Source organism: Eulemur rufifrons, chromosome 29 (genome assembly GCF_041146395.1).
Source record: "Eulemur rufifrons isolate Redbay chromosome 29, OSU_ERuf_1, whole genome shotgun sequence".
In the NCBI taxonomy this organism is placed as follows: domain Eukaryota; kingdom Metazoa; phylum Chordata; class Mammalia; order Primates; family Lemuridae; genus Eulemur; species Eulemur rufifrons.
In genome coordinates this window covers 32,154,251-32,298,429 of record NC_091011.1, presented here as the reverse complement: position 1 = coordinate 32,298,429, position 144,179 = coordinate 32,154,251, and the positions used below count along the sequence as shown (strand labels likewise).

The following is a 144,179-nucleotide window of genomic DNA, read 5'->3' as shown; positions in this document are numbered from 1 at the left end:
ATAAAATAGAGAGTGAGAGCAAGAAAAAGTGAAGAGCAGTGGAGAGAGAAAGAGATGGAGGGGAAGGAAGGGCAGAGGAAGGAGGGGAAAGAGATTCTTGGCAAATGATCAAGTTTTATTATTGTATTCATTTAGTGATGCTGTAATTACCTATCAGAAATAAAGGAAGGCAATTTTGACAGTCTTAAAGTTTACCATTTAAATTTCACAATTGCCATGTCATTCCATTGGTAGTACCTATGGAAAAATACTTTTACATGTTTGCATTCACAAGAGAATATATTTGACTATTGCCCAGTGAGATTGGAAGATACTAACAAATATTCTGTAGTATAAATGAAGTCTACTGATCATTCTCCATATCTTTGCAAATTACTCAATAGTAAGATAGTAAATGACTGTTAATTTCTTGTTCATTCTCTAATAAGCAAACATCATTGAACCTGAAATCAGGTTTTTTTCTTGATTTTAGGTTGCATCTAAACTCCAGGCTGTTTTGAGTCATGCCAACATTTTTTTCCTGATAGTAATTTTTCAGTAGACCCTACATTGAATTCTAAGATGTCCAGAATATTTGGGCTTGTTTTCTGCTCTGCCATTTAGATGGTGACATACTACCTCTAAGTCTACTCTCACTAAAAAATCTAAATTTCTTTTAATCTGCTTGCTTTAGTGTGAAACTTTACTGTTAGATACATTTAGGAAATATATGCTCATATTTGATTCCCTTCCTATCATATCCTTCAAATGATCTCAAATGACCTACATCCTTTCTTATATATCCCGCAGAGATAATCACCAAGGATTGGAAGAAAGACTACTCAAAATGAAGAGCCAGAGTCAAGATACTGACACCTTTCCTGCCATCACTTCCAAAGTAGCCCTTTCATGGATCCAGGTAACACTTGAGGCCTCAATGCAAGATTAAAAACATCTGCTAGAGAAATTGTCAAACAGTCTTGGAACACTTAGTCAAATTCACAGGAATTCCATCTGGGACTGGTGATACCTACTGCTTTCATATCTTTAATTATTTCTAGCACCTCCATAGATCAAAGTTCTTTCCATGATGCATTCTTTCCATCATGCCATATTTACCCATTTTATATCAAAATATATAACCTTTACCATCTGGTTTCATAGGGGAATATAAATCTTTATCAAACTAGATTAACATTAAGTAACTCTTTTTCTGCAGTGTGTGCCTGTATTCTTTGTTATGTGCAAATTTAAGAAAATCATCCCCTCTTTTATGGTATACTTTAAATTTAGAAATGGGTTCCTGGGCTTTGCTTATTGTGAAGTACTTTTAGGTGTTTCCTTGTGCCTGAAATTTAGAGGTTCAAAGGAAGTCAGTGTGTTTTGTTTTTTTTTTTATCTTCTGTACTACAATAATATATATTGCTCTTATAATACATATCATACAATCTCAGCTATAATTTTTTACATGTTTGCAAATCCATGTTATGTCACAAAACTGTAAACATCTAAAAAACATTATTGGGTTTTAAAAATTTTTGGTACTAGGCCCAGTGCCTGAATCACTAGATACTCAATAAATTACATTGATAACACAATAAATCATGTTATATTGTACTAAATAAGGATTATGTTAAAATTAAAATTATAAATCAGCTAAATGTGACAGGACCTTAAATAATAGAAGCCTAAAATTATTATACATATACAGAAATATGTAATAATAAGATTTGCAAAAATTAATGGTAAGCATGAATTGAGGTTTATTGGGGAAAGAAAGATAGGATTTACAGAGCAAGAGGAAGATATAGGTTTACAGAGTAAGAGCAAGATACATTTGCCACAGAACAGCAATGGGCCCCTTTTTGTACCAAAAAATCTAATGTATCATTTTAATTGTTATCCATAAGCTCCTATAAAATATTATTTCTATTTTCAAACTCTGTTTTTATGACACAGTTCGTATATTCCTACTGTTATATTTCACATGTACCCTGTTCTTCTGCACATGGAGTAATAGCTTATTGCTTCTATCCTTCCCATTTCTTCTTGCTTACAGTTTGGGTCTTTAATATAGACAACACATTATTTATGAAAGGTATATAATAGATGTTGAATCTCAATGTGCTATTAATTTCTATAAAAAATACATATATCTTTTATATAACCATATATAGAGAGAGAGATAGAGAGAGAGAGAGAGTGAGAGAGAGTTAAGCTCAAATTTCTGATGGGCTACAGTGAGTCACTTTTGAAAGCACAGATGAAATTCTCATTAATTACTATTGTATTAGTTAGGGTTCTCCAGAGAAATAGAAGGAAGATAGATAGATATAGCTTTATTATGAGGGATTGGCTTATGTGAGTATGGAGGCTGAGAAGATAATCTGCTTTCTGCAAACTGGAAGCCCAGGAAAGCCAGTGATATGATTTCAGTCCAAACTCAAAAGCCTGAGATGCAAGGGTACCAATGGTGTAAGTGCAAGTCCAAGTCCAAAGGAGTGCTGATGTTCAAGGGCAGGAGAAGATGGATGTAACAGCCCAAGCAGAGAGCAGATTTTCACTTCTTCCACATTTTTGTTCTATTCAGGACCTCAAGGGATTGGGTGATGCCCACCCATCTTGGGAGGAGGTAATCTTCTTTACTCTGCCTACTGATTCAAATGCTAATCTATTGCAGAAATATTCTCATAGACACACCTAAAAATAATATTTTACCAGCTATCTAGGTATCCCTTAGCCTAGTCATGTTGATGCATAAAATTAATCATCACAGCTGTCAATGAAATAAGTTTACATTCTCTCTAATCTCCAACACTGGAAAGTAAGCATAGACTCAAACACTTTAAATGAGGAGACCTTCCTATAGGAAAGGTTTTGGAATTTGGTAAGTTTAGCCTTACCAAATTTATTTACTTATTTGCTAAGTATTGAATTCCATATTTTTTTTTTTTTTTTTTTTTTTTTTTTTTTGAGACAGAGTCTCACTCTGTTGCCCCGGCTAGAGTGAGTGCCGTGGCGTCAGCCTAGCTCACAGCAACCTCAAACTCCTGGGCTCAAGCGATCCTACTGCCTCAGCCTCCCGAGTAGCTGGGACTACAGGCATACACCACCATGCCCGGCTAATTTTTTCTATATATATTTTTAGCTGTCCATATAATTTCTTTCTATTTTTAGTAGAGATGGGGTCTCGCTCTTGCTCAGGCTGGTCTCGAACTCCTGAGCTCAAACGATCCGCCCACCTCGGCCTCCCAGAGTGCTAGGATTACAGGCGTGAGCCACCGCGCCCGGCCTTGAATTCCATATTTACACTGTGTTCCAATACTATTGGTAAATTAAATGGCTTTTCAAAAAAGTTGAAATTTTACTATAATTTCTTCAAATTTCTAATACTACTTATGGTTTAAAGTATATATCATCATTTTAATAAGAGTGTCTTTTTGTAATTAGCAAACTTTCCTGCTGATAGTAAGAGCTAAGTATACTAAACAAGGAAAATGTTCTTGGTTTTATTAATATATATCCCTACTGCTACTGTAGTTATATTTTGTGGTCTTTAGTAAATTCATTAAACTCACTCTAATTTATTTATTTACTTTATGGCCTTTATGTAGAATCTCAATAGGCCTGAACTTTTTAAATTATCTTTTCCTTATCCAACATTCTAGAAAAGTCAAATTATTTTGGCTCCATGTGTGGACAGGACACGTTGAATGTGAAATGCTTCTGAGACATGAATACTCATTCTCATAATAAAGTTCATGTACTCTTAATTGTTTAAGGGGTCAAGCAGGTTTAGACAGGTGAACTATATGAATGTCTGGGAGATATTCTTAGGGAACACTAGGTAAAAAGAAAGTAAAATGACAGATGGGAGGCAGAATTTAGTACTGTTAATTTTGCTGCCGAAATAAATTTCAGTTTTATTGGACTGAGCTAAAGTGTCACAGAACAGCATATAAAGATTTTTGGATTTGGAAAGGCAAGTAATCTGTTAAAGACAGGGATCTTCCTAAAGTTATGTCACATGGAGTCGTATCTTGTTCTTGATCTGTTCTGCCCATTTTGCATCCAAATCTTTACCCCTCTACTCACTCTCGAAAATGATGTATCTAGAGGTGGTGCAATAAGACAAGGGTTGGGTAAGGCAAGAGGAAGTGGCTGATAGAAACATAGACCCTATAAATGAAGCTATTCTGTAACCAACTAGTCTCATTACTCCAAGGGGGGGAGCTCCCTTTCCAAACATAGAGCCGGCCAAAGGAGATTGTCAACTTCTTTCTTCCTTCAAGAAATAATTGATCTTCATTTCAACCTGACTAAATGGCAATATAAAGAATGAAGAACACACAATATGGTTTGCTGTGGATCCAAGACCTTGTAGAAAGAAACCTATCTTTATAGATCAAAAAGTTTGAGAATTACTAATTTCTTCTGCCCTTCCTTTTAGCAGTACCACACTACATCATCCCTGTCAAATGACAGTAAATCCTGTTTTAAAGCACTATTTATCCCTCCAAAGTTACCCCTTCCAATGATAACAACCTGTGGTTACAGGAAGTTTTTCTTTCTACAACTGTTTTCTTCCTACCGTGTCTGTTATGGCATGCTAGCCATTCATTGATATCCAATAAATGTCCAATAATTACCAAGAAGTTTATTTGAGAATCTCAGATGGTGATTTGTGTGACTCTTAAAAAGTTGATCCAAACTCAGAGTTTTACTTGCCAAGTCTCTTTTTCTGTAACTTAGGAGGGGTTACTCCACTAACTACAACCACTCTGACTTGATATTTTTGTATCTCGTTATTTGTAACATGATGCATCAAGAAGACTTTACTAATTTTAATGTAATTTGGTTCACTGTCAATGTTATTTAAATTTTATTTAGTATAAATAAATGTCTTATAATATATTGCAGGTAATTTCATTGAAATGTACTAAATAGTAGAAATGAAAAATAATTACACTGAGTTTGGTCAGTTTAAGAGCCACCAACACAAAATGATACTGTAAAGGTTCTCTGTGCCTCAGTCATCTTATCTATAAGATGTAGAAAAAACTTTTTTGGCCAGAGTTGTTATAATAACCAAGTGGATGGAAGTAATAACATCATACAGGCACAACTGAGGATTCAGAGTATCTTGATGTCAACTGAAAAAGCAAGTCCCCATGGAATGCTTATGGTATAACTTCTTACATGAAGTTCAAAATAAGTAAAACTAGGCCGGGCGCGGTGGCTCACGCCTGTAATCCTAGCACTCTGGGAGGCCGAGGCGGGTGGATTGCTCAAGGTCAGGAGTTCGAGACCAGCCTGAGCGAGACCCCGTCTCTACTAAAAATAGAAAGACATTATATGGACAACTAAAAATCTATATAGAAAAAATTAGCCGGGCATAGTGGCTCATGCCTGTAGTCCCAGCTACTCGGGAGGCTGAGGCAGTAGGATCGCTTAAGCCGAGGAGTCTGAGGTTGCTGTGAGCTAAGCTGACGCCACGGCACTCACTCTAGCCTGGGCAACAAAGTGAGACTCTGTCTCAACAAAAAAAAAAGAAAAAAAAAAAAAACAAAATAAGTAAAACTAATATATTTATGTAGACATCTATACTGATAAAAAATATTAAATAACCTGAATAATAAACAAAATTTAGGAAAGTATCTCTTAGAATCAGGAGGAGGGAATGTGGACATACCTTTTGGTAGACATTGACAATTGTTAATATTACTTATGCTGTGGTTCCTGGGTTGAATAGGAGATCTATGGCTGTTCATAATAGTATTAAATACTTAGATATAAAAGTAAATGAATAAAATAAAAGAGGGCAATACACAGGACAATAATGATAATGAGCTTTGAGCCAAGGATGTGATTGTGGTAGGCAGGATTCTAAGAGTCTTTGATATTCCCACCCCCCTGCTGTATACATCTTCTCCCAGTTATTCAGTCAAACACTAATCTAAGTGGGTCTACGAAGGGATTTTACAGATAGAATGAAAGTGTCTAATCAGTTGTGTTTATGTTAGGAAGATTATCCTGGGTGGTCCTATTCTAATCAGATGAGTCCTTAAAATAAGTCAGAGGGATTGAAAGAGAGAGATTCCCTTGCTGGCCGTGAAAGAGCAACAGCCCTGTTGTGAACAGACTATGGAGGGGGCCTTGTAGCAAAGACCTAAGGGTGATCTCTAGGAGCTGAGTGTGGTCCCAGTTCAATAGCCACCAAGAAGAAGGGGACCTCAGTGCTTACAACTGCAGAGAACTTAATTCTTCCAACAACCTGAGTAAACCTGGAAGAGTACTCCAAGCTCCAGGTGATACCACTGTCCCGTGGATGCCTTGCTTTTAGTTTTGTGAGATGCTAGGAGAGGGCCTGCACTGTGCCTGGCCTTCTGACTTTAAAAGCTGTAAAATAGTAAATGGGTGTTACTTTAAGGTGCTAGATTTGTGGTAATTTGTTATGTAGCACTAGACAGCACAATGATCAATTTTATGCATCTGACACCTTTTAAGAAAAGTAAGCTATTACAAATATCAGTAACATCTAAAATTTCAGCACAGACTGGTTGATGAAATAAATTACTGGCTCTTTTTAAGAATTCATTCTAGAGAAAAGATGGCAGAGTGAAGGTAACCTCCTGGATTCGTGCTCCCAGAGAGGAAGGCATAGATCTGGACCTGCTACAACATGAGTGGATCGCTCCCCCACAAGAACAGCGGTGTGAATCCATGGAGAATCAACATAGGACACAAAAAGCAAGAAAAAGATAAGGTGAATGGGAGATAAGATCACGAAAATCCGCAGAGTGTGAGACAAACAATAGAGAGTAGAGCATGGGACGGCTGCGCCCGCCTCACCAGAGAGTGAAGTGAGATCAGTCCCACAGGAGAACGTCTTGCTTCCCCACTGGCCTCCACACCCACTCAGACAGAATATTGTACTATTCCACTTATATGAGGTACCTGGAGTAGTCAAAATCAGAGATAGAAAGGAGAATTGTGGTTGACAGGGGCTGGGAGGAGAGGGAAGGGAGAGTTATTGTTTAGCAGATATAGAGTTTCTGTTGCACAAGATAAAGAGTTATGGAGATGGATGATGGTGATGGTTATACATTACAAATATACCACTGAACTGTGCACTTAACAATAGTTAAGATGGTAAATTTTATGTTAAATATATTTTACCAAAATATAGAACACTGAGAAAAAGACATGGTGGAAAACAAAACTGAAAAAAAGGCTTAAAATTAAGTAAAATGATGAACAAGTAAGATGAACAAGATATTCATCTCTTGAAGAAAAGGAGAAGTAAATATAAGGTCATCCTTATCATCTCTATAGTATAATAATACTATTCTTCATTAATTGCTTTCAAAATCTAGCTTGTTGGATAAAAGAGAAAGAAGAGGAGCTCACTGGCCCTCAGAGAACTGCACCTAACCCTAGGTAAGCCTACTGGCACAAGTTCTATGTTTCAATATCATCTTCTTGAATAATAGGAAACAAAAATCCAGTTGAACAATTTTGTTAGAAGTAATCCATATGGAGTTTTTAAATATGTCCATGCTTTTTTTTTTTTTAATTTCAGCTCATTATGGGGGTACAAAAGTTCAGGTTATATATATTGCCCATGCCTCCCCATCCCCCCCGAGTCTGAGCTTCAAGCGTGTCCATTCCCTAGACAGTGCACATCGCGCTCATCATGTAGGTATGCACCCATCCCCTCCCCCCCTCCCCCCCAGTCAGAACTTCAAGAATGACCATTCCCCAGACAGTGCGCATCACACATCGCACTCATCAAGTAGGTATACACCCATCCCCGCCCCCCAGCCCCCACCTCTGTCCGATACCCAGTTGGTGTTTTTCCCAAATGTGCACTTAGGTGATGATCAGGGAAACCAGTTTGCTGGTGAGTACATGTGGTGCTTATTTTTCCATTCTTGGGATACTTCACTAATAGAATGGGTTCCAGCTCTCTCCAGGAGAACCAAAGAGATGCCATATCACCGTTATTTCTTATAGCTGAGTAATATTCCATGGTATACATATAACACATTTTGCTAATCCATTCATGAATTGATGGGCATTTGGGTTGTTTCCACATCTTTGCAATTGTGAATTGTGCTGCTGTAAACATTCGGGTGCAGGTGTCTTTTTTATAGGATGACTTTTGTTCTTCTGGGTCGATGCCCAATACCCATTCTGATTTATAATTAAATAAGTTGCTTCTTGACATACATAATTTCTCATGTCTGCAACCTGAGACAGAATTTCTTTCAAGAGGAATCAGATTTATCTCAACTAATGAGTCATTAAGTTTCATCTCTATTGCCAAGTGCACATTATCCTTTACTTGCTATGATATGCCAGAAACTTCTCTAAATGCCAAAATATCATTTCCCCTCTCTCCACACTCTTTCTCCAGAGATCATGCATTTCTGTTCATGCACCTCAGGCTTGATCCTCATGCCTGCTATTTCCATCTCAGCCCTGTCTGTAAGCTGCCAATCATGCTACACTTGGCCGGAAGGCTTGGGGCTTTTGAGTTTGTACAGCCAAATATCCCAAGACTGAGTTCACTCCACCTAACACTTTTGGATTTTAATTTCGTCTTTATTTTTCACACGGACTTCCAGAAATGAAAGGTTACTTTACCAAACCCCCATGCCACCTGGCTCTTTCTGTTTATTTATAGTTTGCATTTTCCCAGCTACAACATAGCAACCAACCTCAGAGGAGAGAGCACAGGGGCTTGGAGGTGCATTGAGTTTCACAACGAATGCCTGCTCCCTAGCTGCTGGCCAGGTGCCTTATGTACTGAAGGGCTTTCACAATTTTGTGTTTCCTTCGAAGCCACCTTAGCCAGAGTTTTCTTTTGAATTTCAGTGGTGAGAGGTGATAGAATGATGACAGGTTTGCATGATGCAGCCTCTACCTGTTGAATAGAAAGAAGCTTAAAGACTTTAGAGAAAATATCATTTCTCTTGAGAACTCTGAAGGGTTAAATTGAATGATTGTAAACCACTAAAGGTAGTATGTTGCTTCTAACAGTGCCATTCTTATTTTCAAAATTTAAAATGAAAAATCTTTGGAATTAGCAGATTTCTCTGTTTTATTACCTCATATTTGATGATGCTATCACTAGGTTATACAAATACCAGTCAATTTGACCAAAGGGTTGAAAAGTACCATTTTATCAGTCAATGTATTGCTTGTGCCTCATTAATTTTTTTTTTAAAAAAAGGTTCATTTTGACTCTTGAATCTATCCTCTAAGAACAATTTTTAGCATTAATTAAAAACTGTATTCCCTTGTACTTAGTAGATTGTCTGCCATTTTTTAAAAACTGGTGTTTAAATTTTCATGGATACCAAATGGCAATAGCCTCATAACGTCCTCCCTATAACAGATACATAGCAAACTAACTCCCTAACTAACTAAATCAGTTTGCTATATCAGATATATAGCAAACTAATTCCCAGTAGCATACATTTGGCACAATTTTCTCTTCTGCGGCTTGCCTGAAATACTCTTGTATTTTCCTCCTGTGGATGCAGAAAGATAAGGCTGCAGGCCATATCATAATGACATCCATGGAGTTTCTGGTGGAGTCATCTTAGTAGCCTGATATTTGGTTCCTAGCTCTCTGTGTTCAAGATTTCAATATACCACTTATAAAGTTCTGGGAAATGTGTGAGTCTGATTATACGTGTATCACAAAATCATATACAAAGCATATTTCAGGTTATGTGTTTATATTGAAATGTATCTTTCCAGTAATCACAAAAAAAATCATTTCTACTCTACAGTATACCTCATTTCCAAAGTCAAAGTACTTAGAAGGCAAATTAGGAAGCAGAGATAGTTTGGGGAGTGAGAGATCGTGGAGAAGGACTGCAGAGGGATGGAAGTCTTCATTTAAGCCCTTTAAACCCTCTTTACAAATTACTTCTTTCTGAGTAACACAGTATGTTACTCGAATCTTCCAAACACAGTCAATCTCTCTCTCTCTCATTCTCTTACTTGCTGTTCTATCACTCATTGTTCTCTCTTTCTCTCTTTCTTTCTAAAATTGTTCTGAGGACCACTAGCACATTCCTTTTGGCTAGTTCTCTTTGTCTCATATTCCATTATAACTGCCTTTCATTTTCATTGCATTAGCACTTTTCTTCGTTTCAATGTACATTTACACTATTACAATTCACAAGGGTATAGATTTTCCTTAAAATTACCTGGCAGGGTGACTATTTCCTATTTTCAAAAGATTAATCCTATCAATAAACCATTTATAAATGCTTTTTATTTTTGCATTTGGAGTAATTTTGAAGAAGGAATCCCATCCATCTATGGTGTACACATTCTTAGTTGCTTCTCTCACAATTGCTGGCATTTCCTTTAGAAGTCCATCTATCCTTTAGGACTTTAAGCCTTATTTACCCCCTAAACTCCTCAAATGGTCTTATTAGAAGTACCACCTGAAGTGAAACTACATGGGAAAATAAACTGGCTTTATCTTCCTTAGCCTCATCCAACAATGTGACAGAAGAATGGATAGGGGGATGACAGTGTGTGCAGTTCAGAAATCAGGCTGTCTTGTCAGACAGATTTGCATTTGAACCTCAGCTCCACTGTTACTACAGCTGAGAAACCAAGAGTCAATTACCAGTTAGCTTTAGTTTTCTTAACTGTAAATTGTAGCAAATAAAGCTCCGTCCCCTTCCTGCCTTCTGCCCATGCCACACCCACCCACCATTAGGGTTGTCGTAAGGCTGGGAAAACATGAAATTCTGAGAGCAGTAACTGGCAGTAGTGGGTCATTAATAAAATGTTGACCAACATGCTAATATTTGAAACAGAGTAAGTCTGTTCTACTTGATTGTCCACTGCCAACTCAGCCTCATAACCACCCACTTCTAAGGTCTGGGAAATTGAATTCCCCAGGCTCCCCTTCCCTATTGTGTTCCAGGTCGAATTTCCCATTGAGAGAACTTTGCACGAAATTTGGACAGCAGAGGAGAAGTTAAAGCCTTTATTCTCTGAATGTGGTTGTGGCCACACCATAGGCAGGCATGAGAGACAGCAGCTTCTCAATGAGCATGTGAGAACCACCCCCAACATTGCTGCAGGTGACAGCGGTCTTCACCAGCATCCTTGGCTTTCCAGCTTCAGTGTCCCCAGTTTTTCCATGTCAACTCTCCGACCTTCTCCCTCCAGGTCTTCCTACATCTGTGTAAAGCCTAATTTCTGAGTGAAACCTTTTATTCTTGGGATAGAGTGGCTCTGTTTCTCTGACTGCTCCCAGGCTTGGAGAACTGGCTGTGGTCAGGTTTAAGAAGCTGACAGAAAATGGAGTTCACCTGGCACAGAGAAGCTGCTCCTATCCTGCATGGCAAGGGTTTATTTATAGATTATTTGATTAACATTATTCTCCCCTACGAGACTGTATCAACAAGTCCAGTGTTTGGCACACTGTGGGAACTAAAAAAACAGATGTTGAATGCCAGCATGCGTGTATGGTTGCTTTTGTTTGCTCCATGACTCATTCCCCTTTTTCTGAAATGTGTTTTTTCTTCCTCTCCCTCCACTATATGTTGAACAAGAGCCAAAATCATCTTTTAGACCTTACTCTTCTGGTCAGGTTTTATTGTTCCCTGTCACTGCTGTCCAATTAAAATTTTTCTATAGATTTTTTTAAAGTAGAAATTAACAGAGGGGCCTCATGCTGTATTATGGAAGCTGCCAGTAACTATTATTTCAGTTCTATGGAAAATGTGTCTGGGAGAATGAAATTGACATAGAAATAGTACACATGTAAAATGGTGACAGAATCCACTAGCAGCAGTAGACCCCAGTGGATGATATGTTCCTTACCAATACAGTTTGTAAAGAACAATACCTCACCTTTCTTGTTTAAGCAAGTTTGAGTTGCATTTTTGTCATTGTACCAAAAGAGTAATGTCTAATACATCCATTTTTACCCCAACAATCTTATCATGTCCAACTCCTGCCTTTATCCTTAATTATACATTTACCATCCAATTTTGGGAGGAGAGAGATGATAGAGATAAAAGTCAAAGCACTAAGTAAGAAAGGAAATACAGGCATCTGTAGAAGCAAGGCAGGAAGAGTGTTCCTAGTGGTCTTCAAAGCCTCAGATGTGAGAGAACATAATGAATTTTATTTTTAAAAGTTGATAAAGGATTGCATTTTGTTATGGCAAAAAGAACCAAGAGCTAGTGTTGTGACAATCATTTTGCTTCCTATTATGTTAGTTACTTTATCCTCTGGATCCAGGCTAACTTATAATTCCATCAAAGCAGGCACTTGCCATGTTATGTCACAATTTACCTACTGGTCATTCTGCTTCATTAATCGATAATCTACTGGAAGGCAGACATAATATTTGTCTTCATATTCCCAGCATCTGGGATATTTCATGCCCCATAATAGTTGGTCAATAATTTTATGCTGCATGAAATTGAAATGTATTTACACAAAGGCTATGACAAAGCAGTATTTCTGTTTTGACATAGTTTTAAAAAAGCTCCAATTGGCACATTCATTTAAAGGAATATTGAAAACATAGTTTAATGAAAAAATTTAGACAGTTTCTTTGCATTTTGATTATATGGGGAAATATGTATATTGCGTGTATGTGTGTGTGTGTGTGTGTGTGTGTATACATATAATTTCCATGCACCATTTAAAAATGTTTTCTAGAATCCAAAATGAAAAATTTTTGAAATGCTGTGATGTAATTCCTTGGTGTTTCTTCTCTATTCCCACCCCCTCTTTCTTCTCTCTGAGTGCTAGTTTATACACTAGGAGCTGGGGATGGGAAGCTGCGCGAGCTCTCAGTCTTTCCTTAAGAAAGATGATAAAATTTAGTGGTACGGACTAGAAATAGATGCACTGATATTAATCTATCAATCTGACATGCTTAGAGTTATTAGAGATAAACAAATATTATTTTATCACCAAATGACTGGTAAAGGATCCAGTCGCAATAGTAAGTTTGTAAGAAAGTCTTAGAGTAAAAGTTGACTAAGTTTTCAGTCCTCAAAGCATTGACAGATGGTATAAATAATTTAACAGCTCGAACAAAAGTGAAACAAGTATATGGGAAAAAGTATCCAGAGTGACTGATTTCAAATAACAATGATACTATCTAATACTCATAGAGTGCTTACTAAGCACCATGAGCTCTGCTATTATAAATGTATCATATAAATCCATATTAGTCCTACAGTCATGTGCAGTAGGTATATATTAGTATATATTTTGTCAGTGAACAAAATGATGCTTTGAGGTGTGAAGTAGCTTTCCCAAGGTTATGTAGCTAACATGTGGTGCAGCCAACTTCAAATCCGAAGACCTCTATCTGTGGAGCCAGCACTCTTCTCTAAAATAAAGACAGGCAATATTCAAAAAGTACACTTAAGAAAGAAAGAAAACAGGCTATTACTATTGGTAATGTGGAGCGTGAACCGTAAGAAGCTATATGAAATAGGGTCTAATGCAGCCTAGTGATAGAAATGATGCATTTAGGGCAATTGGGAAGGAAGTTTAAAAATATTAGAGATGGTCTTTGCAGGTAAAGTAAAGGCAAAGGTTCATGAGTGTCAAGTGGAAAAAAGCCTTCAATAAATGCAGTTGACTTTAACAATGCAGGAGTTAGTGCTGCCACCCCCCCTCCACAGTCAAAATTTTGTGTATGTCTTTTGACTCTTCAAAACTTTAACTAGTAATAGTTTACTGTTGACCAGAAGTCTTACCGATAACAGTTGATTAACACATTTTGTATGTTATATGTATTATATACTGTATTTTTATAATAAAGTAAGCTAGAAAAAAGAAAATTTTATTAAAGAAATCATAAGGAAGAGAAAATATATTTTCTATTCGTTAAGTGGAAGTGGGTCATCATAAAGGTCTTCATCCTCATCTTCTTCACATTGAATTAGGCTGAGGATGGGGAGGAAGGGAAGGGGCTGGTCTTGCTGTCTCAAGGATGGAAGAGGGAGAAGAGGTGGAAGAGGAGGCAGGAGAGGCAGGCACAATTGGTATAACTTCATGGAAATACATCATGATTTCTGGCTAACTCTTTTGTTTTTTCATTTCTCTAAAAATGTTTCTATATGGTACCAATCCTTCATCTACTGTCTGCCTTAGTTTCAGTGCCCATATCTAAAAGGGTACATGTCTAAAAGAAGTTAAGAGTCTCGAGTAATCAGAACCCTTCTGCCACATTGACTAATGTTAATTTGTTTTCTGGCACTGCTTCCTCTGTATCTTCTTCGTCACCATCTGGCCCTGGTTCAGAAGCACTCATCTCCATCAAGTCATGTTCTGTTAATTGCTCTGTTGTGGTGTCTATTAGCTCTTGAATTTCTCCAAGATCCATATCTCAAAACCCTTCACCTTCCAACTGTTTTTTGCCATACCCCAAATCTCCTTCACGATTTCCTTGAATGGCTTTGTTATAAATCCTGTGAAGTCATGCACAACATCTGAACACAGTTTCTTTTAGCAGGAACTTATAGTTTCAGGCTTGATGGATTTCATAGCCTTTTCTGTAGCAAGGATGGCTTCTTCAATGGTGTAATCCTTCCAGATTTTCATGATATTCTGTCCATCAGGGTACTCTTCCATAGCATTGATAATTTTTCTCATAGAGTACTGTGTGTAGTGAGCATTAAGCATTGTTATGACCCCCGATCTACAGGCTGAATTAAAGATTTTGTGTTTGGGGGCCAGTAGACAAATTCAATGCCTTCGGTATTGAAATCATGGGGTTCTGGTAGCCAGGGGCATTTTTCAGTACCAAAAGAACTTTAAAAGCCAGACCAAGCTATTTCTTGATCTCAGGGACAAAGCACTGATGAAACTAATCTAGAAAAAACATTCTCATTGTTCAGGCCTTCTTATTGTACAGCCAAAACCAAAGGACTAGCAACTCCTGGTTCTTTTTTCTTCAAGACTCTGGAGTTAGCAGCTTTTTAGAAAAGGGCAGTCCTGACCATAAACCTGACTGCATTTGCACAAAACTGTAGAGTTAGCCTCTCCCTTCCTACCTTAAATCCTAGTACTTGCTTTTCTTCTTTACAATACATATCCTTTGTGGCATTTTTTTTTTTTCTGGAATAGGGTACTTTTGTCTTCGTTAAAAACCTGTTTAGGCAGATCTCTTCAATGATTTTGTTAATGTCATCTGGGAACTCATCCACCGTTTCTTGGTTGGCAGATGCTGCATTTCCTGTTATCTTGCCATTTTTTAAGCCAAACATCTTTCTAAAATTATCAAACCATCCTTTGCTGGCATTAAATTCTCCTTAAAGTGTTCCTCTTCCTATTGCTTTAAGTTGTCATATAATGACTTTTTCTTGAATCATATTAGAGTCTACAGGTATGCCTCTCTTATAGCAATACTGCACCTAACTGCCTGTACAAAAACTACATTTTTAATATGAGATGAAAATATATTTCACAAAAAATACAAGGTTTTTTGCTTTTGTTGGCATAGCTGCAGCTATCACTCCACAAATTTTATTCTTTTTTCACAACATTCCTCGCTCTAGACTCATTTATCTTGAAATGAAGGGCATCCACAGCTGCAGACCTCAATCTATGGTACATATCAAGCAATTCAACTTTTTCTGGTAACGTCATGACTTTTCTCTGCTTCTTGGCAGCACTTCCAGCATCTCTAGTGGCACTTTGTAAGGATCCCATTGAGTTACTCAACGTTTACAGTACTGTGATAAACACAATGAAAAATGCATGAGAAACATAAGAAATCAATTTTTTCTTCAATATGCAGTTTCCTGGAGAGACAAACTTCTCAAGTGGGGATGATCAGCATCATATGATATTTAAATTCTGATTCTTTAATTCAGATTCTTGCAATGCTTGAGCTCACATAGCAGGAAGTGGCTCTGAAATAATTTCAGTAGTAAAGTATGTACAATTAATTTTATGCAGTTATGATTTAATACCACATATTTACATTTGTTTATATTTCTGTCAACTATGAATGGTGTCATGTACAGTCTGTGTGTAAGTAAATTTTGATAAATTTTGATTTCTTATAATTTGTGTATATTTTATGGTAGTAAATGATAAAATGGATTCTTGTCCATATACACTTTATATATTCATGACATACTTTTTCCTTAATTTTTTTTTGATATTTCTGTGTTATGTAGTTTACCTGTGAGTTTTTTCAAATTGTCACAAATCTTCAAAAAAATTTCCAATATATTTATTGAAAAAAATCTGTGTGTAAGTAAATTCACACAAATCAAACCCATGTTGTTCAAGGGTCACCTGTATTGACCTGAAAACAGCATAGATATGCTACTATAGAATAGATGACAATCTTCAACAGGTCAGAACTCAGTGCTTACAAATGTTAGGTGGGAGAATATTCATTTACCCACTTTGTAATGTTAACTCTTCCAATGTCTGTGACTCTGGGACAACACATTTAGAAATATACAGATTAACAACAAGGTTGCTCCTAAATCAAGAAGCTCCTTAAAGCTACAAAGAATGAGAGTCTGGAAGAGAGAGTTCGTTGAGGAAAATTAGAGTTTTTTCAAACTCTATTTGAGTTTGAAAAGAAATCAAAGAAAGTGATGTTGTTTGAGGAAAAATAGCAGATATTTACTTTGTGTAGCATTTAAATGTCTGTCTTAATTTTGTCTAAAGTATCTACCTGGAGTTTGAGTCTACACGTACCGTTCAGGCATGGAGTTTTGAGTCTACATGAGCTCCACTATCTGTTCTTTTATCCTACTCTTGGCTTTCTGTGTGTCTTGTTACTACTGGCTGCTAACCTCAGTCTATTCTACTGACGGTCAGACATTACGGTGAGAAGAGTACGAGATTGAGAATCCTGAAGTCCAGGCAGGACTCTGAATTCTTTGACTTGGCTACAATTCATCAAATGTCAACTGAACTTGTTCTAAATCAAGGAGATAGGTGACTCTAAGAACCCATTAAGTTTTAAAATTCTGTTGCTTTGCTGGTCCTCATTCCTGAAATTCTGAGATTCACTTCCTACAGCACCCCTCCCCAGAATCATTCTGAGTCGTTGTTTCCTTTCTCTATATACAGTAGCGTGTCAGTTTGTGGTCCTACCAAACTGGTTTTGTCAAGGTTAGAATATTTACTTATGTGAATATTTATATATTGGCTTTGAGTAATTTTTTATAAAGTGCTAGAACATTTGTATGCTGTGATCAATATATTTTAGAGGCTCAATATATAGTTTTTCCATTGCATATAAACTGTCAAGCCACTTCACCATCTCTTATGATGAGAAAAAAATGAAATCTGTATCTAAAAATTATTTTTGCCATTAGAAATCATTTAGTACAGTTTTATTTTACAAAGGAGTAAATTGAAATGAGGTTTGTCTAGGTCATATGTCCCATGTCTTCCGATTCTAAATCTAATTTTCTTCTACCTATAACACATAACTATTTTTTATAAAATATACATTCAAAATTAAATGATTAACAAGCTGAGTCTTATTCTAAATGCCCATCCATTTATTCAACTGTCATGTGTTACATACCTACTGTGTCTCGGGCCCTATACTCGGTACAGGCAATAGAAAGAAAAAGAAGCCAGTGAAATCTCTGAGTTGGCTTACGGGGTGGTGGTGTTTGTGTGAGAACAATAAAATGGCAATAACAATACAGTGTGAGGAGTAGAATGATGAGCCAAGGCAGCATTTACATTGGACGTACAGTGCAGGGGTACTGCATCCAGACCAAATAGGTCGGGGAAGGTTTCCTGAAGGAGTGATAGCCAAGTCTTGAAGTGTAATAGAAATCAGCCAAGTACAGAAGGAGAGCGTGGACATTGTAGGCAATTGAAGCAGCGTACACAAAAGCAAAAAGAGATGAAGGGGCACCATATCTTTGGAGCATTGCTAGTTACTCAGCTTGGTGAATACATGGGAAAAGAGAAGGCTTTACATAAAGACCTTTTTTGTAAAGTAATTAAAGAGGCCTATACTATATTTAAAAGGAACTTACAATATTCAAAAAGCGCATATGGATTTTAAAAAGTAGGTGTGACGATAATATAAAGGCTTCAAGAATAGGACCAATCCCAGAGGGAAGGAAAATGAGACAGAGAAGCATGAAAATAGCTTGATCTTTGATTGCTAGGAAGCAGACGAAGGTCTCTCTGTGGTCCCATTGGTACAAATCAAGTCAGCCAAGGTGCAAGTCACCTGAAGAAACAGTCATAAGTCACTGTGTGCGTTTATTTTCCCTACCACAATCCAGAAGGAGGACCAAATCAATTCAGAATCCGTGGCTTCGCCTGCATGAGTGATAGCAGGGAGTTTGCAGAGGGCCAGGTCCAGCATTTATTCAGCGTTGAAATGTAGCGAGGGAACAGAGAATTGGTTGACTTCCAGAATTATGAAATAAAACATTTGGCTACAAAATTAACCAAATGAACAAAGGTCTTTTGAGGTTTGTTGTGGTAGCTGCATTTTGCATCAAGCCTGCTTTGGGATGTATAGGATTTTCATTTTGCACTGCATCTCTTTACCTCAGCTGATGAAAATCATTAATGTCAGAATACACATGATATTGTGTACTTTGAAATCCCCAATCCTTTTCCTGAACCCCAACAGAAATTGATATCAGGATCACCATAAAGGAGATTGGCTTTCAACACTGTCTCCACAGGGAGGCAAATCTCTAATTTTTTCTTTTAAATTCCCCAAAACCAATATTAACACACACCCTGAAGTTCTCTTCACTTACATCCTGTTAGCTTCCTTTGTCAGCTGAGGTTGAAACTGGTTACCCAATAAGCATTAATTAGGTTGTGTTCTCTTAGCTCTGGATTTTATTACTATTCAATAATGCCTGATAAAATGGGATGGGCCCACCCACTCTACCAAAATCTCTAAACCAGGAAGAAATATATCAAGTTATTTTCATTTCTCTGTTCTTTGTAGTCCATTGTGAATTCTGAAGTATAATTCTAAGACACGATTTTGAATAAGAACTGTAAATTACCATTTTATAATAGCAAAAGCAACTTCTACTTTTAGTATAGTGGAAGTATCGCTGTGTTTCAGACAGAAGACCTAGTTTTTAGTTCCAGATCTGGAACTAACTACATTCTTTCTATTAAACAAGTCAAACCTCTGTTCTTCAAATTATTCCTGTGTAAAATAATGTATACGGACTATATGACCTCTGATTCCATTCTATAAATTCTCTGAATATTTAAACAAATGTTTTTTGTAGTTTATTCAAGGTCTCTATTAAAAGAGAAATCTGGAAACAAAACATATCTTACCATGAAGTCACAACATCAAAACCCTTGAATAGGTTACATAATCATGTTAATAACAGTAGCCACAAGTGTCATGATATGGCATTTATCAAATGTCCACATGTCCACGTCACCATGCTAGACACCAAGATATATTAAATAAACTAAACAGATGTGGCCCTGGCCGACTCCTAGGAGCACAATAGATAAAAAGAGAAAATGGTTTCCCACATGAAACTGCTCCCTCAAAGGAACTATTTATCAAGAATTTCCTTCAGCATGATTCATGATGTGTAGTATTCTGTTCACTTCCAGTTTAAGAAAGAATAACAAGGAACAGAACTGACAAATTAAGTCAGTCAGTGCCACCTGCAGTTGGAACAATGACATAAATCCTACCACTTTTTATGGGAAAATCCAATGGAAACTGTCCAGAAGAAAATCAAGGAAGCCATCGAATTTTGGGTACTTGTTAGATGTTTCTTTTTTGGAGGAAGGAATAAGATAAAATCCAGTACCTTAGTGCATTTATTCTCTTGGTAAGAAGACAAGAGGTATGATTACAAATTGAAATTGATTCTGGAAACAAGTCACCATTTTTCAATAGTTGAAGACTGTATACATAGAAATACATATCAGTGAACAAAGGACCTAATCATGGGCATTAATAAAAAGGCTATGAGCTGACCATAGAGTAACTGCTATGCTCTTTCTAAAACCCATCTATGCCTTAAATAATAGAGGCATTAGAAATCAAGGTTCACATAAAGATAAGGGAACTAATATAAGTGTAGTGCTTTATATTTTACAAAGCACATTCATATACTTGATTTCATTTTATCTTTAAATGATGAGAATAAGACTATCAGTATGCCAATATTATATGCTTTGGCAAACTAAAAATAATTAAACTTCAAAAATGGAAAGATAATAAGAGAGCAAACAAAAAGTGGAATAAATTAACTCATTGCCTCATAGGTATTAGCAGGGAGTGAAACAATGCTTGTATTTCGTTAATCCTGAAAAATTCACAACCATCACCTCTTCAAATATTCCATCTTCTCTATTTTTTTTCTATTATCTTTTTTCTAGAACTATCGGTAGATGTATAGCAATCCATTTTAATTACTCTACCATGAATAACATAAGAGTATGTTTCCATGTCTCAACTTCTTGGGTTTCTATAAGCTAATAAATATATTTTAAATGTTAATATATCTATTATAAACTTTCTAACATGTAGGTAGGATTTTTCAGCAGGTGAATTTTGCTGAATTTTAATACAACCAGAATTAGTAGCATTGGTACATTATTTTGATAATAAAAATAATGACAAAGGTATTCTCATTTTCTCAGAATTGAGTCTCCCAGCCTTAAACATTTGGAATTATCTTGGCTCTGTATGCTCCTCTACCGCTGTGTTCAACCAGTCATCAAACATATTACTTAATTCTGCTATAGTATAAAGTTCATGGGTGCTCCAACTTGGATGTTTATCAGTATCACTCTTTTCAGGTCATTTCTTCAGACTTTCTTTATGTTCATACAATCTTTGATAAATAGTTGAGAATTAGTTTGGTAGGATTTGGTAAGTTCATGTTGAAGTGAACTGTAATGGCTTAGACGTTTGTTTCTACCTTTCTTTTTTCACTGCTACTTTTTATTCCAGAAACTGGGCTAGTTAGGGACAATGATAAAATCATACCCACAGAAATCCTTGCCTCTAATATCCCCTTTTATTTATTTCTGTAAGCTAAATTTAGAATTAACTTCTTCAAATATCACTACAACCATATGACTTCTTTGCTTAGATATTTTTGGACTTCCCCTAGTATTCAAAGCTCTCCAACCTATAAATTAAAGTAGGGTCCAACCTACTTTTTGAAAATAATTTCCTACATCTCAACTAAGCAGTTCTTTACTTTCCAAATGATTCACTCACCATCCCTGAAACTAATGTCTCATTTCCTTCTTTACAAATTTACTATTGAGACAGAAGATTTGTGTTCAAGCCCCAATTTGGCCACTTTCCAGTTTTCTAAACTTAGGAGATCCATTTAACCTTGCTTACCATATATACTCATTTGTTATATGAGAAGAGAAATCTTTGACTTCCTTGATCTCAGAATTATTACAAAGATAAAATGAACTCAAGTATATAATTTTTCTAAAGTTTAATAAACCTATACTTTATTTTATTATTTCAGAATATTATGGGGGTACAAATGTTTTAGTTACATGAATTGCTTTTTTACAGGTTGAGTCAAAGATATAAGTGTGTCCATCATCCATATAGTGTGCATTGTACCTGTTAGGTGTGAATCTACCCATCCCCTCCTCCACCCTCCTGAGTACATGATTTCTGTTGAATTTTACTACCATATGTAACATGAGTGTTGATCTAAAAGTGTCAATTTTGTAGTGAGTACACATGGTTTTTGTTCTTCCATTCTTGTGATACTTCACCTAAAAGGATAGTCTCCAATTCCATCCAGGATATTACAAAAAGTATTAATTCACCATTTTTTATGGCTGAGTAATACTCCATGGTATACATATACCACATTTTATTAATCCATTCATGTATTGATGGACACTTGGGTCCTTTCAACATCTTTGCAAGTGTGAATTTTGCTGTTATAAACATTCGAGCACAAGTATCTTTTTTATAAAATCTCTTTTTTTCCTTTGGATAAATACCCAGTAGTGGGATTGCTGGATCATTAATAATATTTGCTTACATAATAAAAGCAATTAGCTCACATAAGAAATGATCTGAAGGCTCAGCAGTTCAACAAAGCCAGTGTTCTTTGTTGGTATCTCTTGTATTCTCCTGACCTTCCTCCCATGGTCACAAGATGTCTCTTTAAAGCCATAACCGTCCTGTTCATGCATGACCATATCCTCACATGACCACACCCAAAGAAAGGAAGCCAGAAAAGACCTGGCTGGTATAAGGAAGTTCTCTTTGCTTGTTTTCCTTCTTTATCAAGGAGGAGAAAAATCCTTAACAGAATCCCCCTAGTAGATTTCCTTTTATATCTCATTGGCCAGCACTGGGCTTCATGGATACTCTAGCTCCAAGGTATATTGGAAAAGAGAGCATATTAAATTTTTAACTGATACAGTAAATGACAGGCAGGAAAAGGGGAGGGGGGTTGGAATGGCTGTTGAGTTTGCCATAGTCTTCACGTACCACAACTGAGGAAGGGGATCTGCCATTTCTTCTAAAGAATTCCAGTTATTTCTCTTTAGGAAGCACTGACCTCCCACATTCAGACAAATTCCTGCTCTACTTACTTCCCACCCTACTGGCCCCTGGGCTAGGAAACAAGCATTTCCAGTAGGTAAGAGCCAAGGCTATTATAGGAATGTGGATCAGTAAAAGACTGGCAGAGCAAATAATGAGTAGGAGTCACCTCCCTTATCTCTGAAACAAAAGATAACATTTTTCCACCTTAATATGAATAACAGATGCATTTCCTAATTGAAACAATGCTGTGTTTTATAGGATTCTGAGATAACCTATTGCTTAAATTATAAGTGTTTCATAGGAGTCTGAAGTAGCCTCTTTAAGTTATGATATTTCTCAAGTACAGTATTTCTGCTATAGAATATAACTTCTTACAAGAGAAGATGTTATGAATTGGGCTTGACTTAAAACCCTTTCAAATGAAAATTATTGACATTATAGGAACTGCCTCTCTAATGGAAACTATTCAAAACTTAGAGCTAGTTAGTAAAAGAGATTTAATAAAATTGTTTTTAAACCCCTATTTAACTATTTCTCAGCTTGAGTAAACATCAGCAAATTAAGTTCGATGAGCATGAGTTTTCTTGTCTGTTAAATGGGGAAATTATTACATATTTAGTAGAATTATTACATAAATAAAATTACTTTATTATGTTTTCTCAATATAACAGATTGTTGTTTTAGGGATATATAGAGAGGCTTAAGTAACTAGAACTGTGATTTCCAACATTTTTTGTTGTTTCATATATAATGTTAAGGTTTGATTTGGCAACACAAAATCCCACTTCCCAATCTCTCATTTTAACAAATTCAAAAAGTGTTATATTGCATTATGTATGTATGTATTTATGTTGATAGTTTAAAAAATATTACCAAAAACTGCTGAATCCTTATTATACAGAAGCTACCATGCTAAAAAAACTTAAAGAATCATCTCCCTTTAATCCATGGCATAACTTATGGAGCAGTTATTACACAGATCTGGAGAAGTTAAGTCTTTTAGCCCAGAGTCACAGAGCTAGTAAGTGGCAAAGTTAGGATTCAAATCTAGATCTTTCTCATTCCAGAGAACAAGATTTTAGCCATTTTTCTTCACCATAGATGTGATTAATTAGATAAATAGATAAATATATAGCTTAAAAAACTTGTCAGAGTAAATTGAAAATTTTAAGTCTACTATTGGAGTCTGGTAAACATATTTGATTGGGTATTCTGGCACGATTTTTGCTGAAACTTAGTTATAAATAATCTGATTGATACAGTTAACATATATCCTCCATTCCCCACTAGTAACTAGATCTCCTGATTTTCACAGGCTTGCAAAACTAGTTAAAAAGAATTTGACCTCAACCCTCTATATGGAACCAGGTTCACAAGTACACACATTTAATGGCCAATAAAAAGCTGATGGGGAAAAGAAAACATCATGAGAGAAATCATTATTTGAGAAAATTAAGAGACTAAGAAACAAGACCTGGCTGTGAAATTAAAAATAAACAAACACAATAACAACCACCAAAAATAAATTATGGCATGATCCAGCTCTCCAGAGGGTACTCACATTTCCTATGAAGGAAAACTTGTGTGACCAAAGTGAAAGTATTGTTTTGTCAGGGCCTTAAGCAATTTGTTTAGGGGCTCTTTCTCTTGAACACTGTTTGGTAAACTTGAAAGAATGGTGTCACAAGAACCTGAGAACTCTGTGAAACTCAGACCTTGAATGAACAGAGAGCTGATGTCTTGTTATCCAGGAATAAAGAGGTGGGGCCAAAGGATGTCAATGCCACTATTGTAAATGAATATTTAGTAATATAGAAAAATAAATCAATGCAGAATCTCACTTTTAAAGTCAATAATTAAATGTGAAATAGCAATCCATATAGAGATTAAGAAGAAATGGTATGGAATAGTTGGGATGAACAATTTAATCATAAAGTGACAAAAGAAATAGGAAAGTTAGGTATACATAGATATTTGTACCTCTATAAATAAAAAAATAGACAAAAAGATTTTAAAAATTGGGACAAAAATTAAAATTAATATTTAAAAAATTTTCTTAAAATAGGTTAAAAAATAATAAAATGCCAAAAAAATCAACAAATAGCATGAATAAGTAATTCATAAAAGAAGAAAGACTGCAGAAAATAAACATATGAAAAAATAAACATTTAACATCAAGAGTAAAGAACTGTAGAATAAAATCAGTCTTACAGTTTTTGCGTACCAAACTAAAAGACATTGAAAAATGATAATCAATATTAAAAAGCACAGAGTATAGTGAGCATAAATTTCTCATACCAATGAGAATTTCTATAACATATTTTTGAAAGATAGCAGGATCCACATGGCTTCTAAATTTATGGTGTTTAGTTAATTATTTCCAATTTCTTAAGCCAAATAGATAAACCTAATTTTAATATAAAATTTTACATATAAAGATATATAAGAATATTACATCCAGATTAAATGTAGCAATTTTAGGGAAATGGTCAAACTGAAAATGATAGTTATAAATACCATGTAATCACATGAGTGAATGCTCACGATAAGTCAAAAAAGATGTTAAATTGCATATACAGTAATGACATCAATTAATGTATCTTTAAGTTTCCCTACATATAAGATCATATCCTCTGGAAATAATGATAATTTGACTGCTTTCTTTCCAATTTTGATGCTCTTTATTTCTTTCTCTTGCCTCATGGCTCTAACTAGAACTTACAGCACTATGTTGAGTAATAGTGGTGAAAGTGGGTATCCCTATCTTGTAGATCATAAAGGTTTTCAGTTTTTCCCTGTATGATACTAGCTGTGTGTCTGTCATCAATGGCTTTTATCATGTTGAGGTAATGTTTTTCTATATCCAGTTTGTGAGAGTTTTTTCATGAAGGAATGTTGAATTTCATTCAATACCTTTCCAACATGAATTGAAATGATCCTGTGGCTTTTGTCCTTCATTCTGTGGATATGAGGTATCACATTGATTGATTTGCATGTGTTGAACCATCCTTGCATCCCTGGGATGAATCCCACTTGATCATGGTAAATAATCTTTTGAATATGTGGTTTAATTCTATTTGCTAGTATTTTGTTGAGGATTGTTTCCCACCAGAGATATTGGCCTGTAGTTTTCTTTTATTGTTGTGTATTTGTCTGGTTTTGGTATCAGGGTGATACAGTCCTCATAGAATAAGATTGGGAGTATACCCTCCTCCTTGATTTTGTAGAATAGTTCAAGTAAAATTGGTATTAGTTCTTTGAATTTTGGGTGAATTCAGCAGTGAAGCCATCAGGTTCTGGTCTTTTCTTTAATGGAAGACTTTTATTACTGCTTCTATCTCATTACTTGTTACTGGTTTATTCAGGATTTGGATTTTTTCCTGGTTCAATCTTGATAGGTTGTATGTGTCTATGAATTTATTCATTTCTTCTAAGTTTTCCAATTTATTGGCATATAGTTGCTTATAGTAGTCTCTAATGTCCTTTGAATTTCTGCAGTATCAGTAATGTCTTCTTTTTCATCTCTGATTTTATCTATTTGGGTCTTTTCTCTTTTATTCTTAGTCTGACTAAAGGTTTGTCAATTTTATCTTGTCAAAAAAATCAATTTTTCATTTCATTGATATTTTGTATTTTTGGTTTAAACTTTGTTTATTTCTTCTCTGATTTTTATTATTTCATTTCTTCTACTAACTTTGGGTTTGGTTCACTCCTGTTTGTCTAGTTCTTTGAGATGAATCATTAGGTTGGTTATTTGGAGCTTTTCTACTTTTTTGGCGTAGTTACTTATTGCTACAACCTTTTCTTCTGGTACTCCTTTTACTATATCCCACAGGTTTTGATATCTTGTGTTTTCATTTTCATTTGTGTCAAGAATTTTTTTCAATTTTCATCTTAATCTCTTAATTGACCCTCTGGTCATTCAGGAGCATATTGATTAATTCCCATGTTTTTGTATAGTTTCAAAAGTTCCTCTTGCTATTGATCTCTAGTTCTATCGTAATCAGAGGGAATACTTGATATGATTACAATTTTTTTTTAATATTTTAAGACTTTGTTTTGTGGCACAACATATGATTTATCCTAAAGAATGATCCATGAGCTAAGGAGAAAAATGTGTATCCTGCAGATGTTGAATAAAACATTCTATAAATATCTACTAGGTCAATTTGATCTATAGTACAGATTAAGTCCAATGTTGCTTTGTTGACTTTCTGTCAGGATAATCTGTCCAATATTGAAAGTGGAGTGTTAAGGTCTCCAGTGATTATTGTATTAGTGTCTATCTCTCTCTTTAGCTCTGATGACATTGGCTTTATATATCTGGGTGCTCCAATATTGGGTGCATATATATTTAGAATTGTTATATCTTCTAGCTGAATTGACTGCTTTATCATTATAATACATAATGACCTGTCTTTTTTTATAGTTTTTGGATTGTAATCTATTTTATCTGATGGAAGTATAGCTACTCCTGCCCTTTTTTTATTTTTATTTTTTGGTTTCTATTTGCATGGAATATCTTTTTCCATCCCTTTATTTTCAATTTATGTAGCAAAGTGGGTTTTTTGTAAACAACATATATTTGGGTCTTGTTTGTTTATCCATTCAACCACTGTGTCTTTTGATTGGAGAGTTTAGTCCATCTACATTCAGTGTTGTTATTGATAGGTAAAAATGTACCTCTAACATGTTTTTATTTGACACCTGGTTGTTTTGTAGTTCTCTCTTTCTTTCTTCCCTCCTTATTGTCTTCTGTTGTTAAGAATGATTTTCTTTGGTAGTGTGTTTTAATTTCTTGATATTTATATTTTGTGTGTCTCCTGTAAGTTTTCTGATTTGAGTTACCAAGAGGCTAGAAAGAAACATTTTGTAACCTATTATTTTAAACATATGACAACTTCATTTACAAGCAAATAAAAAAAGTGAAGAAAAACCTAATAAAAATTCTATACTTTAACTCCATCCCCCACTTGCTTTTTAACTTTTTGTTGTTTCCATTTATATCTTTTTATACTATATATGTCTCAGAAAATTGTTGTCATTATTTTTTGTAGGTTTGACATTTTGTCTTCCTATTCAAGATCTGAGTGGTTTATACGCTGCAGCCACAGAAATAGAGTATTCTGTTTTTGTGTACTTACTATTACCAGTGAGCTTTATACATTCAGATGATTTCTAATTGTTCATTAACATCCTTTTCTTTCAGATTGAAGAACTCCTTTTAGCATTTCTTGTAGGACAAGTCTGATGTTAATGAAATCCCTCAGCTTTTGTTTGTCTGGGAAAGTCTTTATTTCTTCATGTTTGAAGGATATTTTTACGGAATATAATTTTCTAGGGTTACAGGTTTTTTTCTCCAGCACTTTGAATATGTCATGTCACTTTCTCCTGACGTGTAAGGTTTCCAATGAAAAGTCTGCTGCCAGATGTATTGTAATTCCTTTGTATGTTATTTTTTTCTTTTTTCTTGCCTACCTTAGGAACTTTTCTTTATCCTTGGCCTTTGGGAGCTTGTTTATTAAATGCCTTGAGGTAGCCCTGTTTGGATTTAATCTGCTTGGTGTTCTATAACCTTCTTGTACCTGAATATTGATATCTTTCTCTAGGTTTGGCAAGTTCTCTTTTATTATTTCTTTGAATAAATTTTCTATCTCAATTTCTCTTTCTGTCTCTGCTTTATGACCAATAACTCTTAAATTTGCCTTTTTAAGGCAATTTTGTAGATCTTGTAAGCATGCTTTATTCCTTTTTCTTTTTTCTCTGTGTATTTGACTGTGTATTTCCAAATAGCCTGTCTTTAAGCTCACTAATTCTTCCTTCTGCTTGATCAATTAATTTGGCTGTTGAGAGATTCTGATACGTTTTTCAGTTTGTCAGTTGAATTTTTCTGCTCCTGAATTTCTGCTTGATTTTTTTTTTTATTATTTCAATCTCTTTGTTAAATTTCTTTTATAGGCTTCTGAATTCCTTCTTTGTGTTGTCTTGAAGTATATTGAGCTTCTCCAGAACAGCTATTTTGAAAGCTTTGTCTGAAAGGTCACATAACTCCATCATTCTGGGATTGGTCACTGGTATCTTATTTAGTTCATTTGGTGAGGTCATGTTTTCCTGGATGGTTCTTGATGCTTGTGGATGCTCACAGATGACTGGGCATCAAAGGTTTAGGTATTTATTCTAATCTTCATAGTCTGGGCCTGTTTGAACCTGGCCTTGAGAAGGCTTTCCAGATATTCAAAGGAGATTGAATGTTGTGATCTAAGTGTTTGGTCACTGCAGCCCTATCAGCACTGGGGGTATACCAAACCCAATACTACTGTGATTCTTGTAGACTCCTGGTAGTACCACCTTAGTGGACTCAAGTAAAATATGGGAGAATTCCCAAAATTACCGGGCAAAATCTCTTACTCTCTTTCCTCACTCTCTTTGCTGGGCTTCTGGGTTGGGTGAGGAGTGATGTGGATACTCCCTTATGGCCACCACAGCTGGGATTTTGCCAAGTCACACCTGAAATGAGCCCAATCTCACCCAAAGTCCATGGTGACTGCTCCCTGGCTCCCTTTGATATTTATTCAAAGCCCAAAACTCTTAATCAGCAGGTGATGAATGTTGCCAGAACTGAGTCCTTCCCTTCTGGGCAGCAGGTTACCTTCTAGCCAGGGTGGTCTTGAAATACTGTCCAGGAATTAAAGCCTGGACTCAGGGGCTTCAGGAGTCTGCTTCATACTTTATTTTATTGTGGCCAAGCTGGTACCCACGTTGCAAAACAAAGTCCTCTGAATTCTTCCCTTTCATTTCCTAAAGTGGAAGAAAACTCTTTCTGAGCTGTACTGGCTGGAGTTGGGAGAGGGGTGACATAGACACTAACTTGGCCAGTGCTGCTAATGTCTCACTGGGTCATGTGCACCCAAAGCCCACTGGCTCTACTCCAGCACATCCACAGTAATTGTCCAAGGACTGTGGCCGAACTGACTTACAAATTTATTCCAGGCCCCAGGCCACTTTTTGTCAGCTGGTAGTGGGGCTATCTGGAACTCAGGTTTTGGAGCACAGAATTTCCCTCTGGCCAGGCTGGTCTAACTGCTCCTTCCATGGGTGCTGGCAGAATTCTGCCCTGAACTGTATTCCCCTCTGCCAGTGCAGCCCTGAGTTTCAATGCAACGTCCCACAATTGTTTCACTCTCCCTGCCCCAAGCACACAGATTCTCTCTCTCTTCTCTATGCACTGGTGTGGCATGCTGGGAGATGGGAGAATAGTGGCAGAGGCAATGCAAGATTATCTTTTCTTCCCCCTTCAGTGCCTCTTTTCTTGATATAATGGTAAAACCAGGTACTGTGATTGCTCACCTGATTTTTGATTCTTCTGAAGGTGCTTCCTTGCATGGATAGTTGTTGAATTTGGTATTCCTGTAGAGGGACTATCTCTGGAGGTTTCCATTCAGCCATCTTGCTCCACCCCCTCTCCTGCTTTCTTCTGTTGGAGGCCATTGAATGAAATATTTATGTCTAATATATGTTTTTAATTATACCCAAGTAGTAATCAAATGAATCCTATAATAATGAAAGTTTTAGTATGCAAAATCTTAACATTCACCAAAACTTTCACTATTTACCTACACAACAGAATTAATCTGGTTAGAAATGCATGGTATAACAAGGTCCCATATTTAAAGCAATACTCCACCCTGTGGTAGAATATGAAAATGCATAGAAATTCCTTGAACAACAAAGAAATGATTACAAATCCATTAACTCCAAAATCAGCTTTTTTTCTTGACTTTTTCTCTTTTAAGAAAATGACAGAAAATGTATTGATTTTTTAAAATTGTGTTTTCACATATAAAAATCCCTCAAGAGCAAAATTTTCCCCTAATTTGAGAAAACAAACATTTGGAGAAGAAAACACTCTTACTAGGTAATATTACTGGTTAATTTTAATTTGTATATATTAATAAAAATGTTTTAAATTTAAAGTAGAAGTGCTTGGTTAATTTTCTCTAATGAAAAGACAATGCAGAGACTTGCTAAAATCTTAGAAAAGTCAAAATTAAAAACTAAAATTAATATACTTATGTATCTACCATATAATATAAATAATTTTATATGCCATAAGGAAAAACATACTTGATAACTAAAGCATTACGTTTATGGTGAAAGGAAATCCAATCCTATCTGTAAAAGAAAAAATGGCAGAAAAAGATATTCCTGAAATCTCTCTAAGCCTTACTATTTTTAATTAAAAATCTAATCTTAATCATTTTGATGTTTAATAGTAAATGTATTTTATCTTGAGATTTTAAAAGTTTCTTTTAATATGGTGACTATTTTTGTTTGTTTTGCTTTTTCGGGAAGAAAATGAAGACAAATCTCATTGAGAGATGAGAAAGCAGAGGTTCAGAGTTAAGTAATCTGACCAAAGATTTGAATCTCATTCTGCCACGATTCACACCCCTTCAGTCCTTTGTACATCCTTTCCATTTGCATGACAAGAGCAAAATGGCTCATTTGTGAAACAAAGCAAATTTCACAAATTATGTGAGAAGTATGAATTTTTATTACAAACAAGTGACAAACAGTGTTTAATTTATATTAAAGGAGTAATCATATATTGCTATTATGAAATAAATTTTTAAAAACTTGGACTAAATAGGTACATATTTAATATGAGTTAAACAATGTATGAATCTAATAATGTAAGAATTAGAAGGTAAATTTTGTCTTAGGTCAGTATAAACTAGCCTTTTTAAAATGTTAGGTCTGATTTTAAATTTATGATGAAAACCAAGATGAGCAAATTGAGTAAGACCCAACAGGAGTGTCATGGGCTAAAAATATTATTAAACCCTGACATACCTGACAAGTACTTGGTTAATCTAAATAGACTATCTTGAAATCCCCTAAGAGAAAAAGCTGAAGGGTCAAAAATAACTTTAATTAGGGAATAAACTAACAACATGTTTATCAAAATTTTGAAGCAAATCAAAAATATGGTACAGAGTGAAGAATATCTCCTCTGAGGAAAGCATCATGATTTCATGATTTCCCCACAGTTATTACTTTTAGGGAAACTGAAGAAATTTGCTTTAGAAATGTTCTAAAAATTTGTAAAAACAAAATCAAAATATATTTGCCATCTCTGCTCCAAAGGAACTTTTCCAGGCAAGAATCCTACAATAATTGAGAAAAGCTACAATCAGTAATCTTAAGATTATCTGGGTTCCCACTCAGTGAGCTAGAATTTTAATCCCTCTTTTGAATGAAAAGTGCATTCATATAGAGTAAAGTAGTAATGGCATGTTTTTTACATTTCAGAATATTACCGGGATAAAAATATTTGGCTACATGGATTTATACTGCTTGAGTCAAAGTTATAAGTGTGCCCATAACCCACATAGTGTACACTGTACCCATTAGGTATGATTTCACCTATCCCCTCCTTCCCTCTTCCATCTGCATGATTTCCATTGAGTTTTACTTCTGTGTAAGAAGTGCTGATAGGTTAATTCCAATATAATAGTGAGAAAATATGGTGTTTGTTTTTCCATTCTTGTGATACTTCACCTAGGAGGATAGACTCCAGTTCCATCCAGGTTATTGCAAAAGGTATTGATTCATTTTTTTTAATGGCTGAGTAGTACTTCATGGAGTACATATACTGTGTTTCATTAAACCACTCATGAATTGATGGACACTGGGTTGATTCCACATCTTTGCATTTGTGAATTGTGCTGCAATAAACATTCAAGTGCAAGTGTCTTTTTCATAAAATGTCTTTTTTTCCCCCTTGAGTAAATACCCATCAGTGGATTGTTGGATCTAATGCCAGGTCTACTATTAGTTCTTTGAGAAATTTCCATACTATTTTCCATAGAAGTTGCACTAGTTTGCAGTCTCAACAGTCTATAAGTGTTCCTCTATGCATCCATGTCAGCATCTATTCTTTTGGAACATTTTGATATAAGCCATTCTCAATGGGGTTAGGTGATATCTCTTTGTGGTTTTGATTTGTATTTCCCTGATGATTAGAGATGTTGAGCATTTTCTCATATGTTTATTGGCCATTAGTCTATTTTCTTTTGAAAAGTATCTGTTCATGTCTTTTGTCCACTTTTTAATGGGGTTATTTGATTTTTTTTCTTGCTGATTTGCTTGAATTCTTTGTAGATTCTGGTCATTGGCCCTTTATCAGATGTATAGCATGAGAATATTTTTTCCTATTCTGTAGGTTGTGTATTTGTTCTGTTGATTGTTTCCTTGGCTGTGCAGAAGCTTTTTAATTTAATCAAGACTCATTAATTTGTTTAATTTATTTTTGTTGTTACTGTGATTGCCCTTGTGGTCTTCTTCATAAATTCTTTGCCTAGGCATATATCTAGAAGAGTTTTTTCTACATTTTCTTCTAGAATTCTTATAGTTTCATACCTTAGATTTAAGTCTGTTATACATCTTGAATTAATTTTTGTGAGTGGTGAGAGATATGGAATTTGTTTCAGTCTTCTGCATGTGGCTATCCAATTTTCCCAACATCATTTATTGAAAAGGGGTTCTTTTCCCCAGTGTATATTGCTGTCTACTTTATGAAAGATCAATTGTAAATATGTGGATGGTTTTATATCTGGGTTCTCTGTTCTATTTCGTTGGTCTGTCTCTAGTTTTGTATTTAGAATTATGTAGATTTTTCCATTAAATTAGGGAAATTTCTCTCTATTGTTATTTTGCAGAAATATTGTATTATGAATTGTATTTTCTTCAAATGCTAAATACAAAAAGAACTACACATAAGTACTATACTCAGTTGATAAAGTTGTTTTTTCCCACAAAGCTATGAGTTAACAATTCTGAAAATACTATATACTACATATGTGTGCTGAAATTGAATAGTTAAATAAATGAAAGGTAGAGCAGGTTTCTCACTGTTAAATCAGGAGGGTGTAGAAAAGCAAAAGAAAATGTCAGATGATTTACATGGTAATAGGTTAGAGTTGGAGACATCAGTAGGAACTCATGTTTAACTTAATATATATACAGATATAAATATTTATAGATATGTATACAGACATGGGTTAGTACACATATCTATTTCCTTGCTTTGTCAGCTGACTAGAAGCAGCAACAACTCAGCAATGATCAGCATGCCTAGTGCCCAGATCTTGGTATCTAATACCATTCTGTTAAAAATAAATAAATAAATAAAAAAGGAAATAGGGCACCTTGAAGAAATAGCTAATTTTAGGATAGGGCAGAAAATATGTAAATAAAACTAGAATAACAGAAAGGAACAAAGTGGTAAAAAAAAAAAAAATAGGAGCTAAATGAAGGGACTCTCAGAGGCCAAAGCTGAAGCAAATTGAGCAAAAAAGTTATTAAGAGAACATTGAAATATAAATCAGAATATTAAGTAAATATCCAAGAATCCACATTGATACAGTTAATGATTAAGTAAATAAATGGAGAATAATAGACAAATCTCCTCTGCAGAAGAATTCTAAATACCTTCTGTAGACACTCCACCCTCAAGAGGTAGAGCATAGCTCCCTACTCTTTAAGTGTGAGTGGCACATAGTGACATCTTTTTTAAGAGAATGCTTTGAAAAGTGGGGGCTGGGGGGAAAGAAGAAACTTTATAGTGTAGGACTTTGGTAAACACTACTACCTCAATCTAGTGATGAAGGTCAACATCAACAGTAATAAGTCATGGTGACAGTACGAACCCTTGATATGCTATGGTGAGCATGACACTTTACCTCTGGCGTCTCCCTCACAAGAACCCATAGCCTTAGTCTGAAAAACAGTGGACAAATCTCAACTGAAGACATTTCAGAAAATGACCAGTACTCTTCAAAACTGTGAAAGTATTAAAAACAGGGAAAATTTGAAAAATTGTCACAGCCAATAAGAGCCTGAGGGGACATGATAATTAGATATGGTATCCTGAATGGGATTGTGGATCAGAAAAAGGATGTCAGGTAAGTAGGAAAATCTGGATAATAGTAAAGTTAATCACTATTAACTAAACTAACTTTAGTTAATAGTGATGTATTGTTATAGTGTTCAGTAATGTATATAATGTATGTAATAGATTGGTTCATTAACTGTGACGAAGGTACCATGCTAATGTGAGGTGTTAATATTAGGAGATGTTGGAAGTAGGGTATATGGAGAGTCTTTACTATCTTCATAACTTTTATGTAAATCTAAATCTGTTATAAACTGTTTATTAAATTTTTTTATAACATCAACTGGTTATATTTATGTGGGTCTATTTCTGGACTCTTTATTTCTCATTGATTTATGAGTCTATTTCTTCATACTATAGTTGGGTTACTGTAGCTGTATTTAAATATTAAAATGAGGTACTGTCAGTTCTCCAGTAATTTTTTCCTTTTATATATTTATATTTTTTCTATTTTATTTCCTTTATCTTACCATACACATTGTAGAATCAGCTTGCCTATAGTTTTAAAAGGATTTTGATTGAATTTGAGTTAAATCTATACATCAATTTGGAGAATGACAACTAATTCCAACTCATGAACATGGTATGTATGTCTATTCATTTATTTAGGTCTTCCTATACTTCTTTTATTAAAATTGTGTAAATTTTGCAATATATATCCTGCATGTTTTGTTATATTTATACTATTTCATTTTTTAAATGAGACTGTAAAATTTTATTTTTCAATTTTTATTATTAGTACATAGAAATAGGATTGAATTTTTTTGTGTTGGCCTTATGTCCTGTGACTATAGTAAATCCAATTATTAGTTTTATTATCATTTTATAAATTTCTAGGGATTTTGTTTTACACAGTCATGGCATTTTCAAACAAGAACTGTTGTATTTCTTTCTTCTAAATTTGTGTGTCTTTTATTTCCTTTTCTTACATTATTGCACTGCCTAGGGCTTCTAGTATTATGTTGATTAGTAGTGGTCAGAAGAGTGTATCTTTGTCTTTATCCCAAACAGAAAGCAGTCTGTCTTTTGCCATTATGTAACATGCTAGATGTGTTTTTTGTAGATTCCATTATCAGGATAAGGAAGTTCCCTTTTCTTGTTATAATAGTTTGCTGAGAGTTCTTTTCTTCTGTTTTTCTTTTTCTTTTTTTTTTTTACTTATGAATAGATATTAAATTTTGTCAAAGGATTTTTCTGCATCAATTGAATTTATCTGGTCATGTGGATTTTCTTAGTTTATTGATATCATGAATTATATTTATTTTTTGAATAATGAAGTAGCCCTGCATTTCTAGAATTAACCCCATTTGATCATGGTAAATTATATGTCTTATGTATTGCTTGATTCAATTTGTTTATATTTTGTTGTGTTCATGAGAAATAGGGATCTATGGTTTTATTTTATTATACTGTCTTTTTCTAGTTTTAGTATTAAAGATAGCCTCATACAGTGAATTAGGAAGTGCTCACTCTTCTGTTTTCTGGAAGAGATTGTATAGAATAGTGTTGTTTGTTCTTTAAATGTTTGGTATCATTTGTGAAACAATTTGGAATTTTCTTTTATAGATATTTTTCATAATGACTTTACTGTTTGTTTTCTGTGTTTTTTATTTCTCTGTTTTCTAGCTTCTTTTGGATAATTTGAATGATTTTTAATATTCCACTTAAGCTATATCTCTTTGAATAATTTTTCTTAGTGGTTGCTCTAGCAATTAAAATAGACATTTAACTTTTCACAGTCTACTCTGAATCAATAATTTAATTTAAAGGAAATGTAGAAACCCTACCATGTAGGTCCCTTTGCCTCATTTATTTGTAGTTATCATAAGTATTACGTGTACATATACTGAAAACCCATTACATATAATTTTAAAAACTTAAGAGGAGAAATATTGTCTACTAAATTTACCCAGATTTTTACCATTTATATTGTTCTTCATTCATTCTTAAAACTGTGTTTTCCTCTAGTAACAGTTCTCTTTTATTTGAAAAAGTTCCTTTAGCATTTCCTTTAAGAGCAAGTCTGCTATTGAAAAATTCTCTTAGCTTTTCTTAGTCTGAGAATGTATTAATTTCTCCTCCAATATATTTCAGTCTTTTTCTTCTGGTTCAGATTGGGTCATTCCTATTAATCTGTCTCTATGCTTACTCACTGTTCCCTCTGTCATCTCCTTTCTGCTATGAGCATACAGTAAAATTGTCTTCAGTTATTATATTTTTCAGGTTCAAAATTTCCATTTGGTTTAATTTCACATCTTCTATTTCTCTGCTGAGACTTTCTGGCTTTCTATTTGTTTCAGGTGTGCTCACACTTATTTCTTGGAGCATGGTAATAATAGCTACTTTAAAATATTAGTCTAGTAATTTCAATTGCTATGCAATCTTCATATTGGTATTTATTGTCTTTTACCTGGCAACAATGCTAAGATTTTCCTTTCTTACATACTGGAGAATTTTGAGTTATATCTAGGATCTTTTGAATATTATGTGGTTCTGGGTTTCATTTCAATTCTATGGAGAATATTTATTTATCTGTCTATTTATTTATTTGATTGCTTGTTTGCTTTAGCAAGAAATTGACTTGTGAGATTAAAGCAGTAAGCTTCTACTTGCTGTAGAAATGCGGGCTGTAGTTTTAATGTCAGCTCAGTTTCAAAATGCTGCTCATAGTTCGTTTTTTAAGTTTTTGGTAAGCAGTTCAGTGTCAGATTTGACTATGAGTAGGTAGAGGGTAAGCAAAAAAGCTAACACAAAACTTGAGACCATTGCTTTCTTGAGCTGCCTCTTCTCTGTCCTCTCCCAACGGTTTCTGACTCCAGAGGCCCCTCTTACTGGTCCCCTGTATAAAAAGCTGTGGCTTTAGTTTCCTACTATGACACGCATTCCTGAAAGTGTGTTGCCTCCAGAGTCAAGTGGTGAAAGGACTTCTCCCCACCCTCCTGAGACCACAGTTTCTCTGGTCAAAGGTAAAAATTCCACTCCCTTTGAGTTTTAGGCTTTTGACCACCCACTGATACTGTTGGCATGACTGGTACTACAGGATTATTTGGAAATTGGGGTTAGAAGAAATTTAAACAAATAAGAAATTTTCCCCACTCTTATTGACTTACAGAGTCTCCTTTCCTGCTCCTTGGATTAACCAGAAATGGAAAATTTTCTTTATAACTGTTTCTGTGTGCACCTTTCTGGGTTTTATATTGCTTTGAAGTCTAGGTCAGGATATACCAGGGGAAAAAAATGAGAGATTATAGGTTGCATGGTACATTACTTTCTAGTTTCCTTCCCCAATCTACTGGCTGAAAATAACTAGAACCACCTCTAAAAATTTAAAAATATAATTATTTTTCATGTGGTAGCATTTTGATTAAGATATATTGCCAAAGACTTTGCAGTATACTTCAAGAACTCCTTTTGCTGTCTGGTAATTTTAAGGCTAAAATTGAATAAAATAGACATAAGATAGAAGTGATAATTTCTGAGCAAAAGTACACTGAATTTTCAAACATATGAAGAACTTAGCAATGAAATATTAATAAACATATAGATTCATTGAACTGTGATTTACAGGTGGAAAGTTGATTCCAAACAAAATAGGATCAAATAAAGAAAGAAATGAAGAACTGATTGTACTTTAAGTCTGCAAATTAGAATCAGGGAGAGTAGGGAGCTCTCGTCAAATATATTAGCATTTGTAGTTATTTATCAAAAGAACTTTTAAAGTTCTTTTAATTATGTAAGTTTCTTGTAATTTAAGTAGACTTGTGGGAAAATGCAAATTAATTATTAGGAAAGAAATAATTAAATTTTGATGTAGGAACTTGAGGGGATTTCAAGGGATCATTTGCTATAGGAATGATTATTTCCAATATACAAAAGATGCAAGCAAGAAGGTAAGGTAAAATGGTGTGTGTGCAAGAGGAGGATGTGGAGAAGAAGTTAATATGGTTAAAAAAAGAGTATCAGTAGAAAGATTGGAAAAATTAAGAGGAGTTAGAAGATAAGAACAGTGAGAAAGATGTTATTGTACTCTGTGTGGATTGTGAACTTGGAATGCGTATAATAATTCTCCACAGAACCCAAAAATTAGAATAAAAATGATAGAATTCATTTTCCCAAGGGGAAGTGTGAGAAATTAAAGTTCCTTTTTAATATTATCTCATTTCTACTTATTAATAATGCTGGGAGGGCCCCAGCACACTTCTCATTCTTTAGCCTCATTCTATTAATAGAAAACCTGAACTATTACAATTTATTACTTGGTTACTTACAGAAAAAATTATATGCCTTATTAAGTTTCTTTGAGATCTTAAAAAGATAAAAATGCAGTTTCATTTGTACAAATAAAATCACTTTTTCTGGAAAATAACTTCAATTAAATTTATCATTATGATTTTACCTTTTGTTCCATGTCAAATTTTTGTCCAATTTTATACTATTATAACCCACTTTACTTCTGTCTTAATTTTTACAAGTTCAGGTTATTTTAGTAACTACTTTGTCATTCACTTAAAAGTAATTAAGTCCTATTATTGAGTTATTAAGTCATTTCAATCTTGCTTAAATCTCTCTGGTTCTTAATTATTTCTCTTCTTCTCAAAATAATCTTCAATTTGTCAGCTGGGTGAGTATCTTTGATATATACTATTATACTTTTTTTTACCACACGAGTATGGCTTTTTCTTTTAATTACAATAACTTCTGAAAGTTTTTAAGATCTTTTTCTTATTGACTTTTAGGGTTGGACATGCTTTGCTTTAGAAAAACTACATATGTAAATAAAATATCTAAAACATTAGCCAAAATATCTCTCCCTTCCACATTCATCATATCATAAATTAAGAATCTGAACAATAAAAAATTAGGACTGAAATGTAATGTCACAGACCACCAGTCCTGTTATAATGTTATAATAAAGAGTGAGGGTGAATATAACTGTAAACAGTGTTTCCTCTTACAAAGTAATTCATTCATCCTTCACTTCAGAAAGCACAATAAGGTACCCACTCTGCAGTTTTGCCTTCTGTGATATCAGTTATCTGTGGTCAACCACAGTATTGAAAATATTACATGGAAAATTCCAGAAATAAACAATTCATAAGTTTTAAATTGTGTGCCATTCTGTGTAGCCCAATTGTCCTGCTCCATTCCTTCTTCATCAGTGGAAGAAGAAGAGTGAGTACAGTTCAATAGATATTTTGAGAGAGACAGAGTGTGCACGTAAAAGAGAGACCACATTCATATAACTTTTATTACAGTATGTTGCTATAATTGTTCTATTATTTATTGTTTTAATCTCTTATTGTGCCTAATTTGTAAATTAAATTTTATCATAGGTATGTTTGAAGAAACATAGTATATATAGGGTTCAGTACTGTCCACAGTTTCGGGTATCCACTAGGGGTCTTAGAACATATCCTTTGTGGATAAGGGCGGGGGGACTACTGTATTTCTATGATATCATTTGCTAATCTAATTGTTGACCAATTGATGATTAAAAACATTGTTCATCCATTCCCCTTCCCATATACACACGTTTTAAGTGTTTTCTTGGCTTTGTTATTTAAAAGACTAACCTAAATCTTACTACTCGTTGAAGAGTTTCTTCGGTTCTTTGAGAAGTTTGCTAACTGTTTTATGAAAGTAATATTGTAGTGATTTCTAGATTTATTCTACAAAAATTGTGTCCATTTTGTGAGAAAGGTCACATGGGCAGCTGTGTAAAGAAAGATTAGTTTCCAGAGTAAGAGGAGGTTAACCAATCTGCCTAATTTAGCCATCGTGATAGGCCAAATTTGAGTTATAACCACACAATCCAGAACCTGGACCCTTTTCAAAATTTTCTTTAGTTCAAAATTTCCTCTACAGAGGAAGAGGCAAGGTGATTACCATCTGTTAATTATGTTTGTAGCCCTCTTGCACTTGACCAAAAAAAGAGCTAATATAGTAAGCATTTAATGTACTGTTTTTAAAGTTTTAAAAATAAAATGTAGTACAAAGATTTTTATCTCATCAATATTCTCCATATACCTTGGTCATTCTGCTGTCATAAAGTTTAGAAAAGAAGAAAAAGAAGAGACAATTAGAAGGAAAGATGTTAGATTTTCAAATTACGGAAGAAATTAGGTCCATTCACATCTGGATCAAGATAGGTATAAGCCTAGATATTCCCCCAAAATAGTGAACAAGCTACATACTGACAAGTGTGTCTTTATAGTACACAAATGCAGCAGGGTAGTCACTAAATTGGAACTTGTTCAAATGAAGAAGGAGAGTGATGACTTACTTATTTCAACTTTGAATATCTATCAGAAATCTGAACAACTTTCTATCATACTTAAAAAATATTTTAAGAGCCTGCTTAAAGAAGTCAACAAACTTAACGTAAGTCAAATAAATATATATATATATATATATATATATATATATATATAGTTCCCAACAGTAGTGAAGGGCTCTTTGGTTGAAAGAAATGAAAGGCCCTCAAAACGGCTCAGGCTAATAAGATATTTATCACAAGAGAAAAATACTCTCCTGAAACCCAACAGTGGGCAATATAGTGGGTTTTTGGCTTGCAGCTAGTCTCTCAAATTCTATATCCTTCTGGGGACATTATCTTCTCATAGAAGATCTTTCCTTTGCAGAGTCCTCGATTTTACTTGTCAGTCATTTTACCTCGCACCAGAATCTGGCTGGCTATTTTTCTGACATTATCTCTACTCTCCATGAATTTTCAGTTCCAATATCCAATGTAGTATATGCTGTATCAGTCTCTGCTTTTGTATCCCAAGATTTTTTGAAAGAGAACATGATTCCATCTTGGGTCATTGTCCATCCCTGAGCAAAGCACCATGGCTAGAAAACCACAGTTGTTTGATACAAAGGCCACCCTTATTGGGATGTGGTCCAGACTTGTGTTAAAGAGGGTGTAAATGGGAAGAGAGGAATTTCATTTCTATGACGCCTAAAGTCTTTTTCTCCTGCCACTTACCTGTGATGAGGATTTTATATAACATACTCATTACCTTATGCTACTAAGTCATACAATTTTATTGTAGTAGTGGATTTTCAGACTCTGAAATTCTTTTCCTCTAGGATTTATCTCCTTCAACTATTTGTTCTGATTTCACCTTCTTGTGAGGCCTTTACTTACCACCTTAAAATTGCAGTTGTGACTCTCACCATACTTACATATCTTTTGCCTCCCCCATAACATTTACCATTATCTGTTATAATACCTATTTACTTAATTTTTTGTTTTCCTCTTGCTTTTGAAATATGCTCTCCACTGACAGACAATTTTGTCTGTTTTGTTCCCTGATATAATTGCAGTGTCTGAATCAGAGCTTGTCACGTAGTGGGCATCGGTATACATTGGTTGCATGAATGAATAGCTAAAAGGAAAAAGAAAAACAAAACAAAAAATCTAAGGATAACAAAACAAATGGGTTTTTAATATGAGGGTACAGTCACCTTACAACATAACATGGGGCCACACAGACTGCTAAGTCTAGGCCTTAAAGTACCTCCTTAAGTGATATCAAATAGGATATGTAGCCTGAAATTATTAATAATAGGAAATAAATTTTTAGTTTAGAAGACCATACATATTAATTAACATGATAAATTAAAAGCTCCTTGTTAGTATGGTGGTTAAAGAAAAGGAAGAGGAAAAAAGATAAATTAAATGCAAAGCGCTTCCATTTTATTGACATAAAGATATCTCAAAGAAAAATTGATAGAAACTCTTCAGTTATGGTTTGTAGGACCATAATTTTTTCCATTTGAGGTTAGAGCTGTCGCTTTTATGATTTGAGTTGTTTCAGTATATAAACTGTATTTGAAAAACATTCAGAGTCCATTTAAGAATGTAGGTGGAGTAGTCTTCCTTGTTACCCCAATCTTCTTTCTTCTCTTTTCTCTAACCTATAGGTGTTCTTACAACTAACAGGATAGATTGAGGAAAAAAATATATATAGAAAATACACTTTAAAATGTCTCAGTACATAGCCACTTTCATGACATAAAAAAGTGTCAAAAATAGCTTTTTGTTTTTGTGTGTGCTTGTTTTGTTTGAGCTTAGGTGGTAGCCACTAGCTCAAGTCTGCCTCTGAAGTATTCATTTTGGAAATCTGGGAGATGAAGGAGTTTTCACCATTTTTAAAAGAATATGTTGGCAGTATGGGTTTTTCAAATTTTGAAATAAACTGAAGTTTCCAGCTAACAAAGGAACCCAAATCTGGGCTGTGAACACATATTATTCCTCTCTCCCTGCCACATGTGGATTTGTATAATATACAGGATCTCCAACATCAGGGTGGATGAAAACAATGCCTTCTTGGATTTTCCTTAGTCTGCTGACTCTGCACGCATGACAAAGGCACTTTGGCAACCCTCTTTCTGTTTTCATTTGCTTTTCTTGCATATAGCAATAAACAGTGTTCCAATACCTGAAGCTATAACCTGCGGGGTAATTCAAACAATTGGATGAGAGACTAGAATAAACTCCTCTGTCCTAGGGCTGGCAATAACTACTGAGGATTTAAAAAATAAATAGTTCCCTTCCCATTTAGTTTTATTAATAATTTATGATTTTTGAAAGGAGGAAGTGGATGAACCATGTATTTCATGTTATAAAACCCAAACGTCCATTATTACAGCTAAATAAATTTATAAATGCCTCTCCCAATCCTCCTGCCACTTACGACCCCTTGTGGTGACCCACGCATATTACCTCTGGGTTATAAAAGCAGAACATAGCATCTTCTAAAAGTTGATGTTCCCAACTTGGACTGATGCATTTAACAATAGCTTCAGCTTGCAATTTGCTGGTAGAGTCAGGTGCTAATATATGGACTGTGATGATTTCCCATTACTCCACAATGTTCCTACTTCTATCTTGTGCCTTTTTTCATGCAATAGATCATGTAACTCAGTCGAGAACTCTATGGGGAAAAATACAAAAGAAAAATTTCACCATATCAAAATTCTTATTAGGATGAAAATATTATCTTTATTGGGCACTTGGGGTAGAAGTCACCTTTTGGGATGTCTGCTTGGTAACCATAAATCCCCTTTTTGGGGGGAATTGGTCTTACCTTTAACTTCTCTTTCATAAATCTGAGTGTCAGGGAGTCATGTTAGTAATACCAGTATAGAATACCATCTCCATGCTGGCCCAGATACTCTTTCCTGAGAATTTGCAATTGGTAGTGACAGCTGAGGAATCAGTCTCCATGTGGTTGGAACTGCAAAGTGACTGTGGAGAATGCCTGTGAATGATTGAGAGAAACTATGGATGCTTTCCAGTAACTTTTAATCTTTTTTCAGAGATCCAGCTGCTTTCTTATACTGGAATTCCTATGGCACCTTGGATTTTTAAAGCAACTCTTATGCCTAGGTCTTTATTTGTTTATTTTATTTTGTCTTTAGCTTCATAAGCTCTAGTAGTTTTTGTTTGAGTACAAAGAATTCTAAATTAAAATGTGGGAGTATGGGAAGATAGATAAATATATATTTTTGTGAAGTTCTTGTTTGCTCCAACAGAGCTTAATGTTAATGGAACAAGAGAATGTGGCTCTGAGAAACAAAGCAAAACCAAAAGTAGTGTTGCATATTATTGACACGTAGCTTGAGAGAGAGCAAAATTAGAGCTTTTTCTAATTTTAACATAGATTTAAGTGGTTCTTGTCTCTCCTAAGCATGGATTGCTCAGACTCTGCCTGCATTCAAAAGGGAACAGAACAAAGATTCCTTTCCATGGTATCTCCTGGACTAAAGGAATACACTTGGCATCATGGACATCCTCTGTAGTTTTATAATACTCTAACCTTAAAGTGCTTAGAAGATACAAGGAGAAGAATTAGAATGTTCTTTAATTTTTTTTCGTTTATTCAACAAATATATGTTGAGTGCCTTCTATGATACAAGCACTGAACTAGTTGATGGGGATTCAGAGGCAATCTAGATCAAATAGTTCCTGCTCTCATGGATCAAGGTAGACAGTGTTCCTGTTCTCATGGAGGAGGAGCGAAAGAGAAGAGAGAACGAGGGGATTTCTTGGCTTATGGACCATAGAAGTCCAAGAAGATGGTGTGGCTTCAGGTTTACTGACTGTACGAATTCAAAGAATATTATCCATTGATTGATTTCATCTCTCTGGCTCTATTGTCCCCATGTTTTCTTGATTCTCAATAGGCTTATTCTGCATGACAGCCAAAATAATCACCAGCACCTGATCTACTAATGGCTAATGACCTATGTTAGGTCCTCTGACAAACAGACACCTTAATATGATTAAACATGCAAAGATTTTATTAGGGAAAATGTTTGTGAGAGAAAATGGGAAGGGACTTGGAATAGACAGGGTAAGCTGTCAGACCACAGTGTAAGTCTAACCCAGAAGGAAATAGAGAGGAAATGAAAGTTAGGTAGGAGCATTCTAGGCTGCTGTATAATCTACAGAAGGTTCTGGGCAAGGCCATCGGTGAGTCCTAAAGTCAAAGGTGGCTGTTAGAGGAGTCCTGTGTCTCCCGGGAATGGGTCTGCCTTCTTATCTGTACTGCATGCTAGTTTGGCTGGGAGCAGCGATAGGAAGCTTGGCTTTGATGCAAATGTGGTGCTGGATTTCAGAGTGCAGGAGCTAGGGCCCCTAGCTAATTAAGCTCCCTGTTTTGGAGGTCTGCAAGGTACATTCTTATGGCAGTTGCATGATCCAAGAGATAAAAATAATACTTCTCCTCTAGGATCAAAATTGTTTTCAAAGCTCACCCTACCATTTTGCTTAATCTCCTTATTTTAGGACCCCAGGTTCATGTGTTGAGGTCACAGGGGATCCAAGACTGGGTCCTATGATTACACCACCCCATGTGAATTCAGGTAGTAGAGGAGAGGTAGTTTCTAAAAGAGATATTAGATATCCACTAGTATGTGTGAGTATACATACATACACATTTATGTATATGTGTGTATGTATGTGTGTAGTCTAGTAAGATGTTACTAGTCTATTTTACAGTGAACATATATTAGTTCTTAAAATAAAAAAACTACATAAATAAGCAACTTGAAGATAAGTTTTCTTAATAAACCCATAAAATATAAAAGCATTGGATATTAAAGTTGAAATATGGGTTCTGTAATTGTATTTGAATATATTATGTAAATTTGCATAAATTATAACAATTTGTAGTGATATTTAGTATATATATGAATTATTCAGAGTATGTCAACTGACCTTATCTTTTGGGATGAGGTGATGTTGGCAGACAATATTCCACAAGTCTTTTGCATTTCTGCAAATCTCGTGAACAGAGGCACTCACAACTTTTGTTCCAAGTTAACTTGTCTAGGATATTTGTATAGGTAAAGCCTTGGAAAATAAAAATAGTTTCTCCCTCTACAGCATAGGCCAACACACCAGGTTTGTTTACTGTTCAGTGCCATAAAGATGATATCTCCCTCTGAGGCAAAGGTTGGGCCGGTTTAGTTGCAGTCCATTATAAATAATTGGGACTCTCTAAGCATGGAGTTTCTCAGAAGTGACACAAACTCACTCTATAGACATGAGCTACCTGGGGCTCTTCTCATTGTCCCTATGGGAGTTGGGGGCCAAAAGGAACTGGCACAAATGTGAAGCTCAGGCTACTTGATGTGCAGTGAGTGATAACAGTCCTTTGTCTCTGGCCCACGAGTCTTACATTTTATGCCAGCATCCATGGAGCTGTGGCAGACTGGGGTAAAATCTCAGACTCTTCATAGTTCTTAACAGATGCAAAGTCAGTGAAATGAGATCCCAAGTATGTAATATACTACCTATAATAGACAGCAGTATCAATGACTCAGAATTTTATAACTGAAATGAAATTTTATTATAGATCATCTAGCTTCCAATTCAATGTTCGCATTGTGCAAGAGAAGAAACACATCCTAGAGAGGTAAGTAAAATATTTCAAAGTAACTCCACTCGATGTAGTTAAAACATTTAAGATGTAAAGTTTAAAAATAATACCAAATTGAGTATGAATATCTTACAACACTAGGCATTAAAATATTTTTGTTTAATCATTATTTTTGGAGAGTTAGTATTCTTTCAGGCTCCCTTGCACACATGCATAATTACACACGAAGTATGTTGTTTTTTGATGTTTATAAGAATCTTCTTTAACTGGTGATTGGCCTATTAACAATTAAATTTGAAAGACAAACTGTAACAAAATATGGTGAGATATAGAATTTACAGGAAATTATTCCATGTATTAGACACATTTACATATTTCCTCTATTGTTCACAATCTCATCAATTTTCTAGGTCAATTTATTTACTAATACAGTCTGCTTTTAAATTCTAAATTATGGTCCTCTTTGATGGACCTTTTAGCTTCAATTCTTAGCTGTTTACTAAGACAAAAATTGGCAAGGTATTTCATTTGGTGTAGTTTTTCTTTGAGTCAATAAGTACCAGAGCATTTTTTAATTATATTCAATGAATATGGAACTAATTACCTACAACTATACAGACTGCAGCTTATTTGCTGTTGAAATCCTAGTTGCAGATTTATGTTTGTTGATTCTGCTTTTATTCTTAATTATTCCAATTTTATAACTTACTAAATTTTTGCCTTATTAAAAACTTTCAAATACATTCAGGATAAGTTATCAAATAGATGAGAAAAGAGTGGGAACAGGTTAGTATTCAAATGTCTCAGAAAAGGCAACCGGACTTTAAAATGATCCAGTGCACCAGATATTTATATGAAAGAAGTAGAAGACAAAACAATATCATGAAGTGATTTACTATTGCAAAGGCAGAGGTTTGGAAGAGAAAGTAGTTTAGACCAAACATCTGAACATCTTTGTTTTTAGTAAGGAAAGCAAATGTTCACTGAGTTCAACATTTATGGAACTTTCCATGAATTGTCCAGGAGAAATGCCACAAATAGTCACATCATGTGCAAAATTATCCATTACTTTTCAATTTTGTTCTCACTGTATGTTATATAAAATATATGTTTAAAACAGTGCTTTGTATATTTACAAAGATATTCTTGTCAAGTGACTAAAGAATATTTTTTAGGCAGACTATGTACTGCCCCCCCAAAAAATATATCAATTTGTAAAAGTAGAAATCAGAGCTTACCTTTGAATTCCACAATATACAATATAGCTAGATGTGAACAACTAAAAGACAGCAGTTGAAATAACCAGGAAGGCTTTTAGAAATTGTAACAATATTCTTTTCAATAATTCTTGGGCCTAAAAAAAAAAAAGACAAACTCAAAGTCAAAATTTCAGAGTATCTAGAAGACACTAGAAAAAAAAAAAATTAAAACACTACATATCAAAACCTAGATGTAGACATATAAGACCAAAACCAAATAGGAAGATTTTAGGGTCAAAAGCTTTAATTAGTAAAGGAGAAAGTTTGACATTAAATGGGAGCTAAGAATTTAAATTAAGAAGCTAAGGAGGAAAAAATAAACCCAAATATAGGATTTAGTAAAGAGTAAGAATTAATGAACAAAGCAAAAACTGGTAAATAAAACCAGTGGTGATTTCAGAAGGCCAATAAAATAGACAAACTTTTGGTATGTTTGGCCAGATAGGTTAGTATATGAAATCAAATACTTTCTTATGTCAGCAAGAACTAGTTAGAAAAGGTAATGTTCAAAAAAAATCCCACAAACAAAAGCAAGAAAGGCTATAAAATTCCTGAAAATAAACTTAAGACATATGAAAGGCCTTAATAGACAAAAAATTAGTACTACTGAAGGATGCAATAGACTTTAATGAATGAAGAGACTTAACATGTAAGGGCAATTCCAATCAAAGGCCCCAAAAGCTTCTTTTTCTAGCTTGACAAAATTTATTGTTAAGGATATCCAGAAGACAACACAGCTTTGAAAATGCATAATGAAGAATACTTTAGCTAGATACCAAAATATATCATAAAGCTATGTTTATTAGTTTTCTATAGCTATTTGACAAATTACCACAAACTTAGTGGCTTAAAACAACACCCCTCAGGAGTTCACAGTCCTATCAGTCAGAAGTCTGAGAAGGTGTGACTGGGTTTTCAAGATTTTAAAGACCAAAATTAAGGTGTTAGCCAGCTGAATTCTCATCTGCAGGATCTGGGGAAAACTCTGCTTCCAGGCTCACTGTTGTCATTGGTAGATTTCAGTTCCTTGTGGACGTAGTACTGAGGTCCCTGATTTCCTGCTGGCTATTGGCCAAGGGTAGCATTCAGGCCCTTGCCACATCTTTCGTAAGGGAGACTCCCTTCCACCAAATTCTTCTCGTGCTTCAAATCTTTCTCATTTTCTCTTCTGCCACCAGGTGAAGAAAGCTTTCTGACTTTAAATGGCCCATGTGATTAGGATGGGCTCACCCATATCACCTCCTTTCCTTTAAGCAAATCATGCCATATATATAACATAATCTAAGCATGGAGGTGAAATTCATCATCTTCCCGTAGTGAGGATGAGGGTGGGAAATCTAAGGGGCTATTGAAGAATTCTGATTACCACATTAGGATAATAAACAGTGTGGTCCTTTGTCAGAATACATAAGTATATCAACAGAAGAGAAACAGGACCATTTATAGCATGTGGAATGCAGTGTAAGCTAAGATAGCTCTTCAAATCAATAGAGAAAATATGGGCCAATAAATAGTTTGCGGACATATGGACATCATTTCGGGGAAAAAATAAATTTCTACATCAAACCATATTCCAATTTCAGATAAAGTCTTAATGTAAAAAGTGAAATGATAAAAGTACTGGAAGAAAACGTAAGGGCATTTTATAATCTTGGGATGGGAAATAACTTTATACCTCTCTGAGATAAAATACAGACAAGAGGTTATTGATTATATAAAAAAATTTCTGAACAGCAAATGATAAAATTAAAATCTATGTGGTAAATTACAAAAATTGAACATGAATAAAAAAAACTATCATTCTTAATATGTAGAGAACTCTTAAAAATGGAAAAATATCCAAAAGAATGATCAAAAACATGAAAAGAAATTCTCAAGAAAATAAGTGCATGAACAATAAAAATACAAAGTGGTTCAAGCTTACTAATAACCAAATAAATGTAAATTACACAATATAACATTTTCACCTGTCAGATTGTCAAAAATTAGATTGGTAATTCTCCATGTTTGCAACGTTACCCACCATAAATTGCTGATAGGATTGTAAGTTGGTAGGACTATAAATTGGTACTTTTCCTGGAAGACAATCTGACAATCTATATCAAAAAGGTAAACTGCAATTCCATTTCTAGGACTTTATATCAGGCAAATAAATATTTATATACACACATACTCAATGAGTGTAAAGAGGGAAAACATAAACAACCTAAATGTTCTTTAGGAAATGATACAAATTATACATTGAAATTCTATAAACATTAAAAATAAGACCTCTATATATTCATATGGAAAAATATTTAATACTGAATGAAAGAGAATAGGTTCAAAAAGTATGAGTAGTTTGACTTCATTTATATTTTAAAATACGGTATTTTCAAATTCATTAAAAAGAAAAAAAAACGCTAAAACTACACAAGAAATTGACAATAGTAATTATTTCCAGGAAGTAGAATTGTCAAGTAGGTGTATGTGGTGGGGAGGGAATAGGGAGGGAGACTTTTGCTATTGGAATTTTTTAAAGAATAAATACTGATTTTGTAACACAAAGTATCTACTTTTTGAAAAAATAAATGTCCAAAGATGATCCATGTGGTGAATGTATAAAGCAAGTTAAAGAAACCAAATTTCTGCTCTTTAGAAATTTTCCATCCAAGTCATCAATGACACACTGAAAGGATAAAAATATTTGAAAACCACATCATGTATAGGCAAAATAATGAATGAATTTATTGAAACAATAAGTGAAAAAGTTAAGAATATCATATCAGAGGCAAAGTGGTACCATTCAAAACTTGTGTTTTTCATTTATCCATTTAAAAGTTATCTGTTGATGGTTTTGCTACACAAAGGACACACTGTTAAATACTGTAAATATATAATACTTAAGGCATAAGCCCAGCCCTCAGGAAACTTATTTGGTCAAACAAATTTGATCAAGAGAAAAGCTTTACAAATAGGTGAACAGTTTGAAAAAATAATTCAGAGTGCTACAAGTAGAAAACTATCTAGTAAAGAAAAAATAATAATTATGGTTAGGAAGCAAACACATTTAGCCTACTTTCATCTGGGAAAACTTTATGTAGAAGGTGGTGTCTGAGGTCTTTTCATGAGATACTTCTGAGGCCTCTGGTAGGCTCTCCTGGAAAGCCACAGCCCTTTCCCTTCACCATGGCCAAAATTCTGCCCATCATGCAACCAGTTCAAACATTACCCTCTGCTTCAACCTGCCAAAGTGGCACTATTAATAGCCATTTCCACAACGCAACTCATACTTTCTGTATTTATCATCTACACTTAGTTGCATATCTCACAAACAAAACTGTATCCCCTCAAGAGTGGACTTTAATCATCTATGTATCTCTAGTGACTAATGATATATGTATCTCATCTATGCACAGTGTAAAAGTTGGTGAACGAGAAGAATTGGAGAGAACACAAGGGGTCCAGTCTAGGCTAGAGGGTTTTACTGAGCAAATTCCAACAGAAAAGCCCAGGTTAGTGTAACATGTGACAAATGTTTTGAAGACTATATGAAGGACACCATCATTAGTTTTGTTGGTATGAGGAAAAAAACAAAACAAAACAAAAAAAACAAAGTTACTATATTCTAGACAAGCTGAATGGCCAGATCTGGCTTTTTAAAGCTGTTTGAATTGTGAAAAAGGCATGAACAGATCCAGTTTCAAATTCAGCATACGGTCTCCTTTTTCCTTCATAAAACACAATTGGCAGAAGTTCTACTTGAAGCAAAATAAAAATATGTGGAAATGTGCTTATTTTACTAAGCCACAATATATTTTTCCATGAATAGCATAAATTTGACAACATTTTTCTTGCTGTACAGGGATGGAGGGATACTATGGTTTAGATATAGTTTATTTGGCCCTGCCAAGTCTCATGTTGAAATTTGATCCCCAATGTTGGAGGTGGAGCCTAGTGGGAGGTGTTTGGATTGTGGGGGCAGATCCTTCATGAATGGCTTGGTGCCATTATCCTGGGAGTGAGTTCTTACTCTTAGTTCCCAAGAGAATTGGTTGTTAAAAAAGCCTGGCCTTTCTTCTTTCTCTCTTGCCATGTGATCTGCACATGCAGACTCCCCTTCGCCTTCCACCATGAATGAAGACCCTCGCCAGAAGCAGATGCTGGCGCCATGCTTCTTGTACAACCTGTGTAACTGTGAGCCAAATAAACCTCTTTTCTTTATAAGTCACCCAGCCTCAGGTATTTGTAGCAACACAAATGGACTAAGGGTTACAATTGTTTTACTAAAAATTAATTTTCTACATTGCCAAACAGGATTTTAATTATATATTCAAATTTTAAAATTTGAAGGACGCATTTATTAAACATTTTCTGGGTATGCCACTATGTTAAATACTGATCATATAATATAGCTGTTTCAAACCTTTTCAACTCATACTTCCTTTAAAACAGCACTGTCCAAAGGAATGGAAACGTGAGCCTCATGTTCATGTGCAATTTTTAACCTTTTTTGGTAGAAAAATAAACTAAAAACTCAAATTAATTATATTTTACTTAACCCACTATACCAAAAATGTCATAATTTCACCAATATAAAAATTGAGATAATTTACATTTTTTTGTACACCTTCAAAATCTGTTACACATTTTATACTGATAGCATATCTCCCTTTGGACTAGCCACATTTTAAGGGCTCAATATTCACATGAATTTCAGTTATAATGAAAGACATTGGGCTAAACCCTTCCATTATATGGCACATCTACTTGTAGACAAAGGTGAATGCCTACCGTTCTGCAAACTCTATATCCTATCATTATAGATTTAGATCATGATATGCCACTAGCAGAATTTATTCATCACGAAACATTAAACTATGAGAGCAGCACTGTGTCTGGTATTAGATAAATGGCTGACACAGGGAGTTTAATTCAACCACTCATCTATTTGCAGATACTAATACAGGTAACAGGAGTAGACAATCCTTTTTCTTTACAGCACTTGACACAGTTAATACTTTTCTGTATTTTCTTTGTGTGTGTGTGCACACCTGCATCTGTTTCTCCTATGACAGGCCCTGAAGGAAGAAACTACATCTACCTTGTCTGTGATTATATCCCTGGGCCTTAGTAAAATGTGATACACAGAACAGATGGTCAAATATCTGTTAAATGAATGAATGTGGCCATTCATTGATTATCTACCTCAGTCAGCTTGTCATTTCATTACTGGGTATTTTCCAATTAGTCAAGAAACATTCACATTTTCTCAACAAAAGCAGTGCACAACTGTTTTCCCTTCAAAACAATTTCTAGTAGCCAATTCCAATCATCAAAAAATTATATGGAAATTTCCTACTAGTCAGAATCACATTTATCCTGTCTTCGTCAGACTCTCCTCTAAAACACAACAAAATGAGAATGGTTGAGGCACAAATGAACGAGTACAAGAGAACAAGCCTTTCCATCAACATCTCGGACTTAAAAAAGAAAATGATACACATGCACCTGGAAGGAAGGAATAGTGAATATTGTTGCCCACCACACAGTGAGTAGTGACATGGTTCTTAAGATCTCTGGAGACTTCAGAAGCTTCTTTGGCAAATCATTCAAATTAAATAACAGAAATATTGTAGTAGCCGTGATAAAGGAAAACCTAAAACCGGTAAATGTCTTGAGTTTTTAAAAAAGCAAAATAAAACAGTACGTAATGACTAAAGGTGAAACCTATGACAAATCAAATCATATCAAAAACTCAAACTTAACTCATTCTTTAATGATATTAATAATATTGTATTCTAAAGTCCTTTTCTTAGTCTTGAGATTACAGAAATAATTTTATGTAGAGGGTAAAACCTGAGAGAATATAAGGGTCAAGAGTGAAAGTAGCTTTTACCTTTTTATTATGTAAAAAATAAAAAGTTACTTCAACAGTATTGGTATTGCCCAAATTAATTTATAGTCAGTTTTATAATATTTAGCACACAGAACCTCCAACTCTTAATCAAGTGTTTCCTGTTTTGCAAACCACGGGTATGCATAAGCATTTCATATCATTCAAAATATTTACTCATCTATTATGTGTAAATCAATCTTTTAAAAACTGAACTATATTTACAATGCACTGAAGAAAATTACTTTTCCCTTTTCTTTTTAGGTGAGGTAAATTCAGCCTCTTCATTGTGTTTTCTTTTCTTTTTTTTCTTTTTATGGTCACTTTGGTAACCACTGGAGTCACTGTATTGGAAAACAGGGTCCTGGTCCTGATCTTCCTGGTGCTTTTTCTTCTTCTTTTTCTTCTTCTTTGACTCTTCCTCACAGAGACCATTCACATTATTAGTAAGCTGCAGGTCTAATTCTTCCTTTGGGGTGTTATCTGCAAAATCTGCTTGCTTTATGGTAACACTGTCCACTTCATATGTCTCTGGGTCTTTCTTCTTTTTCTTTTTCTTCTTTGGAGGCTTTTCAACAACTTCTTCAGTGCCAGTTTCTGTTACTTCTTCAGAAACTTCTGAGCTCTTAAATTGTAAACTGTAAATTAAAGTTTAAAAGAATTAACAGAGCAATAAGGACAAACACCAAAATTAGATAAAGAATATCCCAACATGCTAAGATTCTCTAAATAATGACCGCAGTACAAGATATATGACTATGGCATAAATTTCAAATATTCTATTCTGTTATCCTTCAGACCACTGAAATATCTACGGGCTGTTGAATATTAAATTCAACTATGTTAAATCTAACATTAAATGTTAAATCCTTTGTTTATAAAGGATTTCTCCCAGACTGTTTTCGCCTATAAAAATGGCATACAAATCTTGTCAAAACATGTCTTGTAAATTTTGGTTTGGTTTGGTTCAGGAAAATTTGGTCACTGAACATTAAACATCATGACACCCAGGCTTGTTAGCCAAACCACTGACACTTGAGAGAGAAAAAATATGCTTCTGGTATGTATCAAAGTAATGGATTTCCTGTCTGCTATTTCAATCCTGCTTCAAATAATAGTCCATTGTTTTATGTAACCTATACTGAGGCAGTGTTACTTCAAAGTTATGAATTATTTTATACCACTAAAATAAAAATAAGAATTAATGAAGTAGCTCTCTCTCCAGAACTGCATGGTCTTATACACTAGCAGTAGGCACATGTAACTATTTAAGTAATGTCAATGACATAACTTTCAAATCTCAGTTCCTCAGTCGCACTAGTCACATTTCAAGTGCTCAATGGTGAGGCTACTGTAATTATGCACATATGGTACATTTCTACATTTGTATCATCACAGAAAGTTCTACTGGACAACTGTTCCAGAATGTTAACCCATATCCTTGTTACTTTAAGGCAAAATCTAGAAAAAATTTTCAGCAGCATTCCAAGAGTTGCCACCCACCCAGACTTGGCTCCTATGGAACCAAGCTCAAAATCAGAGTGATTCTTATAAGAATTTCAATATAGAATAATATAGAAGGTAAAATATCTACCTGGCACAGATGATGATACTCAAACCTTTTTTTGTTTGTTTGTTTTAAATATGTAAGAATAAATGCAGGCTAATAGTGATATAATTGTACTTTCAGTAATTTCAAGTTCAGAGAGCAACTTTTAATTAAAAAAAAAAAAACAAACTAGAAAATACTCAGCAAAATTGAGTTATTAAAATACAGACCAGCTAGCTAGAAATATAGCTTTAGAATATATATTTGATGCATTGTCATAGATTACTTAAGATTAATAGTGACTTTATGACTTGAAAGCATGAATATTGCTATAAACAGATTTTTTTAAAGAGCAGCTTATATTCTCTAAATTCAGAATTAAGTAGAAATGATGAAGTATCCAATAATAATTACATGATCATGAACTAACCTGTTGATATTTAGTTTTCCCCGAATGCAGAATACTCCAGCAGCATCTGAGTCTAAACGAAATACTTCAAACTCCAGTTCATCACCCAAATTTATCTGCAGGGTTTGCCACTGCTCAGCTGACAACTGCTCAGGTTTAGGAATGGAAGCATTAAAACACCCGTGCACTAAACAGCCAATGTGGCCAGAAGACACTTTATTAACTGTACCCTGGGAAGAAGAAAGAAGAAAGAGTATAACATTAAGAAGAGATCTGCAGAGTTAAAAGGTGAACTAAACTTTATAAGCTTCAAATGGATCTTCAAAGAGAAAACAGCAATTAATGATATAATTTAATATGGAAAAAGTTTACCTCAATTAAAACTTACCACATGTCACACTAAAACATCACTTTAGAACACTACTTAGTTTTTAGAAAGCTCAAACTTTATTAAAGAAGTAATTGCACATCAATTGTCTAACTGCATAAACTACTAATCTCATTCCACCCCCCAAGAAAATACCTTAACCTCCATTGCAGGATTCCTGGGGGAATAGATTATTGTGGTTTAACCACCTTGAAACCAAGCAAAAAATACTCTCTGATATGACCTACATGTGAAAAGACCTCAAGGCAGGAAGCATATGCTTTTTATAACTGGGATCTACATTACATTTCTGTAAACAGACTGAATTTCAAAGCTTAAAAATGCATTCTTTAATGATTCAATGTAGCATGATGTAAGCAGTCTTATTAGAAAGGAGCTTACCCTTTATATGTAAATCTTGAACATGCCTATTTTGGCTAAATCACAAAAACATTATTAAAAGCTTTAAAACTAAAAAAGTATGTGCTATATGATTTTAAACTTAAAACTTTCCACAAAACTTATTTTTCACTTTGAGATCAACATATACCAGGTATAAAATTGAAGACCATGAAACATTAAACAAGAAATTCACATTTTCTGATTCACAGAACTCTAAATAATATCGACATATACATAATGCTGTTTAACATCAGCAATCCTTCACACATGTGACAGAATAAAACTTCATTATCTATCATGATCAGGAGTCTAGTGTCCTCATTGGTAGTTTCTGGAAGGTCTAAATACACTGTGGTACATTCATAAAATGGAATATTACTCAGCAATAAAAATAACCTTTCAAGCCATAAAAAGACACAAAGGAATCTTAAATGAAAACTGCTCAGTGAAAAAAGCCAATTTGAAAAGGATACCTACTGTACAATTCCAACTAGACGACTTTCTGGAAAAGGTAAAACCATGGAAATAGTAAAAAGAGCAGTGATTGCCAGGATTAGCAGGGAGGTAGGGAGAGAGACATGAACAGGTGGAGCACAGGGGATTTTCAGGAGGGTAAAACTATCCTGTAGGATACTATAATGGTGGACACATGCCACTATACATTTGTCAAAACTCATAGACTATACAATACAAAGACTGAACTATAATGTAAACTATTGACTTTCATAACAATATATTGATAGTGGCTCAATAATTGCAACAAATGCACCACACTAACACAAGATGATGTCGGTAATGGGGGAAATTGTGTGTTCGGAGGGGTATACATGGGAACTCTGAACTCTCTACTGAATTTTTCTATAAACTTAAAACTGCTCTAAACAATGGAGTCTATAAATTAAAAAAAATCAATGAAAGAAAAGTCTTGAATATATGAGTCTGGAACAACTGGATAACAGAGAAGAAAATGAATCTCAAGGCCCTCATACTATGTGCAAAAAATTATTTAAGAATGATCACAGACTTAAATGGAAAAGCTAAAACTAAGAGCTTCTTGAAGTTTACAGAAGAATATCTTCACAATCTGGGTGTAGATAAATTTCTCTGATAGGATACAGAAAGCAATAGCCATAAAAGTATAAAACGATAAATTGGAACTCATCAAAATTAAAAGTACTTGTTCATCAAATGATACCATTAAAATTTAATAAACAAGTCACAGACTGGGAGAGACTATTCACACTACATTTATCTGAAAAGGATTTGTACTAGTACTAAAAACAACTAAAATTCAATAATAAAATACAAAAATACAATTAACAATGGGCAAACTTAAACAGGCCCTTCGCATTGAAACATATAAAAAAACTGCTCATGAGAAATGCAAATTAAAATCTTGAGATACCACTATATGCCCACCAGTAAAAAAAAAAGACTACCACCACCAAACTTTGGCAAGGATTCAGAGAAGCTGGAAGAGTTGAATGGAAAATTAGTCTGACAATAGTTTATCATAAAGTTAAACACACTCATGTACTCTGAGACCTAGCACTTCCACTTCTAGTTATTCACTTAAGAGAAATAAAAATGTATGTTTGCAACAGATTTATTCATAATAGCCCTGGACTGGAAATAATCCAAATGTCCATCAGTGGAAATGAATAATCATATTGTGATATATTCATGTAACTCAATACCATGAGCAATAAGGAAGAACAAATCACCAATACATACAAGAGCACAGATGAAACAAAAAAATGTTGACTGAAAGAGGCTAGATTTGAAAAGAGTAGATAATAATGATAATTCCATTAATATGGAATGACAGAATAAGCAAAACTAATTTATGATAAACAAAATCAGAATAGTAGCTGTGTCTGGAATAGAGAGGGAATTAACCAGGAAGGGTCACGAGGGTCCTTTCTAGGAGAAGGAATGATATACAGACTTGTCAAAATTCATTGAACTGAAAAATATAATCTATGCATTTTATTATATGTAAATTATGTCTCACTAAACATAAATAAAAATTGAAAATAACTGGTTAAAAGTATTTGAGGACTGAATCTTATAGGGGATATAATAAAAGGGACATTTTTCATTTCATACTTTCTGTACAATTTGAATGTTATTTCCATGTACATGTTTACATTTGTAAAAATTATTTACACAAAACAGATGGAAGTTAAGTTTCGGAATTTTAGAGTACAAATCTACTGCCAACTTTAATAGTTTGGATTACAGTTCTATGATCCCAGTTTGGCAGGCAAAAGATAACTATTCCCATTAGTTTGACATTGAAAAATAAATTAGAAGTGCCTTGTTGATTCTGTCATAGTGAAATCTGATCTACGCTCTTATTAACAGTATTAAGGGTTAGTTAACAATTCTTATCTATTAGATTAAGCCATTCCTATAAGTTTTTTCTTTATTACCTAGAGAAAAAAACCATATACACACACGAATATACATACACATATGAAGATATATGTACACATACACAGAACTGCTAGAGGAAGAGAAGGACAAGTAAAGAGGATAAAGGGATATGTTTCAGTAGATTTCACATCAATTTCTGCATTTCTAGGTTCTGAAAAACTGGAAGACCTTCCACACAGGGCCTTCATTTCCTAGGTACAGACTGGCTGCCCTGTCCTCACTCATTCATTGTCATTATTTACCTGGCGCCACAACCATTCAAACTCCTGTTTTATATAATGCTACACTCTTTGAATCCTTTATAAAGAAAAGGTATTTGTGTAGAATTGAGAAATTTTAAAATAATAACAACAATAACTGATTATTTTCCCTTAAGATTATTGTAGTACTAATACAAAGAATAAACTGGATGAGACATATGTTATGTGCATGCATGTGTTTTAGGAGATTGAAGTTTAAAAACTTACCTAGGTTAAACTGACAGAAACTAATTTTTTTTTCCTTTTAAAATAATTTTTACCCATAATAGCAATTTACTTCAAAGTATATACAGTCTCTTAAAATTTTCAAAATGACATGATTATATAATTATACAAAGAAAAGTAGAAAAAATGAAATACAAACCATAAGCTTTTGCCCTGGTTCAGGGCAGAAAATAACAAAATCTGCTTCAATGTTAAGATGAATATGTCCTTGATCACCATAAATATCTCCCAGTTCACCGACAACTTTGATGTTATCATATGCAATGGGGACACCTAAAAGACTGTAAAAGAAAGAAATGATATCTTTTAAACTAGGCCATTCCCATACTGATTAGATATTCTAAGTACCCAAAAAGCATGTATCTCCTAATTATATCACCCATGTCAAAAACACAATAGCATATGATTAGTCTGTAACAACTTTAGCAATCCCATTTCACAAAAGGGTTCCAGGGTGTTGGCTAAGTTAAAAATGATTATTAGAGATAGGTACTCAAAATGAAATGCCCAATTATGCATAAGCAATAAATCGACCCTTCCCTATTTGAATACTAGTCTTGCTAGAAAGAGAAATAATAAGAGTCGGCAAGGAAAATGTTTGTGTATTTCTGTGAGTATGACTAACTCACAGGCAATTTTGGGTATTATCCACCATTACTGAATTTCCATAGTTGATGGCAGGCATACAGTAAGGGACACATTAGGGTTAAAGTGGAAGTCCCTGAATATTAAAGCCAAGGACTTAATAGAGAAAAATCCCAAACTGCAACTGTTGCTAGTAAATGGAAATGTTAAGAAATACAACTACATCATTTATTAAGAACTGACTCTGACACTTTAGATTAGTCTACAAATTTCAGAGTCAGGATTAGGGGGCAACAATTTTTCAAAATGCTATTTCCTAGTTCTTAAGGAAGTATAGCTACTAAAGAGAAAGACCTGGTGGCTTCACTACCACATCCACTACTTGTTGGAGAAAACCTCCCTGACTCCCCTAGGCAAAGCTAAAATCATTCCTCTACTCCTGTGGGGCTCCATGTACAACTTTATCCCTGCTTTTAATCTTTTTTTTTTTTTTTTGAGACAGAGTCTTGCTTTGTTGCCCAGGCTAGAGTGAGTGCCGTGGCGTCAGCCTAGCTCACAGCAACCTCAAACTCCTGGGCTTAAGCAATCCTTCTGTCTCAGCCTCCCAAGTAGCTGGGACTACAAGCATGCGCCACCATGCCTGCCTAAATTTTTTTTTTTTTTGTATATATATATTTTTAGTTGGCTAGATAATTTCTTTCTATTTTTTTTTAGTAGAGACAGGGGTCTCATTCTTGCTCAGGCTTGCTCTCAAACTCCTGACCTTGAGCGATCCACCCGCCTCGGCCTCCCAGAGTGCTAGGATTACAGGCGTGAGCCACCGCGCCCGGCCCCTGCTTTTAATCTTAATCTATTAAATTTTATTGAATCTACCTGTATATATGTTTGGATTCTACACATGATTTTAAGGAAGCAGAAATCATTTTTTTTTATGAACTCAAATTTCTAGCATGATTCACATAAAATACTTATCCCTAATAGATGCTGTTTTAGTAAAACAGGAGCCACAGTAAAGAAACTTTAATAACTAACAAATTATGAAAACCATAATAAGCTCAGAAACTTAGGAAAGCACTCTTCTGAGTAGTTAATTTTTGCATGTAGCTTTCCTAAGCAGGAATCATACCATCATGAAGACAATACTAGGGACACAGAAAACACAGAAAGCAGGAAGAAGAAAGTAACTCCATGATCAGAAAACAAAAATTAAGACTTTGTGCCCCCTAATTAAAGCCTTTTCTCTTAACTATCAGAGAGTGATTCTCAAGTAGAAGGAGTATTGCTGTCCCCTAGGGCTGTGGTCCCTAACATCCAGGGCCATGGCCAGGTACAGGTTCATAGCCCTAATTAGGGAATGGGACCGCCTGAGCTCTGCACCACCCCCAACTCACCCATCACCCACCCCCCACGTCCATGGAAAAATTGTCTCCCATGAAACTGGTCTTTGGTGCCAAAAAGGTTGGGGACTGCTGCCCTAGGGAACATTTGAGGATTTGTAGTGCTAATCATGGTTATCACAAACATTGCAAGAGCCAAGGAAGAGAGATAGTCTACACTATGTACAGGACAGTCCTATCCAGTGAAGAAAGATCCTTAGCTCTGCATGACTTTTGAATAAGAGCACAAACCTGTTTATAAATAGCTAGACGTATAATCTAACTCTTAACAAACATATCAACACAAAGTCATCTTGGCATGGTTTTAAAATACATTAAAATTCACAGGAATGTAGTAATACGTAAATTCAAGGGGAGATTGTTCTGTGTGGCTCTTTACCAAGAATTATCAACTATTTCAGAAAGGCATTGGTAACTGGAGATACTGTATGTGTTATACCAATTCAAAACACCTGCAATCAATCCACATTTGAAACTGACATATTCACAGTGATTCTTTCATGTTGGTAAAGCAGGCACCCAACTACTTCAGTCTTCCAAGGAGTCATGCCTGAGCATATTGAAACACATTTTGCTGCAGTGTATTGGAATACTGCATAGACTTTTCTTTTTCTTTTTGAAAATTGTGTAGGTAGATTATATTATCCGTAGATTTCATTTTAGCACAGTAAAGAGTGTTTTCACAATAGTAAAGGTGGTACTGTGAAATATTTCTTATATTTATAAAAGGGAGGTATTGGGTACCATAGGGTTCAAACAGATGACTTGGGAATATGACAATAGACTTTAAGGCCAAAAGAGTTTGTGTAAATCCATCAAACCTGTGAGAAAGCAACTCACAACATGTAACTCATTATCAGTCATCAGATAAAGACAGACACCCAAACATACCTACACATCTTTTCCTCCTTTACTTTTGTTTTTTTAGAAACCATCCTAAGTAAGTGTTAGTGCAGGGGGTAGCCTCACTTGATATTTAGTAAGATGTTCAATGTTTTGTCCCTCATCAGTAATGCATAGTTAAAAGTGTAGTGCCTGATTTGCACTGAATAAACAGGAATTCTTAGAGTATCCCATAAGAAATGAGGAAGGAGAGCTGTCCAAATCTGTTCAGAGCCACTCTGGGTGACTTTCCCCTAACCTGTCAAGTGGAGGCAATAATTGGTTACAGAAAATAGCAGCATATTTGCCCGTGTTTCCAGATTTTATGACCACCTTGTATATCTTTAAATCTCTCAAATCCATCCTTGACTAATCATTGTTCTCTTGGACAATTATTATAACCTCTCAATTGGTCCCCTCATCCACTGTCTCATCCTATTTAAGCCATCATATAATGCTACCAAGTTCTGTTCTTAAGCTGCAAATCTGATTATGTGCTAGGGATTACAGATACGTACTACTCTCTGAAGACTGTGCCAAGCCTCAGTGTTAGAAGGTACTGAAAGGAAGAAGAAATAGCCCTCCTTAAGAACAGAAAAACAAAACAAAAAACACTAACACACCCCCCCACACACAAAAACAAACAAGCAAAAAACAAAACAATAACAACAACAACAACAACAAACTGTTAAAGGCAGGAAAAGCAAAATGGCCATCCACTCTGAGTCACCTCCCACCCCTGTCTTTGAACCCCTCGCCTCCTCTCCAATGGCACTCAATGCCTTTCCCCTTACATAAACGTTATTCCAGTTATCTAGTACTTACTCTGGTCAAAGCATACTAGTTCAATCTACAACCCACTTGTTTATGCCACTCTCTTTGCCCAGAATGTTACCATCTGCAAGTACCCTCTTCTACTTGTTCTCAAAGGTCCCAAGATCCAATTCACCACTCCTTTTCTTACTACAACTTTAGATTTCTGTCGAATTTTAACACACCACTAGATTAACTGTCTTATATCTCTACTACATCTTAAAGCTCCTTGAAACAGAAATTTTATTTTTTGTTTTTATTATCTCAAGTCCCTGGTATATAATATAAACACACAAGTGTGTATTGGTGCTTGGAGGAAACTGTATATTCTGGACATGCTTGACTCTTACAATGTTTGTGGGGGGCCTGGGTCCATTGAGAAAGTGGTGAAAGCTTTTGGATACTGTGCCTAACGATACTCACGTAAGAACTTCCTATAATTTCCGAGGGTTCACGGAATTCCTGAAGGGCAATCATGACTCTCTAAGGAATCCATTCACCCTAGTTTTAGAGCTCCTCTTTTGAACCAAAGTAGTCCCGAGTAATACTAAAAGCACATCTCCCACATCCCCGTCATTACGAGTTTTCATGTCACTTTTGAATACCTTAATTTAAAAGCACCAAAAGATTTTTTTTCTCTCCCAAGAGCAATAGACTCACCAGTTCGAATAAATAAGCTCTTCAAAATAAAACAAAACTAATGGTATTTCCCTCATCCCCGATCACATCCAAGAGAAGAGAATCCGGGGAAATTACCAGGGCCCAAACAACAGAAACTACCCTTCATGTTGTACAATTAAAAGGTTGTACTACTGCTTCATGTGCAATCTTCTAAAGAATGAAAGAGAATGTACTGAAGTACTGCATACCAAATTTTCATTACCAATGAGAAAACATTATCTGGAAGCGGCCAAATGGAACGTTCAATGCCAAATACAACTGGGCCTACCACATCTGCAGACCACTGTTCTATACTTCCTCATACAACAGGGTTCTGCAGCGAGATTCTCCACTCCCTCCGCCGACACCTGAACTTCACCTTTAAGTTTTCTTCTCTGCCTATGACAGGGACCCAGTACAGATCTTTACCAGTGCGGTACTGGCTTTGAGGGGCGAATCGCGACTCTAGAATCCCGGGCTAAAATCCCGGGGGCCGGTGCAAATTCTACCATTCATACCTTTCCTGCTGCGCCATCATCTCATCCACCCACTGCCCCTTCCCGCGCCCAAAAGGCGACGCGGCAAGCCACGTTATGTCATTGCCTACTCCGAGAAGAAAAAGTTAAAAAGAGCTTTATACCTCTCGGAATAGCGCAGGAGCTCCGCATCTAGTTGCTCTCGGATGCCGGTGCGTTTCCTATTAAGGTAGCGAGGCGACAGCGCGATGTGCCTTCGGTGTGGCCCGGCCACCAGGCAGGAGTAGCGGCTATTCACCAGCGCACAAGCAGCAGCATAGGTAGGAAGCTCTAGGCAAGGCAGGACGCCTGCCGATCCTACCAGGGACCCGTCAGAGGCCGCATTCGGCCTCAGCGCCTCCGAACTGTCTGCAGCCATGCTGCTTGTCAGGTTTCCCACGGCGCGCGCCACTGACGCAACTGCCTCTACTCCGACGCCGGATTTCTACGTCACCCACCAGCTACCGCGCCCCTGGGAATTCTCTCTCCTCGAGCTGCATTATACAAGTCTGACCAGCAGGGGGAAACCGCATTTCCGCTCTTCGAGGACTGGGGAGCGCGGAGCCTGTGGTACGTATCGAGCATGCGCGAAAGCCAACCAACTTGTCTTAAGCAGGAGCAAACGTGTTTTCACAAACGTCCTCGTTGGATTTAACAGGTAGTTGGGGGAAGTTCCCGCTTTGATCTTTTCCTGTAGTAAAGTGGTTTGGTAGAATTTTTCAAGCTTGGATTGTACAATAATAAATCAAATTATTCTTATAGAGTGTATTTTATGCAGTGAACCCAATCGTAAAGAACAGCCCAGATGCCTCAAATGCACATTACTGAAAATGAACCCACTGTTTCTCTCCAGTCCGCTTCTCTCTCTCCTCATTATGCAATCGCTAAATCAGGGAATCGTACCACTGCTTCCCAAGTGGCTCAGCCCAGCTGTCACCCTCCGGCCTCTCTTCTACCGCCGAATCAAATCAAATCAGTTGGAAGGCCTGTGTTGTACAAGGCGGAAACATCACTTTATTTGGAAATTTTTCTCTATCCTCACAGCCAAAACTACCAGATTTCTTTCCTGCTTGTGTAAGCCTAGCTTAATGGTCAAAAGGACCCTCTGGGGCGGACAGATCTTCTCTGAAACACGAATACGATAATGATGTGCCCTGCTTAAAGCCCTACATAAACATAGCGTTTTCCCTAGAGTAATACAAAATCCTTAATATGGCTCCTAAGTTACAAGGCTATTTTATGATCTGCTCTTAGCTTCTCTCTTCAGCTTAATTTATCCCCCTCCCCACCCTAATATTGTCATGCTCACTGACCCACTGTCAGGTCGGTCTCTCTCTCTCTCTCTCTCTCTCTCTCCTCTCCAGTCTGGTGCTTTTCATTCCACCAGAGAATATGGTAGCTTCTCTCAAATGAGTAAATTCTACTCCTGTATCAAGTTTTAACTTAGATTCTCTTCCTTTGTTTACTTCCACCCTAACCCTCTTTCCTCGTAAGGATTAGGTAGTTCCCCCTCTGTGTTGATTTTTATGTTAACTCCGTATTTGCTTGCCTGTTCCACCACTAGACTCCAAGCTCTCTAAGGATGAGACCATGATTTCTGTCTTGTTCACAACTGCAGCTCCCATATGACTCAACCTCCTCCCCCAAAACAAAACAAATGAAAAAAACCCATCCAAGCATCCTAAATGAATGACAGAATAATAAATTAATGAATGAATGAATGAAATAACAAGTGGTAAAGAGCTCACAGCCTTACTGGAAATGGGATCTAAACATAAACACATAACACAAGTTATGCTGGATAAGTGTCCAAAGAAATATATAGCAAGGAGTGGTGTGAGTACTAACATACCTCTCTCTGCCTCCTCTAGATACTGAAATGCCTCCAAGTTCTCTAAACCTGTTTTCTCACTTGTAAAATAGGGATAATAACACTTGTCTTGCCTAGGTTGGAAAGATAATAGGAGGTTCAAATAAGATAAATAAAAACAATTTTATTTAGTATTCTTTATCTGACTGCAAATTTAGCATGAAATGATAATGGGATGAAACTGCTCCCAAAGCCCCAGTGATAGACATTTTAAGTCCATAAGTAGAAAATGTAGTGGCCTTTTTCTTGATTTTATTGCAAAGTCCTGTGATACTCCTGCTCAGGACCCCTTTGTTCAGTGTTCCCAAACTTGGGTAAATGTTGAAATTACGTAAGGAGCTTTGAAAACTGGTGCCCAGACAACACTCTTGACCAATTAAATCAAAATCTCTCCAGGTGATTTCACTTTGCATTCGAGATGGTTCTAGATGGGCTGCAGGTGATTTGAATGAAAACAAAATGTCCAAAAACCAATTTAGTAAAAAAACAAATTGGATATCATGACAATTTGGCCAAAACAAAGCTTTACCTGAAACCAAATACCCCAGTGATTATTTTCCACAAATATTAAATGTGGTGCACCATGGAGTAGTTTTGTAACCCTTGATGTGTCCAGAAGCAGTTAGAAATTTGCTTGTTTGACTTTGAAAATTGTTTTGTAACTAATTTTCCAAAATTCTGGCTTATAGCCATTATCCATACTCTGCATGATTTGGAAGAATACAAGGTGATTCTGCCTGTGTGTAAATGTTCACCATTATGGAGTTCTTTACCAGGTTAACCTGGTCCAGCTTCCACCCAGGCAAGAAGAAAACAGAAGTACCGTGAGACCTTTCCTACCTATCCCCCACACCACGCACATACACAAAGTTTGTTTTCAAGACCTGTAGTTGGATTGAACCGTGTTCTTTTTCTCTAAAATTTGCCCAAGTTCCACAGAAAGTAAGGCAGTGGTGGTTTCTGTCTAATGAAAAGCCCTGTTGAGCCAAAGGCAAGTATATGCTGAGAAAATCCCCATTCTACGAGGAGGAGAGAGGTTAGATATGATTTTGATCCCATGACCAATTGCCCTAGAAAAAAGAGAGAGAAATTTTCCTGCAACTATCTGTGTTATTTTGTCATTGACCTTGCCACTTCCAACATACCCATACATACACCTTATTATTATATTAGTGTCCTTTCATTCCTTGCAACTAGATCATCCCTGAAGCAATGTAAATGTGCAATAATTGGTGGCTTGCTAAAATAAATTGTGGTGGTTACAAAGTAACATGTGCCATATGCTCTGATTTTTATAGGACACATGCACACTTATATGCTTAGAAAAGAATTTGGATGTACAAACTCAATCATGTGCCACATAATGAAATTTGGGTCAGCGATGGACCACATATATGAAGGTGGCCCCATAAGATTATAATACTGCATTTTTACTATACCTTTTCTATGTTAGATATGTTTTGATACAGAAATACTTACCATCATGTTACAATTTCTTACAATATTCAGTAGAGTAACATGCTGTACATGTTTGTAGCCTATTTCTCGGAATCTGTTTCCATAGTTGAGCAACGCATGACTGTACCATATGTTACACCCTCTCTTGAGGGTGAGTTTATGCTCTATTTTTTACCTGTGCAAATTTTTGTATTGTTTTAATTATTTGGCATTATTTTACATTAAAAAGAGAACAATCTGAAACTTAAGCAGAAGATTTTGATTCTTACAGAAAATCCTCTAGTTTTAGATGGTTTAATAGTACCAAATGAAGAGCCTCCCTGGATGCTAAAGTCACATTACTTGAGTTCAAATCATAACTCTGCCACTTACTAGATGTATGAAGTTAGGCACGTTTCTTTTTTTTTTTTTTTTAAGAAAAGCTGAAACTATTAGAGTAGAATTTTATGAAGAAATGGAATCAGACAGGAATTTTAACTCTTTGTAACAGTTTACATAAAAGAGTTTCATATAAAGGACATTCCAAGCAAAAACACCATTGGATCAGTTGGCTCTTGGTTCATAACAAACTTTCCCCAAATTTAGTAGCTTTAAATTAAATCATTAATTTAACTCATGGTTCTGTGGGTGCAAATTTGGGCTGGGCTCAGTTGGGTATCTCTGGTCATTTCCCAGCAGGCTACAATGAGCTGTCTTTCCCTGCAGCTATGCCAGTTTCCAAGAGAGAGGGAAGCACACGTGACCTCCTGTCTGACACGATGTCAATCCAGTGCATGAAATGCTTCTGATCTCATGTACTTTGTTCTTTGCCTAAAGAAGCTCAGAAGCTAAGTCTGTCGTATATCAGGTGTGCACGGGAAGTGTCTAGATATGCCCATTCTGGATAAAGAACAATACTAGTACTGGCAGGAAGGGTTTCATATCCCTAATTTGGCTGCTTTTATTAAATTGGTGGAATGAATGATGAGCATCAATATCACAATGACAAAAAGGATCATCATCCTCATGGCTGAGCTTTATTACAAAACTGCCAGGTGCTGTGCTAAGTGCCTTATGTGAATCACCAACACAGAATCTTTATGACTTATTACAATTATTACATATATTTACAGAGGAGGAGACTGAATTCTAGGGACAACTAAAAAAAAAAGTTGTCCCCCTGATGGCAATCCTATCTGTGTTGTTAGCGGTCATATGCTCAGGGCCTAGCATCTACTTCTTGAGTGAATGGATGAATGATGTTTCCAAGGACACATAGCTATTGATCAATCAAGGATCTAATCCAGGCATGACTTGTCTTATAAGTGATTCTTTGAATCTCTAAAGACCCTCACTTTGTCCAGACATATGACAAAAACTGATAAAGAAACTTTAACAGTCAGGAAAACGGATGGCTTATTTTATTTAGCCTCTGCCTAAAAATGCTAAGATGGGAATCAGAACAAACTGGTAAATATTACCCTTTAAAAAGACCTGGGAAAGTGTCACACAAGCACCAGTTTTATCCAAAGTACGAATGTTGGTATCTAGCAGAAAATAGTTCAGGCAATATGGCTTGTAGAAGCCAGATACTAGAGTCAGGTTTTCTGGGTATAAATCTATCACCTTGGATAGCTTGCTTAGTAGTTTTAAACCTCAACTTCCTAACCTTTGGGGTAGAGGTATGATAACGTGAAGCTGTGAGGATCTAACAAAATAATGACAATGCAAGCCTAAGGACAGTGACTGCCTGTAATAAGAGCTCAATGTTATGTCTTTTTTTGAGTCCATGATCGATGGCTCTGATATAATATGCTTGATTCAAACTGATTAAGGCTGAAAAGCTTAACTTTAGACCAGGAGCATATGCTCTTCTTCAATAAATAACAAAGTACAACCCTGTATGTGAGAGGAAGATTTTGATAAGAGTATGAATAAAAAGTGGTGACTGCTATGGCCCCAGTTCTCTGAGAATAACTTTTTTGTTGTTGTTTTGGTGTGTTATTACTATGACCAATTTCAGATCCTCCTCACTGTATTGTAATTATGAGCATACTATATAGGACACGAACATTTGATTCAGCTTATAACAATTTAAGAATTTTATATGGCATCCCTTTAAATATTTTTTGATAAAATTCACTTTAAATATTAAATATGTGTAGTGAGATTTAAATTTGAAATTCCATTTCTCAGTAGGGTTAAAATAGCTTCACTACAAACTAGTTGTTTGAAATAAATGTGATTAGCTTAGGAAATGGTTTTATTTTAATAGTTCAATAAATTTTTAAGTATAGTGATTTTAGGGAAAATTCATATTTAAAACTTACCTAGTAGACTTTGGAAATGAAGACACAAAAAACAAGCAAACAAGAACCTGAACATACTAAATACCAACCAAATACTGGTTGATGCATACCACTTGTAATTCATAAATTTGTCAGCAGATGGCAAACGTGAGCTTAAATTTGTAAAGTTTCGCTTTAGCGTAATGACTATAGAAATGGCAAAAATCAATGGCAACTATTTATAGACAGCTTATTTTTACTTACAATCCTTCTTCAAAAAAGGATTAAGGATCAATTTTTGACTCATAGAGCTCCTACTACTTGCTTGTTATATGATTGACACTAATTGATGTACACTGTACCTACAAAGAATGAGGAAAAATAATAGCAGAACATATTATATCACACACACACACACTCACACACAAATATATGGTTTAAAATTGAAACTTAAAATATGGACTTAAATAAAGCCATGCCCATCTTTTAGCTACACTCACCTGAGATTGCAAGTATCTCTGGGTAGATAAAAATTATTACTTAAAAAGGATAGTAAGGCGACTATGTAACACTTTGGATGAAAAATGCTAGCTAAAAAGGATTGGCTTAAACAATAAAATTATTAATAATCTGAGGTGTGCGTTTTTGTATGTGCACGAGTGTGCACACATGTAGCTGTGAGAATTGCTTCTCTTAGAGGTTGGGGTGAGGTAAAGAAGTTATCTCATGAGGGTAGGACTACTGTAGGAGAATAAGATGCCATCTTTATATAATTTACTGTCCTTTTATGAAAACTAGGATCAGTGTTTCTTCTAAAGCCCTATTTCCTCTGCAGTCAGACCTTTCTGTAACTGAATTTCTACACTCTTTTTTCAAGGTTGTGAAATCCAAGGAATCAGGATCATAAAATTAGCCGTGGTGCTTGCCAGGTTGCCTGTGGAAAGTCTCATTTACTTCTACCTGTCTTCAGCTCAGTGCAGAACAAAAATAGAAAACCATTTCCTTTTTTATTTTTTGAAGACTAAAGCTGTAGTTTAACAAACTGCCTGCTGGCGGCAGAGTCTACATATGTGTGAACACAAAGATCCATGATTTTAAATGTTTACAAAGAACGTGGTACGGAGAGTTTAAGGGTGACAATTGATAAAAATGAAATTTAGAAGCAGTGCTTTTTGATGTACAATTTATTGAGAAGTGACCAAACAGAATTCTTATTGGTATCTCATATTCTAGACCCTCGTTGATGGCCGCAGAGTACTCTAAATACTTCGATACTTAGGAAATTATTATAGTAGTGAATTTATCTTTGTCTAGTGGCAAAGTGGACTTACCCAGTCCTGAAAAAATACCCTGCAAAAATTTACAAGGGATGACATTACTTAAGGGCACATTTGTTAGTAAAATATCCAGAATTCCAAGATTTGCACCGAAAGGTGTATTTCTGAGTGGGGTGGTTCAATGACTAAATGAAAGCAAATCTATCCCTTCTGTGTCTCACTTTCCCTTGATATTTCTTTTTGTGATTCCTGCTGTTTTATACCATATTGATCTTAGGGTGATATTGACATTATTAGCTCCAGCTTGAATAAAATCTCTTCTGATATTCTTTGGTACAGTTCAGTAGGTTAAAATAGAGATTTAAAAGTGGGGTACAAAAAACCAGAGGCTATAAGAAATGAACATATCTTTCATAAAAGAAAAGAATTTTGTTCATGAAAAAATTAGTTTTCTCTATAGGTTATAGGTCCAATGCCTATATCTATAAAGTGCAGGAAAAAATGGTCTTGTTGTGGGTTCTCAGTGACAGCTTCCTGCCTGTATCTAATGACCTCCTAGATTTTCCAACTTCTTTACATTCAAGGTGTATAGAGCTCAAGTTTTTTTTTTTCAGTTGTCTGAGATCCTTCCTTTAAATTTCTATTTCCAAGTTGGGCACAATGTTATTCTAGGTGACTGACATTGTTGAAGCCATTCCTGTCACTAGCTGCTGCTAGCTCAGTGATGAAAGCTGGGTTTCACTGGCTGATTCAGGAGTAGGGAGTTCTGTTAAACAATGCTGAGTACCAGAGTGAAATAAGTGAGGGTAGCTGTCAAAACTTGACAACTTGAGAGATGAAGCCTCAGGTTCAAGGGCAGGGACCAGATACTGAAATCAAGACAGCATCAAAGAACCAGAAATATGAATCTGAAATCAGAAGAAGCAGATCAAATAAAAGAGAGTGGTTTATATGGGATAGAGTTGTGGTTTGTTTTATAGACTTGTGTTTGTGTGTGTGTGTGTGTGTGTGTGTGTATGTGTTGTATGATTTGGTTGAATTGCTTTAAGGTTCAAGGTTACAGCCAGAAATGACCTCACCTTTTAGGTTAAATATTGATGTCTACCCACTTATTTCATGTTAAATAAATTATATTAATAGAACAGAGGCATATTCACATTACTAGGTAATGTACATTATAATAGCATTTGGAAAATGGTACTTGATAAATGGCTACCTTTCATCTGCTTCCTCACTATCCTTTTTGCTGGTGGATAGTAATAGGCTAACATTACTACTGCTCACTATGTTGTGACTTGGACACTTGACATTCTCTCTAGCCATTATTTTTATTGTAGAGAATATTGAGGCTTTCATTTTATTTTATTTTCTCAGAGGTTGATGTGATAATACTATGCTGAGAAGACAGAAAGACAGAGACGACTGGATCTCAAAAGACTTTTTGTATAGTAATGAAGCAGTGAACATCTAGACAGCTATCTAAACAGGGCTCTTAGAGTACTTTTATATGTAACAGGTTGGATGTTATCTCCTACCTGGGCTGACTTACAGGCCAGAGTGAGGGGCAGTGTTGACCAGTAGAGCCACCCTCAAAGGAATCTGTAGTTTTTCTTTCCTAGACAGTGACCTTGGCAGGCCCAAGGGATTTCTTTTAGCCCTCCCTCTGGATGTCATAGAATGATGATTGAAAACGTTGGTCTTTGTGTTTAGATGGGTACCAATATCCTGATAGGTTCATAGCAAGGAATGGGTATGAGTCCTGATTCCTTGGGGTTAATACAAGACTTGGTGCAATTTTGACAATATTACAGATTTTTCTGTAGTTTCAGTCAAGTTTCAGTCAAGTTCTAGAGTCTCCTTGGCAATTTTCAGTAACATAATACATTTTGGCTTGGGGAAAGTCTTGCCATGTATCGTGTGGCTAAAGAAGTAGAGCCTTTGGGTGTTAATGAAGAAGAAAATTTGAAATCAATAGTCCCTAACTGATGTGAAGAAAAGTTAAGATGACTCCTAGTGCTTCAAGATTTCCAACTAAATGAAGGCAATCTGTCTAAAATGAAGGAGTCTCTTTTCACTATAATTAGTTGATACAGATAATATTGAACTGTTAAAATATTGAAATGATTTCTTTAGATATAGCTTAAATTTTTAACAATAGATTGCTTGGGAAATGCATTCCTAGTAAAGAACTCTTGTATTCAATAAATAGTTTTCCTGGCAAAGGGAGTAAAACAACCAATCCCTCTGTATAATTTTACTAGACATCCACATCGCCAGCAATTTCTGAATTGGTTTGCTCTGTTATGAGTAAATGACAACCTGTGATTTATGGATTTGGAATAATTGAATTTCTTGGCTGTCATACACTTTGAGTAAGAAATATTACATATGTTTCCAGAAAAAAAGATGACTTAAAGAAGAAAAGAATGAAGTGATGCCAAGTTTTGAAACTTTATTTGGAAACAGTGTTCTAACCAAATGGTACTTAAGATGCTCCTTCTACGTTTCTGAAACATGTTTGCTAAATAATCTTTGAAAATGTACTCTTGAACATAAGGTTTTTAAACATGGCATTTTTGAATTTAGTCAAAAGATAAAGTGGGGGGCAGTGTATTTATTATTCTCACCTTTCCAAGCACAAAAAATGCAGGATTATTCGTTGACACATGGTAGTAGGTAGAAAAAATTTCTTCAAAAATAGGAATTACACATCCCATTTTGCCAGTCTAGCATACAATATTTAGTAATTTAGTGGCGTCCTCCTGTGAGCAGAATTTTTCTTTAATGTGAAATCTCTAAAGCAGTTCTTAACTTTATTATGGGTTGGTCTACTACTTTTGCTATTAATAGTTTTGCTCAGTCCATGGATTTAACTGGTCCATCAACTTTCAAATCCCATTGAGTGTTTACCAACTCTTCTCACACTTTCTACTTTAGCAATAACTGGTTGACTATGGAAGAACTTGTACAAAACCTGGGGGAGAGTAGACAGTTTCCTTCTATGTGCTTTTGACTAGCACTGTCCAATGGGGCTTTCTGAGAGGATGGAAATATTCTATAAATGTTGTCCATATGTAGCTATTCATCACTTGGAATTGTGGCTAGTTTGATGAGGAACTGAGTATTTGATTTGATTTTAATTAATTTATGTTTAAATTTAAATAATCACATGTGGATAGTGGCTATGGTATTGGATTATATAGGTAGACTTCAGAACAGTGAAGTAATTCAGGTCTAACACTTGTGGGTAGCATTAAAATTGGCTGCTCTGGATCATGTTCATATGGCTCTAAATTAGGTAATATTTCCCTAAGAAAGATATAGGTAAAACATTTTTAGAACATTTTTGATTGTTAGAATGACTGGATTGTCCTCCTGGCATTTAGTGGGTAGGGACCAAAGATGCTAAATGCCTAAAATGCACAGGTCAGTCTGCACGATGAGTTATTGTCCTCCCCAGCTGCCAGTAGCAACCAATTTGACAAACTCAAGTAGGCCATCCAAGTTCTCTAAATACTGTGGTTTCATTTGTGAGATCTGCTGTAATCTCAGTCCTACTTGTAGTTAATTCTGTCTCCTATGATCTGTACCTTATTTCCTCCTGCCTCCACAGAGACTTCACCTTCTTATTATGATTATTTCATTGTGTATCTTCAGCCACTCCCTCTCTGCATTTGAACATGTTCTAGTCTTTCCTGTCTCAAATAATATTCTTTGTTAACTCCATATCCTCTAGCTGTGACTGTTTCTTTCTTCTCCCTCAGAGCATCCTATCCCCTGCCAATTTCAGAAAGCACCATTTATTCATCTAGCCATTCGGGTAAACTATTTTTGTCTTATAATAAAAAGAAAGCCGACTCTATACGTAATTTCAATGCACACCATTTTATTACATAGACATATTGGCAGAGTCATCATACTATGATCCACTTCTAAACCATTGTGTGTGTGTATATATATGTGTGTGTATATATATACAAGCACACATACATATACACATACACATATATGTTTTAAAATTTCCAAGGAGAGTCCACTTTTATTCTTCTATGCTCATAATAACTCCACCTCTTTATAGCCAGTCTCTAAAGCATCATACCACCATACCTGTTTCACATATTTTTTATGGTTTAATATCACATTACTTTTCCCCAAGGATAGGCTCATACTAAAACTATAATGTAGTCACTTAAAAAATTCCAGTTCACTGTTCAATGTATTGTCAAAATTAAATTTTCAAGCACTTGAACAACGTCTTCCTAACATCGCCCACTTGTCTCAAAAAGAATCACAACACATGCTAAGTAAATCACTCTAAACTTAGCCCTGAAAACATCGGGTTGAAATAATTACATTCAAAGATATATCTGTACTTGGATAAACACACACTGTGGACTATTTGAATAATTGTGATGATTGCATTTCTTTTTAACTCTATGTCAAAGCAACGATGTATCTACTTTTGTCTTTTATGTGTGGTTTCATAAATTAGTTCAAAAGGCACAAAACATCTTACTAATTTATTAAAATTCTGTATCGTACAAACATGTCTACAGAGATTAGCCACCAAAAATTAGAGTCGATGGTTATTCTTTCAGTACAAAACTACATTCTTGCATAAATTCAGTAGAACCATATACACACAAAATATCTGCATTGTATAGTTTAGATTTTGATTGGCAAAGATCATGCCTGCTTTCAGTATCAAATAAATAGTTATGATGTCGCTTCACTATTTGAGGTTGCATTTATGGAAAATTTCTATAATGTACTAGATAATGAAGTTATCCAAATGAGTTAGGAGACTTCAAAAACCACACCAAACAACCAATGGCCAGTTATTTTGAATAGATACACCCAGAATTTTTTAATGAGCTGATTTAAATAGGTTAAATGATCATGTTGCTGTAAAATAAAAGACCTTCAAATTTTCATTAACTCAAATTATTGTTATTAATATTTTGTTAGCACAATTGAAACCCATGGTTTTTCCAAATAAATTATAACATGTTCTAATACTGGATATTAAATATTTTAATTTACTTGTGGTTCAATAAGTAACTGAAAAAAATGACTTGAAAATTGATTAGCTTGGGGAAAGATAAAAGTATACAATACAGTGAGAGTTATGTATTTTAAAAAATATTAGATTTCTTTATCTATTGCCAGAAGTTGTATTATCATAAATATTTTCAAAGGCTATGCTATTTTCCTGCTTGTGTGTATTGTCATTGGTTGCTATTTTAACATTGCATTATGGAAGGAAAGGATTGTATCTAGCTATATAAATGTAAGCCTATCTTGTCATTTCCTTCTACAGAGAACTCTCTCAGGTTCTTTGGATATATGCTTTCTTATATATGGACTGTCTTTTATTATTTAATGTGAACTATAAAACAAAACAAAACACCTAAATTATAGCAAATGACATATTAACACATAATGAAACTAATTATAACTTCATTTTTGGAGGATGCATCATCTGCCTTTGCATCATTTAACTGGGCTGCAAGGTGTTTAGAATATCAATATAAGGAATAATTGTAAGTTATAGTGTCTTTATTTATAAATGTGAAAGTATGTAGTTTAAAGTCATGTTTACAAATTAATCTTAATAATTGCTATTACATAAATACTATAATCATAATAAAATTTCCAAATAATTAAGTAATCTATCTTTATGCCATAGTATTCAGATCACTCAGCTCCATAAATATCAGCCACAATGATATTTAAACAAAACAGTCCTAACAAAAAAAAGAAAAAATTGACAAATTTAGTAGAAATGAAACACGTGATTTTGTGGGCATAGGAAAGACTTTAGCAACTGCCTTCCCATCCCTGTTGGAATCACATCTTGATAATACCCCCACAACATCACAATTTCTTTTCTACTATCTATTTACATTCATGGATGCTATAAATATATGCTGTATACATTTTCTATATTTACAGTATTTATACACACACACATACTTTATTCTTAGGATCATTCATGAACATGCAGATCAATCTACACAGTATGATCAAAACATGTTTATTTTCCTTAAATGATATTCACTTACAACTTTTCACTCTTGTGCAAAAATGCAAAAATATCATACTGATTAGTATCCTCTCTCTCTAAAAAAATCTCTTTTTATGTTTAGGTTTACAAATAAGTTATGAAATATAGTTCATTCAGAAATTGAAAATAATTACAATGTTTTTATAACAAGGCATTACTGAGGTTTTGAATTGTGGCATTCTTGAAGCCATCTGTCTTTCAAAACAAAGACATTAATAAGTTATTGTTAATTCTTGATATTTGCACTTTTCAATTACTCATATGAAATATGTCATTACAAATCTAATACTCATGCCAGTCAAATAGTGTTTGTGTAGAATATGAATCTTATTTCTATTTTATTACTTTTTCCTGAAAAGTCTTCTTTAGTACAATCTGGAAAGTCTCTTGAAATTACTGTACTAGAACATTTCCAGAAAGTTTTTTTACCCCATAAAAAAGGTTGGAGAAATAAGTGAGGCAAAACTGAGGAAGAATAATTTTGGTGGATGCTCAGGAAAGATAAAAGCAAATGAAAGAACTGTTTGAATTTTATCTCTTAGTCCTTTGGTATCTCCTTGCTTCATGAAAATTCTAAAAAATGTTCAATTCTTTAAAACATTAATTATACTCTTCCATTAAATATCAGTTGTGGTCCTCCATTGCTCATGTTGTCTGTCATTTCCTGTTAGGAAAATAACATGAATTAATTAAATTTTACTTTCAAAGTAAGACATTGATTTGGTTAATGGGTTTGCAAAACAGAAATTTCAAGCCATTGAAAACCTTGCTGAGTTTTGGGGAGGGACAAGGATTGATTATTGTTGTTGCATTTGAGGAAATGAAATTTCATGGCATCTTGGAGCACATGAAAATGCCAAAGTGACAGTCTATTAGACCAAAGTCTTCTATGCACAAAAACAGTTCATTCTCTGCCCATTTCCCTAAGTTTCCTCTTTCTTTCCTCAACTCTATTTTGGAAGGACCTCACCTAGAAAGAAGAAGATGGCTAAAAGCTCAAGGTTTTCCAATGCATAGGCTCCTCTGCTGAACATGTCAACAAAGTGCTCGTACATTCTAGGGGTTGCCTTTATTTTATAGAGGAATGCGTGGCCTTTTTGCTAAGAAAAGGCCCACAAGAGGATCATCACTCATTTGTAATGTAAATCACTAAAAAATCATATTAGGAAAGATTGTTTTCATGACACTATCACTCACTCATACAGTAAAAAGCAAACGTGAAATCTCTTAACACATTTTTAAGAAATCAATTACTAAAAAGTTAAAAAAGAAAACTATGTGGGAAAGCAATAAAAAATATAGATGTAAAGGATAAACTAACATAAAAAGTTTCATCTGCAATTATAGAAAAATATTAATTTAGGAAAAATTTTGATGCTTTGAATTCATACGTTTTATTAAATATTAAACCTTTCCCAACACAATGAAAGGTGATGAGATGTGAGGCCCATTCACATTTATAATGGTTCGTGCACCATATTATAAATAATGTTGATAAAATTATTTAACAATAGATTGACAGAATCTTCCATGCTTGAATAAGCCCATTTGCAAAAGAGCAGTAAAGAACATTTCAAATGGAAATTATTTTCTCAATTATCTCTTTCCTATTTCTATCTAGTTTCCATTCGGAGAATCTGTTAGAGATGTACACAATGAAAGTCTGCCAGAGATGTACTTGTTTAAAATCTGAAAATATATTAGAATTATTGAGCTGGGATTAAGTTTGTAGTTAAGAAATCTGATTTGAGGCTTCACTCAAGAATTTACCACTGCTGGCAAGATAAATAGAAATAATCCCTCCAAAATGATCTTCAACAAAATGTACTCCTATGTCTTTTCCTATTGCTCCTGCTATAGAAAAAACAATTTCCTAATGGATTCATAGAAATAAGAATCTTAGGTGCCTTTTCTTCTCCTGCAATGACTTTGCATTTAAAACTGCTTAAAAATCATTAAAAATCTAATCTAATGTATTAACCTTTTATTGCAGGATTTACAAAAATGCAGTTTTTAAAATTTTTACAAAACAAAATAATTTTCTTAGCTGTATTTACGCTAGCATGGACACAGTAAAATCACCGATGGGAAATAACAGTGAAAATTAGTTTTAAAGGGGGTACGCTTTTTCAGTTTATTTGCAAACAGGCATGCTTAATTTAACAAGAAAATTGTACTTTTAGTTTGGGCAGGAGCAAATGTGGCTATTTGCAAATGGACATACTTTCCTCAAATGGGCCATTACTATCTATGTGACTTTCTATAGTTCCAATTACTCTGTTTAACCAAAGCAAGAATCATTAGCATTTATATTGAGCAATTTGAAATGTAAGAAATAAATTATAACTATATTACATCAGATTATTTTATAAGAAGAAATTTTCCACACAGAATTTTTACTGTATTAGTGTTAAACTTTGGCTATCTGCTCATACCATGTTGGCATGAGGGAGATACACAGTTTGTCTTTATCCAGACCTCTCTATTATTCAAAGCAAAACTCTGGTCTGTGAATGATGACATTGAGTCAAAATCATGATGTGGCAGAGAATAAAAGGAGTCATGAATCATCCAAGCAGAAATGTGTTTGGATGTTTATAGGCAGGCTGAATATTTGAAATACTCAACCAACTTTCAAGCTGCAAGACTCTGCCATGAAGTTTTATGTCACCTCTTCAAAGTAGCTCTCGTGAAAGTGATACTTTGAGGAACAACATTACAGCATCAGTCCAGACTGATCTGCTGGCATCATGGCTTCCAAGAAGAGATAGTGCTTTCTGCAGCGACATTACAACATGGTAACTCCCTAGAAATCAGCGTACCTTGTAGGTAACTCTGGTGTCGGGGGCACCACCGGGCAGCTGGGCAAGTCGGTTATTTCAATAGCCCTCAATCTCTAATATAAATATAACAATCATACAATAAATATTGCACATATACACAAAAAAACTAATTCACACTGGTATAAAAATAAAGCATGAAAGAGCCACTATTCAAATATATAATGATCATCTATTTTTAACAACTTATCTTTAAATTACAAGTCCTGCCCTTTATACTCTTAATTCTTTGTTGAAGGACATGCACAGATCTGTTCAAAATTGGTCTTTTGGGATAATTTATGAGCATCTACTCTCCTTATTTGAATGTATGTAGACTGTACACAAAATGGAAATATTAACTTGCAAAATAAATAATTATTTCTTTCAAAATAACATAATGAAGAAAAGTTGCAGTAAGTCTTACTATTCTCTGTGGTTATGCAATTTTATTTTCATGATATAAAGCAAAATATGATGTAGTCATAATCTCAGTGAGTTTATTTTACAGGTATATATTTTTTAATAGATCCAGTAGCAGGAATTAAATTAAAAATCTGTTCAAAATGTAGTAGCAACACAGACATTGCACTATACCATTTATTTGTCCTTTTTTACAATTAATGTAACTTCCTGTTTGTATGGGTTTCATGAAACAATTATGCAAGAACCATTGTTTAAAATACAGGCAAAGCTATCCAAATACGCTTACAGTTTAGATGAGAGTTAAATGAAGCTTTACATGGATTGTAATATCTGCACTGATAGACAAGGCTTTTTGTCTCCTTATTAAATAGGCCCTTTATGCTTAAAATCTAATTTACATAATCAAATGCATCTACTTACAATTGTGCACAAGGGATGAGCTAGAAAAGGGAATTCATGCAATTTCTAAAACTGGCATTATTGAGCAGAGAGTGTATTTAGTTTATGTGTTTCTTCTTAGCATAATACATAAAAATCCATATTTATAAGGTATTCACTATTTTATGAACTGTTGTTTTAGGAACTGTATTTTTGAATAGACTGGCTACAAAATTATGTTGAAAATAGGTGTACCCATGAATTATAGGGAAAAATCATAAAAAGTTTCCTATTCTCAATCCAATAGGGCCAAACTTATAAAATCTAATTCTTCAAATTGTCATCTAAAGTTGCAAGTTGATTCACCTAGGGTGGACTGCAGTCTTCACCGCATGGTAGCAGTGAGAGGAAAAGGTAATCAACTCACTTTCTCAGCCATTTCATGAGAGTGATGCAGGGAATGCTCCCTTTCTGAGAACATCCTCCTCTGTTCATAGCTGGCAAGTCGACACGTGAGCCAGGAAGAGAGAGTGCAACCCCCAATCCCAATGCAAGCAAGAGACATGGAGGCGAGGTGCAGAGGATACAAGGAAGAGGTCTTCTTTGTGACTGCCCGAAGGAACTGAAAATTCAGGATGCCACCAATGAGTCCACAGATACAGCAGGCTGAAAAGAGGATCATCTGATAAGAAAGAGAAAGGGAGTGTTAAACTTGGGGAGGTAAAGTGGACCAGAACACGGTGCCCCTTCCTGTCGCACGTCAAGGATAGCTACCCTACAATAAAGAGAAGATGCTTTTGGTGTTTCACAGAGGACAAGAGTTATCCTTTCAGCCAAGTTTCTATTCAATCTGATTCACTGGAGAGGTTATAGACCATGGTGTTTCAGAAATTGAAAGCCAAGGATATATATATCTTGCGAAAACTTAGAAACAAAATTTATCTTCTAGGTAGATTCAGATTTAAATAATATTTATTTAATATCTACTGTGTGCTACTATGCTACGAATTTTAACTGATGTAATCTCAATTAATCCTCTCAGCAATTCTCTGAGAAAGATAGTTATATACATTTTGGAAAAATACATGGTGGTTAGCTTAAACTCAAACTAAGGACTGAATCCTGATTTTCTGACCCTAAATCTAATTTCGTTGTGTCAGTCCTCTCAAAATATCTAAATATTTTTTCATTAAATTGTTATCAGTTCCACCTAACTTCAAATCTGAGCTGAGGGAATTTAGTTAAATTCTTTTTTTTAAACTCACTAAGTATTTTATTTGTGTGTGTATGGATTTCCCCAACATGTGTTTTAGGGACGCCCTGTGAACTGGCCCTGTATCTCGTAAATCTTTTGTTACTCTGTGATACCACAATGAAGAATATACAATAGGTGTTCCAAATCACTCTTTGATTGTTTGTTTTGTGGAGACATGCAGAATGTGGCTTTGCTTTTGATCCTATTATTGGTTTGATCTGGGTCTCTATATTAATAGAGGTGGGGAGTTTTAGTCAACTTAAATATCACAGGATCCTTGGCAGAACCAAGCACAATGCCTTCCATTGTAGTAAATATTCTGTGAGTATTTAATAAACTTCATTGACTATTCCAATAACTTTAATAATTTTATTTTGTTTTCTGCATCATTCTAAATTCTCCTATGGCTTTCATGATACTTTCTAATGTGATATTAATACTAACTTAATTATTCAACCTATTTCCATTCTTCTCTAGACCAGTCTTTAGTCACCTAACTTGTCCACTCATATTGCTCATCCCCACTTTAATGATATTTTTCATTTCCTTTTGCTTCTTCCTTGGACTCCTAGATGGAAAGGCACTAATCAAGTTCAAAATTTCTCAGAAAGCCTTCCTGGATTTTATTGATCTCCTTCTTTGCTATAATTACTCAGGGAAACAGCTTTATTACTAACTCTAGTATTTAATTTGACTTTATCAGATATTGCTTCCTGTTAACAGTTGAGTTTAGCAAGCACTTATTGAGCACCCAGCATCTGTTAGGTCCTGAGCAAGGCAGCTGCTGGCATTACAAAGAAAAGCTCATAATTATTCCTCTTGTGTGTATTGAAATCTTATGAAAGAGAAAATCCAATATCTCAACATGGCACAGTAAATATTAAGAAAGAGGGATGCATGGGTTGCCCTTGGAGCAGAGGAGAGGGGAATTTAGCCCAACCAGGGTTTTTAGATAAGTCTTCCTTGAGAACATGTCATCTTAGCAAAGGGCTTGGCCGTGGGTGTATGAAATGGCACAATGAAAAGCATGGTGGGCAGTAAGAACTACAAATAGTTGGTTTTGTTTCTGCAACTTAACTCAGCATTCCTTATTGGGTCTGTCTCCTAGTACTTATCATCAGTGCTGAAAATCCAATGATAAATAAGTAATATCTTTTCACATTTGATTAAGTATAATACAGAAAATCAATTACCAAATAATGAAATCATTCTATCAAGTGGGAACTTGTGGCTTACAATTTAAAGTAGAATCAACCAGTTATATTCTATTTTGAATTATATTCAGATGGCATGTAGTTTCGTGGGGGTATATTTTGGTGTTTACTCATTCTCAGAAAATATAGAAAGATATTACATTCTAGCCTTCACCTAAGGAATTACTGTTGATTAAGAAAGTAGATGATGCATTTCATTTTCTGTCACAGGAAATCCTGTATCTTTTCTGATGTTATTCTCATTAATTCCTTAAAGGCATGCTACTTCATTAACATGTGTTGACAGAACATTCTCGCCTAGAAATTAAAATATTAAAATCTGTATCCAAGTTTATAATCACATACTATTTTCAAATCTCACCAGGCCATTAGTTCTAGACTGCAGAGATATTTGGAATGGAGGAAGTTTTACAAAATTTTATTGGAGAGTAGAGACTCGAGAGCTAAATGCTGTCTATGGAAAACTCCGAAAGTTCCAAAGGATAATGTACCTCTTTCACCTGGATGGTAATTTCTAAAAAGTTCAGATCTTAGAATTTTTTTTTTTTTTTTGCATTACTTAGAATAAGACAGAAAAGTGACAATATTGTCTTCAAAACAAAAATTTTTTCCTTCCTCCCTCCCTCCCTCCCTCCCTTCCTCTCTTCCTTCCTTCCTTCCTGCCTTTTTTCCTTTTCATTCTTTTCTTTCTTTCTTTTCTTCTTGGGAGAAGGATTTGTTTCTACATAGCCATAAAGAGTCTTGGTAACTTTTGATAATGAAAGGCCAGGTCCTGAATTTAAAATAAAAAAATAATTTGTAATAAAAAGAAAAGAGTCTTGGTAAATGAACAAGGAAGGCCACGTCTAAAGAATAACGGCAGAATCATAGGTACAAATTACAAGCATCTAAGAAAACATTCCCCCCCCCCCAAATTTTCCTTTTTCCCTTTATGTGATTTTTAAAAATCACTTCTCACATAGCTAAAGCAGTGAGAGCTTCATCCTTTCTGTTGCAATAGATATTTTCACAAAGAAAGATGTGATTAGAGAAAGAGGTTAAATGAAAATAATTGCAATACTCCCCATTTCCTGCCCTGCTCAGACAAATGACCTTCCCTGGGAAAACTCTTTTTATGCTCAAAGGCCACTTCGTAGGGTCCTTGTGTAGTATTCATTTTGCTAATTTGTAAAGGTCTATGATCTTTCCTCTAGTAGTCAATAAAATAAACTATGCCTTTTCCTTCTTTCTAAACTCTCATAAAATGTCATGGAAGGCAGTGGGGAATCACACTTCAGCATGTGACAGTTCTCCTCCAGCCAATATCACAGTTAACTGGGAGTATGTTTCCCACCCCAGCAACCCACAACACTACCACAAAACATCTGAAAACACATGTACATCCACAGTAATATAATAAAATAAAATAAATCTTTGAGAATTAACTGTAACCATAGCAACACAGCTGTCTTGCTGCTTTGTAAAATTAGCTGCACAAAGAAAGCCAATAATCCTTAGGCCCTGCTCCATATTTAAACAGTTAAATTCCTCATGAACTCAAACTTTATCTTTTTTAGCTCACTAAAGGATTCAGGTGATTGTCTGGGAGTCTCGAAACTGGAAAACTGGAGACGGTCATGCACAGCAGTTATTAAGGTTTGCATATTCATGCATTTCAAGATTTTAATCAAAGCTTTTTTGTTGGTAGTGTTTTGTCATAGTCTCTAATAATCTTGATGGTTTTATTGAAAACAAGAAAGCTAGGATTTACATGTCAGTCTCCTTTTTATCTTAAATTGGTAACATTCAGTATATGAAAGTTGGCTAGTCATCATTTCCGTTTTTTGAATTTTTACATTTCAAACACGTCAATGCACAATGCAAACGAGGCAAAAACTTACGACAAGTCCTGATTTTTTTTTGGCGCATAATATTCCACAAATGCCACAAAGAAGAAACTGCAAAGGAAAACAAGAACAATTATTCCATATTCAAAGACAGGAGAACCCCTAGATTTTAGCTTATATTAGTTTGCTCATAACACTGTTTCAGGGAAGCTAGAAAATGCAAAATTCTTATCAAAAGCTGGAAAGAAAAATATCTCATTCTAGAATAGTAAAGGGTAAAAATTTAAACCCTAATGAAAATTTATTTTTTGCAAAGTTGATAGAGGTAACTATGGGATTTAAGCAAAACCCAAATCAGTTTTAAATTCAGGCAAAACTATGAAGTAAACAAATTTAGAGTTTTGTTCCTCCTATTTCCTTTCAATGTTTTCTTATTCCTTCCTGTATTTTTTATCTCTTCTCAGGGAGAAAAGTGGTGTGATACATTCATTCATACTAAGCAACAGAACTCAATAGGTTATACTACAGGAAGAATCTAGCAAAAATAAAAAGATAGAGCAACAGACAAGGAGGTGTTTCTCTTTAGAGACATTCTTTCTACCTCTCAGACGGGTGCAATAGCTACTTCCTCATTCTCCCAGAAAGACTGTCCTTGTGGCTATGTCAGAAGAACTCAAGGGGATGAAGCGATTGATGGCATGTATTTTCTTGTAAATGGAAACATTGGTGCCATCATTCCTTTGCAAAAGCAGCCACATCAAATTATCTACCAATGCCAAACTATTAGACAGTTTGGTTATCATTAAATGGTAAATAGTTTAATTTGGATAGAAACATTTAGGGCCATTTGGCAAATCTGCACATATTTCTAACTTGAGCTAAACCATATACATAAAATAATAAGTTCTTTAATAAGTAATAAGTTCACTAAAAGCCTTCACGTATGCAAAGAAAAGCTTTGATTTCCAAAGAAAACTTGTTTTCAACTGATTTTTAACAAACATTTCGCTATCTTAACTCAGAACTAGTAATATAACTGGTTTCAACTTAATATTGCATGCCTGGATAGATGTTTAAAAAATGCATATCAAAATATTTTAAGGATTATCTTAAATAATATGAATGTAAAAAGCACCAAGAACACTTGCTAAAATATAATGAGTAAGGGCAGTTGTTGCAAGGAAAGTTTCCCTATAAGGGAACAAAGTGATTATCAAGCAGGCAGTGGTGCAGCAAGACAGATTAGAGAACACAGGATATATAAGAATTTGGTATACAATTTGGATGACTTTTCAAATTAGTGGGGTAAGTATCAGGATTATTTATTTTATAAATGGAATTAGAATAACTTGTTAACCTGCTCTAACATCATACACCAAAATTAATATGAAACAGTTTGAGTATTTAAATATATAAATCTTACAAGTGCATTAGGAGATAACAAAGTTAAATACTTATATAATTTTAGAGGAGTGGGAAGGATTTTCTAAAAATAGCCCCAAAGTCATAGACCAAAATAGAAAGTGCTTATAAATATTAATAGAGAAAATTTTAATTTTGATAGTCAAAAATATTACAACACTCAAGGCAAAAAATAGATTGGGATTATATTCAGGAAGTATGTGACAGACAAAGGGTTAACACACTATAAATAGATCTAACAAAATATTTTTAGGGCTTTAACAACATGAGAAAATAGAAACTCAGAACTTTATAAAACCTGAATACTTGCATAATTTTCAGAAGGCTTAAAGAGCTATTTAGGAGAGACCATCCAATAGGTCTGAGCCACCTACACCTAGACCACCCAATGTGTGCCAGGTGTAGGTGGCCATCCTCTTATGGACTCTTTGTTACTGACCCCATCTCACATCTTTCAAGGCTGTGTTCAAGAAATTCCAGTTTGGACAATTCTGTACCTCTCAGTGCTTCAAGCTTCAGGTCAAAGTCCAAGCATCTCCTTCTCCTTAAATTTCCATGACTAGCCCATTATTCAACCTGAAAGTCCATTCACTCAGAGCTCATTCTTGAAATAATTTGAAAGCTGTGTAGTTCTGTGTTCCTTGGATCTGTTTTGAAATCTATAAACATTGCCATTATTTATTTATAGTGAAGCCAATGGGACTTCAGGAGCATAAGCAGAGTTTTCTGTCCCAGCCAATTGGTTGGAACATCAAGGTGGCAATGAAATTGCTGCTCACTTCACTTGGATGGAGCTCAGAAATGGGAGTTCAGGGCTGGGGAGAGGGAAGGAAGAGTAGGAGAGGAATCAAGTAATATTTTCCCACACTCCCTCAGGCCTGGAGTATAAATGCTCTCCAATAATTACTTCTGTTAGAGTAAAATCACATTCCTAAGAGGAAATCTGTAATCTGAGAAAAAAATAGACACATGTAACAGGCAGTATATAAAATCATGGACTTTCTGAAGAGGCTCAAAGATCGTGGCTGAAATTTAGCCATCACAGCTTATAGAAGAGAAAAAGATGCCCCCAAAATTAGTACACTGATCATTAATTTCATTGACTCTCTTAATTACCCCAAGTCGTAGCACTGAAAGAAATCTTAAAAGATGACTTAATTTAGCCCTCATGTTTTACATGTGGGGACATGGGGAACTACAGGTCCAGATGGGTTTAGCGACTTGCTCAAGGTCACACATCAAGGTCAGAAATCACACATATAATTTAAGGCTTTATTAGGTGTCTAAATTAATTTGGTTCTAATAATGTAACAGAAATGCTTTTCAAAAGTATTTTTCAGTGCCAGCACAGTGCATATTATATTAGCAAACCCAACCAAAGTGTTCAATGAATACCTGTTCACCTATAACTGCCCTCTTTGAACTTAACATTGTTAATTTTTGATATAATAAAAACAATTAGAAAATTAGTCACTTGTGTTATATTCTAAAATTAAATGCACCTTATTTTATACAGAAATTTGCCATGGTATTTCAAAGTATTTTTTTTTTTTTTTTTTTTTGCTCAACATAACTTATCCAGGGTGCATTTATCCATATAATGGAAATTATGAAGCAAGTGAAAAACAAATTAGCTTGAAAAAGCAAAGCTAATAACTGTGTGTGTGTGTGTGTGTGTGTGTGCATAGTCCAAACAATTTTATGTGAGAATATATAATTTATGGGCTGTTTAAATCTAGGGAGGGGTTATTTGCTTTGCTCACACTACGAAACAATATAAATGTAGCAATCCAATGATAGGGCGTCAAGTGCTACACTATGAAATAAAGATAGCCCTCCAAGTGAAATTCATTTGATTCCAATTTAGATTGTGTTCAATAGATAACTAAGGTTGTGACTCATTGGATGAAATGAAGGTATTATGAAAATAGCATTCTATATTTTGAGTAGATTTTCTCTATGAAAAGTCCTTAGAGATTTCTGCTGTTAAATCTGTCAGAAACTGTCATCTGTTGCAGATCGTGGGAGGAAGACACACTGATTGTCATACAAGTGAGGCTTTATAGGGGTTGAGGGTGGGTGCATGTTGGGGTGGGGGCCTGCAAAGCCCTGTTCCTTCCTTCAACCTTTTCTTTTATGAAGCAAAGGCCTTAAACTCCTGACAGAAGGGTAGCAAAGCCTGTCATTTCCCAGGCCTGTGTAGATATATATCACTACTGTAACTGAAGGAAAAGTGGAAGAAAATTTCTTTACACAAGGAAAGAGGCAGGAATTCATCTTGGGCCTGACATCCTATGCCTATACTAAATAGAGGTCCTGCTCAAGACCAGCTGCAGATACAAGGCTGAGTTTGGCTGTCACAAGGAGGAAGGTGCAAAATACTAAGAAAGTCCCACTCCTGAGGCCAGGTGCACAGGCTTTTCCTCAGCTGAGACTGGTCTAGAGCAGTAAAGAATTTTCTCCTTCATGTTCTCTCACCCTTAACCATGAGCATAGTAGGTGGGAGTAACAAGTGAGGGCAATCTAGCAATGAGGAAGAGGCGAGAGGTGGGAGGAGACCCCCTCTGTGATGGAAGTGAGTGGGGACTCAAGCTGAGGGGTGGGGTACTAACACTGAGCAAAATCTACCAGCACCTCAGCTCCTACCTGGAGCACAAGGCAGCTGCAACCCACCACTAGAGGACTGTGAAGCTATGGTAAACCAAGGATAATCACGACAACAAAATTTAATTACTCACTAAAATGACTCCACCTATCATACTGGCAACCTCAAAGAAGATATTAACAGAAAATATTTACAAAATTCTGAAAGAAAAAAAGACTTGTGAACTTTGAGCTATACATCCAGCTGAATTCTCATTCAAATAAAAGATTACGAGAAAGATATGTTCTTTTGGCCAAGGGCATGGTGGTAGACTGAATTATGGCCTTCCAAAGACATCCATGTTCTAATCATCAGAACCTGTAAATGTTACTTTATATGGAAAAAAGAAAGGATTTGCATATGTGATTAAATTAAAAGTGTTGAGATGGGGAGATTATTGTGATTTATCAAGGGATATCTTAAATATGATCATGAGTGTCCTCTAAGAGAGAGGCAAGATCGAAAGAGGCAGAAGGCTATGTGTTGACAGAAACAAAGGGGCCAGGAGAACAGAGTTGAAGATGCTACCCTGCTGGCTTTAAAGAGAAGCAAGGGAGCCCTGAGGCCAGGGATGTAGGTGGCCTCTGCAAGCTGGAGAGGTCAAGGAAATTGATTCTCCCTGGTGCCTGCAAGAGGAAGGCATCTCTGAAGACCCATTTACACTTATGGACTCTCTACAACTGTGAGGGAATAAATTTCTGTTGTTTTAAGCAATTAAATTTGTGGTAATGTTTTACAGAAAGAATAAGAAACTAATACAGGCTCTAAAACATTAATCCACATGAAACTCTAAATTAATTACTAGAAGCTGTTCTGCAGGACAACAAATAGAGGAAGATATGAGATAAGAAAGGAATGTAGTAGCAAAAGCACAAAATAAAACAAAACAGTAAAATATGGGAAAAATATGAACAAATGCATATCTGCTTACAGTGACTATCTCAGGCGATTTTGGCAGGAGATATGGTGTACTGGGAATAAAGAACATGTAAGTAACCTGTTCTAAAATTCTTGTATACTTTAGGAGAATAATCCAGGTCCTAACTAGTTCTAGATATTGAAAGAAAAGTAGAGCTTTAAATCTGTGCACTAAATTATATAAGTAAGACCAGAAAAAGAAAGAGAAAAATACAAAAACAACAAAGATTAAACAGATATCAGGAAATTTAACAAAATAAAAGAAAATAAAGTGAAACTATGCAATAAGTACTGTAAATAATTCTAATAATGTAAACAATCAGAATAAATGTGACTGTATTCAATTTTCTTAACAAGAGGGAAAATGCAGACCAAAAAAGAACTTTGTTAAAAGTTCTCCAAAATGAATCAAAACCTGTTCTTTCCTTACTGGTGTGTTCTCTCTCTCTCTCTCTCTCTCTCTCCCTCTCGGCACCAACTTAGGTGCTAGTTAATGAGTTCCTTGTTACTATTCCTTTCTGTACAAGAAGTTTTATTTTGGCCGGGCACGGTGGCTCACGCCTGTAATCCTAGCACTCTGGGAGGCCGAGGCGGGTGGATCACTCAAGGTCAGGAGTTCGAGACCAGCCTGAGCAAGAGCAAGACCCCGTCTCTACTAAAAATAGAAAGAAATTATATGGACAACTAAAAATATGTATATAGAAAAATTAGCCGGGCATAGTGGCGCATGCCTGTAGTCCCAGCTACTCGGGAGGCTGAGGCAGGAGGATTGCTTGAGCCCAGGAGTTTGAGGTTGCTGTGAGCTAGGCTGACGCCACGGCACTCACTCTAGCCTGGGCAACAAAGTGAGACTCTGTCTCAAAAAAAAAAAAAAAAAAAAAAGAAGTTTTATTTTGGGAAAGAGAGGTTGAGAGTACAAAAGGCTATTGTAGAATTTCCCAGTTTGAGTGTAATGGAAAATTTTGGAACCATGATTATTGTGGAAACAGATGTGAGCAGTGGTTTTATCAGTTGGCCAGAAGAGCAAGCAAGGTTGACCTGACAGGATTATAAAAGATGATGTGCCAATCTTGCTTTAAGACAACTTATTAACCTTTTTCCCCCATAAAATTTAACTACTTCAGATGAAATAATTTTTACCAAAATTCTCTAGTCATTATAGAAGATATACTCATGAGAAAATAGAAAGAGTACTACCTATTCTTCTTTTCCCTCAAGATAATAGGCTGGACCATAAATTAAATTTAATACTTTGATAATCTTTAATGATTTATACAACTTCATCAAAATTAGTTTCTTTAAAATGTATAGAAAAATTATCAGGAAAACACACAGACAAATGTTAAATGTTAAAAAATTGATTGGAAAGAATCTAGCTCTGGCTAAATAATATATTCTGTAGTTGGATTAAAGGTCATATGACTTGTGCCACTACTAGTTCTTAAATATTTTTACTATACTTCAATCCCTTTTTAGTTAAGGAATAATAGAGCTCTTTAAAGGATTATTTTATAGTTTAACACACAAAATGCACTCAAAAAACAGTTCATCTTTTTTCCTGATATTGTGCTGATAGCTTTATGTCTTTCTTCCATGATACCCTGGCTAGACTTGTCAGGACACCTCCTCTGTCACAAGCTTCCTTTCATTTGGGACCCCATTTTCCCAGTGATTCTTATAGAAATTATCTCTGTAAAATGGGGAAAGTTTATCAAGTTGGAAAGCTTTGTGGTTGGATGGCAGTAGTTCTCAAATTTGGCTACATATCAACTTTAAAATTTCCTGATACTTTAACCAATTAAAAATTAGAATCTTCAGGGTAGGACTCAGGCATCAGTATTTTTAAATCTTCCCAGTGTATAGTCAAGCTACAGACCACTGCCCTAAGAATCACATACAGAATGTTCACCAGTACTTTGTCAGCAGACTTACTCACTTTGGGCTCTCCACTGAAGCACTGAAGTTCCACTAATCACTGTCAGTGAGATAAGGACAAACATAAGGCCAAAGAAAGTACTCCTCAAGGGAGAAACACGAAGTCCATGTTTATAACACAAGGTCAAAGAGAGAGAGTTGTTTGGTCTCTAATGGCTCATAGAAACAGAGATCATTATTTATCCTTCTTTAATTTATTCCACTGAGTGCCTTTTGTCATTGCTAATAGATTTTTTCCCTAAGCCCCTAATTTTTCTAAGCTTTCTTCAAATTTTCTGTTTTGCTTTAGTTAACTAGAACTAGAGTTGGGAATGATACACTATTATCTGGTTAGAATCTGACTAAATTTGTAATGAGAATTTAGAAAATAGGCATAAGAAAGACACCCATAAAAATAATTACCATTGTAGAAAAATACTAAAAGGAAATAAATTGAAATTAGACAAAATCAATAAGAAAACAAAAAATTGAATTAAAATATGGGCAAAGTTCTGAACAATTAAACAAAGAAGATATACAGATAGCAAATAAGCCATGAAAAGATGTCAACATTTGTCATTAACACATTACAAACTTAATTTAAACAACAATGAAGTTCAATACATACCTATTAGAATGACTAAAATGAAAAAGAAAAAAAAACTGGTGATACCAATTGCTGATGATGTGGAGCAACAGTAATTTTTATTTGTTGCATGTAGGAAGGGAAAATAGCGTAGCCACTTTGGAAAACAGCGTGGCAGTTCCCCCAAAGTTAAATAGAGTCTTTTCATGTGACCCAACAATTGTACTTTTTGGTATTTACCCAACTAATTTAAAATGTTATACAGCTTTATTCATCATTGACAAAAACTGAAGCAATGAAAATGTCCTTTAATAATGAATGGATATATCGATAAAATGCAATACTACTTAGTGATAGAAAAAAATGAAATATCAAGATACTCAAAGACATAAAATTCAAATACATATTGCTAAATGAGAAAAGCAAGTCTGAGAAAGCTGTATGTGGCATAATTACAATTACAGAACATTCTAAAAAGAGTAAAGAGTAGAGGCAATAAAAGAATGAGTAGTTGCCAGGGTGGGAGAGGAGGTAGAGGGGGTTGAATAGGTGAAAAATGGGGGATATTTTTAAGGTAGTGAAACTATTTGCTATGATATTGTCATTGTGGATACAAGATACTATGCCTTTATCAAAACAAATAGAACTTTGTAACACAAAAGTCCTTAGTGCATGAAAATTTTTTAAAAATTTAGAAAATCATTTAGGGAGTGAGGGCAATCCCAGAATTGAATGCAGGATGTGACCAAGTGATATATCCTCAGTAAAATACAAGACAATTTCACTGAAGGGGATCAGGGAAAAAGATTCTAACCTAAGTAACCTTGGAAATAAGTGGAATCTGTAAAACTAAAAACAAAAAAACAAAAAAAAGACAACTGTACATAAACACTGTACTCTATTTGACAAGGTTGTTTCCTATAGGGTTACTGGTTAACAATTCTGATACTACTATACACGTATACTGAAATTGAATAATTAAGTGAATGCATGGCGGAAGCCAGATTTCTTATTGTTGGAGTGGGAGTTTACAGATAAACAAGGGGAAGAGGCCAGAATGACCTACATGGTAAGGGATTAGAATTATAGATATCAATATTAAACAAGTTTTAGCCTAATATAGATACAGATGGTTATACACAGAAATATTTGTACAAATGTTCATATACATATTAGTATGCACTCATATATTTCCTTGCTCTATTAGCTGACAGAACCTAGGAGGAACAACACCTCAGTATCAATGAGCATACCTATCACCCAGGTCTTGGTTTCCAATACCATTCTCCAATTAAAGAAACCATGCATCTTTGGAGAAATGACTGATTCTTGAAAACGAAACATAGGAGATGAGCTTGGAACATACAAACAAAAACCCCTACACTGATTGAGGTTTGTCAGAGGAACAAGGGAGCCAACTGAAATAGCTTCTAATGACCAAAGCTACAACAATTTGAGCAAAAAAATAAATGAAGTAGTATTGGATTATGACCCAATGCATGCAATAAATATTCATGAGGCCATACTGATAAAAATAAATGATTGAATAAATCAATAAATGTGGAAAAGAGAAAAATCTCTTATGCAGAAAAATTCTAAGTAATTTACGTAGATACTTTGCTCTCAAGGAGGTGGAACATAACTTTCCATTCTTTAAATGTGGGCCACATATAAATGATTTCTTTACAAAGAATACCATTCAGAAAAGGGAAAAAAGAGTCACTTCAGGGTGGAGATACCAAAGAAAACTACCTCAGTCTGATGACCAAGGTCAATACCAACAGTGATAAGTCATGTTGATAGTACATATCCTACATACAATGTGATGAAAATGGCCGGGATGCATACTATCACCACTGTCTTAAACATCGGAATGGAGCTACTGGACAACAAAATTAGGCAATAGAAAGAAATTAAAGGTATTACAATTGGAAAGATGGAGGTGAAACTATCATTGTTTGCAGATAATATGATTGATATATGAAATTCCCAAGAAAATCAACTCTAACATTTACTACAAAAAACGGATAATTTAGGAAGGTAGCAAGTCACAAATTAACATATGAAAATTAATATTATTCATATATACAAATAACATCCCATTAGAAGCTATGAGAAAAAAAACTTTTAAGAAAAGGACACAATTCCAAAAAATAAATTTTATAAAAGTGTAAATCAATAAGGAGAAAACTTAAAAACATTAATGAAGAATACTATAGTAGACTTGCACAAATAAAAAAATGTAACTTGATTACTATGATCTGAATGTACATGGGATGAGTGCCCTAATAAACGAGGCCTGAGAGAGCTTATACATCCCTTCACCCTTCTGAGCACACAGCTAGACGACCCAATTTTTAAAGCAAAGAGTGAGCTGTCACCGGACACTGAATCTGCTGGTAACTTGATCTGGAATTTCCAGATTCCAGCACTGTGTAAATCACTCAGTCTAAGGTATTTTGTTACATCAGTCCGAATGGACTAAGACAATGATCTTAGACAGTAGGGTTGAGCATCAAAAGTATGCTCACAGTTTTAATATAATTTGTTAACGTAACATAATTTAATATAAACACCAAAAGTATCCATTTCTTAAATTAGAAAGGTGGTCCTAAAATTATGAAAGAAGAAATATCTTTCAAAAGAAAACTCTGGAAAACATGACAATATGGTTGAATGTTAACACCAGATAGCAAACATATTATAAAACCTCAGTAATTAAAACAAGAATGGTATGAATGTGAAACATATGAATAGAAAAACTGAACAAAAGAATAGAATTATAAAGTCTAGAAGTAGACCAAATGCACATGAAATTAGGTATATAATAAAATGGCATCTCTAAGCAGTTATGAAAAGATAGATTATTTCACAAATGGTTTTTGGACATCCACGTATCCATCTTGGAAAAATCATGAATTTTGAGTTACATTTTCTATAGTATTAGGATACTATCCTAATGGAGTACAATTTTAATTTAAAAAATCAAATCATAAAAACAGTACAAGAAAATATAATTTTTATTACTTTGAAATGGCAAAAACTATGACCAATAATCTATAAAATGAAAAACTTGTTAATTCAAAAACTAAAAGCAACAAAATAAGAAAAATCTTGCTTGGCAAAATGTTATCATGAGAAATTTCAAAATATCAAACTGGGGGAAATATTTGCATCTGTAAATGAAAGAATATTTCTCTAATGTAAAATAAACTCATAACAATTAATAAGGAAAAGATAAATGACCCAATAAAAATAAAGGTGAAGGATATGAACAGATACTTCCCTGAAATACAAATGACTTCTAAACATGAATGTGTTCAACCTCATTCATAATGAGAATAATTCAATTTCAAACTAGCTCAGATATGTTTTTCACCTACCTGATTGACAAAAATCCATTGATTCTGTTTGATAATGCCAGATAATCTTGGCAAGGATATGGAGAAGCAGTCACACATTGCTTGTAGAAAGATAAATTGATACAACCTCTACCAAAAGGAATTTGGTGACAATTATCAGAACAATACATATATGTGTGTACACATATACATATATCTTCTTTGCCTCAGCAGTCCCACATATGAGAATTTATCTAACAGATGTAGCTGCAAGTGTGCAAACTGATCTATGTGCCAAATTATTTATGTCAGTACTGTTAGTAACCACACAATAGGAGCAATCCCAAATGTCAGTCTGCAGAGAATTGGTTAATTCGATGGAATTCTCTGCACCTATTAAAAATATATGAGAAAGATAACTATACATTCATATGGAAAGTTATCCAACATATACAGTTAAGTGAAAAACACATGATTTAAAATTGTGTGTGTAATATACTAGCTTTTATGTAGAAAGGCAAGGAATACATAATAATCTCTATATAATTTTGCTCATATGTATAAAAAGTAACTCTGCAAAACACATAAAAAACAAACCGCTGTGATTACCTGGGTTGGAGGAGTGATGGCCACCTGATGAAGGGGGCTGGACTTTTCATGTAATATCTTTGGATTTATTTATTTATCTTTGAAGCATGTGCAGGTGTTGCCTATTCAAAAAGTTAAATAAGTAGACAACTGTGCATAAGGCAAAATTATTTTGTCGGCATCAGGGTAAAAAAATTGCACATCAAGATTCATCCTTACTAGTGAATGACTCAATTCCATGTGCCCTGTGGATATTTTTAAAATACTAATAAAAAATCCCCAATCTTCACATTTTCAGAATGTGTATTTAGAAAGGGGGAGTTGCAGCCCATATTTTGAGGGGTAAGAAGCCCTGCTAGTGTTTCTTCAATCACAACACTAAGGTCATTGCTTTGCCTGCCTGTACACAAGACTGGTTTTGCATGTTGAATTGAATTGAATTCAGAACCTGCTAGGGTCAGACCTTCCATGATAGGCTTCATTTATTTCAAGAATTGAGTATAGTCCTTCTTGAAATAAATGAAACCTATCATGGAAAATTGAGGTTGAAAGGTAAGTGTGGTTTTTCTTCTCAGTTAAATAGAACAGAATATAAATCACTACATTTTAAAGTAGATGCAGCCTCACCTTCAATGACCACCATATTTCATCTTTATTTAGAGAGGATTTTATAGCTCCACACATTCGTAGTAATAACATTCTGATAGTCTCTCAACCCTCTATAGAAAAAAAATCAGTTGAAAAGGGAATTTTGCTCCATGATGGGCAAGTTCATGAAGAAAAAAATTTATGGAGCAAAGAAACTGTTTAGAACCACATGTAAACCTCCATATACAAAAATGGAATTCAATGTATTATTTCATTTGCCATAATTGGCATTGATAGGGTGACAGATCATCTATTTGTTATATCCAACCTTGCTGTGGCTCCTATGACAAAGCTGTGCTGTTGAAATAAAATTTATAGATGGCATAATGGAACTTCAAACTGAATGAATGAATTAGTAGATAGATGAATGAGTATTTATAGTATGTGTGGGAAGGAGCAAAAATTACTCAATTTCAGCCAATTCTAAGACACAAAACTGGGTGCAGTTAATCTTTTCATTGAATAAAATCCAGTTAACTTCAACAGTTGGAGACACTCATGATAGATTAATTCTCTTCTAAATGGTACCTTTTGAAAATAATTTGGATGGTGTTGACTTTTTAAGTGTCATAGTCACAACTTTTTGAGTTTCAAAAGGTTCCTTCTCAGTCCTCAGATGCTCTTGAGATATAAAGGCAAGTAGACTTTTCTACACAAAAGTCATTGAAAAAGATAGTACTTTGGACCTGAGTGATGATTGCCAGAAGATTTTTATTTAGAGGTGAAATGTAATTTCCCAAACCAAAAAACATTGTGTTCTTAATTATTGAGACAGAAAATGATTTGGGAAAGTTATCTATGAGTATATATTCCAGTAGTTGATTCACTTTCTCTCAGAGCACCATGTTTGGCTTCAGAATAGACACAGAATAGCTTTCCCCTTTGGTGAAACTAGAAGTTGTATAGTGTCTCAGCACTCTCATCTGAATGCTATTAGCTCCTGTCAACTGGTTCACTGTTCTGAGTGATTATACTTCAATCCTTTCTTTATTCTTCTCTTTAGCCTGGATGCACACACTATCCTAATCCCATTTAGAAATTTGCTTCTGGAAGAAATCCAGATAGTTTTCATTCAGTCAAGATCAAATAATTTCAGAACAATCAAAAGTTATTAGAAGAAACATCAGAACATTAAAATATCAGAATACATTTAAAAATTAGAATCAATTGCTTTGTTACTTTATGGTTCTTTTAACCCATCAGGTACTATACCTCACAAGCCATGCCTGTCTAAAAACACAACTTCTAAAGGAAGGAGAGGAGCACCTCACTTTCTGATTATTTGTGATGGCTCTATTTAGAAGGACTATGACTAAAGCAAGGCTGTTGCTATCTTTGTTGTGCATCCTTTCTGGGGAGAAAGACAATGCTCTCACAGGGAGAACAGGGTCCCCAAAGAGGAACTTCATCAAACCTTAGGGCTTATGTCACACATTCATGATAATCTTGACTTTATGTGCCCTGCTTGAAATCTTTTATAAGATCTCACTCAAAATGATGAGACCTCTCTCCATTTGAGGACATGTCTCATGCAATAATTCCATCTGAATATGTGTCTATCAGGTTTCAAGCACAAGATTTCCCCCAACAATCTTAGGATTTAGCCAGCATATAAAAGCTGCCCATGCTACCTGCCTTTATCTTCGCCAGATAGTCTTTGAGAATCCACATTTGGTTTTCTTAACAGTTGGACCCACTTTAGCCCAAATGACCTGAGTTAAAAGCATTGACAAGAATTTGTCAGCAAATGACTTCCACAGACCATTTTTATCAGAATGACATGGGGACACATGTTAGAAATGCAGATTCCTATATAAATCCTGAAGGGAGCAGAAATGGATGTCTGATATTAGACATCCAAAACTCCCTAGGCTTATATGATTGATCAAAGTTATTCTGTATCCTGAAAGGTTTAAACTCTCATAGAGAACATTTATCTCTTCATTCTCATTCCCAGGTGTTAAACCAGCTGTCAGAAGCACTTGAGCAGGAGTAAGTGCCTTGTCTATACTTATATCCATCAACCATGGAGAGAGGAAGTTGACGATGCTTTCTCTAGATCCTCCTGTAGACATTTGGTGCCTTTGCATGGCAAATTTTATATGGTTTACCTTTGATAGGCTCATTTCCCCCATCGAAGAATTGGTGGTATATTTGGGCTTTTAAGTTCTTTTAGGCCTGATTTTTTCTGTTTCCCATGATGGTGAATCATGTCTGGGGATCAGAACACCTGGATTGAAGAAGGGAAAGGTGAGGCTATCATTATTCGACATACAGCCTCTAGGGAATGAGAGGATGGCTTCTTAAAGGGGCATTAACAAAAGTGGAAATTTTCTTGCCCCACTTGTTCTGTCTCTATTTTTCTCTATCTGTCTCTCTTTCTCTTTTAACACATCGACTGCCACGTGAGTTGTGTTTAACTCAGGCTAGTTTTGAGCCTGAGGCTTCATGAAGAAAAACCCTGCAGTTGGTTCGTGAAACTCTTACTTGTTGCTGTTCTTATTCTTACAATTAATATTGACAATTTAATTCTAAAAATCATGGATTGCATTGCATATAACTCATGCATAGAAAACAATAAAAAATAAGAAATTAGAAAGGAACATTTTGTGTTAATAAAACACCGTGGCCTCAGGAAAATTGTTTTTTTCTAGCATGGCAGTCAATGTGTTAAGAGAGTCCGGAGCAGGTGATTAGAAGTGTGTAAGATAAACACAAGGAAAAATTTTACTTTCACTCTGTGGGTCAGCATTATAGCTTATATTACTTAACCATGCTCTCTGTGTCTGTTTGCTAAAATTTTATAATGTATACTTTGGATCAGGTATAAAATTATAATTTTCTTCTTGAAGATATTTATGCCAGAGCCCACCAGTATTCAGAATTGGACTGTGAAAACTGAGGGGTTGGAAAAAGTAGACTAGAATGAGGTATTGCCAAGCTCCATGGGAAACCAATGAGTTGCAGAGTACTATTTATAACTCACCTGAAACTTCCTGAGGGGAGTGCTTTCTTTCCACATACCTATTTTGTTTGCCTCACACTGATCTTAAAGAACAGCAAACATTCATTACATTGTTCCAGTACCTGGTTCAGTTTAATTGCCAGAGATCCCTAAAACCTCAACAAGGTAAACAAGAAGATTTGTAAATCAAATCTCAAAAGGAGATAAGGGAGAATTATAAAATTGAAAAGTGATTATAAATTTCTCATTGCCTCAAAAAATCTAAAGGAAAGATCTTACTAGAATGTGAATCAGGCTGTTAAGACTAGCAGATTCTAGGAAATGAATCTGGAGAGTGAGGTTTTTAATGGCTAGATTCTGGAAGAAATTGTAATTGAAATACAATAATGGTCCAGATGATTTATGAACTTAAGCTAATAAAAGACTCAGGAAAGATGTTGGGTTTCTGAATTGTTTAAGAATAGCTGTGAATGGTGGTTTCTGAGCCTCATTGATCTGTGTTCTTAATGTGATAGCTTTCAGCTTTCTCTGGACAAAGAGGACCATCATAAAATAATTTTAAACTCTTTTTCTAGCCTTACATTGGTTCATTTATTCATTACTCAGCAATTTTATTAGGAGTGCAGTTGCATAGAGGAATTAACACTCATATGTCTTTGTAGTATTACAAGAGGATACCACAGTGAATAAAAATAACTTACACTCTCAACATGGCTAGACAATAGGTGCTGGCTCTTAAAGAAGCAAAAAGATTAAGCCTGACAGATTTTCTATTTCCTGGAATTAAGGTGTGCTTTTACTGAAAATCCCACAAAGGTTGCAGGAAGAAATAATAATGTGGCAGAAAGAAATAATTTGAAAGTATAAAATACAGTTGGGTTATGGACTTTGGAGAAAATATTAAACACTTAACTCTCCATCAATATCCTTCAGCACAGCCATTATTAGTCTTACTGGAAGAAAATTTACAAGATGTCTTAGCAGATGAACCTTTGCCTTTACCATCCGGTTCCCTTATTTCGATTCCTGTTAAAGGACCCCACATGAAAATATTTCTGAAGTATTCTGCGGAAATAAATTCTCAAATTTCAATAGTTCACTTTTTAAAAGATTAGCAGAAAGAAAATAATCAAACAATCCCATCAATAAATGGGCAAAAGACATGAACAGAAACTTTTCAAAAGAAGACAGAATAATGGCCAGCAAACATATAAAAAAGTGCTCAACATCTCTAATCATTAGGGAAATGCAAATCAAAACCACAATGAGATATCACCTAACTCCAGTGAGAATGGCTTTCATCAAAAAGTCCCAAAACAACAAATGCTGGCGTGGATGTGGAGAGACAGGAACACTGCTGGTGGGACTGCAAATTAGTACAACCCCTGTAGAAAGTAATTTGGAGATAGTTCAAAGAGCTAAAAATAGAAATACCATTTGATCCAGCAATCCCAGTACTAGGCATCTACCCAAAGGACATTCTATAATAAAGACATCTGTACTTGAATATTTAAGGCAGCACAATTCACAGTTGCAAAGATGTGTAAACAACCAAATGCCCATCAATACATGAGTGGATTAATAAAATGTGGTATATGTCTACCATATGTATACTACTCTATCACAAAAAACAATGGTGAACTAGCCCCTCTTATATTATCCTGGATAGAGCTTGAGCCCATCCTTCAAAGTGAGATATCACAAGAATGGAAAAACATGCTCCACATGTACTCACCATCAAATTGGTACTAACTGATCAACACTAAAGTGCCCACATGGTAGATATTCACTGGGTGCCAGTCATGTGTGGTGGGGTGGAGGTGGGTAAACTCACAACTAATGGATGTGGAGCACACTGTATGGGGGAAGGGCACGCTTTTAGCCCTGGCTTGGGTGAGGCAAAGGCATTATATGTAGCCAAAATCTTTGTACCCCCATAATATTCTGAAATTTAAAAAAAATAATAAAACTCCAATGCATGGAAACTTCCTAAAAGAAAAAAAAAATTTGCAAAACTTACTATCTTAGTTCTCTCTCCCAATATTTCTGGGAAAACTGAAAAAACATTCTGTAATGTTTCCATTTTGTGTGTAGAGAAATTAAGAAAAAAAAAAAAAAAAAAAAACACAACCATAGTAAACCAGTGGCAGAAGTTCAATGAAAGCTAAGCATGGGATTCCCAAATCATTGCTTATTGTGTCCTGTACATTCCTCCCTCAGTATCTGTGGGGGATTGGTTCCAGGACTGCCACAGACACCAAAATCTGAGGATGCTTAAGTCCTTTATATAAAAAGGTCTAGTACTTGCATATAACCTACACACATCCTCTCAAATGCTTAAAATCATCTCTAATAATATATAATACAATGTACATTCTATGTAAATTGTTATACTGTATTTTTTTTTATTGCACTGTTATTTTTTATGGTGTTTTTTTTCCTGAATATTTTTGATTTGTGGTTGGTTGAATTCACAGATGAGGAACCTATGACAAGGAGGGCTGGCTGTAGTTCATTTAATAGCTTTAAGTATATCAAAAACATGTTATTGAAAATATTCTTTTTAATATATAAATCATAAAATGTTCCCAGTAAAAAATATTTGAAAGCAGTATCTCTGGTGGGAAAGGCAGCTATGAGTATGGCCATCACCTTAGCTTTAGGTTTTCCCTGGAGATTGTTTTCTCTTTTTCCTCACAATCACTATTAGACTCGGGCTTCCTGCTGTATCACTTGCCTAGTGGGGGAGAAGACCTAATGTAGGTAGAATAAATCCCTTTCCACTTATCTCTTAATACAACTAAAATAAGCTGATATTTTCAAAGAAAAATGACTAGAACACAAAGGGGTGCAAGAAGAAAATGAACAAGGAAATTGTAAGATGTGTCTCCTTCCTGCTGCATAATTCAGCTAATGTGCAGGCCCTGTTCCATCCCACATCCTGTCTAAGGGACCCAGTACTGAGGATCCAGAGAGGATGTCAACTCTTAGGGACAAGAGGACAGATGCCACTTCCGTGATCATCTGCTCCCAATTGAAAGTATCCATTGGTGTATTCTGTGGGTTATTTTAATAAAAATAATGATTCTTTTGCATTTCATCCTGATTTCTATCCAGATTTTTAAAAAATCAAATAACTCAGAGGATCTCTATTTTATTTATTTTAAAGTGCTCAGGTCATACAAATTCATGATTGCTGATAGATAAGGTATACAGAACGAAGTATGTTTTGTGCTGCAGGATGTCCATATTCATAAACTGAATCTAGCAGTACCAAAAATTCTGTTCTTTGGCCTATCTGGAAAATGGGGTAGACGAAAATGTTGCCTGTTATTTCTGAATGTGAATGCTCAATCCAAGAACAATAGGGAAGAGTTATATAGAGGCAGTTTTTTTTTTTTTTTTTTTTTTTTTGAGACAGAGTCTCTCTCTGTTGCCCAGGCTAGAGTGAGTGCCGTGGCGTCAGCCTAGCTCACAGCAACCTCAAACTCCTGAGCTCAAGGGATCCTCCTGTCTCAGCCTCCCGAGTAGCTGGGACTACAGGCATGCACCACCATGCCCGGCTAATTTTTTCTATATATATTTTTAGCTGTCCATATAATTTCTTTCTATTTTTAGTAGAGATGGGGTCTCGCTCTTGCTCAGGCTGGTCTCGAACTCCTGAGCTCAAACGATCCGCCCACCTCGGCCTCCCAGAGTGCTAGGATTACAGGCGTGAGCCACCGCGCCCGGCCGAGAGGCAGTTTTAACTCATTATCAGGAAAAAATGTCCTAATGAATAGAAATACATCTGATCATCATTTCATGGCCAGTTGTCTTTGATTTCTATCTACATTACCAAAATATTCTCCTGTCAAAAGATAAAATTTAGGGCTTATTTCAATCTCTGTCCCAGGAGCTGCCTCTAATTTAGAAAGAAGAAGAAAATATAACTGAATGAATACTCAGAGAGTTGGGGTAAAATCATGATTGGAAAATTCTAAATTAGTTCAGCCTCTAGAGTTATAAAGGCTAGTGTTCAAACACCAGCTCTACCACTTACCTGCTGTATGATGTGGAAAAAAATTTATCTTAGGATCAGTTTTCTCAGCTGAAATATGGGGACTAATTTAGATAATGTGGACACAGCTTGGGCTTTCCAATAACATAAATGAGGTCCCTTTAACTGGAAATGTTTGGGGTGTGGGTGAATTTCCACCTTTTATGGGTGCAAAAGACAGGGTTGGTACAATTTTGACAAGGGGTTGAAGTAGAATCCTATGAAATATACTGACATTCTGTTTGTTAATAATTTATCACATGCCTATATGCTGAATTTTCAAAGAATTGGAGTTCAGTGACATGCATTGTAATCAATGTCTGATAAAATAGAAGACATTTTAGACCCATTTAATATCCTGGGCTATTTATTGTTGTGAGCACAAATTAGAAAAGTCATAGTATAAATGTATGCATGTATTGGTTAGTTGAGGCTACTGACTGTAGAGAATGCCAGATAACAGTTTCCTATAACTGAAGAAACGACCACACTATTTTTACCTTTATTTTTATTTAAGGTTAATAATAGATGACTCTTTATGGTTTCTGTTACATAAAATTATAATTGGTATCCACATATAGATTTTATATTTTAAGCCACTTTCCAAAATCATTAATTGATTCATATTCTTTATAGCACTGTGTGAGTTAGGAGAGCTAAAAGGGGGCTTGATTGCCTTGCTCAGAATCTCAGCAAGAAGGAACTACTACTGCCTGATCTAAATTTAGAACTTAATGGATTTCTTTATTCCTGTCCTCTTGCTGTGGTTCTCTCTCTGGAACTACGAAAATCATAGAACATCCTTATCGTGGTGGTTGTGGAGATTTTACCTTCTTAGCTTGCACCTCGTGAGGGTTGGGTTGAATTATACCAGTAATAATTGTAATGACAGTAAATATTTATTTAGGTGGAGGAAAGGTAGGTAGTATATAGTCATAATGACAAAAAAGAATGGGCTAACACTTACTGAGCACTTGCTAGATACCCGGCTCTGGGCTAAACATTTTGCACACATCATCTAGATTAGTCTCCATATTTCAGCTGAGAAAACTGATCCTCAGATAAATTTTTTCCCACATCATACAGCAGGTAAATGGTAGAGCTGGTATTTGAACACTAGTCTCTATAACTCTGGAGGCTGAAGTAATTTAGAATTTTCCAATCATGACTTTACTTCAACTCTTTGAGTATTCATTCAGTTATATTTTCTTCTTCTTTCTGAATTAGAGGAAGCTCCTGGACAAAGATTGAAATAAGCCCTAAGTTTTACCTTTTGACAGGAGAATATTTTGGTAGTGTGAATAAAAACCAAAGACAACTAGCCATGCAATGAAGATCAGAACTTGGGTGGTTGAGAGGCAATAAGATAGGATGACTAAATTTGGGTGCACAGTGAGATGAGGGAGATTTTCTCCCTAAAGGCTATTGGAGTCTATTCTCTGAAGAAGCTTTTTCCTACCACTTGGTGGCAGTAGCTACCAATTAATTTGCAACAATTTCCACTTTACAACTAAAGAACTGGTTTTTACCTCTGGCTGGAAGAGATTTAAAAAAAAAAACCTAGAAAAAAAAAGAGTTTTTTTTTTTTTTTTAAACAGCATTCTCCTTTCAATTAATCAATCTTTTCATGTAATATATTTATTGCCACTGTTCTCTCCCATGTATGTTTATTGTTGTTATTGTCTTGATCATTCCTCAGCAATGCCCTCCTAGCTCTCCTAAGATAGAATACTTGGATATCCCTTTATAATTAAAACTATACCTAGTGACAATAGAAAATATTCTTCATTCAGCCTTATAGCTTTAGAGATGTTTATTATGTGGTTAACAAAAAATAGGGTGATGAAGAAGCTTGGAAAGAATGAAAGCTTATCAAAACAGAATTGGAAGGAAACTTACAATCATTGAGCACCAACTTATTACTATAAGTTTGCAATAATTAAGGAGCTTGAAGCATATTATCTCAATCCACACAACCAGTCCATTTTACAGAACACGAAACAGGTTCTGAGATGGTTAAGTGAGCTTGTCCAAGATACACTTGGATAGTGTATACATCTAAGAAATGGCAGAAGCAGGATTCAAATCCAGAACTGTCTGATTCAAAGAATGTACATTTTCCAGTCTTGTGCAGCCTCTCTGATAATGGTATTACCATATACAAGGGAAGATATAGTTAAGAAAGACTTCTAATTTTCAAGTTCCAAAGGGAATATCAAAATTCTAAGAATGCTCAACTCTCTGAGTACAGACAAGTAGAAGAGATGAGTTTATAGCGGTAAAGATACATTTTTTTACCTTTAAAGGCAGGTGGAAAGCTGAAATGGTCTACTAAAATGGGTTAAGACAGAATCTTTTGTAGGGGGTATAGATAATATTTATCTAAAATAATTATGTGGAACTATCTGAAAGCAGAAGACTAAATTAAAGGATTACTAAAATTTAGTTCTTAAAATCATGTTTTCTTAGAACCACAATATTGTTAGGCCATAATAAAATGCTAAGACTATTTTTAATTTAACAAAATGGAAGAATATAAATTTATGCCCATTTTATTCTTATACTGCAAAAATTATTATTAAGAAATGTAAACAGTGATTATCTCTGAGTGGTGGAATTATTGGCAATTTCAATGTCACTAGTGCACGTTTGTATTTTCTCAATTCTCTACAGTAAGCTTGTATAAAATAAAAGGATATTTAATATGATCTTCCCAGAAATTTTTTCCAATAGCATCATTTAGGCCATTGGTCTATTGCTTTCTCATTTAGAGGAGTTAATGCCTGTGAACAAGATAAAAAATGAGCCAACAGAGGCAACACTTCTTAGAAGCAGAGGAGGACCAGCTTATAAAGTGTGATATAGACAATGCCAATAAAAATATTTCCTTCGCTAGCCTTAAAAGTTCTTACCATGTGAATGATTTATTTGAATTAAGGCACAGAATCCCCCAAAGGGTATCCATTTAAAATCCAACCTATAATTTGGGTGGGATTTGTACACACAAAGTTAGTATTCAAATAGGGAAAACACCATCATCTTGCTTTACATGCATGTCAGAAACCCTTAGTAATAACCCAAAGCAGGGCTAAATGTCCTGGGGTATTCTATTTTCTTTCTTTTCTAAAATAAATTTCATTGTGTTTATTTAAGGTATACAACATGATGCTATGGGATACACAGAGATAGTAAAATGGTTACTATAGTGAGTCAAATTAACATGTCCATCATCTCTTTCAATGAATAGGAAGGACCAGGTTTTTTTGTTGAGTTAGCCTTGTATACATTAACAGCTCCTCCAGATTTTTCTTTTCCATTTCCATTCTCTTTTCTTTTCCCTACTCACTATTCCCACTTAATAAACAACACTCACAAACAGTTTTCCTACTAACTGAGGCCAAGCTCAACCTGCTGCAGTAGAAACTAGGGTGTCAGTGAGTCATGCAATTAGAACTTGGCCAACGTCACTGTATTACTTGCATTTCTTGCTTGACAAGAGTTTTCACATTTTAGGATCAATCTCTTCCATTAACAGAAGCAGTCTTATTCATCTTTAAGTAATTGATTGTTAGAAAGTTCTTTCTTTCATTAAGACTGGAGACTTTATCTCTATGGGATCTACACATTGTGCACATTTTAAGATAAGTGCACCATTAACCCTGGGTCTGCTGTAAGACATTTATGCCCTGTTTTCTCAGCCATTTTCATGATTACTCTCTCCTGAATGTTTTGTTGCCTTTCACTTTCTTTCTCTTTAAGGACAGTGTCAGAAACAACTCCCCATTTCCCTAAAAGAGAAGGGGAGTGGGGAACTGTTTTTAAATGTTCTCAGCACACATACAAAAAGACAAGTATGCAAAGTAATGGATATGTGAAGTTGCTTGATGTAATCATTTCACAATGTAAGCATATATTAAAATATCACATTGTATGTCATAAATATATGTAATTATTACTTGTTAATTAAATATAAAATTGAAAAAAGAAATGTGTCAGCAACAAATTGCATGAAAAGCAAATCAATATATTTGCAGACCTTTTCTTTTAGGCAAGAAAGGATTTCTTTCTAGAAAATTGCCAGATAGTTGGTATCTCTAGTCATCATTATGTCTGGTCCATGTGTTCCTTACAAATATTTGTATCTCAGAAGAATATTTAACATGTATCAGCCTTATACTTGTAGAGAGTTGCTGTGGGGTTGTAGATACTTTTAAGTATGGCCCTCTGCCTATTCCAGGCCATTTTCTACTCCCAAATAGGATAATAGACACTAAAATATATGGGGTCTACAATGTTCAGAAGTCTGTAAACAAGCACTGCCCATTATCCAATTCCTTTTCTTTATGAGCAGTTCTGTCCTTTATAGAACTCAATAAAAATAACATTATCCCATCATAAATAGAGTGAGTCTTGTACAATTCATACCAAAAATATAACTTCAGACTTTATGAAGGAACAGCACATATTATGTATTTCTTAAATATTTGTTTTAAAGGTTACAATTACCCAATACTCATTGCCTTGAACAATGCTTTGTTTCCAAATGTGTCAGTGAGGAGTAACTGTAGTACTTGGACCAAGTTTAGAGGAATGGTTAAAAATGTAACATGATTCAAAGTATTGATTTCTTTTTTTTTTTTTTTTTTTTTTTTGAGACAGAGTCTCACTCTGTTGCCCAGGCTAGAGTGAGTGCCGTGGCGTCAACCTAGCTCAAGGGATCCTCCTGTCTCAGCCTCCCGAGTAGCTGGGACTACAGGCATGCGCCACCATGCCCGGCTAATTTTTTTTCTATATATATTTTTAGCTGTCCATATAATTTCTTTCTATTTTTAGTAGAGATGGGGTCTCGCTCTTGCTCAGGCTGGTCTCGAACTCCTGAGCTCAAACGATCCGCCCACCTCGGCCTCCCAGAGTGCTAGGATTACAGGCGTGAGCCACTGCGCCCGGCCCAAAGTTTTGATTTCTGAGGGAAAAAATAGGGAGACTACCTGATTAGAGAAAAAAGATATCATGGTTATTTTTATTTTTTAATTTTTTTAGTGCAGAACTAGGAAGAAGCAGGGTGGCATGTTTTTTCTGCTAAACTATTAATATTTGAAGAGGAAACACAGATATTGGAAGAGAAAATAATCCCTTTCTCTTGACAGGTTAGATAGCATGATGGTTTTGCATCAGCTGGCAGAATGAAATTACAGGTGGGAGAAAGGTATCTGCAATAGGTTTTCATGTCGGGCTGCTTGTTTCTGAGGCACTAGAGGAGCCATCTTTATGCTCCAGGACACTTTTCATTCTGGGAAATAGTTAATTGACTGTTGCTATCCACAAAGTTCTAGAATACAGAACCAGTGCTGCTTTTAGAACCATGGCATGACAGAAATTTTCTGGAGTATAGCATGATGACTAAGAGTAGAGACTCTGGAGTCAGGGATATACATGGCTTTAAATTTGTGCCACATACAAGTGGGATTTATAGCAGATACTTAAACTCTCTGAATCTCAACTTCCCCCTCTGTAAAATAGATATATGACTACAAGTATGCTATACTTATCTTACAATGTCATTAAAAGGATTAATGAGATAACACTTCTGATGTTTTTGGTATATTTCTAATATCCAATAAATCATAAATAAATGGAGCTATTAATAATAATTTTTAGAATTACATAATAATGTTGAGCATCTAATAGGTACAGAGCAGTGTCTGAATTCCTAAAAGAATAAGGAATATGTTATACATTTTTGTTTTTCTCTCATTCACAGAATGTTCCCCTGTGCCAAAACTATGTATTGGTTTGCTTCAGAATGCTCATGTTCCCTTCTCCATGGAGGTGGGCTTTCCCATATCACCACCATATATACCCAGGGATCTGAGCACCATTATTCTCTCCAATCTCTGGCCCTAATATGCTGAGCTGCAATTAGCAAGACTTCAAGGCTCATAAGGGGACTGCCTTCTAGAAAATCATTATGAAGCATATTAATTTCTATTTGATGCAAGGGAAATCTTCTAAGTGTTATCAATAACACTTGCTTCTGGATATGACATTTCAACGCAAAATGTTATATCTAAAGTGAGTCCATGCTCCAAGAGACTAGAGAATAACACAGGATGTTGGTCATCATAAAAGCTTTCGACTATTTTTAGCTTAGCCTACAATCATCTTGCAATTCAGTGTGTACATAGCCAGATGCACGACAGTCAATGAAAGACATCCAGGCTCACATTATTAGCTTCAGGATCATAAAATGAGTCTCAATCCTGTTTTCATTCATAAATTTCCTGTGTCTATCACTATTACTACTGTTCTTTCAAAAGTTGGAGGCACTATTGATTTTTCTCCCCCTTCCCTGTCTTTTTAATTAAACTAATTACTGTGTGTCATTAATTCTATACCCACAATGAACTTCTTGTTTCATTCAGGGCCTCACCACGATTATCTAAGAGCTTTTGATAGAGTCTCTCTGCCTTTTGTTTCTCTAATATCATTTTAAGTTCATTCTAAGCATGATTTTGACCACCTATTCCTTTTTTTTTTTTTTCCCAATGGCTCTCCAAATTTCTTGGCCTGGCATCAGGGCCCAGATGGAGGGTTTCAATCCAATGTGCCAACTGGTCTGCTGCTGTACCCAAAGTGGACTTAGATAATTCCATACAATCTCAGTTTATCATCTTGGCTCATTCCACTTCTCTTCTTGGAAAGTTTTATTCATATTCTTACCTATTCTTCAGGGTCCATCTTACATTCTCTGATTAGATATGAGCCAATCTTTTCTTCTGAATTCTCATAGTAACTTTTCATGGACCTCATTATTCTTTCATTCATACCATAGTTTATTACTTATATTACTAGACCCTAAACTGTTTAAAGAGGAGACTATTTTTTATTCATCTTTATAATTACCACCAGCAACCTACTCCCACTTGGATTACTTAGCGTGGTCCCTGGATTATAGCAGGCAATCATTAAAATGTTGGATGGAAGGGTAAGGTCTTTGGTTACAGTACTTAATCCGTCAGTTCTCTATAATTATTTATTAAATAAACAAAGTAAGAAATATAGTCTTGATCCCTATATTTCACTAAATAAATTGTTCTTTCTAAGATTATCAATGACATCTTGTTGACCATTCCCTTACTTTTGAAATACCCTCCTCGCTGCTTGCTGCTCGCATGGCTCCCTCCTGATTACCCTCCTACTTTTCTTGCTGTTACTCCTCAGTCTCTATTATTGGATTCTTTCACCCTCCTCATCCTTTAAGCCAGTATTTCTTTTCTTTTCTTTTTCTTTTTTTTTTTTTAAGTTTCAATTCTCTTCTCACTCTATGCTCTTTGTGGCTTTAGCTATTACTTCTCTCCAACAACTTTACATGTCTACATATCCAGTACTGACCTCTAGCTGAACTCAGAAACAGAATCCCAACTGTCTTTCTACAATGTTCTCCCCATATTCCAAACTACACCTTTTTTATCTTTTCTTTCATCTACTTCAATGGCATCGATTACCTTGTGTGGCAGTAGAAAGCTGCTATTTTGCTGTTCAGTATTTATTTGTCTATCTCCTGGCAAAAATACCTCATTTATAAAATTTTTATTATTATTGTTTCAAAGATGAGATCTTGCTATGTTGCCCAGGCTGGAGTGCAAGAGTGTTTACTCACGGTGGGACCATAGCGCACTGTGGCCTAGAACACCTGGCCTCAGGGGATCCTCCCACCTCAAGTAAACCTCACTTTTCTGCTGAGGAAACCATCCATCCCTCACTTTGTCATGTGCATCTCATCTCCCAGAGTCTTATGAACCACATTTAATGAATTAGCATCTTCTGTGCTCTTGATCACAGTGAGTGCTTCAGATATGACCACATAAGTAAGGTCGATAAGAGGAAAAGAGAATAAATTCTAGAAATCTTGTTTCATCAGTCAAGGAAGCAGATGCTTTCCTACTGGCCCTAGTTAGAGTGATGATATGCCCCCGGAATTTCCAGGTGCCACAATATGAAACCTAAGAACAAAGCCATCTAGAAGAATCAGACACTGAGATGTTTCACAAAAATGCTTTACATTCAGAGTGTCCTAGTCATTGTCGTCATCCCTCTGAAAATATTTTCCTCCTTCCTTATTTCTTGCTTCTGGAAAGATTACAATTATCTATTCTGTTCTCATCTTTGACATCCAGGAGTCCTTATTGACACCTGCTTCATAGCCCATGTACTTTATTCAGTGAATCACACACTATTGTATTTTTTTGTCTCCAGAATATATGTGAAATATATTTGCTTCTATTCACTTCCATTGTTCCAATTCTATTCCAAACCACTATCATCTTTCATCCATGTTACAGCAAAAGCTTCCAAATCATTTTTTTCATCATTGCATTCATCAAAACTACTCTTCTCTCAACCTGTTACTTTCATGTTTAAAAGTCTTTCAATGTTATCCCACCCCCTTTAAGACAAAATCTGAAATATTTACATGGTCCATAAACTGTTTCCTGATCTGCCTTTTTCTCCAGCCTCAGCCTTTACTGACCTCTCGTTTAATTTTTTGAAACTCAACAAATTCCTTCCCACCTCAAGTGCTTGGCATAGGCTGCTTCCTTTGCGGGAAATAGTCTTATTCTTCTTAAACTGGTTAACTTCTATTCATGATTCAACTTTCTGCCCAAATATCACTTCTTTCTGAAAGACCTTGTTAATTTTTTGGACTGAATTCCCATTTTAAACTCTTAGGCACCCTCACTTTTTCCTTTATAGCATTGTAATTAAATACTTATTTGTATAATTATTTGTTTGATGTTTGTCTCCCCTCCACAGATTATAAGTGTCTTAAAGGCATGAACAATATTTCCTTGTTTTTTTATTTCATCTCCTGTATATAGCACAATTGCTGATGCATAACTGATGTGTGGGTATTTCATGACTAAATGAATCAAAGAGGCACATCTTGTCTAAACTTCATTTATTTTCTTGCTCCTCCTTAAACTTATTTCCATTTTAGTTTTTCTGGTCTCAGTACATTCTTTCATTCTCCTTAACCTGGGCAGAAAGGAAGCCTTAATTGCCAATCTCCATCACCTGCATTTTTCCAAGCCTGCTTTTCATTAAGTCTTGTTGAGTCTGCCTTCACAAACTTTCTCACATGTGCCCTTTCTATTTCCGTTCCTACTGGTGTACCCTTCATTCTGACTCAATTTTTACATTAAATATGTACATAATCCCCCTGACTCTAATCCTTCACACTACTGCCTGGGTGATTATTCTTAAAATAAATTGATTCCAGTCACTTCTGTCCTCAAAAACCTTTAAAACATTTTTAGTGCCTGTCCATCTCTAAAGAAGTATATAATTCGAATCCCATAGTATAGTACTCAAATTCCTCACAGTTGGGCCAAGTCTACCTCTTCAAGCTCTGTTCTTCCTGTGCATCCTGTGTTCAGAAACCAACATGCTCTTTGTTTTGTTTTTTGGGGTTTTTTTTTTTTTTTTTTGAGACAGAGTCTCACTCTGTTTCCCAGGCTAGAGTGCCATGGCGTCAGCCTAGCTCACAGCAACCTCAAACTCCTAGGCTCAAGTAACCTTCCTGCCTCAGCCTCCTGAGTAGCTGGGACTACAGGCATGTGCCACCATGCCCGGCTAATTTTTTCTCTCTATATATGTTTATTTTTAGTTGTCCATATAATTTCTTTCTGTTTTTAGTAGAGATGGGGTCTCGCTCTTGCTCAGGCTGATCTCTAACTACTGAGCTCAACCGATCCACCCGCCTAGGCCTCCCAGAGTGCTAGGATTACAGGCGTGAGCCACCACACCCGGCCTCAACATGCTCTTTGTTAACCTCAAGGTCTTGTGGGCCTTGCTTCCACCAGCCTACAATGCCTTTCTCTCCTCATCTTTCGTCAAACCCTTCCTACCTCATTTTTTCAGGCTTGCCACCAAAGGCACATTTTTCATGAAGTGATCTGTCTCGCTATTCATCTTCCCTTGTACATCCACAAGATTTGTATACACTTTGTTCTGTATCGAAACATATTTATTTAGATTTAGTAGGAGGAAGTACAGCTTGGTGATTTCGAGTGACTGCTCTGGAGTCAGAGGACGGGGTTTGAATCATGGCTCTCCCATTTTCCAGATTTGAGAAAGTTTCTTATATTATTCTCCCACAGTTTCTTCTTTAACTAGATGCATGAGAGTGCATATCTCATAGAATTGTTGTAAAATATTAAATAAAATAGTAGATATAATTCACTTAGAAGAATTCAAGTGCTCAATATCTATTATTGATTATATTTCCCCTACCAACTATAAAGCCCTTAGATCTAGAGTCTAGTGTATTACCTATCTTCAAATTCTTAGCAAATTGCTTCACTAAAAGTAAGCCTAATAACTATTTGTCAAATTGATTCACTGAGAAGGTCTCAGATATCTTGAAGCTTTATATTACCAAAACTACCTTGACAGTGTCAGTTCTGTTAAAGGAACAAATATTTAGGAAAGCAAGGAAAGCAAGTGAAAATTCATTAGAATTTCAAAAAGGGGAAATTATGTGATAAAATGTCAATAAATCATAATTCCAACTCAATTAGAATACAGACATTAATCTTGTGCAGATAAGCTGAAACCTTGCAATAAATCATGAGTAGTGTTTGAAGTGTGTTGTTACCAGAGTGAAGTTTTTGATGGAATTGTTTTCTGTAGTCATGGACTAGGAGCTTGTCAACCAACTAGATCTGGCCATGCACTACCGAGAAAAATTCTGCAATTCATAATTCCTAGGTGGCCAGTTCATTTTTCTTTGCCATTTATTTACATTAGGCAAGTCAATTGAATTTGCTGGGCTTCACCTTTAAAAGGAAAGAGTTGTACTGGATGGAATTTTGAGTCCCTTTCTGCTCTGACATTATCTGATCACTAATCTATGTGACCCTATTTTCTTCCCACTCATTTTTAGCCAATATTTCTCCAATATCTACCATGACATAAATCACAGCTTTCTGACACTGAACATATCACTTATAATGAGATAATATTTTCCATTCTTTTTATAAGGATAAGGAGACTAATGTTAATATCACATGATTATGCAATTAAAAGGGACAATTCATGTGAAACTACTTAGCTTTGGCTATGGGGCATGGCAGGTGTCAATCAATGTTTATTTTCTCCCTTCATGTGGAAAATTCCTTCTTGAACATCAAGATTCAGTGTAAATATTAACATTATTTGTGAAACCTTCTTCGATCTCTCTACAAAGTCCTAGTAAGGACCCAACATAACATATTGTAGTAATGCCTATTTTAACCCTGATCATATTTTATGGTAATGTTTGATTTTATATCTGTCATTATAAAATATTTTGAACTCCTCCTAGTAAGATATTATTTAAAAAAAAATATTTAAACATTTAGCATGGGATCTGGCACTAACAAACATTTCAATGAATATTTGTTGTTGAATGGATAAATGATTGAATTTCAGGTCAGTGGGAAAAGTAGGAAAAAAGCCTCCCCTCTTCCCAAACACCTTTGGTACTTGATAGATGATACTTGAAATCTCTTTTTAAAAAAAGTCACAAAGAGACTTTGATTTCACAATAAAAAGTAAAGATTGAAAGGTTTGTATCATGGGAGCAGATAACTTAGGTGTCCATTTTGGGAAATGCTATACTGTAACATTCAACTGTTTCTGGTGTCTCTACCAATCAACTCAGCCAATTCTGCCTTTCTAGTTCACCAGTAACTCAAATTGTCTTTAAAGACTTTCCTCATCTATAGTTAATATCTTAGCAAAACAAAGCATGAGGGATTTCCTGACCAGCTAATCACTTCTTTTGATCAAAAAATATCCAGACAAGAGCTGTAAAATAGAAATCTAATGTAAGGAAGTCACAAATGCAAACCATATATATAAGCACACTTGCTAGTAGCAACTTTCTAGTAGCAAAGACAAAAAGATGCAATTAATTTTAATAATACAGTTTAACCCAACACATAAAAAGTATTATTTCTCATGCAATCAGCCTAAAAAACATGAGATATTTTCCATTCTTTTTTTCCCATACTTAATATTTGAAATTCAGTTTGTATTTTATATTTGTCACCCATCTTACATCAGACTAGCCACATTTCTAAGGCTCAATAGCCACATGTGGCCAGCGGCTACTGTATTTGACTGAAAATCTAGATGATGCTCAATTTTAGTAATGGCCACAAGTCAAGGAAAAACAAGTTTTCTCCCAAATATCTAATCACCCAGGGCATAACAATGCTTTCCTAAATTAGCTGGTTTCAGTTTTGCGAGAGCTCTAGAGGCAGTTTGCCCTCTTCCATGCATAAGTTTCTGAATAACCTATTGTGTAATGTCTCTGAAACTTGGATCTTTTAATGCAGCAGATACTTTCATCTTAATATTTTATAACCACCTCCCCCATGTCTCCCTCTGAAAGACAATTCTGAAGGTCTGAGGGCCTAAGTTGGTGCACCTTAGGTAGAGCTGAAAAAACACTGGCAAAATCATGAATCAAAGTTACACTTTTTTCTTCAAAATAACTGTTCCTTTGAGAAAATCTTGTACTTTAATTATAAGTAATTGGCATACAAAAGTTGTAAATATTGCTTATATTTTATGATACTTCTTAACTTCATATTAGAAAACTAAGCTCATCCTATCACTAGTAAGTATACTATATTCACGGTTAAAAATAAATTCATGAAAAAGACTACTTTTTATAATGTGACACTAGCCAAAAGCATTTATCTTCATAAAGTGTTTTGACATTTTTTAAAATAGTGTTGGATTAAGCCATTTTATGTACATATATATACACACACATATATATTATATATATATAAAATATGTACATAGTTTTTCCTAAGCACTTCAGGCAAATGGTGTAGTAAATAAGTTAATTTTGATTCATATATGTTTTAAGTAAAAAGAAAATATTCAGCAAATATTCATAGCTACAGGACTTTGATGTTTCCAGTCCAACTTTTTCTGAATGTTCATTGCTTGATAAATGAGCTTTGGAATCTGTTTTTAAAACCTTCTTAAAGGCAATTCACTTACTTATCTAAATTGATCAATAGCTCTTGTGGGTTTAGAAAATATTAGTGAACTTCTAAAAATTAGTTCCCATTTCCCAGTTGGTCTGGAAAAGTACCAGGGAGAACATGCCAAAATTTCTGTAGGAAGGCATTTCTTTGAAATTTCCAAATGGGTGGAAACCTGTGAAATCTGTAAAAATACTTATTATATTTCCATTATAGCTTAGCAGTGCCAATAATTTAGAATCATTCCTGTTAAGTTTGGAGCAGTAGCCATATAACTGCATTTTCTTTTTGATCAAGAGCCTGTTTTAAGGATATTTAATATTTTGAGACATCTGTAGAAATAGTGTTAGAAACAAAATTAGGTGATTTGGGCTCTTTCCTGGTTCTATAGCTAGCCAGCTGTACTAATTCTCTGGGCTTCAGTTTACTTATGTGTAAAATGATAAATTTAGAATAAACTATTTCTAAGTCTCTATCCAGTTTGTATTGTGTGACTGACTTATAATTCTCAACCAACAGGAAGAGAAAACATTTTAATGACAGTGCACCTCAAATCAGAATTCTATCTCTTTTTTTACCCTCAGCTATTGACTACTTGAGTCTAGGACTTGATAAAAAAGGAGAAGCCACACTAAACTCCTCTCACCATTGGCCATTAACTGTGCCAAACTCTTTGAGCTTTCACTCAAATTTGTCTTGCGTGAGCGCGCTCGCGCTCTCTCTCTCTCTCTTTTACAATAGACAAAGATAAAACCAACAAAAACATCTCCCACTTCAGCTCTAAATCCAATCATCTTTCACCTGGTCCAAGACTTTTTCTCTCTTATATTTATATTCTCCCTTGCTCCAAGCAAAAGTTACAGCCAAATAAAAAAAAAAATATATTCTCCCTTGCTACTCCATTATTCACATCAGCATGCAAAAGTGCTCCAAAATCTCCCCTAAAAATAAAAACTTTCCCTGACTCCAAATCTTTTTACATCTATTGCTCTAGCTCTGCACACACCCCATCTTCCTGCACCACAAAGCCTCTCACTTACTGTTTCTAGATCCCTATTTCCCATTCTCTCTTCAGTACACTTTAGTCTGGCTTATATTCCCATCGCTTAGTTCCACCACCTTTGCTAAGGTAAACAATGACCACCACATTCTGGTCCTCATTGTACAAAGAAGGTCTCTCCTTTGGGCTTCTCTGGCATCACACTCTTCCAGTCCTCAGCATAGTTCTCTGGGCAAACTTCTCCGTCTCTTTTTTCTTGTCCCTCATCACTATTCAGTCTCTGAATATTACAGTAACTGAAGGCTTCATGTGAGTAGTTTCAGCCAATCATGTGGCTTTAAGCACCTTGTATATTATTTACAGATTGCTCCCACACTGAGGTTTCCAGCACAGCCCTTCTGAACTCTAGACGCACCTATCTAACCATCCACAGCATCTCTCCATTTTGATATCTCACTGGCACCTCTACCTTTACAGGTCACAAATAGATTCTTGATCTCCTCCAGCCCTACATCACACACACACACACACACACACACACGCACACACGCACACACACAGAGAGTTTTTCTCTTTTCTAATCATCTACTTCTCAAAAGAGTAAGTGGAAACTCTACCCTATCAGTTGCTGATTCTCCAAATCTGGGAGTCATTCTTAATACCATCCTCTACAATGGCACATAATCAAACACAATGTGTTCCTTTACCCATACCACCTCCTATCTCATCCTAGGGACCATTGCGTCACACATCCTAGTAGCTTCCTGACTACACTTGTGACTAACTTGTCTGACTTCAGTATGTTTTCTAAACAGCAGCCCAGAATGAGCTATTTAAAATGCAAATATAATCTTGTCCCTTTTCTGCTTAAAAACTTTCAATGTCTTCTATTAAAATTAGGAGGAAATCAAAATATTGTCACATGTATATAAAGTTTTAAGTGATATTCCCCCCATTTGCCTGCCCACTTCACCCAGTGCTTTCTACCTTCCCCTCCTTCTTACTTGCCACAATCCAATCACCCTGGTCTTCATTCAGATCCTCGAACACACGAAACTTTTCCTATCTCCGGGTCTTCACCCATGCTGTTCCCCTGCTTAGAACAATGCTCTTTCCCCTCTATGTCTGAGTAATGCCTCATCTTCTTCAGAAAATACTGCTCCCTCCCAGATGGTTTTCCCGATTTCCCTACTGTTAATAAAATTCTTTTGTATTCTTTATAAGCCTACATATTTTCCTGTTTAAGATGGCACAATCTGTAATTTTAATTTGTCCATTATTTAGTCATTGTCCATATTCCTTTTTAAATTAGGCTTCAGAATTTCAGGGATTTTTTTTTTTTTTTTTGGCAGAGTCTCACTCTGTCACTTCCATTAGAGTGCAGTGGCATCATCATAGCTCACCTGCAGCCTCCAACTCCTAGGCTCAAGCAATCCTCTTGCCTCAGCCTCCTGAGTAGCTGGGACTATGGGTGTGCGCCACTACACGGGGCTAATTTTTTTCTATTTTTAGTAGAGACAGGGTTCTGCTCTTGCTCAGGCTGGTCTCGAACTCCTGACCTCAAGTGATCCTCAGGCCTTGGCCTTCCAGAGTGCTAGAATTACAGGCATGAGCCAGCACACCCAGCCGATCATGATTGTTTTATTCACTGCTAGATCCTTAAGACCTGACTCAGAATGTGGTGATGCTGGAATCAGTATTTGTTGACTAAATCTAAGGAAAAAGAACTGAAGAGAGTGAGCAGCTGGCTCATGAGAATGAGGACAGGAGCCTGCCCTCTTGTGTTTGCACAGAGCTCTTCTTCCACACGCCATTGCCATCCCTCTCCTTGTCTCATCCCAACTCAGTGTGGACCGGGGAGCTCAGGCCCATTAAGTAGTATTGCCATTGACCTCAACATTGACTTGGCTCCATCTTCGTGGCCTAAACCCTGGGAGTCCCAGGCTCTGAGCTGTGCTATCTCACTATCCATTTCCCCGGGCTTTCTCTGCCTTTGTTAGATTTACAGATCTCCTCAATGGCCTTGGCTTTCAGCTTTCCCCTCTCTCAATTCTTCTGCATTTTTAGCAGAGTGTTCATCTTTAAAAGAAGCCACTTTTCCACCTTCCTATTTTCTTTTTTTCTTTTCTTAGTCCATGGAAAACCCTGCTAGTTATGTACTGTTGTTTTTTCCCGTAAGCTCAAACTAATTTCTTATTTTCCACTCCAGAATGAAGCACCAAAATAAGGCATATAGATCCATACACCATGTTTCCTCCACTTCAGAAAATTTCACAAGCAGTTTAACCAGAAAAAGGTAAATATACATCTTTATCAATGGAGGCATGACCTCACACAAATATAATCAACTGCACAGAAAAAAGTGAAATACAGAAATGATAAAATGTGCAAGAGATGTGTTGATGTGATCAGCTGTCCTCCATTAGCACCAGGCCATCTTGGTGGCTTAGCAGACCAGGGGAAATAGAAAGCAACCGCAGCAGATACAGGAATTAAATCAAAAGCACTCATAGGAGAGATGAAAAGAATGCCTTCACAGTGCTAAATGAGCAGGTACATGAGGCAGTGAGATAAAACTTTTCAGAGACTATGAAGTAACTGAAGAAAGATGAACATACTAATAAATTTCAGAAGGAGGCCGGGCGCGGTGGCTCACGCCTATAATCCTAGCACTCTGGGAGGCCGAGGTGGGTGGATCGCTCGAGGTCTGGAGTTCGAGACCAGCCTGAGCAAGAGTGAGATCCTGTCTCTACTAAAAATAGAAAAAATTATCTGGCCAACTAAAATATATATAGAAAAAATTAGCCAGGCATGGTGGCACATGCCTGTAGTCCCAGCTACTTGGAAGGCTGAGGCAGTAGGATCGCTTAAGCCCAGGAGTTTGAGGTTGCTGTGAGCTAGGCTGACACCACGGCACTCACTCTAGCCTGGGCAACAAGGCAAGACTCTGTCTCAAAAAAAAAAAAAAAAAAAAAAATTTCAGAAGGAATTGTCAGACATAATAAGTAGCTAATAGGCATCCTGAGTTCTTCTAAATAAATCAAGTCCAAAAAATTCTGAAACTTTCCACTGGCCTGGGACCCAAATCCTTCAGTATGCATAACAAATCATTCTTGATCCTCAGAATCCTATTTCTTCATATCTCTGCACCCCCACCCAGAGTTCATGTAATGAATTTCTCTTGTTTTTAATGCATTATTCATTGTGTTCTGTTCCAATTCTGTTTTGTGATAGTTTTTCTTTTTTAAAAAATAATCTCTTGAATATTTTGAGCATGCTAGGTGAATAAGGTTTTTTGATGTTAGAGATGTTTCTGATACAAAAGTGATAGAAAAATTATGACTAAACTAGTGAATTTTGATAAGAGGGACTTTGAATTTGCCATATATTTAAATGTCAATTTAAATTGTCTAAATCTTAGTTACAGTCATTATTCACACTATTCCTTAACATAAAAGAAAACCCACCTCATAGATGGCAGTGACAAAATCAGAAGAGTTTATTTTTGGAGTCTAAAATTTTTTGTATTAGTCAAATACAATAAATGAGTAAATTTTAAGATTAAATTTATATAAAAATTTAAGATTATGATTTCTTCTGTAGGGAAGTAAAAAAGGATGTTATCAATATTATCAGTATCATTTTATTTATTAAGGTAGCTTAGACTTTCTATATACATTATACAGGACCTCTGTATGATATTCATAATTATAATTTAATAATTCAATAATTACAATTTAATAAGTGCACTTTATGTAACTTAATGTAATTTCATATTATTGTGGGTTATCCCAATTTGCATTTCTTTTGCTTATACTTTTATGTTTAAGATTCTTTCATGTCAAATATGAGTAAAATGAACTTAGATACTATAATATATTAGGACAGCATTCAAATAAAATGCTCACAACCCAACACATGTGGAAACTATATCATAGTTTAAAATGTAGATGATAGATTTAGTGAAAGAGGAAGAAAAAAATTATTCCCTTGGGTGCATGGCAGCTTTGAACCTGATTTGTGACCTGTTCTTACAGAGTTGAAAATAGCCAGTGACCCTAGGAGATTAGAGAATGAAAGTTTTGCTCTTCCCTAGAATTGCCAACACAACAGATGAATGTTCATCCAACATGCGTGGCAGTTTCCGAAAACCAGCCAGTTAGGAAAATGAACTGCAGCTGCACAGAGGGTCACAGAGTTATGACCCTCAAATTAGGGCTCTGGCAGACCAAGTGCAGCTTATATTACATATCAAAGGCAATTAGCAACTTTTTCCTAATAATTCCTTATCTTCCCACCTGTCCTGTGCCCACATGTGTGTGTGCATGCACCCACATATATTTCTTTCTGTAGGTGATCGGGTTTGCATTCTACTCCTGTTACTGATTTCACTTTCTGATCTTAAAAATCACTAAATCCTAAATCCTTTAGGTTCTCATTCCATAAGGGAAGAAAGTTGTCTGCTGAGATAAATGGTATAATTAAAGCAGTTGGAATTCTTAGGCCATGTGGTATATTACAAACATAAACTGCCATTGATGTTATTATTAATGTCATCATTATTATTTTAATTCCCCAGAATAATCCTTATAGAAAAACAATTGACAGAGGACAAGTAAAGAAAAAACTAAGAATTCCAACATCCCAGCCAATGATAATGAGAAAATCAAACACACATCTCTATTTGGTGGAACAAATGAGACTTATGCCTCATACCCTGTTATTCCAACATTGACCTAAAACAATTATTCCTGGGTCTCTGGAACACGTACACTAAATGACAACTATTAATAACTATTACAAGTGCCCCAAATCAGTTATGATGTGTACACATTTTCTAGGAGAGGTTATATGACCTAAATGTTAGCAAGTCTAAAGTCTAAGGTCAATTCCATCAATGGTCTTATACTTACCTTCAGAAATGTATTAAAAAAAAAATATGCCCATATTACACAAATAGAAACCACACATAGAATATAGATTTTCCTGGAAAATGGCAAAAGCATGCAGTCATTGTTGTGGGTCAGACATGATTATTGAATAGCTAATATGTGTATTGAATACTTTTTTATAAATATTACGTTTAATTTTTAGAACTCCATGTGATGAGAAGTAGTATTGCTATTTTTATTTTGAAGATGAAATAACTAATTGTTCTATAAGATAATGTAACTCACCTAAACAACTAGAAAATGTGAGAGCTAGAATTTCAGTGCAGGTCTTAATAGTTCCCACATTTATTTTCATCTCTTTGTGTCATGCTCATACCTCCAATTAAATGTACAAGTGTCTATTTTTATATGCCAGCCAGCTGTGAGAGATGAATTGAACACAAGGAAATTATGAGTTCACAAATCCACCATCAACAGGAATGACACTTGAAAATGGAGTTAGAATTGTGATGGTAAATTTACATTTTCTTAAATTTCAAGACTTCCCTTGAGTCTTTCTTTTGATTCAGGATAAACATCTTGGAACAAAGCTAGTGTTCTGCCTTGAAATTGAGCAACCATACCTGGGCCCAACTGTCTTGGCCTCATGATCATTGAGCTCTACCCTGTGGAGCTCTCCAAGCCTAGTTAGAGAATCAAGAGTGGACTAGTCTTGCCATTCTTGCAGGACTCTTTTAAAGCTGGGACCCTCTTGTTTAGATGAGATAGATCTTCACTGACCAGTTTTTACATGAATGTATCTCTGCCCTAACAAGGCTCATCTTCTCAATCCTACTGAAACACTCCATTTCATTATCCTTTCCCTCCTTCTCCATGACTATGCACATGTGACTAGCTTTACTTGGCACATCATCCCTTCTCTGCCCTCTGGAAACCTGCCCAACTCCAAGGCCCAGATGAAGATTCCCCCCAATGAGCAAGTCATTAATGATACCTCTTATTTTGAACTCCATTTATATTTGTTCTGTGCCTTCCCAACTTGCTGTCATAATATTTAAGGATAATTTGAGATGAATAATTTAGTTGTATTTTTTAAGGCTAAATCTTAAGCTTTAATGGAATGGACAATTTTGATTCAATATCTCAGACTGCACAATTCTGATAACATGGGGTTGTGCTTGTTGACTGGTTGACTATGCCAGTCCCTTCTGAAAAATAGATGAAAAGAATAATTGAGACCTAGTCTTTATGTTGTCCTGCCCGATTCATATATTCAGGGTTGGAGAGAAAATAATGAGGTCAGGCCTCAATGAACGACTATTTCATGAAAATGTTCAAAGTTCCCCACAATGCCATAGAAAAAGTGCCAGCTTTGAAATAAGATTGCACTGGCTTTAATACTGATTCAGCTCATTAAATAACAATGGACCCTAGGTAAGTTCCTTTCTCTACTTAAACTTTATGAAATACCACATTTTGCACAAAGTTGCTAAAATTAGAAACAATAATGCATGTGGCAGAATTTGAATATTAGTTAATTGTTAATAAATCATGTCTAGTATCATTTCTATATGTTAAATAGATTAAGGCACCCTATTTCTCAAGTTGACCTATTTTATTATTAATATTTTCTTTTTATCTTGACCACATAATTTGTCCAATATTTAATAATAGATTATGAACTAATGGAATTTAGAATTGCTTCTCAAAAATCTTAATACTGCTGCTAAAAAATCATGGTCATTAATTGAGATTATAGTAGTCTTTTTTTAAATCTAAATATTTAATTGATACATCTGTTAATAAAACAATTTGTAATAAACATTTCTTCAAAGCTACTTGGGTAGTTCAAGCAAAAGCATTACAATTTTCCAAGATAGCAAGTGTTTTTTACTAGAGGTATTAATTTGTACTTTTGACTTTTTGACAAATACTTATGTAGTTCCAGATATTTTTAAGGATTTTGTTTTATGCCATAAATAGTAGTCACCATATCCCCACTATTTGATTTGCCTAATTTATATTTAATATAATAGTCTAATTGATCTAATTACCAAATATCTTTATCATAATGTTTCTACTGCTCTCTCCCACTCCAAACAAACAAATAAACAAACAAACAGAAAACAAAGGAGAGATGTTTTATAGTAACAGCTGTTTCCTCATTTACTTTTAGATTAAACATTTACATGACTTTTCTAATGTAGATATTTGGTACATTTTTATAGTTGCTCATGTATATACCTCAATTAAATCCAAAGCTGACTAGACACATATGGCATGTGAACAACAACAAAAAAAGAATGAGTCAAACTAGGGTTGATTAAGGACTCTAGGTCCCAGGCAGTCAAGGAGCAGCACAGGGCAGCAGAGTGGAGGCAGCAAATGATGCTCACTGCGCACTTACTCCACACCAGGCTCAGCACTAACAATTCTGTAAGCATCGATTTCTGAGCTTCACAACAACTCCATGAAATAGGTACTAGTATTTTCTCCTTTTACAAATAAGGACACTGTGAGTTAGTGAGAAGACATAACATTATCCACTACCACAGTTTGATTGAGACGTATGAATCCAATCTGATTGTCATACAATTTGAATAAAGTATATATTGATTAGATCTGCAATCATGAGAAGGACTGCATGGCTTTGTGCCTCACAGGGGAAAGTAGTTAAATAGTTTCTTTTCTTTTTCTCTATCATAGAAATATGCATGATGAGAATCTTTATGTACTGTCATTTAATTATCTGGGCATTGTCAATTTGGCATGTTAAAACATTTGTCTGCAAAATGGGACAACAGGTGATTTTACTAGATTGCTAAAACAATGCAGTCAAATATTTCTACCAACCCTGGATGTAGTTATTTAGATATAGACATGCCATTTGACTGAATGGGAATATATAGATATATTTTATATGTATGTGTGTGTGTGTGTGTGTGTGTGTGTAGGTATAACTTTTTAAATGCAGTGGTGAAATGAAATTTGGTTCACTTCACAAGTGAAATGATCTTTTTGACCCAACATCATTTGAACGTAAAACTGTGATGGGGCTTCCCACACTTTTGGTCGTGTGTGTAAGGATTCATGTGCATGTACACACACACCAAAATCTATTATAGTTTTTACTGAAGCCAAAGACAGGCATTTCAGGGTGAATGAATCTACCAATACAATTAAATGTTGCCTGAGAACTAAGTGAATATACAAAAAGTTAAATTGCTTGGCTATACTGGAAGTAGACATTGGATAATTTGTCTAATAATTAAGCCAATACAGTGAGTCAACTCAGATATTTTAGACAAAAATATTGAAAGTAAGAAGTTTGACTTTATTAAGATCGTGTTTCTGTTGAGCTGTCAACAAGTAGGTGACTGATGCAAATATCACTTATCCCAAATGTTTCTAGGACAAAAACTTCAAGACTAGTTATATCCCTGGACAAGGGCCGAAAGCCCAAAGCAAATTTTGTCACAGTCTCTGCGTAGAAATTCCAACACATGCCACTTACACATGGACAGAATCTAGACTAACAAAATCTCATCAGATAACGGAAAATTTCACCATTTTTCTTCCACTGCCCTATTATCAATCAACACCAGAAATAGACATATATTTATCTCTTTTGATACATGGTATGAGTTCTTGAATAATAATTATATTTTTTAGTAGGTTTGCTTGTCTAACTTATCTAATTGCCATTTATCTAATTGCTTGTTCTCTAGATGACCAGTAGCATTTGAGAATGCGAGTGTGAATCTTATAAGAAAGAGAATCTTTATTGGGCTCTACGGAATCCATGAATGGGATTCATTATGTCAAAAAACTTGAGACAAAATTGTGTTATATGCCCCCAAAACCCTATTTTTCTACATGGAGAAATGTCTATGAGATTGTAATAATATCATGATGACTAATTTTGATAAAGAGACAGGGAAGAAGACCACGTTTTAATTTCTTTAAAGATTTGAAAGAATATATTCATGAATTACTTGTATAATTAAAATTAATTTTAAATTGGGCATACAGGTATATTTGTTATTTTCTTCTGAAGATAGAAGCCATGTTTTCATATCATATAAAAAGATATGAATCCCTTATATTATATATTTTGACCCTGGAGAAAAATGATGTATTATCTGGTCAGAGATATGCTAGCTTCAGATTGTGTATATTTGAAGTAACTGTTTGGGGAGTTTCTTTTACTTTATTGTTTTGTTTGCTTTTAACTAATTATACTTCACAGATATAAATATTGAAATAATACTTTGGAGCAAGTATCGTTTGTATGCAGTACCTCATTCGTATTGCTATGCTATGGATCAGAATGTGTAGAGGTGAATTGCAACAAAATCTTGCAATTGGCTGAGTTGTTGCCATGGTGAATCAGAAGTCTACAGAAAAGGTATGTGCATTGATTATGCTATAAATTTCACTCAAGCGAAATATCAGATTTGTTAAGCATATAAAGTTATGATAACACCTCAAGTATGTCCAGGAAAAATAGCAATAAAATCACTCAAACATTAAATTATTTAGATAAGAAAAAATTTAAATATTTTAAAAGACTACCTTGTGGTTTACATGTGGGAGAATGAGATTTAGAATAGTTCTTTTAATAAATTAAATTTTATAGACTATTATCAGATATAGGTGAATAGAATTGCAGCATGGTATGTATCAAATACAACTCAGCATCAGACTTTGTTATGGATACCACTGTATGAATCTCTAGATGTCCAAATGCCAACCTAAAGCAACAAAATAAAATTCTCATTGATTTATGAATCTGCAGACTACTAAATACAGTCCATTCCCATCATACATGATGTATTAGTGGCTGAGAAAAGTGACTTTCACACAGCCACTTGGAAACACAGTCCCGTCTATTTAACTCCCTGTTCATAAATCTTGCACATCAATTATAATTCATGTGACTATATCTTTATCAAAACATCTTACTCAATGGTTTATCCATTGTTATCTAACAGTTATTACTTCTGATTTTGTGCTTTCATTGTAGGTTACTACATCAGCTTTAACAAAGAATCAAGAGGAAACAAAAATGCTATAAAGAATTGTATAGCTTTCTCTATAGTTAAATAATTTTTTTCTTTCTAATTGTCCACATTTTTTAGACTGATCACAGGAAGCATCCCTGACTGATTATGAAATAGTGACGGGAAATAATCTGTGTAAGCATCCATTTCACACATTTTAAGCCTTTACCTTTATTTTGAGGCAACTCTTTTGTTTGGGGCCAAATAATCAAAATATAGTAGTTGCCTAAATCCTTAGTGCACTACTCCTAGATAAAAAGATTATGATTTCATGATCTCTCCATATAAAAGTAATCCCTTCATAGTGCAGCTTTTATTTCCATTAATTTTAAATTTAATTCAGAAATCTTATAATGATGATATTAATATGTTGAAAAAGCTTTATGGCACCAATCAAAACATAGCTTGATTATATAGACTATGTGTATCCTGACAGCTTAATTATTGCAAAATCTCGTTTGATATTCATAAGTAATATAGATTTTTAATTCATAAATTACTAAAGAGATTAATAATTTTCTACCTGGTTTCCGTCTGCATCTCCCTGGAGTTTCTTTGGAAAGTAAGAATTGATATTATTATTATTAAAAATATAAGGAAATAAACCTCTTGACTCAGACTGGCACACAGCTTCCTATGGTCTGGCCCCAATCACTCTTTCTGTTCTTATCTTCCTCTCGCACACCCACACACCAGAAAATAGAAGAGCCTACTCTTCCTGGAACACACCCCATCCTCTCCCATTTCTTTGCCTTAATCCATGATACCTGAAAGGCTCTCTTTTTGCACACCTTCCACTGCCAGTCTGTGTATCCAGTATAAGCTGCTCATGTTTATTCAATGCTTACTACATGCTATCCATTTTGCTGGGGCCATTACAATCAGCCCTTCATCTCACCCAGTTCCATATCCTCAGATTCAACCAACCTCTGATTGAAAATATTAGAAAAAAATAAAAATAAAAAGCAATACAATAAAGAAATACAAAAATACAGTAGAAAAACCCTTTACATAACATTTACATTGTTTTAGGTATTATAAGTAATCTAGAGATGATTTAAAGTATACAGAGGAGTGTGCCTAGGCTATATGCAAATACTTTGCCATTTTATATAAGGGACTTGAGCATCCATGGATTTTGGTGGGAGTCCTGGAACCAATCCCCTGCGGATAGAGAGGGCCACTTGTATTTAATTTGTGCCTTGTAACAACCCTATTTTACAGGTGAAGAAACTTTGGTGAGTCACCCCACTAGTAGGTGGTAGATCTGGGATTTGCAACCAGATAGTCTGACTTCAGATCTTACACTGTGATACATTAATTAACATTGTGGTATGTTAATTCTAAGCCCCAATAAACTTCCAAGATTAAGAGTAAAATAATACTTCTCTCATGGATAATTCGTTGACTACCTCAAGCTTTCTCCCCCTTTTCTGTCCCTATATCTCTCTGAGGTCATACTCTAACTTCTTACCACTGACAAAGTTAGTGATACACCCATCATATTTCCTCTACTGGGCAGTACCCTTTTGAGAACAGTGCTTTGATTCATCCTCATAGTCTCTGTAGTAAGTAGTAAAATGCCTTTCACATGCTAAGCCCTCTATAAATATTGGTTATAGAAATTCATCATTCAAGGAATTGAGATAGTTTGGACTGTACCACAAAGGAGTTCCCCCAAAGAATTTTTAAAATCTACTTAGCTGGCCTATCATTTGGTAATCACAATGATCCCAACTGGTTATTTATTTCTTCACAAATTTGATATTTAACTTGGGTTCATAAAAGCGAGCAACTATTTGGACATTCCAATTTCAAACCCATTCATTTGGTCAGATGTATTTGATTTTACTGAATCAGTCAATAAAATTCAAAACTATTGTGCCAGGAAAGCAGGAGAATTTTTCTTACTCTAAACAATCATAATATTAAATAGTCTGGAAAGATAGAAAAAAATTACTTAATTATTTTTCTTACATGATACCAAGCCAAAGTAACTCTTTTTTTATTATTCTAAAAGATAAACTGGATACTTTAATATTATTTAGAGACAACCTAATTTCATTCACTCAATTTGTGGAATTTCAGGTGGGTTTGACTTGAGTGTATTTAAGGCTTCTCCCCCTTAAATCACCAAAAGATCACCTTTTCTCCCCCTTGTTCTAAATAGTGATATTATAATTCATTTTGATAGTTATACAATAGAAGTTTTAAAGTCTTATTTCTGTTTATAGAACAACAAGAACAATAACTTCAACTCTCAAAATAATTACTATGGCACATAAGATGAAGAATTGTCAGACTTAAGATGTGCTTTTTATCTTTTCAAATTCTAATATATATATATATATATATATATACACATTGACAAAAATTACATAATAAAGGTCAAGGTAATTATTTGGAGGTTGATTGTAACTTACTGAATTCAGAACAAGGATTCTTGGATGAATTCAATGTTAGAATTGAACACTATTTTTCTTTTTCTTTTCTTTTAAGTTCTGCAATTTAAAAACATTTATCTCACTTGGAAAAATTAACATATAAAGACTAATTATCCAAAATATAATTTTACCAGTTTTAAGAATGCTAGAGAATTTCTCAAAAATGAATTACTTTGGGATGATTTTTCTTGAACTCCTAAATTATGATTTTCTTTCAGTAACTTAAAGCTTAAGTAATTAAACCATGATTGCTAAATGTATTACGAATTATCAGTGACAGAGTAGCCTCATATTAAATTATCTTGAAAAATAGGATCATGCTGGAGACTCAGAAATGTATGGCAGCTATGTAACTTTAAAGGAGAGGAAAAAACTGTTTTTCTCAATTAGGTCCACACTGGCAATAGTCCTGAGTTATTTTATTGATCCTTAGTGGAAGGAATGGGTCTCTAAGGCTTACCTAGAAATTTACTCTAAGAAAATAAACAAGAAGCTTGTTGAGTCTGCCATCTGACATAGAGGAAACTATGACAGTTTCTCTGAGAAGTTAGGTATTCTTTAAGCTGAATTATTCTTCAAGCTGAATTATTCTTCAATTAGAACGTTGTTGTTTATCTTACTATTTGTTGTCTCTAACTTATTGTGTAGAACTTACAAGAGTTTCAGAGGTGAAGTATCAGATAGCTAGCAAGGGAAAATTAAGAACAATGTTTTCTGGAATGAAATGCACCCCCATCCTTCCTTTCACACTCACACTGCATTTCTCTTTTTGTCATATTGGTGTTGCCTTTGGTATACCTTGGGCACTATTGCCCAGAGATCAGTGCATAACTATCCCTGCTTGTTCCCTGGTACAGAAAAATGATGCAACACTCTCACTTTGATTTTCCTTGTAAAAGGAAACAAAGACTAAGTGAGTCTGCCCTTGATAGGTGTGACCTCTCCGCCCCCGCCCCCCAATCCCCTCAGTCAGCGCCACTGAGCTGCCCTTTGCAGAATCAGCCAGTGGGAACTAACCCCCTACTCCTTCAACTTTAAACAAAGCCATTTAATTTGATCTTAAGCCCAGGTAAGGAAAAAAAAAAACACTAATAAATAAAAGGACAACATAAAGAAACAGAGCTTGCCAACAAGAACCTACATGCAAGCCAGAGGAGATTTATGATTTTGTTTCCCAAGGAGAGAGTGACTAAGGCACGCACACTGACCATCACCATAAAGAGGTAAAGAGAGAGTGAAATGGCTCAACGTACACACACCCCGCTCCATACCGGGGACGAGTCTCCAAGCTGCGGCTTGTGCTCTCGGAGGGCCAGGCTGAAGCTGACCGCCCCCACGGCCACGCTGGACACCCCCAGCCCTATCTCCAGCACAGAGAGCACCAAGAGGCTCCCAATAATCTGGCCGCTGGTGCACATCCTTCCTCGGTCATCATTCCTTCCAGATCACAGAGGGAAACCAACCATCCACCTTTTCTTTCTTCCACTATCCTTCTTACCCCTTCCACCCCCTACCAGATCCCAAAACTTTTCTGTCTTCACCAGCAAGGCATTATCCACAGGACCCGATTTCCAGAAACGGAGACCCTCTTCTCTGAGCAGGCCAGGGACGAAAGAGCTGCTCCACCCCCCTGGCACGTTCAGACAGGGACTGTGGAAGGATCTTCTTGGGGTTGGCGGTGAGAGTCCAGGAGAAGACAGCACACCGGTAGCAGGGCTTTTAAGAAGGAACCTGAAACCTGGAGGAGCCCAGGGAGCTCGCAGCCCGGCTCGCGAGGCGCTGTCCAGAGTCCCGCCGCGTCCCAAATCTCCGCAAGGAAGCGCCGCTCCCTCCTTACCCTCCCAGACCTTTTCAGGCTCCTTTCCCTTTGCTTTGCGGAGGAGATGAGCTTTGCTCCCTGGAGCTCCGAGGGGACACTGCTCGGGGCTTCTCTGTCCCTCGCCCTCGCGTCTCCTCGCCTTTGTTTTCTTGTTAATGCCAAGTGAAGGAGCAAGTCCGGTCGGTGCCCAGGCGGAGCGGGCGGATGGTATTCAGCACCACGCTCCTCGCGGTTGCTGTGTCGCCAGAAAAAGCGACCTTGTCTGATGGCCTCTTTCCGTCTGGGTTTCTTCTCCCTCGTCGTCGTCCTCTTCCTCCCCCTCTCTCTTGATCTGATTCTCTCTCATTGCTATGACCTCATAGGGATTTAGGAGGTGGACGGAGGAGGAAAAAGCCTGATGTGTTTGTGGAGGTAGGACCAATACTCTCGGCTGGCCTTTGATCTGCCCCGCCCCCGGGCCGACCCTGACCGCAGGCATCCGAGCGATCCCTACCTCTGCGTCGCCCCCGTTCGCTCCCTCCTGGGCTTCTATCCAGCCGAGAGGGGAGGCGATGCCTACGTCAACGCGGGGCTCATTCTGTGCAAAACTTTCTTCCTCGTTGTGTACTGGGGTGAGGGGAGCAGTGAGCAAAGAAAGGCAGACAGCGGAGCAAAGGCAGACTCCTAATTTAACTAGGACCCCCAGGGACCCTCACCAAGGACTCGTCTGTCTAGAACCGCTAGCTCCAAGCTTACGCATAAGGAGCGTCCACTGCCTGCTGCCACGACCTGTCACCTCTGTGTCTGAGGGTGAAGAAGCTTTAGGCTGGGGCCACACTTCTGCGGTGATGACTCCTGCTTTCCTAGAAGCTTTGCCAAACGTTCTGGGATGGATAGTTAGACCCAGCTCAGCTGGAACCGTGTGTTCTCACGCAAATTCAAGAGATGTGTACGCATAGGAGCAGGCATTATTAAAAAAAAAAAAAGATCTGGCTCAATGCACAACTGTTTTTGATAGTTTTCTGTCGTCAGAATTATTAGGGCAGGGGCCATGCCAACTTGGCTTGGATATTTTGGTGGTGTCCTCTTTGATTTATATGAGACTCTAGATGGCTAAAAATCTCTCTGTTTGGACCTTATTTTCATTTCCCTGATTTTTATTTTATGAAAAATCTCACGATATTCTACCAACGAGATCTAGGAAGTGGGAGGATGAGGAGAGATTTTTCTGGGGGTGGGTCATCTTTCTCAAAAACGGGGTTCACCAGTTGGAGATGGACTGAAGGAAAATAGAACAGGGAGGATGAGGCTAGGGACCATTAACACCAGACTAGGGCATCTTGAACTCTAAATACATGCAGATCAGCACCGTGTATGTGCCTCTGGGATTAGAGGCTTCTTTTTAAAGCCCCAATGGTGAGCACATAAAAGGTGAGTAACCTGTAGCATAAGTTTTGTAGCAGAAGTGCCAGTTTCAGTTTTCTTAAATTTGATTTGGGGCTTGTTTCATAGTTTAAGTTCAATTTATTTCCCTTGACATATTAATATTTTGCAATTTAAAAAATTTGAGTCCTCTTCCCTTAAAAACAAACAAACAAACAAAGCAAGAAAGAGAAGTTACAATTTATTAGGCCTTAAAGAGTCTTCAGTTATTGTGATAGTAGGAGAAGGACTTAAACATTTATATTGAATGATAATTAACGGATTTGCTTTATACTTCTTGAAATCTGGCCCATCAAATAGCCAATTACTGGAATGCCTCAAATGGTTTATGGCTTTAATGAGGCATAGTTTATTTTATTTAAATGTTGTAAAAGTCATCTAAATGATCCAATTTATATGCAGAAATAATGAAGCATCTATGTTGCCTAAACTTTGGTTGTCTTTAGTCACTGCTTTTCTTTTTAATTATTCTTCCCCTTTAGAAAGAGGAGAAATATAGCAATTATTAAAATAAATTGATTAATGCAGAAATATAGGAAAGAGAGAACTTATAGGAAGGAAAATTAATTTTTGTAGAGAACATAAGGATGGAGTTAACAATAGATGAATTTCACAGAGTAAAAGAACTGAACAAATCATGTATTATTGAATTTTCATCTCTAAATGTGATAGATAGAAATGAGTTTACTTAAATACCTCAAAGCCTAATCATATGGATGAATATAACCAATCTTGATTAAGTCTGGGTCATTGATGCAAAATCCAAAACTTTTGAAAATTAAATTGTACATAGGAGAAAATTAAACCCATCTTCATTTATAAGTAAATACCAATGACTCAAAAAAAAATATTTTTCAAAATAAAATAAAAACAATAATTTTCCATGGAAGAAATTACTGTTTTGTGTTTTAAAACATGAGTATCAATGTTAGAATTTTCAAAAGAATTTGACATTACCTTTACTGGGACACAAAGTATATTTTGCTTGCCTTTTTAAGTGGCATAAAGATCCTCCCAAACTAAATGCAAATATATCTAAAATTTCCTCATAGTTGTGGAAATCAAGAACAAAAAATGAGTTCAAACTAGCAAAATTATTTATTATTGTTATTATAATTATCCTCCAAAATTATTTTTTAGAGAAACAATTATGGGATAAAACCATAAATCAAGAGAAAATTACATAAAGCACATTGCTATTCAAACACTGCTGGCTCCACAATTTGAAGATTTGATTTTTTTTTTATGCCATGGTACACCAAAAGAGCTATTCATGAGATCCATTGATAGATGGATGGTTCAATATTTCTACAACTTCAACAAGAGCAATTGTACAAAAAAGATCTCAAGTTTGCCACCTGCTGGCTTATACGTGTTACAAGTGAATGTGTGGATAGCTTCAAAATCATTCTTATTAAATTCCTCAGCTAATAAAAAACATCTTCATAATTCATTTCTTTAGGGACCCAAGTACTATCAATAAGTACTCAAGAGTTCTGAGGTCCTTATGCACTCATTTATCCAAATTCATTTATAGAAATTTTAATATCTGGATAAAGGAAAATTCAGGAATTGGTAGACAAATACCTCCTGTCTTAATATGATCAAGTAAGTTGACAAAATGATCGATTCAGTCACTAATATAGAATTAGTTATTGAAAAGGCTAAAATTTTAAAATGATTAATTTAGAGATCTGATTTAAAGTGTCTAAGCTATAATAAACCAAATTTATACGGTAACCCTAGGTACTGGACTGAATGATCAATGTAATACAAAAATTAAGAAAAAGAAAAACCACAAAATGATTTCAATCATTTATCAGTTTCGAATACTAGAAATTCATTTAGTATTTTAATACTCTTGTCAGTGTGGTTAAAAGGGATTACACCTAAAAATTTACCTAGGATTTGATGAAGTAGTTCTTCTAAAAAGCTAAGAAATGGCAATATTTTGAGAGTTTTTTTTTTCTTTTTCTTAACAGCCAAGAAGCAGAGATAATAAAACCTGAATTTATCTTCTACCTTTTCTTGACCTTTAGTGCTAATGCAGCTCAGAAGTCAGTATCCAAAAGTAACTTCAGTACTTGTGAAAATTAATCAGAGAAAGTTTAATATGTAATACTATATATAAGTAGCACAATTTCCATTTGCATTTTCTGATTTTTAGTAATCTTCAAACATATATACAACATATATTCATATACATATATTGTATATATACACATATACAACATATACATATATACATATACAACATATACATATACATATATACAACACATATTCAACATTATATATACATAAACAAACATATATAACATATATATATGTATATATAGTGCATTCACTCCTGGCATTATGAAGAAAGTGAGACTAGATTTACTCTCCAATTATTTACAAAATATAAAAATAAATAGTTTTGAGTCTACTTTTTCAGTCTACTTCCATTTTGTATTGCTGCCATAGATTTTAGTTGTAAATATGTTATAAATGCCAAAATATGCTATTATTATTTCTCTCAGCAGCCAATTAGTTTTTAAAAGACTACAGCTGGCAAAAATATTATTTACAGTTACCCAAAATATGTACCTTTATGACACTCAGCATTCCTTTGTGTAGATTTAAGTTTCCTTCTGGTATATTTTAATTCTGTTTGAAGAATGTTTCTGTTAACATCTTTATGGTGAATATTTTATGTTTGTAAATTCTCTAAGTTTTTGTTGGTCTGAAAGGGTCTGTTTCCCCTTTATTTTTTTAAATTTATATTTTGTCTTTAATTTTCAGTACTGTAAAATGTCATTCACTTGTCCTCTGCCTTGAATAATTTAGATGAAAAGTCTGAAATTCTTACTTTTGTTTCTATCTACATAATGTGTCCTTCCTCGTTTGGTTACTTTTAAGTTTTAATCCTTGTCACTGGTTTTCAACAATTTAATTATGATATGCTTTGGTGAGTTTATCCAGCCTGAAGTTGTTTGTGTTTGTCCTACTTGCTATTTATTGATCACTTTAAAAATAGTGCTAATATATTTAATAGTCATTTTATTACATATTTATTAACTCAGCAATGATTTACGTAATTATTTCAAAGGGAAAGAAATTGATGAAAGCAAACTATTAGATTACATTAACACAAATGGAAAGGAGATTAACATAGAATGGTAGAGCTGAAAGGGCTAGGGAAATCTTTCTTGTTAGATTTCATCCTGTATTATCAAAGCCTTTCTACCAGACTCCTGACCTCTTTCACTCTTCCAGTGACCAGAAACATATTGCATTAAAAAAATCTAAATATTAAACCAACGTCTATATTTTTGTGAATTCCATCCTCTGCTCTCTGCTCTATTTTCTGATACAATAGAAAACAAGGAAAAACTGTTTATCATGATAGTCATTGAAACATTTAAAAAATTTTTTTTTTGTTCTGCTTTGTTTTTTTATTATTTATTTTTATCGTAGTAAAATACACATAGCATACAATTTACCATCTTAACCGTTTTAACAATTCAGTGATATTAAATATATTTGTAACATTGTGCAATCATCGCCACCATGGATCTCCATTCCTCTTTTCATCTGGTAAAACTGGAACTCTTTTTTTTTTTTTTATTTCATCTTGTTATGGGGGATACAGAATTGCAGGTTACATACGTTGCTCCTGTACCGCCTTTCCCCCCAAGTCAGAGCTCCAGGCGTGTCTGTTCTCCAGGTCGTGCACATTGCACCCATCATGAGGTATATATCCCTCCCTTCCCCACCCCCCCTTCCCGAATCAGCACCTTCAAGTGTTACCACTCCCCAAAGGGTGCGCAATGCACTCATTGTGTAGGCATACCCCCATCCCCTCCCCCACCTCCCACCTCAGTCTGATATCCAATTGGTGTCGTTCCCAGATTTGTATTTAGGTGATGATCAGGGAAACCAATTTTCTGGTGAGTACATGTGATGCTTGTTTTTCCATTCTTGGGATACTTCACTTAATATAATGGGTTCCAACTCTCTCCAGGAGAACCATAGAGATGTCGTATCTTCATCATTCCTTATAGCTGAGTAATATTCCATGGTATACATATACCACAGTTTACTAATCCAATCATGTATTGATGGGCATTTGGGTTGTTTCCACATCTTTGCTATTGTGAATTGTGCTGCTATAAACATTCGGGTACATGTGAAAAAATGCTCAACATCCCTAATCATCAGAGAAATGCAAATCAAAACCACAATGAGATATCACTTAACTCCAATGAGAATGGCCTTTATCAAAAAAACCCAAAACAACACATGTTGGTGTGGGTGTGGAGAGACAGGAACACTAATACACTGCTGGTGGGACTGCAAACTAGTGCAACCCCTGTGGAAAGCATTATGGAGGTATCTTAAACAGATTCAAGTAGACCTGCCATTTGACCCAGCAATCCCATTACTGGGCATATACCCAAAGGAAAAAAGGTCATTCCTTAACATTTAAAAATTTTTATGCCTTTTATTGAGTCTAACATTTATAGGAGAAATTTCCAGATCCTCTCAAGAGATTGTATAAAATGGTCCAGATTAATGTGCATCCATCTCGCTAAAGTAAAAACATTTGTAACTGTATAAAGTACAATAGGTGTGTTCTCAAAAGGACCAAGTAGTGGAGGGTAATTATTTCTGTATTCTACATTTCTGTAAATGTTCCCTATAGTGATTGTGGTCATTTTTGGCCACACTCTGAACCACTGATTCATACCGAGTTTTCAATCAATAAAAACCCCAGAGCATTTTTTTTCTGTAGACTTTCCTGTTTCCTAAATCTTGTGCTTGTACAGTTAATTTTCTTTTAACCTAAGGGCAGGTCAATCCATTTATCATTATCTAATTTCATCTTGTTAGCTTTGGCCCTTTGTCCTTTCCTGCTGAGATCTTTTTGAATCTTCTTTCTGTCATCCCCTGCATGAGTTATTCCTTCCAGAATTATGTCATATGCCCCCAAGCAGTGGGCCTATTCTAGCTTCATTCTTCTGGTTCTGAACATTTCTAAAAATGTCATTTTTATAGTTTTTGCCATTTCTAAGAAGCCTCTGCTCATTTATGCCTCTTGCTCTTCTGTCTCTGTATTTCCAGATTCCTTCCATTCTAGAGTTTGTCATTGTGTATAGTGTCCCCCACTTTTCAGCTTTTCATATTGCCCTCAGAATGTATGCTTACCTTAGTATTTCCTGGGCAGGCACAAGCTTTAATAGTTTTTGTCATTTCATTTTCCCTAAAACAAAGAATTTGTAGTTATAATCAGAATTTTGGTTTCAAGGGACTGCCTCCTGTCCAATTAATTGTCTTACAACTAAAGTGTCTGGATAGGGATTCATCCCACATATTCCAGACCTAGATGTATATCTCACTATGTCACATCAATGCACTTCTTCTCTATTGTTTAGAATTTTAAGATAATACTAACTTATAAACTCATTGCACAAATGCTTAGTAGACATTTATGGAACAAATATGTAAAAAAGGGAAAAAGAATTGATGAAAAATTAAAAGAGATATAATGTCATTTTTCCAAGATTTTATCTATTTCGACTTTATCAGCTCCTTATATTTGATTACAAAACTTCAAATAAGCATGATGATTCCTCTCCTTGCTTCCTTCACTGATCCATGTAAAGACAAAATGGAAAAGGCAAATTATAACCTAAAACAATATAAAACTTTTATGATAAAGTTTTATTTTTTACATATCAGTAGCTATTTCAAACCAAAAAGAAAATAACCTGATGGAAAAGCTCAAAATGTAATGAAGAGACAATTTTCATGGCCTCAAAATATTATAAATGACTAGTTAACATGCTATAAAATGTTCAGACTCAGTAGTAAATAAAAAGTGCAAATCAGTCACTACCTTTCCTATTGGACCAAAAATGTGTACCTTAAAATGATAATTAATGTTAAGATGAGGTAAAATCATTATTCTCATAAGTACTGCTATAAATATAAATGGGAGCATTATTTTAAATTATATTTAGCAAATTTATTAAAAGTATTAAAAATGCTTATACCCTTTGACTCAGTAATTTAACTTTCTCATTTTTACTTTAGTAAAATACTTACTAAGCGATGATCCAGTTTGCAAATAGGAGCATTCATAACAGTATTTAAGAAAAAAAATTAAAATCAGCCTAATTTCCAATTAAAGGCTTATGGTGAAATAGAGAATGGTAAAACCATAAAATATAATAATTTAGATTCATTAAAATTATATTTAAAAATCATGTATTATCTAGCTATAAATACAATTCAAAACAATACTTTAAAAATTATGTATATGTTTTGTTTATACATATGAACAAAACTCATAATTTTCTTTAAAAGTATGAATATAAAGGACACTGTAAAAATTACACAATTTTTAGTGCTTTAGGTGGTGATTAGGGATTACTTTTTCTTCTTTATACTTTCTGTACTTTTCAACTTGTGAACAAAAATATTCTATTAATTTTTAATCAAAAATGTCATATAACAGAAACAGGAACAAAAGAGCACAGCAATCTAGGGTCATTTAATGTTGGTGTAAACATGCCTATGAATCCCAATGCCTCCAGAGAATATCTTTGTATTAAAATTTAATTCAAAAATTTAAGTTAATAATGATAATGCTTAGAAAGTAAAGTTCTTTTGTGTTGAATACCCCTAGTTTAAGAAGACAGGGGAATAAAGTTTAAGTTTAAATTTTTTTTTAAATCAGAAATCTTTAAGCTTTAAAAAAGTATTCTTCTGCCCTTAAGGAATGTTAAGGAATGATAAGGGGATATAGAAAATCCAATAACGTGAAATATTCATTTCTCCACTGGAATCAATAAACACAGCTATGGCCTATCATAGCTATGTTAGATCATATGCCATAGAGGTTGAATGAGCATAAAGTTTCTGCAGATTTCAAAGACAGCCTTTTCTGCTCAGCCAACACTACATTATCTTAGTACGTATGCCAATATCTGGAAGTAATTAAAAAATACCAGGAGTTCTGTTCACTTTTTCAGGCCGCTGAGACACAAATAAAATTAGTATTTTATTTCACTTTCTACATCTTCAATCAATAAAATCCCAAGGAATAAAAGTGGCTTTTGTGTTATTTTTTCATATGCCTGTTGGCCATTTCTATATCTTCTTTTGAGAAATTATTCAGATCATTTGCTCATTTTTAAATTGGATGATTTTATTTTTTCCTACTGAGTTTTTGCAGATCCTTATATATTCTAATTATTAGTCCTTTATCAGATGGATAGTTTGCAAATATTTTTTCCCATTCTGTGTGTTGTCTCTTCCCTTTGTTGATTGTTTCCTTTGCTATGCAGAAGCTTTTTAGCTTGCTGTGATCCCATTTGTCCAATTTTGCTTTGGTTGCCTGTGCTTTGTGGGTGTTACTCAAGAAGTCCTTACCCAGACCAACTCCCTGAATGGGTTTCCACAAAGTTTCCTTTCAGTAGTTTCATAGTTTCAGGTCTTCGGTCTGAGTGTTTAATCCACCTTGATTTGATTTTTATATATGGTAGAGGTAAGGGTCTAGTTTCTTTCTTCTGCATGTGGATAACCAGTTTTCCAGCATCATTTATTGAGAAGTCTGTCCTTTATTCACTGTATGTTCTTGGTACCTTTGTCAAAGATAAGTTCACCATAGATGTGTGGATTTATTTCTGGATTCTCTGTACATATCAAACCTTAATGGGCTACTATAATGGGCTCAGTCTCTGGAAATATATATCCTGAGAAGAAATACAGGGAAAGATTGATTCGTAAAATAATATTGCACATGAATAATATCTGACATATATGGAATGCTTACCATGTTCCAGATACTATTGTAGCTATGGGAGATAAAACTTAAACAAGAAATAACACTTTCCCTAATGCAGTTTACATTCTGTGGAGGATGCACACAACAAACAAGTAAACAATTTTATTATGTAATTTCAGATAGCTAAGTAAATGAAATCAAAGTGTAAGAATGAAAAAGTGATATATGAGTATTGTTAAAATGTCCAGCAGGTGACACATGATCAGAGATAACTGAATGAAGTGAGTATGTGACCCCCAGGGAGAACTGGGGAAAGAAGATAGCAGCTAAATGACAGAAAGGAGCATTATTTCTAGAATGCGTAAAGCCTGGTGAGTTAGGGGGAGAATAAGATTAAAGAAGTAGCCAGGGACAAGATTATTTAAGGCCATTTGACCATTGTAATGTTTTATATTTAATTCCAGGTGGATAGATTAGAGGGTTTTGAGAACAAGAGTAACGTGATTTTTTTTTATCATTCCATACTCTCTTTATTATTTTTTTATGTTTATTTCATGATATTGTGAGGGTACAAACATTTTGGTTACATGGTATGACCCTGCCACACCCAAGCCATGATTTAAGGTGTGCGCTTTCCTCCCTACAACGCTCGCTCACTCCATCCATTAGTTGTGAGTTTACCCACCCCCAACACACCAGCCCCCAAAGAATATTACTACTGTGTGAGCACCTTACTGTTGCTCAGTTAGTGCCAATTTGATGGTGAGTACATGTGGTGCTTATTCTTCCATTCTTGTGATATCTCACTTTGGAGGATGGGCTCAAGCTCTATCCAGGAAAATATCAGAGGTGCTAGATCACCATTGTGTTTTATAATTGAGTAGTATTCCATTGTATACATATACCATATTTTATTAATCCACTCATGGATTGACAGGCACTTGGGTTGTTTCTACATCCTTGCAATAGTGAATTGTGCTGCCATAAACATTCGAGTGCAGATGTCTTTATTATAGAATGTCTTTTGCTCCTTTGGGTAGATGCCTCATAGTGCTATTGCTGGATCAAATGGTATTTCTATTTTTAGCTCTTTGAGGTATCTCCAAATTCTTTTCCACAGAGCTTGTACTAATTTGCAGTCCCACCAGCAGTGTAAGTGTTCCTATCTCTCCACATCCTTGCCAGCACATTGACTACATCATCTCACTCTCTTCTGAATTGTAATGTTGCTCCTTAGAAAAATCTTGATAGCCTTGTGGTCCTTGATCAGAATTTTATAGGATGAATGCAGAAGTAATACAAAGACAATATTTGTTTGGTTATAGTGACACAGTTGACTTATTTGGTCCTTCCCACTAGAAAGCCCCTAGTTATATAGCTATAACTTAGTTGGCTGCTTCTGACTGGCTGAGCTTAAGTTTTCTTTTTCTCTAATAAAAGCATTTATAATGGTTCAAGTTGTGTTACTTATGTTTGTAATTTATGTTTTTAAGCTAGGTCATGGGTTTATTATACAGTTTTCTTTACTTTTATGTATGTTTCAAAATTTACAGACTAAAAAGTAGAAGAAAAATAAATTCCCTTATATATTTAATTAAAATGATAGATTAAATTGAAATTATTTGACATCACTATTATGTTCGGCTCTTAGTATGCAAAATATATTTACTTATTTTCTTAATCCAGAGTACACATAAAGTAGTTTCAGAATTCCTAACTCATTCCCTTGTGTAAAACACACTTATTAGCTAGGGTATATTATTTACATACAGTTCCTTTTAGCCTAAGGACAGAGGTCTGCCAACTTTCCTATAAAGGGCCAGATAGCAAATATTTTCAGCTTTGCATGCCTTACAGTCTTAATTGCAACTATTTAACTCTGCCATTGTAGTGCAAAAGCAGCCATAGACAATACATAGATGATAGGCATGGCCTTGTGTAATAAAACTTTATTTATAAAAACAGGGCTAGATTTGGCCCAGAGTCCTAAATTTGTTGACTGAAGTCTTAGAATATGCACTCAATATACTGCTGTCCAAAAATACTGGGGTTAGTTTTTGTCTTTCCTAACTCCTTCAGTTTGGTTATATTGGTTATTGCTTTGTAATTTGTTACTGTTTTTATTCCATTTTGGGTGCCTCTCTCATTCTGGTTGATTTAAACTACTGTATGTATTTTTGGAGTATGTGAAACATTTGTATGTTACATATGTTTTACCACAATAAAAAAGTCAATGTAAAATTAAAAAAAAAGAAAAACTTTTCTCTGGGATAGGACCTCTGGTAAGATACTAAGTTCTGTTATAGGTGTCCTTGTTTTGGTCCCAATTCCTTGGAGAAAGTTTTAACTATTTCACCATTGAGTCCAGTATTTGCTCTGTATGTTGTTTGTTTGTTTTGTCAATAATCCTTATCAGATCAAGAACGTTCCCTTGTATTCCTCATTTGGTAAAATTTGTTTCTCTTTTATTTGAATGAGTGTTAAATTATTTTAAAAAACTTACTGCATCTATTTATAGGATTATTTGATTTTTCTCCTTTTTTCTGTTAATATGGTGATTTAAAAAGATTGATTTTTTAAATGTTAAACCACCCTTGCATAATTAAAATAAACTCTTCTTGTGACATACCATCCTTTTTATATATTGAAGGATTAGATTTGTTAATATCGTGTATTTTTTAATATGTGGCTGGATGTTAAGAGTTTTTGCATCTATATTGATGAGAGAAATTGGTCTATAATATTCCTTTATTGTAATGACTTTTCAGGTTTT

At 35.1% G+C, this 144,179-nt stretch overlaps 2 protein-coding genes across 2 annotated transcripts; both read right to left on the bottom strand.

Moving 5' to 3' along the window:
* Positions 1-53,716: 53,716 nt before the first annotated feature.
* Positions 53,717-64,403, bottom strand: POLR1F (RNA polymerase I subunit F). The gene is given in 5 exon segments (XM_069461642.1): positions 53,717-53,783; positions 53,785-54,159; positions 55,501-55,709; positions 59,312-59,453; positions 64,150-64,403. Coding segments are annotated over 5 exon segments (1,047 nt in total).
* Positions 64,404-77,567: 13,164 nt separating this feature from the next.
* On the bottom strand, positions 77,568-131,809 carry TMEM196 (transmembrane protein 196). The gene is made up of 4 exons (XM_069462387.1): positions 131,663-131,809; positions 84,936-84,992; positions 81,014-81,268; positions 77,568-77,627 (listed from the first exon to the last, which is right to left on the bottom strand). The coding sequence occupies exons 1-4, from the start codon at positions 131,807-131,809 to the stop codon at positions 77,568-77,570; spliced, it is 519 nt and encodes a 172-aa protein (XP_069318488.1).
* Positions 131,810-144,179: the final 12,370 nt, after the last annotated feature.

Coding starts and splice junctions, on each gene's coding strand:
- TMEM196 (XM_069462387.1), bottom strand. CDS start 131,809: ATGTGCACCAGCGGCCAGATTATTGGGAGCCTCTTGGTGCTCTCTGTG. Junction 81,269..84,935: donor AAAAAAAATCAGGACTTGTC/GTAAGTTTTTGC, acceptor CTTTCTTATCAG/ATGATCCTCTTTTCAGCCTG. Junction 77,628..81,013: donor CTCATGAAATGGCTGAGAAA/GTGAGTTGATTA, acceptor TTTTCCTAACAG/GAAATGACAGACAACATGAG.